Source organism: Schistocerca americana, chromosome 4 (genome assembly GCF_021461395.2).
Source record: "Schistocerca americana isolate TAMUIC-IGC-003095 chromosome 4, iqSchAmer2.1, whole genome shotgun sequence".
Taxonomy (NCBI): Eukaryota; Metazoa; Arthropoda; class Insecta; order Orthoptera; family Acrididae; genus Schistocerca; species Schistocerca americana.
In genome coordinates this window covers 693,536,917-693,681,095 of record NC_060122.1, presented here as the reverse complement: position 1 = coordinate 693,681,095, position 144,179 = coordinate 693,536,917, and positions in this window count along the sequence as shown.

The window sequence follows — 144,179 nt, the reverse complement described above, 5'->3', positions numbered from 1 at the left end:
TGTAAACCCATTTTCCGAATTTTGTAAATTTGTGGTAATATCTCATGGGACCAAACTGCTTAGGTCATCGGTCCCTAAGCTTACACACTACTTCATCTTACTTAAACTGACTTATGCTATGGACAACACACAGACACACACCCGTGCCAAAGGGAGGACTCGAACCTCCATCGGCAGGGGGAGGGTTGGGGGGGGGTGGGGGGGGGGGGGGGGGAATAAGCCGCGCGGACCGCGACAAAGCGCCTGAGAACGCGCGGCTTCCCACTTTCCGAAGCGTTGCTCCTAAAACGAGATATCACTGCGTATGACAGTAGGAACAGTGTGTTAGCCGGTGACGATACAGGCATCACATAACTTAAGTGTAGCGTTTCAGAGCGCTTTCAAATTATTTGAATTTGATCTCATTTTCTTTTTTTTAATACTCAAATTCATGAAGAAAGAATGCATGTTACGAACATAAAATGACATAGTTAACCATTTGAGACGGTTTCCAGGAAACACACGAATGTCCTATTGGTTGGTCCTCGGTTCGGTATGTGGGATACTTTCATTAAAATTGCATTTTTTGTAGCTTATTTACAATATTTTCGCTGTGGATAACAAACATTTCCACAGACAAAGACTTGAGTGAGTACATAACAGACATTGTGTATGTATGACGTTACTGAAGCTTTTAAAGTGGAGATCGTAAAACAATATGCCCAGAGGATATGCATGTGTAGCTTATCGTCACCTTTCTCACTTTCAGAAAGATCAAATTAATACTTGAGGGACACGGAAGCATAATATCAGCAGGTCGCACAGACAGTGCAGTGCCTGCAGAGTGAGTGGTGAACAGATGGAATCGGGCCACAGGAGGAGTACGTACAAGTCCTTCCAGAAGAACATGGCAGTTTTCCACTGTGTCTGCTGAAGAGGCTGATAGCAACAATTGAAATCCGGACACGCGTTATACAAAGAGTAAATGGCAAATCAGAGGCGGATAGTGCATGACGCCACACTGCAGCTCGCGCCACAAATGCTTTGAGAAAAGTTTAGCTCCTTGACTGATCTGCCCAGTGTCCTGTAATGTCCTCCTCAGAACATATTTGGCACGCAATGGGAACAGACCCTCCGTGTGTTTCAAGCGTGACCAAAAATTCCTCGCGATAATATCCAGGGACTATTTCCTTCCACGCCAGGACAAATACAAGGATGTTTCCTTGTCAGTGAGCCCGACTCTTCAGGAAGACGTTCGCGAGAGAACAAAAGTTTAAGCATTTAATATCCACTATGTTATAAAAAAGTTTGATAAATATCGGTTTGATGCTTCAACGTATAACCTTTTGCTAACACTCCCGTTGTATTAACATTTTGTTTTTGTAAACATCTACCCAAAAATCTGTATGTACACCGCTCATGTCTTTTTCGACACCCCCGAAAGGATTTAGTGTCATGTAATATAAAATACATCTATAGTTCAAACATCGAACAAAACAGTTGAATATTAAAATATATAAATATATTTAATACATACTTTAACTTTTTTAGGGTTCATTACATCAATCGGTGAAAACGGAACCCTTATAGGGTAACTTTTTGTCCATTTGTCTGTCTTTCTTTCCGTCCGGGTGTTAAAAACCCTATTTCTTAGAAAAGGATGGACAAATCTAGTTGAAATTTATGTTACATGCCAAGGTTTCCTCCCCTGGCCAAGTAAAAAAGTCAGTGGAATCAAAAGACACGGCCATTAATGTCAAACATTTTGATACTTGCAAACTCAGTCATCAAACCCTGTGAGGTACTTCCCGTTGGAATCAAGAATTTTGGCAAGGAGAAACGTTATACAGTGAAACTAAAGGGAAAACTACTAAAATTCTTAATTATAATTACGTCACATGAAAAAAATGTTTTGTGATTTGCTGTTCAACGAACTGCATGTCCATCCATGTGTTAGGACCCCACCTTCCAAAGTACCGTCCGACGTGTCAAGTTGAATTTTGTGTCACATGTTAACGTCTATGATCCGTTGGTGTTGTAGTACACGCAAGCTACTAAACCAATGCAGTCAGAAGATATGGGAATTTACGGTACATATTTCAATACTCCCAAACTCTCGCATCAGAACGTATAGTGAAGTTCCCGTTGACCAAAAATCGTGAGATTTTACGTAAGCTTTCACACTAAAAATAAATAAAAAACACGAATATTGTTAATTTGTAATTATCACATAAGACCTTTCTTTGTTTGGCTGTCTGTCTGCCCATGTTTCTGTTAAGACGCCCTTTTTCATGGAAGTGTAAACGTGTGAAATTGACATTTATGTCATACACTGAAGTGTATGGTCGCTTCGTGGTTTATAGTAGTTAAGCTTCTAAGGCAGTTCAGTCGAAAGATATGGCCATTTATGTCACATATTATAATACTACCAAACGCACTCATTAAAACCTTCGCGTTGACCTAGAAGCATGAAGTTTAGCAAGAAGCAAGGTTTCACAGTAAAAGTAAAGGAAAAGACAAAAAATTGTTAATTTTATTGAATGAAACTAAATATTTCTTTTGTCATTTGTTGTCCTACTTCAGACTTAAAATTGACACTTTCTCGAAAGCCTTGGAATAGCCCAGGACTGATATCCTGCACTATCAATCAACGTCAATACAGGCAAAAATCATCGAGGTTCTCGATTTCTGCGACGGATGAACTATCTACATGTATACATAAATGTGCACAGAAGCCTCAGAGCGCGAGTCGTGTTCGCACCTGGGCAACTTTTTATAACTTGAAAACTGTAAAGCCTTGAAAAGATTTTCTAACGACAGCCCTAAACCATATGTGTTACGGATATTGTAACTTAGGGATTTATGTTTCACTGCAGGACACTTGAGTGAATGGTTCGCCGAGTTTGTGAATTTAAGCAGAGGCTTACCTATATGAGTGATACACCGGATTTCATTGTGTGTTCAAATGGTTCAAATGGCTCGGAGCACTATGGGACTCAACTGCTGAGGTCATTAGTCCCCTAGAACTTAGAACTAGTTAAACCTAACTAACCTAAGGACATCACAAACATCCATGCCAGAGGCAGGAATCGAACCTGCGACCGTAGCGGTGTTGCGGTTCCAGACTGCAGCGCCTTTAACCGCACGGCCACTTCGGCCGGCATTGTGTGTCTGATTCATAAAGGCCAACTAATTTCCTATTACTGAAGTATGTAACGCGTTGCAGCAGTTCAATGTTATGGGTGATACACCAGTGTTTGAGTACAGTTTTCAGCTTTGCATGTGTGTAGATACTGGTTTCACTAAACCTAAAATACGAACAAAACTATCTTCAGAAATGAAGCGATATATGTAACGGAACCTACCTGTCAACAACGCACTGAATAAGGTGCTGGTAGCTCCTTAACGGTACAGGGTATGGAAAGACTTGGTCCTCTGGTCCAAATGAACTGATCATTGATTGTAAATGGCTATGTTCGGCTAGTTGGAGGACATTCGAAGCCATTCATGGACTTCATGTTCACATACGATGTGGCACCTGACCTCAGTTTTTTGCGTTTGTTTTGAAGAACGTTATGGATAGGTCGAGCGAATGATTTGGTCACCCAGATTGCCCTGCATTAACCCCATCGAACATTTATAAGCCATAATCGAGAGGTGAGTTCGTGCACAAAAACCTGCACCAGCAACACTGTCACAATTATGGACGACTATAGAGGAGCAGAAATTTTATAATATGCCATGGGAGTAGTGGGCTTCCCAGGAGAACTATAGCATAGGATAAGTAAGAATCTGTTACTTATATAGTAGTGGAGTATAGCGACCAGTGATCTTCATAAATTCTGTTCATATCCCTTGCATTATTTCCTAAATACTGTAACTTTTACAATACAGTGTGTTTAGTGGAAAGTTAAAATCCTCTAGGCGTGTCTGCACAATGAGTCGCCACTGATTTATCAAGTGTGGAGACACCTATGCCAGTACAAAAGACAGGATGAGAAGTACAAAGACACAGTTTAAAAGAGACAATCGTGCCGAACATTCACATTGGCTGTTCATGGAGGAAAGTGCGATGGAATGGATGATAAGCAGAAATTATATTTTGGCGAGTACTGACAGTAAGTATTCCATTAATATTTACAGACAATGCAGGCTGAGATGTGTTGTCAATAACCCAATTTTTAAACTAAAACAAAAACCTTCATTCGAGGATGTTAGGGTAACGATTTGCCATGGTACTCATTCTTCAGGGGAACAGACGTAATCAGCGAAACAATCTCTCACTCTTTTGCCGCTATCACTACCTTTTGTCCCATATGCAGGAATACTTTTCATTATGAACGTCAGAGTATCGTAAAAATTAAAGACATGCTTCTGTCTGACAAAGTTGTCATGTGTACAACGTGCTTGAATAACAGCAGCTGCCATATCGACATTGGACGATTGAAAATTCTTCATTTATTAGATTAAATGCCAAATTCACAGTATACACCGATGCCGTGTCGGGCCTCATTTTGACTGGCTGAGTACAGAAATTGGACTTGACATGGACTCAACAAGTCGTCGGAAGCCCCTGCAGAAATATTGGGCCACGCCGCCTCTATGGTCGTCCGTAATTGTGAAAGTGTTGCTGGTACAGGATTTTGTGCACGAACTGACCTCTCGATTATGGCTTATAAATGTTCGATGGGATTGATGCCGGTCAAGCTGGGTGACCAAATCATTCACTAGACCCTTCCATAATATTCTTCAAAACAATCGCAAAGCCACATCGTATGTGAACATGAAGTCAATGAATGGCTTCGAATGTCCTCCAAGTAGCCGAACATAGCCATTTACAGACAATGGTCAGTTCATTTGGACAAGAGGACCAAATTTATTCCATAGCCTGTACCATTAAGGAGCTACCAGCACCTTGACAGTGTGTTGCTGACAGCTAGGGTACATTGGTTCGTGGCTTCTGCACCAAACTCGATCCTTACCATTAGCTCTTAGCTACTCAAATCATTATTTACCTGACCATGCCAGGGTTTTCGAGTCATCTGGTTTCCAACCAACATAGACACGAGCCCAGAGCAGGCACTGAAGGCGATTTCGTGCTGTTAGCAAAGCCACTGGGGTCAGTAGTCTGCTGCCATAGGCCATTAACGGCCAATTTCGCAGCAGTGTCCTAACGGATACGCCCTACATTCATTTCTGCCGTTATTTGATGGAGTGTTGCTTGTCTGATAGCACTGACAACTATACGCAAATGCCACTGCTCTCGGTCTTTAAGTGAAGGCCATCAGCAACTGCGGTGGCCGTGCTGGGAGGTAATGCCTGAAATCTGGTATTCTCGGCACACTACTGACTCTGGATCTCGGAATATCGAATTCCTTCACGATTTCCGTGCCCAATGCATCTATCTCCAACTATCATTCTGCGCCCAAGGTCTGTTAATTCTCGCCGTGCGGCCATAATCACGTCGCACACATTTTCACATGAATCACCCGGTAAAAACGCAAATTCTATCAATGTACTGCCCTTTTATACCTTGTGTACATGGTTCTACCAGCATCTGAATATGTGCATATTGGTATCCTATGACTTTTGTCGCCTCAGGTACGTAACACCGTAATTGTGATAGATTATTTGCTTATTAGTCAGGATTCTCGCTCACTGGAAAAGCGTCATCAGCCACAAGCCCATAAGGGGTTTCTCAGTCCACGAGGATTATGTGGAAGAGGAGCTGCATCTGGTACATTCAAATTTTGGCTGTAAATTTTTTTACTTAACTCAGTTGCTTTGAATACATTAGTTTCCTTCGTGACCAAATGCCCTACGTCTATGAATCTGAACAATTGCTGTTTTATATGGTCATTAGTACAGTAGAAAAGTATGTTGTTGTAATTATAATATTCTCTGCCTGATCTCATGTTTTAACGATGCTTATATGTTACTCTCCTATGGATTGAGTGAATTTATTTTCTTCTCATACTGGTCACTGATACTCTTTCACTCTTGTGTGGTCGGTGGTTTCATGTAGTGCTCTTCTAGCATCTGCCATGTGATCGTGCATGTGTCTCTAATGATGCCAGCAATTGTAGATCGGCTGAGAAGAAACTCGAAAAGTAGAGAGCACATCGTATTCCCACTCACTAGATTCCTGTAAATTGTATTTGTTCCATTAGAAATACTTGCAGAAAGCCTGTGGGTTTCCTTTTTATTTATATTTTTCACGATGATTTTAAAGAAATTCTTCGCATTTTCAAGTACGTTTCCTATGTGCTGTGCCATTTATTGGAGATGTTTTCATTTACGATGTGTTGCACTGTTCTGCTATCTGTACTGTAATATAAGAAAACACGAGCAAAGTTTAGTTAATTTTCGATCTATATATAGGGTTAGTGGTGAAACTCTTTATGAGAACGTTTATACATTAAAAATTGCACCGTTTCTGTACATTATCTGATGGTTGTGGACAATTAACGCGGTATATAATGCAAGGACGGCATTGTTTGTAAGTAGGCTGTCTAGGTTTTTTATATTGGTAACGCCACGTAGCGTTCTGTATGAAAATCACTGGCTGTGCTGTGTGCAGTCTGTGGCTGGTTGGCATTGTTGTTGCAATAGTCGCTATTGTAGTGTTCGGCAGTTGGCTGTTAACAGCGCGTAGCGTTGCGCAGTTGGAGGTGAGCCGCCAGCAGTGGTGGATGTGGGGAGAGAGATGGCAGAATTTTAAGAGCGGATGATCTGGACAGAGACAGTAAATTTGTAAGACTGGATATCATGAACTGATATATATATATATATATATATATATATATATAATCACTTTTGTTTGAACACTATTAAGGTAAATACATTGTTTGTTCTCTATCAAAATCTTTCTTTTGCTAACTATGCCTATCAGTAGTTAGTGCCTTCAGTAGTTTGAATCTTTTATTAAGTTGGCAGTAGTGGCGCTCGCTGTATTGCAGTAGTTCGAGTAACGAAGATTTTTGTGAGGTAAGTGATTTGTGAAAGGTACAGGTTAATGTTAGTCAGGGCCATTCTTTTGTAGAGATTATTGAAAATCAGATTGCGTTGCGCTAAAAAAATATTGTGTGTCAGTTTAAGCGCAGTCATGTATAATTTTTCTAAGAGGACGTTTCATCTTATTTAATGAAATTCCTCTCATAATTGATACTAACTGCACAGAGTAAATGATGCTGCAGCTTGCACCAACGCACTACTGATGGGATTTGCCTGGGCTTCACGCTGACTGACGGAAGCACCCTTGTGGCCAGCACAGAGAGTGATTGGCGTGTAGAGTGAATTCCGATACAAACGTGAGCGAAAAACACGCCTGCGAGACCGTAGCCTCAACCAGTCGCTGTAACTAGGGGTTAGGCAAGCTGCTACTGCCCCGACGTGCATCTGTGAGCACGCAACAGCGTACGCAGCCTTCCTCTGGTGGAGAGGCCGTACTGTAACCCTACATCAGCACCTGCACATGTGGCTGGGAGCTTACTTGCACTCCCATTCTGATGTCTACGTGCGTGCCCCAGTAAAGAGAAGTCGTCGACCTTATGAATGACAACAGGGGGCAAGCAACGCCCTTAGAGATTGCTGAGGAAGACAAGTAAGCAAGTACCAAGTCCCTGTGCTTCTCCAACTGCTCTCGCACCTGCTACATAGAAGATGGCTAGATTATACAGCCTGAAGTACTAAACACACAGGGTGTTACCAAAAGGTACCGCCAAACTTTCAGGAAACATCCCTCACACACAAATAAGATGTTATGTGGACATGTGTCCGGAAACGCTTAATTTCCATGTTAGAGCTCATTTTATTTTCGTCAGTATGTACTGTACTTCCTCGATTCACCGCCAGTTATCATGATTTCATACGGGATACTCTACCTGTGCTGCTAGAACATGTGCCTTTACAAGTACGACACAACATGTGGTTCATGCACGATGGAGCTCCTGCACATGTTCGTACGCTTCTCAACAACAGATTCGGTGACCGATGGATTGGTAGAGGCGGACCAATTCCATGGCCTCCACGCTCTCCTGACCTCAATCCTCTTGACTTTCATTTATGGGGACATGTGAAAGCTCTTGTCTACGCAACCCCGGTACCAAATGTAGAGACTCTTCGTGCTCGTATTGTGGACGGCTGTGATACAAGACGCCATTCTCCAGGGCTGCATCAGCGCATCAGGGATTCCATGCCACGGAGGGTGGATTCATGTATTCTCGCTAACGGAGGACATTTTGAACATTTCCTGTAACAAAGTGTTTGAAGTCACGTTGGTACGATCTGTTGCTGTATGTTTCCATTCCATGATTAATGTGATTTGAAGGGAAGTAATAAAATGAGGTCTAAAATGGAAAGTAAGCGTTTCCGGACACATGTCCACATAACATATTTTCTTTCTTTGCATGTGAGGAATGTTTCCTGAAAGTTTGGCCGTACCTTTTTGTAACACCCTGTATAACTCGGTAATGCTGTTATATAACGCTCCCAGAGGGCATGATTGGGCTTCACCACCGTTGACAATTCTTCGTCATCCTTCAACCATATTGGCCCCAAACCATGACCCTTACACTCCAATTATTCATATGGCTAGGTCAACCTCGTTTCTGGCTGTTTTGGAAGGAGGGCATCAAAAGGAGTCGTCAAAAAGGTATCGTCAAAAGGTTGCAGGAGGTCACTGGAACCTACTACATAAGCACAGCCAAACATGGCACAACCTTGTGTGGTCGCCATTCACAGCCTGTTGCTGAAATATGTCATAGCTGATGCAGCAGACGGACATGGTCTACCAAGTGCCAGACAGCTGGTTTGGTTAATAAGAGTGTCTCAGTTCGACCCTCAGCACATCCGGAGTCGGCCAGACAGACTGGTCGGCGATTCTGTCAAGATGGCAGTGAATCAGAGAGGCATCACAGCGGAAACCAATGCTTTACCGGATGCCCACTTGATGTGTCGCAAATTCAATGACCTAGCTGGCCGCATAGCCATCTTTCATACATTTCAAAGTAGGGTGCGTTGTGTGTTGGTACCGCAGATGTCACGCTACCCTGTGCCAAAGTGTCCGTATTTTTATATAACTAGCTGGGCACTGGCTGGCAGGCATGTACCGCCACCCAGTAGATGTCACGGCACAGTGTTTGTGACAGGGTATTGCTGCAAGGTGCCCTCTTTAAGGCGTCCAGTACTCTTCCATGAGCCCGTCCAACTACACCAGATACTGAGGGGGGGGGGGGGGGAGGGAGAGGGGGGCCACGAAGGACTTTTGGCAATTCAGTTATGGCTTAATATCACCAGCAACAGAAATAGCAAAATGGGAATAAGATCCGACATGAACAAAAACGTAAGGAAAATGAATGGTTAATGTTAACAGTGGAGTGACAGAATTGTTCTCATTAGAATCGCCAGTGAACCAACACCAACAATTATATTTCAGTTATACATCCTGACATCTCAGAAGATAAAGATATAGAGGGTATGTATGAGGATACTGAAGGTGTAATTCGGTGTCAGGGGTTGAAAATCTAATAAACATGGTGAAATATAGTGAGAGAAGATACAGAAAACAGCGTTAAGGAATAACTTGGACCCGGTTCTGGGAATGAGAGAGGAGAAATACATTGTTTAAAAATCGTAGGAGGAGAACTCGAGCTTGGAAAAGACATGGATACACGGTAAGACCCCAGCAGTATTGGAGCACGGAGAGACAAAAGTTCCGAAAACATATATTACAAATTGTACCTAGGAGGATATATAGACAAAAATCGCAATTTTGGGTCAAGCTTATGTTGACGTTTATGAGAATCATCCGGAAGTTTCAACGGGTAAAGAAGTGGGACACTGAAGTTCTGAGGAATGATGGTGAGTTTTAGAGATTTTCTAAGGCTGTAGGTACTGCAGTACTGAATACCACAGAAGGCAGTTTCACTAGAAAAGGAATAGTTTTCCACTCATGTTTGTAATACCTTACTTACAGCGTAGCTTACAAGCCTACCTACTTTTCCCGAGAATTACCTACATGTTGCATTATTTCTTAAGTCTTGCTACCACTATCAAGCGCAACGTCAGAAATGCAACCCCGGTGCCCTTACCTTTCTGACAGCTAAGCTGATCACTATCTAGCATATCCCCGTTTTCCTTTTCCACTACTGGCTTTATTCTCTTCACTAAGTTGGGTGCATGAGCTGTTGGACTGATGTAGCAATTGTTCTCACTCTTACTTACTCTTAGTATCTTCGGAATTGTGTGGACCGTACTTTGACGATAGCCTGATGGCATGACTAGGAGATTTTGTAGATTCTACACACAACCTTCAATATCTGTTTAGTTGCCAATACCCCCAATGATTTTAGAAATTCTGAAGTTTTCGCCATTGATTTACATCTAATGGGAGTGTTGACAAATACTGAAAAAACGCCTTTTTTGTATATCGATCACTAATTCACTTGGACAACGAACGGACGTATTCATAACAATGGCAATACAGCAATACTGACGTGAAACTGGTTCAAATGGCTCTGAGCACTATGGGACTTAAACATCTATGGTCATCAGTCCCCTAGAACTTAGAACTACTTGAACCTAACTAACCTAAGGACATCACACAACACCTAGTCATCACGAGGCAGAGAAAATCCCTGACCCCGCCGGGAATCGAACCCGGGAACTGGGGCGCGGGAAGCGAGAACGCTACCGCACGACCACGAGCTGCGGACGCGTGAAACTGATACATGTCATACAGGTGCGTTTAGGCTCCGGAATATCATCTTCTATAATGATTATTACACGTTTTGATGCACCAAGATATTGTACTAACGGTTCACTTTTCCCAATGTATGTCCTTGAAGAATTCTAAGGAACTTGAAGTAGATTTGGTCTGACAGTGAAAAATAAATTTCCTTAGATATTTGTGAGAGTGGAGGAAAGACATTGGAACATAACTGATAACAAATGTGGAAAAAATTGTAACAGAACCCAGAAATGTTATTAAAAACAGTAATCTCAAAAACTACGTAACAAAATTGTTGTAATTACTGTAATACTGAGTTAAGCACGAAATGGTAACTAATGACTCATTTCAAACGAATCCTAACAGGAAAGAGGAAAGGGGGAAATCTAAACTATTCAAAACACTGTTTTAGAACGAGAGGGAAATATTAAAGCTTTCATTAAGGAGGTTCCATAATTAAACCGGTTGTGCTTCGGGAACAAGGATTATTGTATCACTGACATAGGCACTTGTGATTTTACCTCAGTGGTCGTTCTAACGGAATATTCGCAGTGGCGAGTTGCTGTTGAGAACCCTCGGCCTCGCGTCGTGTTGGTGGATCGTATAGCTGGACAGCTCAAAGCGGCATTCCGCTTTTCCCCTGCTGGAGTGTTACACCAGGCGTGACGTGGAGGGTCGGGATTTAACACCGCCCAGGACGGAGCACTGAGGGGACGGCCCGACCAGTGCTGCCAACTTCCCGGCGACCCTGCTCGCCGCCCTGTCCACCTGTCGCGGGCCCTCCCGGATGAATATGAATGGGCGCTGCGCGGCGGACATTGCCAAACTGAGTTATTGCGCCGCCGCTGCCGCCTCTGATAATGCAATTTATGTGGCGCGCTGCCGCTCGTTTCGTGAATATTCATTTATCCGGCTCAGCGTCGTCCCGTTACAACGTCCCAGTCGTTAGCTACAGTGCCGTCGCTTTGTTGCTCTCTTTTTATTATTATTTTACCGCGATGGTGCAATTTGTTGTCCCGTTGTCCCGTTGTCGCAGAGGGATCATCCTCCTCTTCCCTTTAACCTCTATCGTTGCCCCTCTGCTTTCTGTCCAGTGAACATTCCCTATACGAAAAACGGAGATCTGATCGAGCCCGTTTCACGAGATCCCGCTTGATCCGCAAAAATTCACTTATTCGGTTTCAGCGATGACCTAACAGGAGACTGACTTTTTACCTACGTACCTTCTGATACCGGAAATACTTTTCAGTACTCTGTGGTGGCTTTGTCTCTTTGTTTTTCCTGTGTGATTCTGACTAACAGCATTTGAATTCTACGCTAGACACACATTTCTTATTACGCGTTTTGAAATGAGAAAAACACCAATACACTGTCGACTTGGATTAGGATCCACAAGAGTAATAAAGGTAGTGTTCATTGGGAAATGTATGTGGTGTTCTAACCATTGGGATTATTTAACTTCTCACCTGTTCTACATATTAATGTAACAATTGTCTTTTTTTTTTTTCCTTTCGTTCTCCTTTCTATTTTTCTTAGCATGCCCTCTCAGTAACCCATTATAATTAGAAACCATATTTTCTTCTTCGTCGTCGTTTTGGCCTATTGAGGCCCATAGGTTTCGTATCTACTCCGATAACAATTTAATTTCTTTCTTTTTTCCAGTACTGCTTCATTACCTGGCTGTGAGGCAGCTTGTTGTGCTTCGTCCACTTGGTTCCTGTGGTCTTCTTAGCGGTAACTGACATTAAGAAAACTTCCTGGAACTTACCGGAAACAAAGGTAGTTTTGTGTTTTCTCTAATTGGACCTCCAGTTGTTCCAGATGCGACTTCGCTAATGCGATCCACTTATTCGTGGAGCCCTTCCCTCTACCTGCGGCTTTTGGGTCATTCGTGATTCATGCGAGTCAAATGTCCAAAGAGACTTAACTAGGTGATTGAAGGAAGGAAGATTAGTGTTTAACGTTCTGTCGACATATTAGAGACAGATCAAAAGCTTGCATTCGCGAAGGGAACAGGAGGAAACTGAACATGACCGTTCAAAGGAACCGTCCGCACATTTGTCTTCTGCTGTTTCGGGAACCCACAGGAAACCGAAATCATGACTGGCAGATGGGTGCTTGAACTGTCATCTGCCCAGATGTCAGTACAGTATGCTAATCACTGTGCTACCTCACTCAGTAGTGATGGACTGGCAATCAAGACAAGTATATATTAACAATGTAAAATGTGTGCGAGTGTACATTTGTAATGTGGCAAAGAGAGAAAGGATCCAATGATTTGTGACCCTTATCTAAACAAACTGCACCTGTCACCCTCCCCCCCCCCCCCCCCACGCCCCATTCCCTCCCCTCTAGAAGCAGAAATCAAATGAGCTGTTGGGCCGGCCGGAGTGGCCGAGCGGTTAAAGGCACTACAGTCTGGAACCGCACGACCGCTACGGTCGCAGGTTCGAATCCTGCCTCGGGCATGGATGTGTGTGATGTCCTTAGGTTAGTTAGGTTTAAGTAGTTCTAAGTTCTAGGGGACTTATGACCACAGCAGTTGAGTCCCATAGTGCTCAGAGCCATTTTTTTTTTTTTTAGCTGTTGGTCCCCTTTCTTTTGTCACCCTTATCTTGATGACCATAATTTATGACCCAATAAGTCTGCCACATGTTTCTTCCAGATATTCTCATCTGAATTAGTATTATTTGTGACCTAATATGGTTGCCCCAATCAAAACATACCTGCTGAAGATGGGTCCTACACTACAGTGTTGCAGTAGACATTTAGAAACGGTTTAAATTAAATAAATCCAAGTGTCATGGCATTCCACAGTCATGTAGTAACGTTCAGCATTCTGCTAAAGATAAAATGCCGAGATATTTTTAAAAATAGAAGGTATTTTGTAGCCTCTTGTTAGATAACAATCACACTGTTAAAGTGAAGAGTTCATTTAGTGCTCTCTTGCTTGAAATTGCTCTATCGAATGTGTTCACAAAATTCCGCAATGAAAAATCATTTTGTTCGTAACAGGAAACAAACCGACGCTTTTCGTCGACACAGGGCGTAGTACGAAACATGTGGAGAGCAATATTTATTTGGCCTGATTCGAGCTATACATTGCAGAAACGACATCACTCATATGTAACGAAACATCATAGAGAATGCGTCTGACATCTCTTAGTACAGACATCCTATATTTAATGCAATGATTCTGAAATGTTTCATCTTTGTTTAAGGTAAACAAATGGGCTGTCATCTACCTCTTACATCTAGTGTTTGTATTAAAGCGCCATAGCTTTTATTGAAAATTCCAGTTATGTTCTCTGTATACTGCTCACTCTAGTTGTACCTGTAAATTAGTGTACGATGCAGACCAATCCCTGTAATATACATATATATAGTCATTCCTCTGATATAGATACATGCTGACACCTCCCTCTAGTACTGTAGAATAATCTTATTCGATGGCATATGTTTATTTCATTGATTCAAATCATGCACTATATAATTTGATGTATAATTCATCTGCCATTGCAATGTAGTCTGTATTAATCAAAAAGAAAATTGCGACAGAGAGGATAAATATTTTGCCACTTCTTCTTCTGTAAAGTGGTGACATTCAGGTACTTCTTTGGAAAAAAATCAACTATCCATTGTTGCTGAGTAGACAGTATTTAATATGAAATATCATACCTGAGAGCAGAAAACAAATCCATTACTTATATTTAGTTCCAAATACGGTATTTCTGCTGCCTCAGTCATTTAATCCCCATCCCTGTTCCATTTTTGAATGGCGTGTGGGAAGTGTAACTGATGGCAAACCTGTGTGTTAACTCTAATTTCTGTTGCGTTCATTTCATAAAACATATGTGGGAGGAACTAATATGTTACCCAGAATGTACTGCCTCGGATATTTTTCAACAATAAACATGTTCATGATGTATGTCACCTCTCCTGTAGTGTCTACCACTGGAATTTGTTTAGCGTCTACACACTGATCCCATGACGAAACATGGTGCTCATCGTTGGGTCTTCTCTACCTCTTCGAGTAGCGTGATTTGATAAAGAACCCAGACTATTGATCAATATTATAACAAGGAAAAAAAGGATGCTCATTTGCTTGGGATTATTTCCAAGTGTCATTAATAGAAGAGATAGAGAAGATTCAACTAAGAGCAGTGTATCTGATCATAGAGTCATTATTGTAGATGCAAAACAAATTCCAGTCGTAGATGCTACAACAGAGGCGATGTAAACAATAAATCAGAGGGTGTACATTCCGAGAAATATTTTGCTTCCTCTCTCACTTGTTTGGTGAAATAACTGCAGTGAGAAATTAGAGTTGTATGGAAGATTCCCGCCAATCGTTCTTTCGATGCATCTTTCACTATTGGAAAACGGATAACGGTTCCTTGATTGAGACAGTGGAAGGCATATCTTTGGAATGAAATGTAGGTAATATATTTTGTTACAAAATATTGTTTTTCTACTGCCAGTCACTATATTTCCTTTTAAAAATGCACTACATTGCTATGGCGGTCCAGTACTTTTTTTAAATACATCAGCGTATTTTCTCTTTTTTGAGAAATGTTCATTGGCGAAATAACTTCTATTTTACTGCCACACACTATTTTCTTTTTAAATTATAGACTACATTGTATTTTTTAAAAATATTAAATCGTCATTCCTCTTTCTTTGCAGAGGAACCAGTGGCAAAAAGACTCTTTGCCAGAGGTGGCCCGACCCGTTATTGACTAGTTAAGTTTGCGAGGCACCTTTTCTCGAATAAATTATCCAATTTTTTTGAAATTGTAATCATTTGTTTGCCTGTATATTGACATTACTTCTAACGATTTCCTTCCCACTCGGGTAATTCCTCATTTTTTTGTACAGTGTTTTTGTGTATTTTGCGTAATGAAGCTTGCGTAATGAAGCTTGTGGTACAATTAGTTCTGATTTGAGGTTTGTTGCACGCCGTCTTCGTGGTATTGCAAATGTAATTGTCACCTGAATAAATTACTGTAGACTTTTTTCTGTTTTCATTATTGTGTTCAATCTGTTTAGTATTAACTAAATAAAATCACTTTTTTACCTTCATCTAAAAAATCTATGATACCTGTGAAACTAGGCGTGGCTATCAGTTGGCTTTGTGCATTTCTTAAATTTGGATATTTTTTAAAGATTTGTTTCGAAATCACAAATATTTGTGCCTCACATGTGGAAAAAAAGCTTTCATTGTAGCTCTAACGTGAATACTTACCGGCGTCATAGGATAAGCACTATACTTAAGAAAATTTTGTCATCGAACATGACACATTTGAACTGTTATGCGGGTTCAAAATGGTTCAAATGGCTCTGAGCACTATGGGACTTAACTTCCGAGGTCATCAGTCCCCTAGAACTTCGAACTACTTAAACCTCACTAACCTAAGGACATCATACACATCCATGCCCGAGGCAGGATTCGAACCTGCGACTGTAGCGGTCACGCGGTAAAAGACTGTAGCGCCTAGAACCGCTCAGCCATCTCTGCCGGCCGTTATGCGGGAAGTAGGTACTGAGGCTCTGCTAACCAATAATAATCTCTGCATTTTATAAACATTTTCTAACACCTGTGCATACTTAAAGTTGATTTTCCTTAGAAATAAAAACTCAAATAATTACTGTACTATGCACAGAGAGAGTGAAGTTCCTTCGACATATAAACAATTGAGGAAATATGTTAAAATTCCTGTGCATAGTTTTCATTTTCCTTCATTTTCGACAATCGTTACTCCAATTTACGAGGGTTGGTGCTTTACTAGTGGCAACTATTTATTTACAACTCGTACAAGATGGATATGTGTTTCAAAGTTTTACTGACCTTCAAAGTAGTAACCTGCGTTGGGTATAACTCGTTGCCGTCGATGTAGAAGTCGTAGGATACTCTTAGCAGTGCCAGTTGTGTTGACAGTTCGAGCTGTGCGGTCTATTGCCCGACGAATTTGTAGCAGTTCTGAAGCGAATGCCGTGAAGTGTTTCCTTCACTTAAGAAATGAAGTTGAACTCACGAGGCTTAAGTCAGGGGAGTGTAGTAGGTGGTGTAGTACTTAGCAGCCCATCACTCAAACAAATCAGTAACAGCTTCCACTGTACGTGCTTGAGCGTTGTCTTGCAAAATGATGGTCAGGTCTTGCAGAAAGTGTCATCACTTCTGTCTCTGTGCTGTTCATTTTAGGAACACATCCTACGACCAGCTTAGAGACAGAAGTGATGACACTTTCTGCAGGACCTGACCATCATTTTGCAGAACAATGCTCAAGCACTTACAGTGAAAGCTGTTACTGATTTGTTTGATTGATTGGGCTGCCAAGTGCTATACCACCTACTGCACTCCGCTGACTGAAGCCCTCTTCAGTTCAACTTGATTTCTAAACTGAAGGAAACACTTCACGGCATTCACTTCAGAACTGCTACAAATTCGTCGTGCAGTAGACGGCGCCGCTCGAACTGTCAACACAACTGGCACTACTAAGAGTATCCAACGACTTCCACATCGCTGGCAACGGGTTATTCACGATGCTGGTGACTACTTTGTAGGTCAGTAAAACTTTGGAACTCGGATCTATTTTGTACGAGCTGTAAATAAATAGTTGCCACTATTAAAGTTCGAACCCTCGTATATGCTCTTATTTTCCTGAGCTTCATTTAATTCTTCTCAGAATTCTCTTCATCTTTTTCAGTCAGTTTGATACTCCAGTACTTTTGAAGACATTGTCATCCGAATTTCCAAAGGATATCCATCAGTGTAACCTTTAAAATAGTTAGCTGCGTGTATACCTGACAAGAAATGTGTGGACAAACGCTTCAGATGGTTGAGTGTAATTAACGTAGTTACTGCTAAACTCATTTCCAAACTTCAACATCATCATGATTTTGGGATACGAAGAAATCAGGTCCTATGAGGCAACAGTTTCGTACATACTATATGAAAATCGTACAGATACGGGTAACATAGATTGTACACGCTAGGAGTGTGGCAGATCCAGACTTAGGCATCAAAGCAGGAGCTACATATGTATTATTTATTTAGTACGGACATCGTGGAGGTAGAACTGAGGTGGCAGCAGCATGCGACGTGAATTAAATATCGACGTGCGGTTGCGGTGAGCGGCGTCGGCTTACGGTGTTGCTGTCGGTCTAGAAGCTGAATTCCGAATGAGGGCGAGCCACAAAGTCTTGTATTACGCATCACATGTTGGAGCGTGAAGGCATGATTGTTCCCCACGAAATGCATCCGTAGGAAATAGCGGTCGCTGGCATGTCAGTCGTTCTGTTAGTTGACAAGTGGCAGCTTTCTGTTGACTGCTATTTGCGTGCCCACTCTCTCTGCCAACATCTCCGTGGCTGAACTTTGCTTGCTGTGTGGGGCCAGAATATTATGGGACCTCAAATGAAGGTAAAATGAAAATAAGTACTGCCGCAAGAGTACATGCACATTCGTCACGTGTTGATCCCAAACTAGTCGAATATTGCACGTAAATTCTAATTAAAACTGAAACTATGGAAGGAGGTGGATAATGTTTTGGCACCGTTTTATAGTTCAATTCGTCTTAGTATACTTTATGACTGCAGACTTTAGCCATTCTGAAATGTCATGGGATAAGATTGAATAGCATTAATATGCTATGTCGGACGTGGGCTTCCTTTCTTCAGAGGATATTAGTGGGAAAAGCTCCTCGAGAGCGGTACCTGAAAGCATGTGACCACATCTGGAAGAATCGTCATCACCAACAGACGAGTCCCACACTGCAGAAAGTCTGTTAATGTAAGTGAAGTTGTCGAGCACATTGCGTCACTCGCTACGGCTCAAACATCTCGAAAATACGTCTCAACAATAACATTTGAATCTGGTACTGGATTTATGATGGAGTTAATGTCACTATGAATGAAACCGGTTTCTTTAGGAAATAACATTGACTTCAGTACAATGTGGTCATTAATTAGACACCAATGATACCTCGGAATTAAACTGTATGACGCAAATACAGATTTTGTGTTTTTGATAAGACATACTAAAACAGTTGTAAATTCATATCTACTGCTGAAAGATACGCGCATATTCTTCAGTTCTTTATCTTACTTCCTTTACTTCTAAAGTTTACTGTCCACATCCAATGAATAATGCATCAACTTAGGACATAAGCATCTGATTTCTTTCTAAGCCTTACAAAATATGATTCCAGTGTTTGCTTCTTGGAATAATACATTGTTTTATGAGATATTAATCTTATTAACATTATGTACTGATATCCAGGATTTCCCACGCAATTCTTTCCCTCTACCTACCCTTCACCTGCTACATATCCACCAATTTATTTATTGTGCCCAATTATTTGCAAGTCATGGGTGATAATAAATCTGACGTAGTGATATTTTCGATGCTCCATCATTTAAAGCAAATTACCAATATTAGCACCGCTGTGAAATCTTGTGAATATCTAACTGGATGTCTACGTAGTATTTTTCTCAGCTAGTTCTTCGTTGCAGACAACTGAAGCATCCACAAACGATCTGATGTTAGCATTAATGTCGCCCATCATGTCATCAACACAAAATATGAACAGGAAGGATTCCATCACAATTCTCTGGTACACACCAGAAGATAGTTCTACATGCGTCGATGACTCTCCCTTGCAGATAAATATTCTTTGTCCTCCCTAATAAGAAACTTAATCTAGTCATGAATTTCTACTGTTATCGCCTACGATCTTACTTTCGTTAACAAGCGTTGGTGTGATACAGAGTCAAATGCTTTTCAAGTCAAGACATTTAGATTAGCATTTGACTGCAGCCCTAGCACCTTACGCATGGTGTAATTCAGAAGAGACACTGTAGTGCTTCGTTTCCAGAAAGAAACTTCAGCTCGTTTTAAAGAGACACGGCTTTACCTGCAGATTAATATTAAAAGGATGGATGGATCAGCGGCGTGTAAGGAATCCGTTCATGAGAAAGAAGTAAATTAATCTGGCTTATCCTAGAAGTACCAAGCTTTAATCAGGCAGCTAAATACAACGATTGGAATTTGCCAGTACTGATAGTCACCCCATTAAATATCTCCTGACTTTTTAATCCGTCATTGGAAATTGATTGCACCTATATTTAAAGGATCAGTAATGTTGCAAAAAATGCAGGAAAGCTTCTTCGAATATCTTGGATTAGTAAAAAGAGTGTACATTTGGCCATCGTTGTATTACACTTTGAGATGTGTTTTGTTTCTGTTTCCTGCAAAATCTTTGTCTGTGTGAGGATGTAGTTTGTTCTGTCCGCTGTATTTTTCGAATTCATTTGAAAACACCATTTGGCCACTGCTAAGTGCAAACTTTGATAGAGTGAGCAGGATTCTATTTCAACTTTCTTCTCAGCGCTAGATGCTTGAATGAACTCCGTTATTCGTTTTACTCCTATGCCCAAAACTATACTGAAGAGACAAAGAAACTACTACACATGCCTAATATCATGTAGGGCCCCCACGAACACGCATAATTGCCGCAACACGACGTGGCATATACTCGACTTACGTCCGAAGTAGTGTGGAGGGAACTTGTCTATAATCCTGCAGGGCTGTCCATGAATCCGTAAGGGTACGTCTGAACAGCACGATGCAAGGCATCCCAGATGGCCAGCAGAAGTGCTTAAACTCAGAAGAGTGCTCCTGGAGCCACTCTGTAGCATTTCTGAATGTGTGGTGCGTCGCATTGTCCTGCTGGATTTACCCAAGTCCGTCGGAATCTACAATGGACACGAATGGATGGAGGTGATCAGACAGAATGGTTACGTAAGTATCGCCTGTCAGAGTCGTATCTAGACGTATCAGGGGTCCCATATCTGTCCTACTGCACGCGCCCTACACCATTACAGAGCCTCCAGCAGCTTGAACAGTCACTTGCTGACGTGCGGTGTCCATGGGTTCATAAGGTTATCTTCCTACCCGTACATATCCATCCGCTCGATACAATTTCAAACGAGACTCGCCCGACGAGCCAACATGTTTCCAGTCATCAACATTCCAATGTCGGTGTTGACGGGCTTAGGCGAGGCGAAAAGCCTTGTGTCGTGCAGTCACCAAGGGTACACGAGTGGTCCTTCGGCTCCGAAAGCCCATGTCGATGATATTTCGTTGAATGGTTCGCACGCTAACACCTGTTGATGGACCAGCATTGAAATCTGCATCAATTTGCGGAAGGACTGCATTTGTGTCACGTTGAACGAGTCTCTTCAGTTGTCGTTGGCGTGTTTTTGCAGGATCTCTTTCCGGCCGCAGCGATGTCAGAAATTTGATGTTTCACGCGATTCCTTATATTCACGGTACACTCATGAAATGGGCATACAGGAAAATCCCCACTTCATCGCTATCTCGGAGATGCTGTGTCCCTTCGCTCGTGCGAAAAAACTGCTAGTGTAGTAGTAGCAACCGATCTGACAACAGAGCCAGTCACCTGTTGTCCTATATAGGCGTGCCGGCAGCAGCGCCGTATTCTGCCTGTTTACAAATCTCTATATTTGAATACAAATGTCTGTACCAATTTCTTTGGTGCTTTAGTGTATTTGGAAGGAACGAGGTAACAATTCCCTTGCAAGTCACGATAAATACATTGCTTGGAAGGAAGGAGATAACAAGCACCTTGCAAGTCGCACTAAATAAATTGCTTGACGATAGCCAAGGTACAACTGACACTTGCTTTCGAACACCCGTCCAGTGATAGTAAAAGGAAATGTAACGGGCGGGACGTGTTAACTGCAGCGAAGACTGTACAAGAATTTTCCGTACATATTCGAGATTTAATACAGTATTGCATGTGCCAAATGCTGTTTAAAAATTGATTATAGCTGCAGCCCTTGTGGTACGACAATATGCAACACGACATTTGAGAGCTTACGGCCGTGGACAGTTAGATGGCGATAAAGTGTCATTAAACTGCTCAGAGTAATGGGTGTGTCCAAATATGGAATTTTGGAATTAAGAAAGGAAATCCTTTGCCCAAGCATGCCAGTGGTCATAGGCGGACCATTACACTACAAGATAATCGATATGTAGCCCTAGTGCCGTTGGTCTTAGACAGACCATTACACTGCAAGAGAATCGAGATGTAGCCCTAGTGCCGTTGGTCATAGACAGACCATTACATTGCAAGAGAATCGACATGTAGCCCTAGTGACGTTGGTCATAGACAGACCATTACACTCCAAGAGAATCGATAAGTAGCCCTAGTGCTGTTGGTCATAGACAGACCATTACATTGCAAGAGAATCGACATGTAGCCCTTTGGCCGTTGGTCATAGACAGACCATCACACTGCAAGAGAATCGATATGTAGCCCTAGTGCCGTTGGTCATAGACAGACCATTACACTGCAAGAGAATCTATATGTAGCCCTAGTGCAGTTGGTCATAGACAGACCATTACATTGCAAGAGAATCGACATGTAGCCCTAGTGAGGTTGGTCATAGACAGACCATTACACTGCAAGAGAATCGATAAGTAGCCCTAGTGCCGTTGGTCATAGACAGACCATTACACTGCAAGAGAATAGAGATGTAGCCCTAGTGCCGTTGGTCATAGACAGACCATTACATTGCAAGAGAATCGACATGTAGCCCTAGTGACGTTGGTCATAGACAGACCATTACACTGCAAGAGAATCGATAAGTAGCCCTAGTGCTGTTGGTCATAGACAGACCATTACATTGCAAGCGAATCAACATGTAGCCCTAGTGACGTTGGTCATAGACAGACCATTACACTGCAAGAGAATCGAGATGTAGCCCTAGTGCCGTTGGTCATAGACAGACCATTACATTGCAAGAGAATCGACATGTAGCCCTAGTGAGGTTGGTCATAGACAGTCCATTACACTCCAAGAGAATCGATAAGTAGCCCTAGTGCTGTTGGTCGTAGACAGACCATTAAATTGCATGCGAATCAACATGTAGCCCTAGTGACGTTGGTCATAGACAGACCATTACACTCCAAGAGAATCGATAAGTAGCCCTAGTGCTGTTGGTCATAGACAGACCATTACATTGCAAGAGAATCGACATGTAGCCCTTTGGCCGTTGGTCATAGACAGACCATCACACTGCAAGAGAATCGATATGTAGCCCTAGTGCCGTTGGTCATAGACAGACCATTACACTGCAAGAGAATCTATATGTAGCCCTAGTGCAGTTGGTCATAGACAGACCATTACATTGCAAGAGAATCGACATGTAGCCCTAGTGAGGTTGGTCATAGACAGACCATTACACTGCAAGAGAATCGATAAGTAGCCCTAGTGCCGTTGGTCATAGACAGACCATTACACTGCAAGAGAATAGAGATGTAGCCCTAGTGCCGTTGGTCATAGGCAGACCATTACATTGCAAGAGAATCGACATGTAGCCCTAGTGACGTTGGTCATAGACAGACCATTACACTGCAAGAGAATCGATAAGTAGCCCTAGTGCTGTTGGTCATAGACAGACCATTACATTGCAAGAGAATCGACATGTAGCCCTTTGGCCGTTGGTCATAGACAGACCATCACACTGCAAGAGAATCGATATGTAGCCCTAGTGCCGTTGGTCATAGACAGACCATTACACTGCAAGAGAATCTATATGTAGCCCTAGTGCAGTTGGTCATAGACAGACCATTACATTGCAAGAGAATCGACATGTAGCCCTAGTGAGGTTGGTCATAGACAGACCATTACACTGCAAGAGAATCGATAAGTAGCCCTAGTGCCGTTGGTCATAGACAGACCATTACACTGCAAGAGAATAGAGATGTAGCCCTAGTGCCGTTGGTCATAGACAGACCATTACACTGCAAGAGAATCTATATGTAGCCCTAGTGCAGTTGGTCATAGACAGACCATTACATTGCAAGAGAATCGACATGTAGCCCTAGTGAGGTTGGTCATAGACAGACCATTACACTGCAAGAGAATCTATATGTAGCCCTAGTGCAGTTGGTCATAGACAGTCCATTACATTGCAAGAGAATCAACATGTAGCCCTAGTGACGTTGGTCATAGACAGACAATTACACTCCAAGAGAATCGATAAGTAGCCCTAGTGCTGTTGGTCATAGACAGACCATTACATTGCAAGAGAATCGACATGTAGCCCTTTGGCCGTTGGTCATAGACAGACCATCACACTGCAAGAGAATCGATATGTAGCCCTAGTGCCGTTGGTCATAGACAGACCATTACACTGCAAGAGAATCTATATGTAGCCCTAGTGCAGTTGGTAATAGACAGACCATTACATTGCAAGAGAATCGACATGTAGCCCTAGTGAGGTTGGTCATAGACAGACCATTACACTGCAAGAGAATCGACATGTAGCCCTAGTGACGTTGGTCATAGACAGACCATTACACTGCAAGAGAATCGATATGTAACCCTAGTGCTGTTGGTCATAGACAGACCATTACATTGTAAGAGAATCGACATGTAGCCCTTTTGCCGTTGATCATAGACCATTACACTGCAAGAGCATCGACATGTAGCCCTAGTGCCGTGGGCCATAGACAGACCATTACATTGCAAGAGAATCGACATGTAGCCCTAGTGAGGTTGGTCATAGACAGACCATTACACTGCAAGAGAATCTACATGTAGCCCTAGTGCAGTTGGTCATAGACAGACCATTACATTGCAAGAGAATCAACATGTAGCCCTAGTGACGTTGGTCATAGACAGACCATTACACTCCAAGAGAATCGATAAGTAGCCCTAGTGCTGTTGGTCATAGACAGACCATTACATTGCAAGAGAATCGACATGTAGCCCTTTGGCCGTCGGTCATACACAGACCATCACACTGCAAGAGAATCGATATGTAGCCCTAGTGCCGTTGGTCATAGACAGACCATTACACTGCAAGAGAATCTATATGTAGCCCTAGTGCAGTTGGTCATAGACAGACCATTACATTGCAAGAGAATCGACATGTAGCCCTAGTGAGGTTGGTCATAGACAGACCATTACACTGCAAGAGAATCGACATGTAGCCCTAGTGACGTTGGTCATAGACAGACCATTACACTGCAAGAGAATCGATATGTAACCCTAGTGCTGTTGGTCATAGACAGACCATTACATTGTAAGAGAATCGACATGTAGCCCTTTTGCCGTTGATCATAGACCATTACACTGCAAGAGCATCGACATGTAGCCCTAGTGCCGTGGGCCATAGACAGACCATTACACTGCAAGAGAATCGACATGTAGCCCTAGTGCCGTTGGTCATAGACAGACCTTTACACTGCAAGAGAATCGATATGTAGCCCTAGTGCCGTTGGTCATAGACAGACCATTAAATTGCAAGCGAATCAACATGTAGCCCTAGTGACGTTGGTCATAGACAGACCATTACACTGCAAGAGAATCGAGATGTAGCCCTAGTGCCGTTGGTCGTAGACAGACCATTACATTGCAAGAGAATCGACATGTAGCCCTAGTGAGGTTGGTCATAGACAGACCATTACACTCCAAGAGAATCGATAAGTAGCCCTAGTGCTGGTGGTCATAGACAGACCATTAAATTGCAAGCGAATCAACATGTAGCCCTAGTGACGTTGGTCATAGACAGACCATTACACTCCAAGAGAATCGATAAGTAGCCCTAGTGCTGTTGGTCATAGACAGACCATTACATTGCAAGAGAATCGACATGTAGCCCTTTGGCCGTTGGTCATAGACAGACCATCACACTGCAAGAGAATCGATATGTAGCCCTAGTGCCGTTGGTCATAGACAGACCATTACACTGCAAGAGAATCTATATGTAGCCCTAGTGCAGTTGGTCATAGACAGACCATTACATTGCAAGAGAATCGACATGTAGCCCTAGTGAGGTTGGTCATAGACAGACCATTACACTGCAAGAGAATCGATAAGTAGCCCTAGTGCCGTTGGTCATAGACAGATCATTACACTGCAAGAGATGTAGCCCTAGTGCCGTTGGTCATAGACAGACCAATACATTGCAAGAGAATCGACATGTAGCCCTAGTGACGTTGGTCATAGACAGACCATTACACTGCAAGAGAATCGATATGTAACCCTAGTGCTGTTGGTCATAGACAGACCATTACATTGTAAGAGAATCGACATGTAGCCCTTTTGCCGTTGATCATAGACCATTACACTGCAAGAGCATCGACATGTAGCCCTAGTGCCGTGGGCCATAGACAGACCATTACACTGCAAGAGAATCGACATGTAGCCCTAGTGCCGTTGGTCATAGACAGACCTTTACACTGCAAGAGAATCGATATGTAGCCCTAGTGCCGTTGGTCGTAGACAGACCATTAAATTGCAAGCGAATCAACATGTAGCCCTAGTGACGTTGGTCATAGACAGACCATTACACTGCAAGAGAATCGAGATGTAGCCCTAGTGCCGTTGGTCGTAGACAGACCATTACATTGCAAGAGAATCGACATGTAGCCCTAGTGAGGTTGGTCATAGACAGACCATTACACTCCAAGAGAATCGATAAGTAGCCCTAGTGCTGTTGGTCATAGACAGACCATTAAATTGCAAGCGAATCAACATGTAGCCCTTTGGCCGTTGGTCATAGACAGACCATCACACTGCAAGAGAATCGATATGTAGCCCTAGTGCCGTTGGTCATAGACAGACCATTACACTGCAAGAGAATGTATATGTAGCCCTAGTGCAGTTGGTCATAGACAGACCATTACATTGCAAGAGAATCGACATGTAGCCCTAGTGAGGTTGGTCATAGACAGACCATTACACTGCAAGAGAATCGATAAGTAGCCCTAGTGCCGTTGGTCATAGACAGACCATTACACTGCAAGAGAATAGAGATGTAGCCCTAGTGCCGTTGGTCATAGACAGACCATTACATTGCAAGAGAATCGACATGTAGCCCTAGTGACGTTGGTCATAGACAGACCATTACACTGCAAGAGAATCGATAAGTAGCCCTAGTGCTGTTGGTCATAGACAGACCATTACATTGCAAGAGAATCGACATGTAGCCCTTTGGCCGTTGGTCATAGACAGACCATCACACTGCAAGAGAATCGATATGTAGCCCTAGTGCCGTTGGTCATAGACAGACCATTACACTGCAAGAGAATCTATATGTAGCCCTAGTGCAGTTGGTCATAGACAGACCATTACATTGCAAGAGAATCGACATGTAGCCCTAGTGAGGTTGGTCATAGACAGACCATTACACTGCAAGAGAATCGATAAGTAGCCCTAGTGCCGTTGGTCATAGACAGACCATTACACTGCAAGAGAATAGAGATGTAGCCCTAGTGCCGTTGGTCATAGACAGACCATTACATTGCAAGAGAATCGACATGTAGCCCTAGTGACGTTGGTCATAGACAGACCATTACACTCCAAGAGAATAGATAAGTAGCCCTAGTGCTGTTGGTCATAGACAGACCATTACATTGCAAGAGAATCGACATGTAGCCCTTTGGCCGTTGGTCATAGACAGACCATCACACTGCAAGAGAATCGATATGTAGCCCTAGTGCCGTTGGTCATAGACAGACCATTACACTGCAAGAGAATCTATATGTAGCCCTAGTGCAGTTGGTCATAGACAGACCATTACATTGCAAGAGAATCGACATGTAGCCCTAGTGAGGTTGGTCATAGACAGACCATTACACTGCAAGAGAATCGATGAGTAGCCCTAGTGCTGTTGGTCATAGACAGACCATTACATTGCAAGAGAATCGACATGTAGCCCTAGTGCCGTTGGTCATAGACAGACCATCACACTGCAAGAGAATCGATATGTAGCCCTAGTGCCGTTGGTCATAGACAGACCATTACACTGCAAGAGAATCTATATGTAGCCCTAGTGCAGTTGGTCATAGACAGACCATTACATTGCAAGAGAATCGACATGTAGCCCTAGTGAGGTTGGTCATAGACAGACCATTACACTGCAAGAGAATCGATAAGTAGCCCTAGTGCCGTTGGTCATAGACAGACCATTACACTGCAAGAGAATAGAGATGTAGCCCTAGTGCCGTTGGTCATAGACAGACCATTACATTGCAAGAGAATCGACATGTAGCCCTAGTGACGTTGGTCATAGACAGACCATTACACTGCAAGAGAATCGATATGTAACCCTAGTGCTGTTGGTCATAGACAGACCATTACATTGTAAGAGAATCGACATGTAGCCCTTTTGCCGTTGATCATAGACCATTACACTGCAAGAGCATCGACATGTAGCCCTAGTGCCGTGGGCCATAGACAGACCATTACACTGCAAGAGAATCGACATGTAGCCCTAGTGCCGTTGGTCATAGACAGACCTTTACACTGCAAGAGAATCGATATGTAGCCCTAGTGCCGTTGGTCATAGACAGACCATTACTTTGCAAGAGAATCGATATGTAGCCCTAGTGCCGTTGGTCATAGAGAGACCATTACACTGCAAGAGAATCGACATGTAGCCCTAGTGCCGTTGGTCATAGACAGACCATTACACTGCAAGAGAATCGAGATGTAGTCCTAGTGCCGTTGGTCATAGACAGACCATTACACTGCAAGAGAATCGATATGTAGCCCTAATGCCGTTGGTCATAGACAGACCATTACACTGCAAGAGAATCGACATGTAGCCCTAGTGCCGTTGGTCATAGACAGACCATTACACTACAAGAGAATCGACATGTAGCCCTAGTGCCGTTGGTCATACACAGACTATTACACTGCAAGAGGATGGACATGTAGCCCTAGTGCCGTTTGTCATAGACGGACCATAACACTGCAAGTGAGTCGATATGTAGCCCTAGTGCCGTTGGTTATAGACGGACCATTACACTGCAAGCGAATCGATATGTAACCCTAATGCCGTAAAGCAACAGACATCTTACTGCTAGATAGATCGCTGCTGATACCCTTGTCTCTGGCAGAACCAGCAAGATCTTTGAGCCCAACTTTCCTCAGCGCTTGTTTTGTATTGCTCTTCTGAGGTTGTGCAGAGTTTGGCAATACCTTTGAGAATTTATTGTAGTGCCTCTTTTCAGGAAATCCACAAAAATCACACCTCTTCTGTCCCAAAAGATCGTCGCCACGTGTTTGAAGGCGCAGGCGGCCGAATTTTACGACGAAGGAATTTCTAAGCTCGTCCTTCGCTACGATAAGTGCCTTATTTTAAATGGCAACTATGTAGAATAGTGGTATTTAAGTGTGGCTTTCATCTGTGTATAATAAAAAAATTTCCAATACTTTATTTTTTTTAAATTCCAAAACGTAATGTACTTTGTGGATAGCCCGCGTAGCACACGCCTGTTGGACATTTTGATGACAATATCCATACATCAACACGATATCGACCTTTTCCGCAATTGGTAAACGGTCCTTTTTAACAAGGGTAATGTATCACGAAGCAAATACCGTTCGCACTGACGTAATGTTACGTTATACCACCTACTTATACGTTTATGATTATTACAGCGCCATCTATCACAAATTGAAGAAAGTGGTCCACCTAAAATATTCAACTTTCTTTACGTACTACACGAATATGTAATAAAGAGTGGGGGTTCCTACTTAAAAAAACGTAGTTGATATCCGTTTGGCAGCGCCATCTAGCGGGCCAACCATAGCGCCGTCTGGTTTCCCCCTTCATCTCATTTCTCATTTCGTGAGATATTTGCCCCGGTCACGGTCAATGGAGCACCCTGTATATGAAATATTGCCATAAACGTGAAGAAAAGCCACAGGCAGTCTTTTTATATCAGTGAGGCAGTGCAACGTATTACTTCATTCCCTGTACGCTCACATCGATGCAGCCGAAAAGCTGTCGATTTCATCATTAAGAGAACAAACGACACATGTTGGATTAATCGAATTCCCTACTTGTGAAAAGACATCTTCGGGTGTTGTAGGATTCGCCCAAATGGCAATGCTAGAAGCATTTCAAGTGGACGCCTGTAACGACGCTCTGAAGTCCTGAAGGTTGACTCCGACGTGGGCCGCCATTATCTGGCTGGATTGGGCAGGCAGGACCGTGTCCTGTCGGACGGGCCGCCGCGTCCACGCTACTAGCGTCTGCATTATGCAGGCGGCCCGGCTCGGCACTCAGCCGCCCAACCCTCTCACTCCGTATCCTAACTCTTGTCTAGCAGTGGCCGAGAAGTCACCTGTCCGCTACAAATCACAGTGACTGAGAGTTTTCAGTTAGCTCAACAGTTTTACAGAGTACGGCTGCCATTTTAGTCATAATTATAAGTCAGGTGTACCAAGTAGTAACTAAAAGTAGCATTTTCCATCACTGCCTGTGCCATACGTTGGCCGAGTCCGAATTTTTTTTTCTTTTTCTAAGAAACATGAGTCACCCCATGGGTTATTTTTCACCCTACGTACTTCCCGTCAGGAAGGTCGCAGTTCGTAGTAATAGACGGCAAATCATCGAGTAAAACTCGAGTGATATCAGGTGTTCCCCAGGGAAGCGTCCTGGGACCTCTGCTGTTCCTGATCTATATAAATGACCTGGGTGACAATCTGAGCAGTTCTCTTAGGTTGTTCGCAGATGATGCTGTAATTTACCGTCTAGTAAGGTCATCCGAAGACCAGTATCAGTTGCAAAGCTATTTAGAAAAGATTTCTGTATCCGCTGGAATTCGATTACTCGATAAATATTAAAATTCTCAAGGCTGTCAATTCAACTAAGTACCTGGGTGTAAAAATTACGAACAACTTCAGTTGGAAAGACCACATAGATAATATTGTGGGGAAGGCGAGCCAAAGGTTGCGTTTCATTGGCAGGAGACTTAGAAGATGCAACAAGTCCGCTAAAGAGACAGCTTACACTACACTCGTTCGTGCTCTGTTAGAATATTGCTGCGCGGTGTGGGATCCTTACCAGGTGGGATTGACGGAGGACATCGAAAGGGTGCAAAAAAGGGCAGCTCGTTTTGTATTATCACGTAATAGAGGAGAGAGTGTGGCAGATATGATACGCGACATGGGATGGAAGTCATTAAATCAAAGACGTTTTTCGTCGCGGCGAGATCTATTTACGAAATTTCAGTCACCAGCTTTCTCTTCCGCATGCGAAAATATTTTTTTGAGCCCATCCTACATAGGTAGGAATGATCATCAAAATAAAATAAGAGAAATCAGAGCTCGAACAGAAAGGTTTAGGTGTTCGTTTTTCCCGTGTGCTGTTCGGGAGTGGAATGGTAGGGAGACAGTATGACTGTGGTTCGATGAACCTTCTGCCAAGCACTTAAATGTGAATTGCAGAGTAATCATGCAGACGTAGATGTAGACGCTATATGGTCGACGAAATGAACCACGAAGCTAATTTCATTTGAGAAAAATTTTTCTCATGGTGTCTTACTGGCAGGAGCACTGATTTCTTTGGCTTTTCTCCTTATCAGTCTTTTGACTGGTTTGATGCGGACCGCCACGATTTCCTCTCCTGTGCCAACCTATTCATCGCAGAGTAACACTTGCAACCTACATCCGCAACCTACATCCTCAATTATTTTTTGGGTGAGTCAAAAATGGTTCAAATGGCTCTGAGCACTGTGGGACTTAACATCTGAGGTCATCAGTCCCCTAGAACTTAGAACTACTTAAACCTAACTAACCTAAGGGCATCACACACATCCATGCCCGAGGCAGGATTCGAACCTGCGACCGTAGCAGTCGCACGGTACCGGACTGTGCACCTAGAACCGCTAGACCACCGCGGCCGGCTGGGTGAGTCCTAGTCTTCGTCTTCCTTTATATTTTTTATCGTCTACAGTTCCCTCTAGTCCCATGGAAGTTACTCCCTGATGTCTTAATACATGACCTACCATCCTGTCCCTTCTTCTTCTCAATGTTTTCCACATACTCCTTATTCCGTCGATTTTGCAGAGAACATACAAGTTCCTTACCCTGTCAGTCCATCTAATTTTAACATTCTTCTGTATCATCACATCTCAAATGCTTCGATTCTGTTCTTTTCCAGTTTTCCCACAGTCCATGTTTCATGCTGTGCTCTAAACGTACATCCTCAGAAATTTCTTCCTCACATTAAGACCTGTCTTTATACTACTAGACCTCTCTTGACCACGAATGCCCTTTTCGTCAGTGATAGTCTGCTTGTTATGTCCGCATTGCTTCATCCGTCCTGGGTTATTTTGAAGCCTTGGTACCAGAGCTCCTTAACTTCGTCTGCTTCGTGATCACCAATCCTGATTTTAGGTTCTTCACTGTTCTCACTTCTGCTACTTCTCATTACATTGATATTTCTTTGATTTAGTTTCAAGCCATATACTGCACTCATTTCAGTGTTCATTCCAATCAGCATATGTTGTAATATTCTCTCACTTTCACTGAGGATAGCAATGTCATCAGAGAATCATATTATTGATATCCATACACCTTGAATTTTAATTCCAATCTTGAACCTCTCTCCTATTTCCGTCATTCCCTCTTCGAAGTGTAGAATGAACAGTAGCGGCGAAAGACTACATCCCTGACTTATATCCTTAATCCGAGCACTTCCGTCTTGGTCTTCCGCTCTCATTATATCGTCTTGTTTCTTGTAGATATTCTGCATTACCCGTCTTTCTCTATAGCTTACTGCTATATTTCTCATAATTTCGAACATCTTGCACCACGTTACGTTGTCGCACTTTTTTTCCAGGTAGGCGTAATCAAATGAAAGTATTCTGATTTTTCCTTATCCTTGCTTCCAACATCAACCGCATCATCAAAACTGACTCTCTGAGGCCTTCACCTTTCCTAAAACCAAACTGAGCGTCATTTAACATGTCCTAAATTTTCTTTTTGATACTTCTGTATGTTATTCTTGTCATCAATTTGGATGCATGAGCTGTTACGGCAACCGTGCGGTAACTCCGACACTTGCCAGCTCTTGCAGTCTTCGAAATTGTATGGATGACGTTTTTCTGAGGATCATAAATTCCACTCACCAACAAAATCGTCGTTTGGTTGCCACTCCTCCGATGATTTTAGAAATTCCGATGGAATGTTATCAATCACTTCTGCCTTAGCCGCTCTTATATCTCCCAAAACCCTTCCAAATTCTGATTCTACTACTGTATCCCCTACTTCTTCTATATGGACACCTCTCTCTTCTTCTATCATATCATGAGGCAAGTCTTCCACCTCATAGAACCTTTCACTGTATTTTGTACACTTAAGTGGTCTTTCCTCTGCACTTAACTGTGGAGTTCCCATTTCTTTCTTAATGTTACCACCCTCACTTTTAATTTCATCAAAGATTGTTCCGACTTTTCTATATACTGATCCAGTCCTTCCGACAAAGATTTCTTTTTCGATTTCTTCACATTTGTCATGCAGCCATTTCGCCTTATCTTTACTGCACTTCCTATTTATTTCATTCCTTTATGAAACATTGTTTCAAAATATGGTAGAAAACCCAAAGAGATTCTGGTCTTATGTAAAGTACACCAGTGCCAAAAAAACAGTCAATACCGTCACTACGCGATAGCGGTGGAAATGTTACCGATGATGGTGCCACTAAAGCGAAGTTACTAAATACAGTTTTCCGTAATTCCTTCATTAAAGAAGATGAAGTACATATTCCAGAATTCGAAACCAGAACAGCTGTTAGCATGAGTGACGTAAAAGTAGATATCTTAGGTGTTGCGAAACAACTCAAATCACTTAAGAAAGGCAAGTCTTCCAGTCCAGATGGTATGCCAATTAGGTTCCCTTCAGAGTATGCAGATACAATAGCGCCTTTCTTAGCAATCATATACAACCGTTCACTTGAAGGAAGGTCTGTTCCTAAAGACTGGAAAGTAGCGCAGGTCACACCAATATTCAAGAAAGGAAATAGGAGTAACCCATTGAATTACAGGCCCATATCACTGACCTCAATTCGTAGTACGATTCTGTAGCATATACTGTACTCGTACATTATGAATCACCTTGAAGAAAATGACTTATTGATACATAACCAACACGGATTCAGAAAATGTCGTTCTTATGCAACACAGCTAGCTCTTTATTCCCTTGAAGTAATGAGTGCTGTCGACAATGGATCTCAGATCGATTCCATATTCCTAGATTTCCAGAAGGCTTTTGATACCGTTCCTCACAAGCGGCTATTAATCAAATTGCGTGCATATGGAGTATCGTCTCGGTTATGTGACTGGATTCGTGATTTCCTCTCAGAGAAGTCACAGTTCGTAGTGATAGAAGGAAAATTATCGAGAAGAACCGAAGTGATATCTGCCGTTCTGCAAGGTAGTGTCATAGGCCCTCTGCTGTTCCTGATTTGCATAAATGATCTAAGTGATCTGAGTAGACCCCTTAGATTGTTTGCATATGATGCTGTAATTTACCATGTAGTAAAATCATCAGACGATCAATTCCAATTACGAAATTATCTAAAAAGAATATCTGTATAGTGCGAAAAGTGTCAATTGGCACTAAACAAAGAAAAGTGCGAGGTCATCCACATGGGTACTAAAAGAAATCCGATAAATTTTTGATATAAGATGAATCGCACAAATCTAAGGGCTGCCAATTCGACTAAATTCCTAGGAATTACAATTACGAGCAACTTAAATTGGAAAAGACCACATAGATAATATTGTGGGGAAGGCGAAACAGAGACTGCGCCTTGTTGGCAGAACATTTAGAAGATGAGACAAACCCACTAAAGAGACAGGCTACATTACACTTGTCCATCCTCTGCTGGAATATTGCTGCGCGGTGTGGGATCCTTACCAGGTAGGATTGACGGAGGACATCGAAAAAGTCCAAAGAAGGGCAGCCCGTTTCGCGTTATCGCGCAGTAGGGGTGAGAGTGTCACTGATGTTGTGCTCGAGTTTGGGTGGCAGTCACTGAAACAAAGGCGGTTTTCTTTGCGGCGAGATCTATTTATGAAATTTCAATCACCACCTTTCTCTTCCGAATGCGAAAATATTTTGTAGATACTCACCTACGTAAGGAGAAATGATCATCATAATAAAATAAGAAAAATCAGAGCTCGAACGGGAAGGTTTAGGTGTTCCTTTTTTCCACGCGCCGTTCTAGAGTGGAATGGTAGAGAAATAGTATGAAAATGGTTCTATGAACCCCCTACCAGGCACTTAAGTGTGAATTGCAGAGTAACCATGTAGATGTAGATGTAGATGTAGATCTGTAAACCTGAATTTCCGTAAACATTTTTGTATTTTCTTCTTTTATCGATCAAATGAAGTATTTCTACAGTTATCCATAGTATCCTCACACTTGCATTTTTTGTACCTATGTTTTTCTTTCCAACTTCTGTGACTGCCCTTTGTAGAGATGTCCATTCCTTTTCAAGTGAACTGGCTACTGAACTGTCCTTTATCGGAGCGTCCATCGTCACAGAGAACACCAAGAGCATCTCCTTATTCCTCAGTAATTCCATGTCCCACTTCTTAGTGCACTGATTCTTTGACTTATCTCTCAATCTTCAGCCTAACCTTCATCATTACTGAATTGTGATACGAGTCTATGTCTGCTCCTGGGTGCACCTCAGAAACCAGTATCTGATGTCGAAATCTCTGCCTGACCCGCTCCTTTTGCAAATAAGCCTCCTACTCTTGTGATACCTGAACAATTCTCTATTACTAACTGATATTTATTGCAGAGCTCAATTAGTGTTTCTCCTCTCTCATTTCTGCTACCAAGCCTATATTCTCCCATAGACCTTTCTTCTACTCCATACCCTTCAAACGCATTCCAGCCCCCCATGACTATTTGATTTTAATTTCCGATTTCGTTCTGAATTACCCGTTCGGTCTCCACATATACTTTGTGTGTCTCTTCTTCTTAGGCATGCCTTGTTGGCATGTATACCTGAAATATCGTTGATGGTGTTAGTTTATTGTCCATTCTCATGATCACTGAACTGTTTCCAGCAACGCACTCCCTTTCCTGTCTTCCTATTCGTAACAAATCCTACTCCTGTTATACCACTTCTGGTGCTCTTGATGTTATCCTATACTCATGTGACCTGAAATTATTGTGGTTTCTCCATTTCACCTCACTGACACCAACTATATAAAGACCGAACCTTAACATTTCATTTTCAAATTTTCTTGTTTCCCTACCACGTTCTGACCTCTGACATTCCATACCCCGACTCGTAGAACGTTATCTTTTCGTTGGTTGTTCGATCTTTTTTCCGTGGTCACCTCCTTCTTGCTAGTCCCCTGCCGAAGATCCGATGAGGGACTTGTCAGGAATTTTATGCCAATAGAGAAATCATACCGAGCGAGGTGGCGCAGTGATTAGCACACTGGACTAGCATTCGGGAGGACTATGGTCCAAACCCGCGTCCGGCCATCGTTATTCAGGTTTTCCGTCATTGCTTCAGGCAAGTGCAGGGATGATGCCTCTAAAATGGCACTGCGGACTTCTTCTCCATCCTTCTGTAATCTGATGCGACTGATGACTCGCTGTTTGCTCTCCTCACCCAAACCAACCAACCAGCCGAGAGATCAAAATGAGACGTTTTCGTTTACAAGCCACATGACTTGTAGATAAACGTTATATTTTTTTAACGCAGTGGTTTCCATTCCCTCTGCATCTTCACGCTGTTGATCAGTGCAGATTCTTCCGCCTTTCGGGGCAATTCCCCATTCCAAGAGGAAGAGAGTGCCCTGAACCTCTGTCGGCTCATCCGCTCTCTTTGACAAGGTCATTGGCTGAATGAGGGTGACTTGTTTTGCCGGTGGCGGGAATCGATCGAGATCGGTTTTGTTACTAATCAAAGACGCTACCCCTAGACTGCCGGTTGTTTGACTAGTGTGTGATACTGAATCACCCTTCCCAGCCCCCACCCCCACCCCCCACCAAAAAAATGAGAAGGCACGTAACAGTCAATAATGTCATAAAACGGATCACAAATTAATTCCCTTTGAATAAAATCGGTTTTCAGCCAAGGCTTTCCTCATCCACTGATTAAGATCAAGCGTTTGTGATTCCTTTCATATCTCTACCTCTTCTGGAATTGTAGAGGTTCCGCTGAATCGTCGCACATTATAGTATTTAATAGAGAAGGTGATAGTGATTTCCGGTTTGGTATTCTGTTTCAGAACTCCACAGCCTATTCCGCTCCATTCCCGACAGCGATCCAGTTTGATTTCTACTTTCGCGTATAAATATGATTGGTATATTTCTAAAATTTTGGAGTCGTTTCCATTTTCCCAGTTTCATGTAGGTTTTGTGGTTTATTCCTCCTCTTGGCCTGTCATTCTAATACAATAGTGATGATTCTGCAATCTAATTCCATAATACAAAATCCCAATTCTTCTACCGCAGCTGTCAGACGCACTCTTTGATATTACAAACAAATCTGTCAATTGTTTCAGGCATAAAAGTGATAAGTGAGAAGCTAAAACCATTGAATGTAGAAAGAAACTAAATTTTCTTACATAGCAAGTAACGTTTAATAAGTCTTCTTGCCACAAACTTTTAAAATGAAATGAAAATTATGTATTCGCTCGAGTGGGCTAATACTAAATTTAAAAGTGAAAAGACGCCATTCGCAGTCGGGTTCTCTAATGTCCGTACAATACTCGGATGTCAGCTGCGGTATTCTTTACAAAGCGCGGCAAAGTTCAAGGACTAGCAGATGATCTCTCGTCTCTCTCATGACGGCCGCATACAAAGAAAATTAGAAGCTGCTCCCATATTGCGCTCCAGCGAAAACCCTTTTCTGTACACTACAATATGCTAACGCTCTGCGCTGAAAGTGATAGCGGTAAAGTAAATAACACGGTGCTAATTTTCCATTCCGTTCTAAAAGGTCAAGGTAATTCCATTCCGCTCTAAAAGGTCAAGGTAATTTTCCTGTTCGCTTTTTTGCAGGCAAATGATATTAATGTATATCGTGCTAAATTTTAAATAGTAGTAACTAACTTGACAGTATACATTTGTTTTCCAGTTAAAGAACATGTATTTTAAGAAGATGCAGGTAATGTGAAAAGCTATTTCTTAAGAAATGATAGGACCTCAAGATCAAACTTTGTGGGACGGTAGAATAGGTGCGAAGCATCACCGTCTTTGTCGGATAACGTGCTGCAGTGAATGTTAGTTAAGCCTACTTTGGGAAGCAATTAGTGTGAGAACGGATTTGTTATTCTGTCCAGATTAACAAACTGGGCTGTAGGGCAATTACTGTTATAAATTATAAATAATATACTTAAGTACGGTATTTGAAATAAAAATGAATTAATTGCTGCCTCTTCATAATAAGTGTACAGGGTAGCAGTTACTGTACCTCCGTCCAACCAGGCCTAGAAAGGCCCACTGGTACCGACAGACCGCCACGTCATTCTCAGCCGATCTGTGTCACTGGATGCATGTATGAAGGAGCATGTGGTCAGCACACCGCTCTCCCGGCCGTTGTAACCTTTGTTGACTGGTACATCAGTCCATACGTGTACACGATTTATTTATTTTAGACCACAGCTAAATTCATGGTAGTCGTCTTTGCAAAGTAGTTTAATGACTTACCGTGAAGTAAATAAACCTAAACAACCACTAGTCAATCATCACATTTTTAGGTTAACTATAATATGCCCATTCAATCCTTGGAATTCTTCACTGGGTATCAGTCGCTTCCATGAAAGTACCAGAACATCAGCTGGTGACTTTTTACTGAAGTACATTAATGCTTTTCATTATCAAGCTGTAGATGTGCAGTACACCCGGTGCTGAGCAGGTGACAGCTTCCATGCATTGCATGCACGTGCATTGGCCGCAGGTTAGTCATATGTGACTGCAACCAAAGCGGACTGGACCAGACATTTAATGGCATTGAATCTAGCACTGCCTTATACTCATGACCGAACTCTTGAGTAATCTTGCTGCAGACGTCTCACAACAGGTGTCACAGTAAAGTTTTCTAAAATAGGATTACGAAGTACGTGGCGCAGGTACTTTCCATTTACTTTCCATTGTACCAGCTGTTACAGTTTGTTCCATTTGCGTTCGCGTATGGAAGATAGTGTTACATCGCAAACGATTTAGTTGGCGTGGCTGAGTGACACTGAGATGCCTCCCACGGCAATCACAAGATGCCTGTAAAACAGGTCAAGTCCGGCTGGAGAAGCGAAGGTAAGCTGCTGACGCAGCTGTTATCGTCACTGAGGTGTCACTGTGTCTACCTCTTGTCACCAGAAGGACCAGCGGCGCAATAGCACTGACACAGAAAAAAGGCAGAGCCACCAAGGCGTGGCTATACCGATTATATCACGTCTGAAACATGGATCTGTTGTGATTTATGTGGTAGAAATCGATTCATTAACAAAACAAGGATGGGAGAGGCCTATATAAACATTCCTCATTCTCAATCAGAGGAATTGGAGTCACCTTATTATGGTCACAGTCCATGCGTCTACAAGTCTGCATGATTCTACAACTCTTCACCTCCATCCTTAGTCGCTGCTAACCGTGGAGGGTGGAGGAGCGGACAGAGGATCAGGGCAGTCTCCTTCCCTTGGGGTGGGAGACTGGCCCTAAAGGTGGAAGAATCAGCAATGATCAAAGGCATGAGGGCGCAAAAGGCAATGGAAACCACTGCATTAAGAACACATAACGCGTATCCACAGGACATGTTGCCTGTAACTGAAGAAGTGTCATCATGATCTCTCCATTGCCAAAAGAAAAATATTGAACAATCAACGAAGCGATAAGGTTCTACGAGTTGGGGGGTGGAATGTCAGAAACTTAAACATGGTAGGGAAACTATGAAATCTGAAAATAGAAATGCAAACCTCAGTTTAGATATATCAGTGAAGTTAAATGGAAAGAATACAAGGATTTCTGAGCAGATGAGTATAGGGTGATATCAACAGCAGCAGAAAATGGTGAAACGAGAGTATGATACGTTACGAATAGGGACATAGGGCAGAGATTGTACACTCTGAACAGTTCAGTGATTGGGTTGTTCTTAGTAGAATCGACAGCAAACCAACACCGACAGATATTCTCACCGACGTCGCAAGCTGAACACAAAGAAACAGAAAAAGAATATGAGGATACTGAAAGGGTAATACAATATGCAAAGGGAGATGAAAATCTAATAGTCATGGGGGATTGGAATGGAGTTCTAGGAGAAGGAGTGGAAGAAAAAGTTACAGGAGAATATGGGCTGTGGACAAGGAACGAGAAAGAAGAGAGATTAATTGAGTTAAGTAATAAATTCCAGCTAGTAATAGCGAATGCTCTGTTCAAGAAACAAGAGGAGGAGATATACTTGGAAAAGGCCGGGTGATAAGGGAAGATTTCACTTTGATTACATCATCGTCAGGCAGAGATTCCAAAATCAGATACTGGATTGTAAGGGGTAACCAGGAGCAGATATAGACCCAAATCACAATTTGGTAGTGATGAAGAGTAGGCTGAAGTTTATGAGATCAGAAAGGAAGAATCAGTATGCAAATAAGTAGGATACGGAAGTATTAAGGAATGATGAGATATACTTGAAGTTCTCTAAGGCTATAGATATAGAAGTAAGGAATAGCTCAGTAGTCAGTACAGTTGAAGAGGAATGGACATCTCTAAAAAGAGCAACCGCGAAGCTGGAAAGAAAAGCACAGGCACAAAGAAGGTAACCACGAAGAAACCATGGTTAACAGAATAAATGCTTCAGTTGATTGATGAAAGAAGGAAGTACAAAAATGTTCAGTGAAATTCAGGATAACAGAGATACAGGTCGCTGAGGTATGAAATAAATAGGACGTGCAGGGAAGATAAGACGAAATGGCTATATGAAAAATGTGAAGAAATCGAAAAAGAATTGACTGTCGGAAGAAGGACTGACTCAGCTTATAGGAAAGTCGAAACAACCTTCGGTGAAATTAAAAGAAAGGGTGGTAACATTAAAAATGCAACCGGAATTCCATTTTTAAATGCAGAGAAGAGAGCGGTTAGGTGGGGAGAGTACACTGAAGGCCTCAATGAGGGAGTAGATGTGTCTGATGTGATAAAAGAAGAAACGGGAGTCGATTTAGAAGATCTAGTGGATCCAGTATTAGAATCAGAATTTAAGAGGACATAAGAGCAAATAAGGCTGAAGGGATAGATAACATTCCATTAAAATTTCTAAAATCGTTGAGGGAAGTAGCAACAAGACGACTGTTCACGTTGGTGTGTAGAATGTATGAGTCTGGCAACGTACCGTCTGACTTTCGCAAAAATATCATCCGTAGAATTCCGAAGACTGCTAGAGCTAACGAGTGCGAAAATTATCGCACAATCAGCGTAGCAGCTCATGCATCCAAGTTGATGACAAGAATGGTATGCAGAAGAATGGAAAAGAAAATTGAGGATGTGTTGTACGACCATCAGTTTGGCTTTATTAAAGGTAAAGGCACCAGAGAGGCAATTCCGACGTTGCGGTTTATAATGGAAGCAAGATGAAAGAAAAATCAAGACACGTTCACTGGATGTGCCGACTTAGAAAAAGCGTTCGACAATGTAAAACGGTGGAAGATGTTAGAAATTCTGAGAAAAGTAGAGGTAAGCTGTAGGGAGAGACAGATAATATACAATATGCACAAGATCCAAGAGGGAATAATAACAGTGGACGACCAAGAGCGAAGCGCTCGAATTAGAAAGGGTGTGAGGCAGAGAAGTAGTCTTTCACCCCTACTGTTCCATGTGTAGATCGAAGAAGCAATGTGGGAAATAGAAGAAAGGTTCAGGAGTGGAATTAAAATTCAAGGTGGCAGGATCTTAGTGTTACGATTCGCTGATAAGATTGGCATCCCATGTGAAAGTGAAGTAGATCTGCATGATTTGCTGAATAGAATACACAGTCTAACGAGAATAGAATAACGGTTGAGAGTAACGAGAAGTGGCAACAATGAGAACAGCGAGAAACTTAACATCAGGATTGATGGTCACGAAGTACAGGAAGTTAAGGAATTCTATTGCCTAGGCAGCAAAGTAACCAGTGAAAGACGGAGCAAGGACATCAAAAGCAGACTAGCACTGACAAAAAGGGCATCCTCACCAATATACGTCTACTAGTATCACACGTAGGCCTTAATTTGAGGAAGAAATTTCTGAGAATATACGTACGGTAGTGAAATATGGACCGTGAGAAAACCGGAACAGAAGGGAATCGAAGCATTTGAGATGTTGTGCTACAAGCGAATGCTGAAAATGAGGTGGACTGATAAGGTACGGACTGAGGAGGCTCTGTGCAGAATTGGAGAGGAGAGGAATAAGTGGAAAACAGTGAGACGGAGAAGGGACAGGATGATAGGACATCTGTTAAGACATGGGGGAATAACTTCCATGATACTAGAGGTAGCTGTAGAGGGAAAAAACGGTAGAGGAACACAGAATTTGGAATTCATACAGCAGATAATTGAGGACTTAGGTTGAAGTGCTACTTGGAGATGAACGGGTTGGCACAGGAGAGGAAATATGGCGTACAACCTCAAACCAGTCAGAAGACTGCTGACTCAAAGCAAACCCACGGCCTTGCTGCTGGTGCCAAGTCTGATGCTGTGAACGTGGTCCCTCCAAGTGGCGGGCCACATGGGGACCTTTTTCAGCTGTTGGACTCCAACGCTGGAAGTCTACAGCTCGAGCTCGGGCCCGTGCAGCCTTTCAACTGCCATCGCCTGTGCTGGAAAATCAGGATGCAACCCGCCTCTACTGATATGGGCAGACACTGTTTCTGTGAGATAACTCTTCTACACTAGGTCCACTGCGTGATTCCACAAACCACAGCGTGCCCTGTCTGGGGCTACTTGGCTGTCTCCAGATAGTGCGGATCCCACTGGTGTCAGTACAGCTCTTGCTGGAGTCTTCAACTGTGCGTTGCTGTTGACGTTATCGCTTCCCTGCCTGCACTACATCCCCCGCTGCCTGTGATTGTGAGCCGTATTCTGACCACAACAGTTCTCTCGCCAACTGTCAGTGGTTCCGTTCTTTGGCCATTTGCCTCACTGGACATCATCATTTACATTGTGCCGTGAGATGACAAAAGCAATATTCTATTAGACCTCCTTTTTCCGGTGCAGTGCAGCAGCTCGACGGGGCGTAGACTCAATAAGTTGTACACAATTGCGAATGTGTTGTCAGTGCAGAATGTTGTCTGTGAACTGAACTATAGATTACTTCCAATAATTGTTCGATGTGGTTCACGTCGGGCGATCTGGGTGGCCAAACCATTCGCTCGAACTGTCCGGAATGTTCTCCAAATCAATCGCAAAAATTTGTGCCCTGGTGACGTGACGCTTAGTCATCCATAAATACTCCATCACCGCTTGGGAACATGAAGTCCACGTATGGTTATAAATGTTCTCCAAGTAGCCACATACAACCATTTTAAGTCAATGGTCGGTTCAGTTGTTTCACAGGAGGCAGTCCATTCCATGTAAACACAGTGAAAGGTCTCTGTTGGATTCCTTCCATGTTAATTTTTTAAATCTGTTGTCCTCTTCTAAATTTACTGTGGTGTTTCTGACTATCTGGGAGGAGACTGAGCAGTGAAACGTGTTACTTTTACACGTAAACAAGAACGATTTGTCACACTACTACACTTTAAAACACAGTTTATATGTAATTCATGTCACACAGTCTCATACGGAACCTACATCCGCTTTCTTTTATATACTGTATATGATAAGATACTGTCATCCCCCTTCCCTTCTGTGTGAGAGGACGAATGAGCAAATGTATCTCTAGTTGCATGCTGGATGGTAGCAGACAAGCCTGTCTGCTAGAGAGCAGTAGGACCAACGTCGGAACAGGTAGCTACGCTTTCTAAAAGCAAAGAGGTTTCTATCCTTAGTGTGGTCCTGTCTGTCTCTTGTCATGTTGGTATAGGAAGCTGCCTCTCTGGCCACTTCCATTTGTATTTGTGAGCCACCCTCAGGAAGGGACCACGGCAGTCTGCCCGCGGCGAGCGTCTGAAGTGGTAATATCTCCGGCTAAGCGCGTGTCTGCTAAGTCCATAGGACAACGGATTTCTTAAGATCAGCCTAACTGAAAATTTAATCACCTTTATTTCACGTTTAGCTCTAAAATATCTAATGTTATCTTAAATTGCAACGCAGTGTAATTCGAGTGTGAAGTTCAGAATATCTTCCGGTAGTTGCTTTGTCACTACTTTGTGAGCAAAGTGGAACCACGTGTTCATCAATCTTAAATGCGAATGCTCGTGAGATTATAACGTCTCGTCTTGACAATATTTTTCAATATAGCAACTTTTCTTTATGTTCAACCCACGTGGGGTGTACTTTGTGAAACCAGTACCACGTGCTTATACAATTGTTTGACCCATCAGGTTAATAGTAAGACGATAGTAACCAGTTCGAGGTTTTTCTTTTGTAAATTGCTTTTCGATCTAATTTATTTCAATTATCAAAATTATTGTGGAGTTACACTCTTTGTGTAAACCAAGTTGACCACGTGAAGCATGTGGTGTAATCATCAAAGTAGCTCTCAGCTATTCTTTTCGGGGAAGATTTCACAAACAGTTAATATGAATTTAGTATACCAGTGTGTGGTAATTTCATGACGGACAGGATTGCGCTACGAACGTAACTTATTTGGGTGATAATTGAATCGGTTGGTTGTGGTTAATTTCCTCTTGCATATGTTTCAACGTTCTTTGTGTGTTATTTTATGAATGCAGTGTTGTATACAGTCTCCCAATCTTGGCTCCATATTTGATGTGTTCCGTAAGATTACAAACTCACATTTTCACAATCCTAAATAAGGCACCAGTTTAGTCATGAATCAAGTTTAATATGCTGAAATTTCAACGATCAATGTTAAAATAAATTTCCAAATATAAACTGATTTATTTCTATATATATATATATATATATATATATATATATATATATATATATATATATATATATATATATATATATATATATCACCAGTTGTCGTATGACTATTAAAAGATTATAATTAATGTTAGTCTGGTTGGGAATTTGGTAAGCTAGACTGGATACCTGGTGAAACAGTTGCGCAGTAATGCAAGGTTAATTTCCTCAGATAGGTCACAGCTTTTAACCCGCTTATATTGTCTATCAGCACCGCTTACACCACAAATTAATCCAACAACATTACAACAGCCCACAGCATTATGGAGCCACCAACAACTTGTACAGTACCTAGTTGATCATTTGGATCCACGGCTTCGTGGAGTCTACGCCACACACATATCTTACCACCAAATCTTACCAATTGGAATGGGGTCTCATCTGACCAGGTCATGGTTTCCTGTCGTCTAGCGTCCAACATATGTGCTGGTGAGCTCAGGAGAGGCGATGTAGGCGATGTCCTGCTGTTAGCTAAGGCATTCAAGTCGATCGCCTGATCTCACAGGCCATTAATGCCAAATTTCGCCGCAAAGCTCTAACGGATACGTTCACCGTACGCCGCACATTGAATTTTACTGTCATATCGTACATTGTTGCTTGTCTGTTAGGACTGACAATTCTATGCTAACGCCGCTGTTCTCAGTCGTTAAGTGAGGGTCGTCGGCAGCTGCGTTGTCCGTGGCGAGAGGTAATGCCTGAGATCTAGTATTCTCGGCACCCTCTTGGCACTATGGATCTCGGAATACTGAATTCCCTAAAGATTTCCAAAACGGAATGCCCCATACATCTAGCTTCAACTACAATTCCGCATTCAAAGTCTGTTAATTTCAGTCGTGTGGCCATAATCGCCTCAGAAACCTTTTCACATTAATAACCTGAGTACAAATGACGGCTCCGCCAATTCACTGCCCTAGTATACTTCGTGTACGCGACACTAGCGCCATCTGTATATGTCCTTATAGCTATCCCATGATTCTGTGACGTATATGTAGTACTATGTAGTAATGGAATGTCTAACGATGCTGTTTCCTTGACGACTCGTGGGACCTGTTCATCACTACTCCAAATGGGTGGATTACCAGCATCCCCAGTTCCAGCTACCCCATTCCACCAAAGACCATAGTTGCCGATGAGCTCCATTTGTGGGACAGCCCAACTGTATAAGTCCATTTTGTAAAATGAAGAAACGACACAGCAGTTGCTTAATCCACACTCTTTTGTTCCATGACAACGTTGGGGTGGGGATGACTACAGATGGTTCAGGGATTTTATTTTTTACTCAAGATAGTGGAACTTTAAGTGGTTCGAAACCGCCCTCCTGGTGGCTATCAAGTGTTGACGCAAGTGGCAAATGGCTTCTTCGGCACGTCTCTGGTTGCAGCGTGCTGTTTAGCAGTACGTTTTTGGTGATGGAATTTTTATTATTGTGGCCTTTTTACTGTCTGTTATTCATGGCCATGGGAAACAGACTGTATGTGCATGGAAATCTGGAGATTCATGAAACCCGGGGAACCTACGGACTTGTCCAACTAAAGCGGAATTGTAAAGATCCATATTTATGGCCTGTGAGGTGCCAATATTTTAATTTGGCAGATCATGAGTTAATGCCTATGTAGGCAGTATCAACTAGGCACATGCAAATATTATGGGTATGAAGCACATCCGTGTTCAGAGTCTCAATTGGCTATAATCCTTCGAAGAAATTAGTGTCAGTTTTTGTACATGTGTCCGAGTGTTGTGATAGATGTCCTTCTGTTTTGGCGTACTTTAACTGTACTGTAATGTTATATAGAGGTTGCACAAATGGCAAAAACAAGATCAATGATAACGCAGGAAGCGAGTGAGATATTGACGAAACAGATAGTCGAACTAGCGGAGAAGAATGCGTCGTTACATAGCAGGTAGACACTTCAACGGCAGATAGTGAGCGTAGACAAGTCGGAACTGTAGGGGGAAAATCTTTGGTCAGTATACCTGCCCCTTCGCGAGTCCTGTTGCGGAGAGATAGTAGCTTCCATTTCAGTGTAAACCAATTAGGAATCTGTCAGCGTTTTCTGCTAATATCGAAGTTGCTGCTAGTCTGTATAATTGGCCAGAAGACCTACGCCTGCAAATGTCCTACTTACGATTAGTAGGTGTTGCAAAGGCGTACGTCATGTGTCATAAGGGATCAAATAAGGCACGTGCGTTTGAACAATTTAAGAAGACACTCTGACACTAGTACCGCAAACACAGTAGTGCCAGATTTTTCAGGGAACATCTTAGTGGAATGGTTCAGAAACAAAACTATCCTGCGGAAGCATTCTTAGATAGTCCGGAAACCCACTGTTACAGCCTACGTGTTGACGCAGAATAAGAGGCAGATAAAAGTATTCTGCAAGATACACAACCCACGATGACAGATATAACGTTGAGGTGACATCCAGCCGATATGTAGAGGAGCGCATGGAAGGAAAATCAAAAGGACTTGGTTGCTGCTATTAAGGTTTTACATAGCTCGAGTATTTGGACACAGCAACTCAGGTGCAGAATGAGCAGAGCATTGTTTCGTCACTGGTATAGTTATGGATCTGCGGGATACGTCCGGAAACAATGCTGCCAACAGCAGTGTTATGTTTGCGGGGTGGAGGGGCATCTGGCACGAGACTGTCAAAATAGGAGGCCTAGTGGACGGCATCATGACGAGTGTTCGCTAAATGCCAACGGGAATTCCTCTACCTAGTAAAGCAGAATACTGCAAGAACGTTTGCAGGGGCAGAGTGCTGCTTGGTGGCCATCGTATACGGATTGGAACATACATTTTTAGTCGATACAGGGGCTCATATATTGACAACTACTACGAACCTCATGGGTAGGAATTGCCTCATATATCCATGATATAGGTTCAAATGGCTCTGAGCACTATGAGACTTAACATCTGAGGTCATCAGTCCCTTAGACTTAGAACTACTTAAACCTAACCAACCTAAGGACATCACACACATCCATGCCCGAGGCAGAATTCGAACCTGCGACGTAGCAGCAGGGCGATTCCGGAGTGAGGTGCCTAGAGCCACTCGGCCACAGCGGCTGGCTCATGATATAGGATATTTGGAGTAGGGGACAATGATGTGACATCATTGAGGTCGGCGTTGCTCGGAAACTGTATTGGAGCAAGGAATTTTCGGGAATATATAGAACTATTGCCCGGTGACAGTGAGGGGTACTGTGCAATTCTTGGACTGCATTTTCTGAACAAATATAACACAAAAATTGATCCCTTGCAGCATACTTCGGAATAAGTGAGGCGTTGTTCCAGCTGGGAACGACCACAGCAAGCGATACGTTGCTGCAAGGCCTGCCATTCATGAAGGTGGAACCGAGAAAACTTCATATGCGTTCGTGAAATAGAAAACAAACCGCATTCAGCCACAAATCGTTATTTTATTTCAATTAACGATCCGCTTTAAACCCTGGGACTTATCTTCAGGTGTCTGATCAGTCTACATCACTTTTCAAATTTACGTTAATACTTGTCCTGTTAAGTTTACGTAGGTACAGTTTCAAAGTAGCACATTGTGAATAGAAGTTTTTGCAAAACTAAGGCGACACCGAATAATTACTTGCTGTTTACAGCAGAGGGTACGTGATTTTGAAGTACAGTATGAGTAGTCAAGCTTAAGGGCACATACAAACATTTCGTTTTACCCCACATTTGTAAAGACAATTCAAAATAAATCAAAGAACACCAAAATGTAAATGTGCTACCTTCTGTGTATACATCGGTGTTGTTATTTTATAAAGTATAAAAGATCTGTTTTATTTATAACATATAAATTCCGTTTGTAAAGAAGTTTTTTGTGTAACTATCAGATGTCATCAAATGTTTAAGAAATTGTTGCAGTATTAAGACCCTGGTCTTTCGAAAAAATTAAACTTTTAAAATCGCTTAAGAAACTGTGGATGCTGAACCCTGTTTTTTGATTCAGTATGTTTTTCCGAAGATTATTTCTTTGTGTAATAGTGTTTCTAATTGTTCCAGCAGATCAAGTATTTTATCTTTATTTTCTGTGTGGTGGACTGTAGGCTGTTGTGGATGTCACTTATTCTGTTACTTTTAAGGTACATGTGGTGAGCTACTGTGGATTTGTCGAAGTGGTTGTTCGTGCGTTCTTCGTAGAGCTTGTGTAAATTTCTTTCTGTTTCATCTATGTAAAACGCAGAGCAACTGGTACACTGTAATTTGTATATTCCACTGTTTTCCCTAATTGTGGTGTTTATGTTTACTATGGGACGCAAGTGTGTCGCTTGTTAAAAAAATTCGTTTTTATATTGAACAGAGGGAACTCCAGATAGGAACATAAACAATGTGGGAAAAGGCAGATTGCTACTTACCGTAAAGAAGGCACGTAAGTTGCAAATAGGCACAATTTACAGACACTTAGATAAAGCTTTCGGCCATAACGTTCATCAGTGAAAGAGAGACACACACCATTCACACACAAGGACGCACGCTGCATGCACACACGACCGCGAGCTCCAGCAACTCGGGCAGCGATACACCTATCGCGGGGGATGCACGCAACAGCCTGACGTGGATGGGGAAGAGGAAGGAATAGTATTGTACAGACTGGGAGAAAGAGGAACGCTGTCTGGTGGAGTGTGCAAGGACTAGACTGCCAACAGGCGCAGCATCAGGAGGTTTTGGGGCAGTGAGGTGGGGGAAAAAGGAGCAAACTAGGAGAGGAACTCGGAAGACAGGCGGATGCGCTGACAGAGGGCTGTAAATAAACAGGGTGGGAGATGTGAATGGGAGGAGATGATAGGACAGAGGGGGTGGTAACTGTTGGGTGGAGAGTTTGGGACAGTGTGTTATGCTAGGTTGAGGTCGGGATAGTTACGGGAGCGGAGAAAATGTTGTAAGGATAATTCCCAATTCCGCAATTTAGAAAGCTGGTGGTGGAGGGAAGGATCCATATGGCTCAGGTAGTGAAGCAGCCGTTGAAATTAAACGTGTAATGTACGGCTGCATGTTGTACCACACGGTGAACTACTCGTACTTTGCTCTTGGTCACAGTTTGGCGGTGGTCATTCATTCTTGAGGAAAGCTTGTTGTTAGTCATACCAATAGAAAAAGCTGTGAAATGACAATTTTGTGTATATATTTCTGAATAAGTCAGCATGTTTTTGCGATACCGTGCCTAAATAGGGAATTCTTGTGAAAAATTTTGTTGTTTCAGTTATTTTCCTTATAGTGCTTTTATTACTGATTTCTACCTGTATATTTTGGGACAGTTTGTCAATCAGTTTTACTGAATACGTATTACCTACTGCAATTGATGTGATGCTGCCCATTTCTTGCATTAGTGCACCGAGTTTTATAGATAATGTGTGTATACTGTTCAACAACGATCTGAATGCTGCAGCATACTTGTGTGCTTTTGGATAGTGTGATGATTCCTGTATTGTGCTATCAGTGTATCTTGGTTCCCTGTAAATGTAAAACCTATGTTCTTGGTATACCGCCTCCACCAAAAATCCTCAGTCCAGTCACAAATTTCATTTGATAGCGCCTAGAATCATTGTTTCGATAATCGGTGCAAATGTGTGACCGAGTCAAATGCTCTTGAAAAACCAAGAAATACTGCATCTACTTAACTGCCTTTATCCGTGAAATACAGGACGTCGTGTGAGAAAAATGCGAGTTGGGTTTCACATGCCCATGTTCTTGCAATTCATGATTGTTGACACGGAGGAGGTTATTCTGTTGGAGCCAACGCATTCCATTTGAGTTAAATTTAGCATCCCTCCTACAGCGAGAATCAGTATTGACACAGAGTTGCTGAACCAAGCTATAGGTACAGCAGCCTCCACGGCTCGCAAGAAGAGGAGCAGGGGTCTCACGTGAACCACGCCTCTCTTACAGGTATAGGGAGGCCGGCCGTCAGTAATCTCTGGTTCCGTGAGGTATGAAGTGCTCAGTATCTCTTCAAAACGCTTTTGGTCTGGACTGTCTAGTTTTCGCTATTGGGATAGATTCAGTGCACAATCTACGACGACTCTTGATCTTTTTACAGCTTACATTTTCGTATCGGTAGGGGACAGAAAACTCAGAATACGTTCCAATATACTATAACAAATGTATGTCTAGATTATTGGAGAGTAGTTTCGTCGAATGTATCCACTACTCTTCTTTCACGCCGGTGTGACTGTTATTTCTTCAAATAATGGGGCACACCGTTACGTTTAAGAAATCTCGATAGATTACGGTTAAGAGAGAGACTTTTTTTTTGGTCATCAGTCTATTGACTGTTTTAATGCGGCCCGCCACGAATTCCTTTCCTGTGCTAACCTCTTCATCTCAGAGTAGCACTTGCAACCTACGTCCTCAATTATTTGCTTGACGTATTCCAATCTCTGTCTTCCTCTACAGTTTTTACCCTCTACAGCTCCCTCTAGTACCATGGAAGTCATTCCCTCATGTCTTAGCAAATGTCCTATCATAATGTCCCTTCTCCTTATCAGTGTTTTCCACATATTCCTTTCCTCTCCGATTCTGCGTAGAACCTCCTCATTCCTTACCTTATCAGTCCACCTAATTTTCAGCAATCGTCTACAGCACCACATCTCAAATGCTTCGATTCTCTTCTGTTCCGGTTTTCCCACAGTCCATGTTTCACTACCATACAATGCTGTACTCCAGACGTACATCCTCAGAAATTTCATCCTCAAATTAAGGCCGGTATTTGATATTAATAGACTTCTCTTGGCCAGAAATGCCTTTTTTGCCATAGTGAGTCTGCTTTTGATGTACTCCTTGCTCCGTCCGTCATTGGTTATTTTACTGCCTAGGCAACAGAATTCCTTAACTTCATTGACTTCGTGACCATCAATCCTGATATTAAGTTTCTCGCTGTTCTCATTTCTACTACTTCTCATTACCTTCGTCTTTCTCCGATTTACTCTCAAACTATACTGTGTACTCATTAGACGGTTCATTCCGTTCAGCAGATCAATGTCATCAGCGAATCGTATCATTGATATCCTTTCACCTTGTAATTTAATTCCACTCCTGAACCTTCCTTTTCTTTCCATCATTGCTTCCTCAATGTACAGATTGAAGAGCAGGGGTGAAAGGCTACAGCCTTGACTTACACCCTTCTTAATACGAGCACTTCGTTCTTTATCGTCGACTCTTATTATTCCCTCTTGGTTGTTGTACATATTGTATATGACCCGTCTCTCCCTATAGCTTACCCCTACTTTTTTCAGAATCTCGAACAGCTTGCACCATTTTATATTGTCGAACGCTTTTTCCAGGTCGACAAATCCTATGAAAGTGTCTTGATTTTTCTTTAGCCTTGCTTCCATTATTCGCCGTACCGTCAGAATTGCCTCTCTCGTCCCTTTACTTTTCCCAAACTGATCGTCAACTAGCGCATTCTCAATTTTCTTTTCCATTCTTCTGTATATTATTGTTGTAAGCAGCTTCGATGCATGAGCTGTTAAGCTGATTGTGCGATAATTCTCGGACTTGTCAGCTCTTGCCGTCTTCGGAATTGTGTGGATGATGCTTTTCCGAAAGTCAGATGGTATATCGCCAGACTCATATATTCTACACACCAACGTGAATAGCCGTTTTGTTGCCACTTCCCCCAATGATTTTAGAAATTCTGATGGAATGTTATCTATCCCTTCTGCCTTATTTGAACGGAAGTCCTCCAAAGCTCTTTTAAATTCCGATTCTAATACTGGATCCCCTATCTCTTCTAAATCGACTCCAGTTTCTTCTTCTATCACATCAAATCTTCACCCTCATAGAGGCTTTCAATGTATTCTTTCCACCTATCTGCTCTCTCCTCTGCATTTAACAGTGGAATTCCCGTTGCACTCTTAATGTTACCACCGTTTCTTTTAATGTCACTAAAGGTTGTTTTGACTTTCCTGTATGCTGAGTCCGTCCTTCCGACAATCATATCTTTTTCGATGTCTTCACATTTTTCCTGCAGCCATTTCGTCTTAGCTTCCCTGCATTTCCTATTTATTTCATTCCTCAGCGACTTGTATTTCTGTATTCCTGATTTTCCCGGAACATGTTTGTACTTCCTCCTTTCATCAATCAACTGAAGTATTTCTTCTGTTACCCATGGTTTCTTTGCAGCTACCTTCTTTGTACCTATGTTTTCCTTCACAACTTCTGTGATGGCCCTTCTTAGAGATGTCCATTCCTCTTCAACTGTACTGCCTACTGCGCTATTCCTTATTGCTGTATCTATAGCGTTAGAGAACTTCAAACATATCTCGTCATTCCTTAGTACTTCCGTGTCCCACTTCTTTGCATATTGATTCTTCCTGACTAATGTCTTGAACTTCAGCCTACTCTTCATCACTACTATATTGTGATCTGAGTCTATATCTGCTCCTGGGTACGCCTTACAATCCAGTATCTGATTGTGTGCTGTCCTTAGGTTAGTTAGGTTTAAGTAGTTCTAAGTTCTAGGGGACTTATGACCACAGCAGTTGAGTCCCATAGTGCTCAGAGCCAGTATCTGATTTCGGAATCTCTGTCTGACCGTGATGTAATCTAATTGAAATCTTCCCGTATCTCCCGGCCTTTTCCAAGTATACCTCCTCCTCTTGTGATTCTTGAACAGGGTAGAGAGACTAATCCAGCCCAAATTCGGGATAGGGTGTGACAAGTATTCCATGAAATCCTGGAGCTGTATTAGTTTTTAGTGATTTCAGTTGTTCCTTAATACCACTGGATCGAGAGATGTGGCGCAGCGGTTAGCACACTGGATTCGTGTTCGAGAAGACGACGTGTCAAACCCGCGTCCGACCATCCTAATTACGATTTTCCGTGATTTCCCTAAATCGCTTCAGGCAAATGCCGGGATGGATCCTTTGAAAGCGCACGGCTGACTTCCTTCCCCATCCTTCCCTAAACCGTTGGGATCGATGGCCTCACTAGTTCCCTACCCCAAGTCAACCAACCAATCTTAATACGACTGACACTAATATCTATTTCAATCAGCTTTGCAGTGATCCGACAATTAAATTGGGATAATACTGGTTTTTATTTGTGAAGGAACATTTGAAATTGTTGACTTTTCTACTTTTTCTTTGTTCGTGTTTCGTCCTTTAGTGTATGGATATTATATTTGGTGCCACTAACAGCCTTTACATGTGATTAGAATTTCTTTGAGTTTGTGTAAGACATTTTTTTAATAATATTCTACTGTGGTTGAGTTGACGGCTACACACAGTAATCCGTCGAAAGGCAAACGCGTTTCACTCAGCATGTCTCTGTCTACAGGGTGAGCCAGGAGGAAAGATACATGCTTCGAGGGTTCACAATATTAATGATTCTGAAAATAGGGTCATATGTACATGTATCCTGTTCTTAACAGTTTCCGAGGAAAGTAGTGGAAACAGTGAGTAACAGGACAAATGCAAGTGATAGTAAATGAAACGTTGTAATGTATTGTTTTGTTTAATTGTATGCATTTCCTGACAGAAGATCTTCGAAAAGTCCATCGTCAACTGCTATGCATTTTGTAGCTCTTGTAGGCAGCTGCTGTGATGCTGTTCCGAGTTCATTCGTGCTGTCCTTTACTTGAGCAAACGATCGTTCGTCGCATATCCGTCTAGACCAACACTCACATGCGAATAGAACCAAAGTGACATTACTCTACGTAATGTTGTCTTTGCTGACCATTTCAGTATGCACTTCGCTTGCGCATGGGTTGACCGACGCATGTAAAATACGGGCGAGTATTTCTTCCTTTGTGTTCACTCTGCGCCTGTAGACTTCGCTCTTAAGACAACCTCACAAACTGTGATCTAGTGCAGTTATATCGGGTGACCTCGGTGGCCAAGAAGTGACCCACAGCGACCTATCCAACGCCCCGGATAAGTTTCAGTTAGGTTTTGTAATACTGGCCGTACGGAATTTCAAATAACTATTCGAGTATGTCGGATACGGTTAAGAGAATGGCATATACGTCGGATACGGTTAAGAGAATGGCATATGTTCATTTGAATTTTTTTGTTCAGAATCAGCAACGCTATCAACCCTCAAGGCATGCAGTTTTCCTCCTGACTCACGCTGTAGAGCCCCGTGCTTTTACACCTGTTATACAGTAGTCTCTTTTCCTTTAGGAGCTTCTTTACAGTGACAGTATACCCTAGAGGACCCCTTCCACCACGAACTGTTCTACTAGGAACATACCTATCAAGGAACATACCTATCAAGTGCTTCATCAATCGTTCTTTCAAACCTAGTTCACAGTTCTTCTGCACGCTCCTCTTCAGAACTCAATGTTCCGAGTTCTTTATTGACATATGACACTGTTTGCTGAATACACAAATCCTTCTACGTATTTTAGCAACCTTTTGTACTTTGGTAATCATTGTTCTTATACTTCTTTAAAGTCAGTACCGCCATTAGATTGTTGTTTATTTAAACACGGTAAATAAACAACAGTCTAGTGGCGGTACTGACTTTCAAGAAATATATTATGACTGTGGCCCCGCATTAAGAAAAAATTATTAATTGTTGTTACAATTTCCCAATAGTCATTGATACTAGTTTCAGTGTGGAGATAGTCAAAAAGGACAGGTCTGTTACTTGTCATTAGATCCAATAAATTTTCATCATGAATGAGATTACGAACAATTTCTACTAAGCAGCTCTCAAAAAGTTATTTAGTAATGTTTCACAGGGCGTCTTGTCACGTCCACCACCTACAAAACCGTAATTTTCCGAACTGATTGTTGATTTTTGAAGTACAATCCGTTGATCATAGTATGAATGGAGAAGTTATGAAATAGTGAACTGACATGGTCTCTAAATTTTTCGGTTACGTTTAAAGGTGTGTTGGAGATTCTTAGAAGGATTTAATTGTAGGCTCACGTCCATCTTTGATACTGTCTTGTCCAAATAATTTCTTTAGCTGCTTCAGTTTCAATCGCGGTAGATTTGATTTGCTTCTATACCGCGACAAATTTCCCTATAAACTATCCATTCGATATACACTAAACTTTCCCCAAGAAATCTGATTTAGCACCTTCGGGTTACAGCCATGTTTCTGTACTCAGTTTTATGTGAACCCCATTGCTTTTTAGGAGCTCTGAAACTCTGGCATATTGTCGCATGCACCGTCAGGATTCGAATGGAGCATTTCTTTCGATTATACTGACTCTTCTGGGTCTTCTATATCTGTCGTTATCTAAAGTTGATGGAGAGTATTTTAAACAATGAAACAAAAAATGAAAGAAAATAAAACTCTTGTGTGCATCCCTCAAACGAGTAATTACCTGGGTGGCGAGGTCTGTTGTGAGGTGCACACAAAACTCATTTGTTTTTAACGTAGACTAATGAAATTTCGGAATAACTTTGTCTACGCTACATACGTAAGTGATAAACATAGCAACATTAAACATTGCAAATGTGAAAGCTGGTTCATTAATAACACCTGTAACCGCCATAATGTCGAAAGCAATGTGCACGCATTGTGTTGCACAAATGTCGGATGTCAGTTTGTGGGATGGAGTTCCATGCCTCTCGCACTTGGTCGGTCAATAAAGAGACAGTTAATGATGGTTGTGAATGACGCTGGGGTTTTCATCCGATAATGTCCCAACGTGCTCGATGGGAGACAGATCTGGTGATCGAACAGGCCAAGGCAACGTATCGACACTGTAAAGGATGGTGGATTAAAACAGAGGTTGTAGGCCAGCGTTATCCTGTTGGAAAACACCCCTGGAATACTGTTCATGAATGGCAGCACAACAGGTCGAATCAAAAGTTTCAAGTACAAATTTGCAGTCAGGGTGACTGAGACAACTACGAGAGTGCTTCTGCTGTCACACAAAATCGCGCCCAAGACCATAACTCCAGGTGTAGGTCCAGTGTATCTACCATACAGAGAAGTTGGTTGCAGTACCTCACCTGGCCTCCTTACAGCCAACACACGGCCTGCACTGGCACCAAGGCACAACCAGCTTTCATCAGAAAACCAACATACCTCCACCCTGCCATCCAATGAGCTCTCGCTTGACACCACTAAAGACGCCAATAGCCGTGGTTTGGGGCCGGTGAAGTGTATGCTGCAGGGTGTCTGGCTCGGAGCTGCCCTTAAAGTAACCAATTAGTAGCAGTTCGTTGTGTCACTGTGGTGCCAAATGCAGGTGAAATTGCTTCTGCGGATGCAGTTACGTTGCACCAGAGCCATACTTCGAATACGCGGTCCTCCCTATTGGTAGTGCCACTGGCCAACTTGCGGCCTGTCATCTTGTACCGTACTTTCTCGTGACTACCGCTGCCAGCAGTCATGCACAGTGCCTACATTCCTGCCAAGTCTTCCTTCAGTATTGGAGAAAGAACATCCAGCTATTAGACACCTCGTTGAAACTCAGTGAGGTGTCGATAATGGCGTCTTCGCCGCCTTTAAGGCATTCTTGACTAGCATGAACTCATAACGTCCAGTCTCAAAGGTAACTAACGCTAATAACCGTTACAGCGTGTATTTAAAGCTACTAGCGCCACTTAGAAATACGCCTAACAACTTTCGTTTCTGTTTCCGATCCCCTCTCGGTGTTACGACTTTTATTTCCGCCAGTGTAATATAATTTGAACACCTTGTTTCACAACTTGATCTCTGCCCTCAACATCACATGACTTTTATTCTTGTTCGCACTATAACCCCTTTCTAAGACATTACCCATTTCGTTGAAAATTTCGCATTTCTTTGCTGACAGAATTGGGATACGTGTAATTTTTTCCAAAATTACACGTATTATCCTTTACTGCCACGCTACAAACGAATTTAAAAACACTACCGACTGTCAACGACCACTGCCTCAGTGTGCTTCGTCTCTTACAGCTGCAATATTGTTTCTGTATAACCTGTAGAAAGCCTTCCGTTCCCTGCATTTTATCCCCGATGATTTTCGAATTTCAAAGGGAAATTAATGTAGATGCATACCATGAGCTAGGCACATACCATCAACTACGCACACCAGAAACGTGGATTTAGTAGACAGAGACGCCGGCCGAAGTGGCCGTGCGGTTAAAGGCGCTGCAGTCTGGAACCGCAAGACCGCTACGGTCGCAGGTTCGAATCCTGCCTCGGGCATGGATGTTTGTGATGTCCTTAGGTTAGTTGGGTTTAACTAGTTCTAAGTTCTAGGGGACTAATGACCTCAGCAGTTGAGTCCCATAGTGCTCAGAGCCATTTGAACCATTTGAACCAGTAGACAGAGATTTCCCATTAGTGACATGTTTTTGACATGAATGATTTAAATTTTTACTGGAACACCACCTGCAGATACCAATATTTGAGGTCCCTAATTTTTCACGAATTTTTGATTTGCTTTTAAAGGCTTAGTATGCCATTTGTCACCGGATATACTTTTACAAGTTATTAGCAGCGAAATTTCCAATTTTTTAGAACTTCGCTCGATGTTCTACCAATTTCGAGACTATAGCGTTGAGTCATGGTGGAACCACTTATCGCAGGTGACTGAGACTCGCCTTTAAGCGACAGTTTAATAAGTTAGTCGTTAAGGCTCTGTGGGTAAACGAAGGGTACTGTGGATGCTGAAACAGTAAAATAATTACGTATAATATGAATTTCGTAACCCTACTTCATAATGGCACTGAATTAAACCATACAAAATTATTTAAAATCCGGTTCAGGGATAATTTCATTTTAAAGAGGCCTTTACCAGGATCTGAACAACCTCCTCTCAAATGTGCATCCAATGTCTTAACTTGTTTATTTATTTATTTGCTATTTTCTTTTACTCTGTTATCTATATAAAAGAACAGATCGAATGTTGCGCATAAATTGGCATGAATATAGCACATAATACTTTAGAAGACTTCAGATGCTAGTAATAACTAAGCATTATGCTATTTAAGTATGGGAAAATCTACACAGAATATCTACATTAAAAAACAGTAATAATGAAAAAAAACGTATGAATGCTACCATTTGGCCATCTGGTGACGAGATATCCGTTCATCCGGAATCTAGAAGGCACACACTACTGGTCTGTTACACTATGTGGCACCGCTAGGTCACCAATTTCTTAATTTATAATTTTGTTCTACACTGTGTAACCTCCCCACAGTAATGTAAGTCAATTCAATGATAATGAAATCTCAGTCACAATAAAAATGCAAATAGACCGAACTGTCGATCTTAGGACCTGTTCACTAATTAAACTGTAATTCTTACCTTAGTAAAACTGCATCTGCTCTTATTTTTCGCCATAGCTTGGAGGAAATTCATTGCAAAAATTTTAAATTTAAGGGAAACTTTTCTTTAAGGAATAGCAAGGGAAACATTTCTTTCATTAAAGGATTCTTTGTTAAAAATTGCTTTGAAAACAAAATTATTATTGGGGCGATTCTTGGACAAAATAGTTACAGTTAATTTACATTATTAGCTGAGCGCAATGCTGCTTCATTACCTTATAAAAAAAATAATATACCTCGTCCTGAATCTTGACCAGAGTGCCATGTCGACGCCCGCCGACTCCTCACACACAACTGCTAATTCCCTACATGCAACTGAACTCTCTCGTAACTCGACTGCCACAGAACTGAACTCTCGCGCGGTCAAGCGCAGACTAGGAATGACAAATAGCTCTCTGGTCAGAGACTCTGCAATGCTTCGCCATCGCCGCCACACAACATACGTGTTTCAACTGCTACAACGCTGTGCTACACAGCGCTACACTAATAAACACTGCACTACAGTGCCGTATCTGGTATTAGGACCAAGCTGGATCTCTTATTTGTGTGAATAGTCAGCACCCGGAGCGCTGAGGTGCAACTCAGGATTCACAGCGTCTCCTCACTCGGTAGGTCGCCGAGATACCGGAAATGCGTCTGCAAAGCGTGAAATTAAAACTAGCACGTGGGCGAAAGCGGAGAAAGAGTTGGAACATTGCAGTCGCTGAATAATTGTGTCGCAGCGCTTCTGTGTAACTAATTATTGACATCGAGTTGGAAATTTTTTTGTCGCGGCTCAGAAATTACATCCTGGTACAAAGACCTCAGTAAATATTATAAGTTGCGCATGTTGGTGATAAATCAGTTCGAAGCAACTGAAATTGTACTGCGCTGCGTACTCAAAAGTTTCGTAACAGAATTTCAGTAGGGCTTCAAAGATTTGCGCGTAAATGAAAATTTGTGATAAACGCCCACTACGGCTACAACATAAAATGTTAGTGAGAAATACTGAATTCAGCTAAGAAAGGTATTTTATTCTTCGTGATTTCATCCAGGCATGAGTGAGAATGATCAGAAACGTAAAAAAGAACGAGTATCTCTGCTGTACGTTTAAAGCACTTTAATTTCCGTTTATGCCTGCAAAAATATCTGGAGCCATAACCGCAAAAAGGCGTCTTTTAAAAAATTCCTACTCTCTGCTGTACTTGTACCGCATTCCGTAGATATTCTTGCGTGGTTATTCATTACTGCATTTGCGGCGCATCAGCACGACGTTTTTCACTGTAAATTTCAATAAATATAAGATGTATTCATGTTGCTTGAGAGCCGCATTGTAATGAGTCATAGTCCACAGCTGTATGTGTAACTCGCACATGAACGGTTCAAAACCTAAGAGAAACGATTTTGGGTCAGGAATGCTGCTTTTATTTGACGTCATTTGATGAACCTGAGAAGGATGCTCATACTAAATTTAATTATTTCTACGCTGCTTCCCAAATATCCAGTCCTAGACTCTTTATATACGTTTACACTGGACACCTCATTTGCTAAAACAATGAGTTAGCTTTCTCATTCTAAGTCTCCAGTTATTAACACAAAGGTGCAATGGGATAAACAGATTTTCTTTTTATCCGGATGTGTTATTCTATTATGCTATAAATCTTTATCATTTTTCTGCCTGTGTGTGTGTGTGTGTGTGTGTGTCCGCCCTAGAAAGCACGTTTGTGTTTCGTGCAGTAGGTAATGGAGGTGTGTAAACACTCAGCGGTGCGGAGATTTAGGACAGCATCAGTATAACGGAAGGAGACGACAACGGATGGGGATGAGTCTGATATACGATGTGCAGTATCACGAATCACTGCGATGGCCATTTCCCCGTTCATAGCATTATGCGGCTGGAGACAATGGTATCGGTACGTGGCCGAGAGGATCGCGCCGTTTCCGCAGTTGATGCGCAGCAACAAAGAAACTACTGTGTCCGTGTTAATTTCCTGCGTACTACGTCTACAAATATATTTTGCACTGGTTCTTTGATTCGCATATTTCATTGTTAACTATTGCTACCTAGTAATTTCCGTTTACAGTGCAGTTCAATCAGAGTTTCTGATGAAGGATGTATCCTACCTGTTCCCTCAACAGTTACAGAGGTTAGTTTTGTTTTGTTCTCTAGTTATCGTTGCATAGTATCACTGTTTGCCCTCGTGTGAAATTAAGACAAAACAGAAGTAATAAATACGGATGTATAGTATATTAATGTGACGATGATACAAACTAATTGGAATTGTATCTGAAAGTAAAACTATTATTTTGAGAAAAGGAGGTCAGGTGTGAGGACTATTGATTGCGAGTCTAAAATTACGGAGCCAAACTTGTTGTGTGGTACCTACAATACTTAAAGCTGTATGTTAAATCGTAATTTCCAATGGTCAGTTTTACTATTTCTATATTTCCGTTATTTTGTGGCACTTCCAGACGTACTGGCCAATGAGAACCTAGCTCGAAACAAAGGACATTGGGAGTAGCTTTCTAGATGTGTCCATGGCCAAGACAAGACGTGCGATGGTGTTGAATGCGGTTTGTGGCTGGGCTTCTGTTGAGTGAGGTGGTTTCATGTGACTGAGTTGCGCATAGACAATGAAAATTTGCAATATTGTTTCATTAATCATTCAAGACTTACTCGCATTTCGCGGTTAAACTTTCATTAATTCACGCTGTGAACTGGCTTACTGCGAATGGACTTAGATTCCACACGTCAGTAGGATCACCCTTCTTCTTCGCGCCACTGAAGTCACGAGCCTTCTTGCAGAATCCTCCTAAAGTCTGTTAATCTGAAGAATGTTACAGTCAGTTTAGTCACTCCGCCCATCAATTTAGCTTCCTCAATGGTGTGTTACCTGTATGGATGTTCTGTTTATATGGTGATCATGCAGGGACTGGAGATTAGTGTCACGTCTTGTCAAGGACAGTTTCAGTGGATGCTGGTCCATCTCATCCGGATTCCTACCAAACATTGCTTCGAAATCTGCAAGCAATGGACATTAAAAATCTGCTACGTCGCAAAAGGCGACTGCTGATTGTATAACCTTCAGACCACAAGTCATAAAGATTGAAATAAATGCCGTTGCTCCCATCGTCTTCAGCAAACCAAAGAACTACAGGAACTCGCAAACGAACAGTAGGTGGCGGGAAGTGTGTCATGTAGTCCAACGATTCGTGAATTTTTCTCTTTTCAAATTATGCCAGACGCCGAATGCACCGACTGCATAAAGCAGCGTTTAAATCATGGTATACAGAAGGAGTAATGCCAGAATTGGGTCTGTGAGTGTTGGCTGTGTTTTTCATCCATTGTTTGGTCTCCTCATTAAGATTACCGTGAGCGTAAATCAGGATGTTAATTTCAAAATTTACGACGACTATTTATTTCCCTTTCAACCAGGATGAGTATGTCGTGAACATTCACGTCTTCCTAGTTGAGAGCGGCCGTGTCCACAGTGCTGCAGGCGTTTATTCCTGGTTTCACGATTGCTCAAGCATTGCATGTCATCTCGACTGGCGCGCTAAATCACCCGGTCTTAATTCCATAGAAAATATCTGAAACTAATTGGTACAGGAGGTTAAACGTATCAGTCGAAATGCCCTTACTTTAACGGATCTGATTACAAATGATTGACTTCAGCTGGATGTAGCATACATGAAGCACTTTCTGAGCTTCTCTCCTCACCGAACTGAATCCTAAAAGGCCTTGAGACTAAGAGGCACTGTTACACTGTGCTACCGAAATGTCGCCTGGAGGTAACCTATCTTTTGTCCACTGCCCATAGTTGCTAACATTGTGGGTAGGTAGCCTCACCCAACTTTAGGTGGCACACCATGACAGATTGGACAGGAAATCTCCACGGACGTATTGCTGATGGCGAGGTACGTCAGTCCTCAAGAAAATACACTCCTGGAAATGGAAAAAAGATCACATTGACACCGGTGTGTCAGACCCACCATACTTGCTCCGGACACTGCGAGGGGGCTGTACAAGCAATGATCACACGCACGACACAGCGGACACACCAGGAACCGCGGTGTTGGCCGTCGAATGGCGCTAGCTGCGCAGCATTTGTGCACCGCCGCCGTCAGTGTCAGCCAGTTTGCCGTGGCATACGGAGCTCCATCGCAGTCTTTAACACTGGTAGCATGCCGCGACAGCGTGGACGTGAACCGTATGTGCAGTTGACGGACTTTGAGCGAGGGCGTATAGTGGGCATGCGGGAGGCCGGGTGGACGTACCGCCGAATTGCTCAACACGTGGGGCGTGAGGTCTCCACAGTACATCGATGTTGTCGCCAGTGGTCGGCGGAAGGTGCACGTGCCCGTCGACCTGGGACCGGACCGCAGCGACGCACGGATGCACGCCAAGACCGTAGGATCCTACGCAGTGCCGTAGGGGACCGCACCGCCACTTCCCAGCAAATTAGGGACACTGTTGCTCCTGGGGTATCGGCGAGGACCATTCGCAACCATCTCCATGAAGCTGGGCTACGGTCCCGCACACCGTTAGGCCGTCTTCCGCTCACGCCCCAACATCGTGCAGCCCGCCTCCAGTGGTGTCCCGACAGGCGTGAATGGAGGGACGAATGGAGACGTGTCGTCTTCAGCGATGAGAGTCGCTTCTGCCTTGGTGCCAATGATGGTCGTATGCGTGTTTGGCGCCGTGCAGGTGAGCGCCACAATCAGGACTGCATACGACCGAGGCACACAGGGCCAACACCCGGCATCATGTTGTGGGGAGCGATCTCCTACACTGGCCGTACACCACTGGTGATCGTCGAGGGGACACTGAATAGTGCACGGTACATCCAAACCGTCATCGAACCCATCGTTCTACCATTCCTAGACCGGCAAGGGAACTTGCTGTTCCAACAGGACAATGCACGTCCGCATGTATCCCGTGCCACCCAACGTGCTCTAGAAGGTGTAAGTCACCTACCCTGGCCAGCAAGATCTCCGGATCTGTCCCCCATTGAGCATGTTTGGGACTGGATGAAGCGTCGTCTCACGCGGTCTGCACGTCCAGCACAAACGCTGGGCCAACTGAGGCGCCAGGTGGAAATGGCATGGCAAGCCGTTCCACAGGACTACATCCAGCATCTCTACGATCGTCTCCATGGGAGAATAGTAGCCTGCATTGCTGCGAATGGTGGATATACACTGTACTAGTGCCGACATTGTGCATGCTCTGTTGCCTGTGTCTATGTGCCTGTGGTTCTGTCAGTGTGATCATGTGATGTATCTCACCCCAGGAATGTGTCAATAAAGTTTCCCCTTCCTGGGACAATGAATTCACGGTGTTCTTATTTCAATTTCCAGGAGTGTATCTATAAGACTGTAGTATGTGTTTGTACACTGAAGTACACAGTCGATCAGTCCCGATGAACTGGCATTGTACTTATTCAGTTAGCAGATGTGGCTGTCATGCATGGAGAAAAAAATGCCTAATTGGAGGGACATTGGGAGAATGAATCCGTCTTGTGCCAACATACACTTGAAGACAAGATAAAGAAAGAAAGAACGACACATCATGAAGAAATTATCCGAATAGGACGGAATTCAGTAGATGTTATTTACATGGCCAAATAAAAAAAGCACGACATTTTCAAAAAACTTCGACGATTTATTGAAGAAAAAGAGCTTCACAAACTGAGAAAATCAATAACGCGTTGGTCTACCTCTGCCCCTTACGCAAGCAGTTATTCGGCTTGGCATTGGCTGATTGAGTTGATAGATATCGTCCTGACTGATGTCGTGCCAAATTATGTCGAATAATCTCGTTAAATGGTCAAAATCCCGAGTTGATTGGAGGGTACTGTCCACAATGCTCCAAACGTTCTTGACTAGGGGAGATCGGGCGACCTTTCTAGTTAAGGGAGGACTTGGTAAGAAGGAAGAGAAGCAGTAGAAACTTTCTCCGTGTGGGCAGGCATTGTCTTGCTGGAATGTGAGCTTAGAATGGCTTCCCATGACGAGGAACAAAAGGGAATGTAGAATATCGTCGACGTAGCGCTGTGCTGTTATATGGTCGCGGATGACAACCAAAGGGCTCCTGCTATGAAATGAAATGGTATCCCAAACCATCATGCTGCGCCGTATAGCGGTAAACAGCCATGTTGGTATCCTCTCACTTCCCATGCCTTCCCCATACATTTCGTCGCTGGTCATCGGGTCAGAGTTCGAAGACGGAATCATCACTGAAGACAATTCTACTGCAATCAGTGAGATTCCAGACCGAAGACGTGTCTGGCGGAGCTCTCGACAGAGATGGATTCCGACCTCAGTGTTGCCCTCCATACGGCCAGAAAATCTTAAATGATTGTATGGGGTGCCGCTTCCGCTTCACAGCAGGACCACTATGGGTGCCACCAGCGGCAAAATTACAGCACAACGGTACGTCTTCGGTATTCTGTGCCCCAGCTTTTTGCCCTTCATGGCAAGTCATTGTAGCTTATATTTCAGCAAGGTAATGCCCGGCCGCACACCGCGAGAGTTTCTACCGCTAGTCTTTGGCTTGCCAAATCATACCTTGGCGAGTAACGTCTGAATGGGAGGCTATTGCGGAATCGTTTCCCAATGGAGAGATCATCATGACACTTTGCAGTTACAGGCCACATAAGCAGTGCATACATATTACGTGTCTTTAATGCAGCGATTTCCATTCCCTTCTTCGTCCTCATGCAGCTGACCATTGCTGATTCTTCCCCCTTTTAGGGGCAGTTTTCCACCCCAAGGGAAAGAATATGCCTCGAGTCTCTGTCCGCTCCTCTGCCCCTTTTGACAAGGCTGTTGGCTGAATAAGGGTGAATTATTAAGCCGAAGTCTCGGACGGCATTCCAGACGTCTTCTATTCAAAATTTAAGCCGTAGAGGGTTTGCACCCAGGAACGAGGATGTTCTGATAAATAATCAAAGGCGCTACCACTACATTGTCTAATATTGCCCAGGAACAGGAAGGAGAACGTATCCGTACTTTCTTAACACACAAGAGAGATCAAGAATGTCATACTTGTTTCCGGCTATGGGACCTTCAATCTCCAGAATGAATCTCCACTCAGCAACTGAGTGAACACAGATTTCAAGCTTGGGACTCGAACAAGGGACCTTTGCCTTTCGTGAGGTAGTGCCCTGCCGACTGAGTCATCAAAGCACGACTCGCCGTCCATCCTCATAGTTTCACTCCCTCCCTTTTTCCAGGAGAATGTGTTCGGTAATGCATACCGGAGAAATTCTGCGATGTTCGTAAGATAAGAGATGGAGATCTGGTGGAAATGAAATTCTGAGTACGGGTCACGAATCATGTTTGGATGACTTAGTCGGTAGAGGACTTGTCTGCAAAAGGCAAAAGTACCGTGTTTGTGTACCGGCCCGAAACACTGCTTCAATTTGCCAGGAAGTTTCGAGCTACGCACTACCTATCGGCATTTGGTCCATTTCCCAGCAGCTTACTGAAGATAAACCAACTTGTCGTAGACAGTTGTGGATATGGAGGAATCGGCACCACAAACCACATCGTCTGAGCGTCTGTTATCAGACAATTTCTTTCAGAGGACGATAATAACGTCTTTCGTAATACACTACTCCATAACAATAAAGAATCAGGAGCTGTGGAAAAGTAGAACTTGCGCACAGCCGAAATGTCTACTTACGAATGCTAACAAATGGTTCAAATGGCTCTGAGCCCTATGGGACTTAACTTCTGAGGTCATCAGTCCCCTAGAACTTAGAACTACTTATACCTAACTAACCTAAGGACATCACACACATCCATGCCCTAAGCAGGATTCGAACCTGCGACCGTAGCGGTCGCGCGTTACCAGACTGTATCGCCTAGAACCGCTCGGTCACCCCGGCCGGCAAAATGCTAACTTTGTAGGGGTTCTTACTCATTGGGGTAGTGGCCGACATTAAACAAGAATAAAATATATTACTGTGACAGTGACGGCTAACTACCACCTACTACTGAATCAAAAGCGATGTTGTAAATAACTTGTATTTATTGTAATTTATCTCACAATAGAAATTAGATCATAATAAACAAATCATGAATGAACACAAATTAAACAAATTGTACACTGTTCTTAGATACACGACACTGGTAAGATTGGCTCTCAGCTCTTAATGTTAAGTAGATGGGAAGTTAGATTTAATTATGCCCCTGGATAAGCAAATGTTAAATGATATCTGACTGCGTTCCTATAATCTCTTTTGCGTCTGAAATAATACGTACTTCGGACACCACCACCAAGAAACAAACCAAACAACATGCAAAAGGACAAATAACCAATAACGAATCTTAAGCAAAATTGCACGGATGCTCAATGGATGGCAAGACCACGATCCAACAACTACTTCTGAACTTTACCGCCGCTGCTGCAAGTTTTACAATACCGTCTACCAGCGTGCTGACTCCGTCGATACTGCTGGGGCGAAGCCGCTGAATTAAGATCAGTCTCCCAAATATCTTGAGCAGAATAAACTACTCAGAAACTGCTAATACCACAAGCCCTATATTTCCTCTAAATGATATACAACGCTTGCAGGACTGGCTCAACAACCTTTAAGGTGCAGCCAGTGCGTCTTGTACTAACGTGCAATCCCAGTGGCCGGCCGGAGTGGCCGTGCGGTTCTAGGCGCAACAGTCTGGAACCGAGCGACCGCTACGGTCGCAGGTTCGAATCCTGCCTCGGGCATAGATGTGTGTGATGTCCTTAGGTTAGTTAGGTGTAAATAGTTTTAAGTTCTAGGGGACTGATGACCTCATAAGTTAAGTCCCATAGTGCTCAGAGCCATTTGAACCATTTTTTTGCAATCCCAGTATGATAGCTCTGTGCACTGGTTGACTACGTTCAATGGTGACTGCCAGCCTATAAGGGGGAATCAACTGCAATTACACTAGTAGTCAATGCAATGCCTATCGTGGACGCTGATGTCCTACTGTAGCTGCCGACTCTAGATGAAACACAGCACAGTATTCAGAATCTAAGTCCCTATATCAGAGCTACCGTACTTTGCGACTGTCTGCTTTCACGACACAAGACGCTCTCCATCCTGTCGCTCTCTGCACGATGCTCTTGCGACAATCTTGCCGCCAAACTTCCCGACGCTGCAAAGGACTCCCACATCTCCTTCGTGGAGTGATACAATTTCTCCACCTATCCAAAAATTTCTCTGTTCACACAGCGGGCGTTGACCCTCAGCGTTTCCCGCACTTTCTTATGAACTGCCCAATCAGAGTTCAGCCCATTTGCCGCTAAAACAGCGCGCGACCGGGTGGCGCCAGCGCGTACGTTGGACGCTCTCTGTCTGCTCGACATTTCCCCTCTCTCTCTCACCTGGCACTCGGCGGCGTTCCTTTTGATGCTTGCAGGTCAGTGGCCTCATCCCCTGGGACCCCTGGCCCCTGCACAACGCTCTTCCAGCGCTCACCGGCCTTCGCCTCCCCACCTCCACTGGCAAATCCACTTTGCTTACACCTACAGCATGCAACACTGTCTCATGTCCTTACAAAAGTGTTCAAGAAAAAGCAAGCAAACAATGTTTGCAAAATTTAACTCCTTATGAAACGGCAGATCTTAACATTAGGCTTAAGGTCCTCTCACTCTTCATTTATCCTCCCCTACGTAAGTAAATTTTTTTTTAGAGTGGCCACCCACATTTTATTAGTTTAAACAAGTAATTACATTCTCATTTGTGTTAACTTTAAGAAAACGTGTTATTGTTTCTGGACGTTTTTCTGTTCTCATGTTTGTGCTGTAATTCAAACATACAATACTTTTTAATATGTTCTGAACAGGCCCAGTACCTGTATCATGTGCAGACTCGTGCAATACAAGATAAATATCAATTTAATACTTCGTGGCCGCTCTACTATCATGAAACACACGTATAATTAAAACGTATCATTGAATCACACAAAAATAAACATATGAAACATACATAGACACTGCATAATGAAATGTTAAGACACAAAACATAATAGAAAAATACATCTATAATAATATGAAAGCAAAAGATAAAATACAAAGTATAATAAGACATACATATGTTATTTCATGGAGAAATTATTGTCGTTTTTATAATGCCCTTTGCTGATCCTGAAAAAGTTTTAGAACACACATTAGTTAAATTTAGTTACAGAAAGACGTTGATATTCACCGACCTAACCATGTTGTTTTTACTGGCACTATCACAACGCTTTACACTTGTAGATTAATGCATTTGTGGCGCTGTTGAAAGGTGCTGACGGACCCCCAGACCCACGGCTCGATGGTGGTTCAGCAACAGTGGTAATCATTCAGGAATCTCCTCTGACGTACAATAGGCCTCTTCAATTAGCTGCAGCACTGCCAGAACTATGGCTGGTACAAGAGGTGTAAGATGACGATTTAATTAGTAGTGCACAGATGTTGTGCTGTGTACTGACAGGGCTTTAGGAACCTATACTCTTCTTCGGCGACTAAGGACTTGTGTCACTGTTTTCTATTTCATTCTTCGTGTTCTTCCAATCTCAAATGTGTACCCAGTCTTCTATCTTCATGTTACGTTTCATCAGCTATTGTTTTTGGATAGGGAAATTTTGTGACAGTTGGGATCAGATGTTAATATGCTTATGTATACAGCTGCAATACCATAGTGTAGAAGGCTTTGGATGCATCCACACGAGCTGTGTTTACTGTTGCCTCTCAGTCAGTGTTCGTCCACTACAACCTTGTTGTCTGCAGCAAGATAATGGGCAGTCGGCTTTGAGCTGCCCTCCTCTATGCTGGGCCATTCAAGCTTTGGACCCCCCGCTGTGACGGACAGCTGTTGTGTCGCCCGCCGCTTGTTGTGATGGCAGGCCGCCGCACGGGTCATACTTCTCGCCATGCCGGCCCTTTCACGGTCAGCTGGAGCGCTCTGGTGGAAGGGGTGCCTTCCATGTGCCCTCAGCCCGCCAGCTGGTTACCTACTTCGGCCACGGAAAGTGACAGTGATTTCTCCTCGCTGTCGTCCCACTGCGGCCGGTACTCCATTTACGCCAAACACTCTCCCTCTTCTGCGTGCCAGTCCTCTGATACCAAACATCCACGTCCATCTGTTTACAACAATTTCCATCCTTTTTAGTTTTATACAAGGTAAAACATTACATTTTATAGGATCCTTTACAAAGTTTACTCTCTCTACTCTAGACATAAATTACATATTTTACATACATTTACTCTTGTCAATAAAATTAATACCTGCCAATTTTATAAATTTAACTTATTTAAACAAAATAACATCATTCTTTTTTCGTTTTGCTGTAGGGACAGAAAACATTTCGTTAGAATATTTACCACCACCAATTCTTACAACAATGTTTCACGTTCTACTATAGATACTATATAAATGATTTGTAGGTTCTACTTCAATATTTCATCATGCAGACATAATATAATGTTTCTAGGATGTGTTTGGGAATTGTTGGCCAACTAGGACTATGGAAAATGGAAGAGAAGTTATCTTTCGTTCCATCCTTGCTGTCAACGTTGGACACCACACATTTCCTGTGAACAAAAAAAAAGAACAGATTCTCTCCCAGATTAGTTATAGTTATCAATTACCGACATCTCTGCTTTTCTTCCTCATATCTTTCCTTTGCTTATTTTCTTCATGCCCAACCTTCCTTACCTTTTTATTTGTACATATTTATGCTTTTTGTACAGTTCAGAGTTGGCATGAGCCCCCTCTCAAATTTCTATTTTACGATTTTCCTTTCTAATTGCATGCGGTGAAAAGTTGCTATTTCTTCATACGCGGACTTCCCACGCAGCGTCTCTCGTCACCCAGGTGGTCCGGTGACAGGCGGGCTCTGCCGATCTTGAAAGGGTAAGCCGACGGGTGTGAGGAAGTCGAGTGAATGGTTTCCAGACGCCGACATTGTCAAAAGACACGCCCGGAGGGTCCTGAAGTAGCGGCTGGGCTAGAGGTTCCGTTACTTCGCAGAAACTTAGCGAAAACACTTTCTGGCGGGCTACCAACGAGGCGTGGGAATGACTTGTGTTCCCAAGCTGCCTTGGGGCGCAAATTACCGCGTTTTCTGCCGTATAGTAACTGTGATTGGCTTGCTCAGGGCATAGCTCCGTGACGTAGCAAAATCGGCGCAGAAATTGGCGCCAAGAATCTCCATTGGTGGAATGGCAGTGCTCCAGCAATAGAGTGGAATTTTCCGCCGGTTTTAGAGTTGCTGATTGGAACAGTTAACCACGGCCACTGTCGTGGGGGTGGGAATGTTCTGTGTTCGGTTTGTACGGGTGCTCTTGTGAGTAGTCGGCTCTCGCCTTTCGGTCAGAGTAGGTTATAAGATTGAGCCCTCGCCGCTCTGGGCAGCCGGCCTTCCGTTGGCTGTCTAATATACTTTTATTTAATTGTAACTGTTGACGTAGTTGCTGAAGTTTCGACTTCAACGTAACTTTACGAGTACAGTTGGCAATTGAGCGTTCTGCGTACAAGCGGCCTATGTTGTCTGACTTGAGCAGTTTCGGCTAAAGTTGACTGTATCGGAGTTACAGTGTGACTTTGCTTGATGAAATCAATCACTGTACCGTCAGTGATTGTGTGGCGAGCCTTCTTCGTCTCCCTCAGAGGCGCATTTGTATTGCTAGGAAGTCTTTAGTCTGGAACAACCAGACCAGGATAATTAGTCTCGGGCTATACTCGCGACATTATCATCGCCATGACGGGACGTCGAAGCAACCAGCCATCGCCTCCGGTACGCCAGATCGTGTTCTTGCAGTTAAGAAGACAGTTTGGTAATGTATGTCCGCAGCCCCACCAGATAAGGATTTTCGTAGGTGATAATCAGAGCTTAGCAGAGCGCGCCTGTTCGTCTTTCTCTAACTTTGTTCTGTCTTGGGTGTTCATCATCTGAGTTCTCACTAATGTAGCAGCAATTAATGTTGGGTTAGCTGTGTGTCTCCCTTAAGATTTAAGTGGCAAGGAATTTGCTCCACATACCACTTCGTCATAATCCTCACAATCTAGTTTAGGGACAACTTCACCTTCACAGCGTTTGTTTGAGTATCCAATTTGAGCCAATTTGATGTATTGTAAATGTTTCATGTGTTTTTGTTTATTATTTTGTGTTTAGTCTTAATAAATCATATTGTTATTTTGGACAGAACTTTCATTGTGTTAATCGGTAGAGCAACCCTATCATTTCTCACTACGTTAATGAAACCTTCGTTTATTTAACTTATTTATCAAATTAAATTATTGCAGGTGCCAAACTCCTTTCAACTCCATGGGCAGGGTTGATTACAGTCAGTTTGCGTATTTTTTTTAATCCATGTGCAACAGCGAAAGTCGGAGTTAGAATAGGGGGGGCTTAGAGCATCATTTACATATGTAGATTCTAGAGGAATTTAGTGTTAAATACACTGCTAGCCCCGGCACCTCGCATAAAATGGCGACCCTTAGCCTCGGATCTTTCCTATGAATCACTGATAAGCGAACAGTATTCTTAGTAGGAACATTCAAATTCTTTTTCTCTATTTTTTTAAATAATTAATACCCAACTTCTTTTTCTTGTAGTTCCGTGATTAGTTTTTAAGTAGCGACGCATGATAACAGTTTTTATTTTCAGTGTATATATTTTTTTTGTTCATTGTATTTTGTGTTTCGTTGATGTGGTGTCCGTACCACATCGCACTTTGTCGGATTTATGTGCAGTTTCTGTACCACATCAAATTGTGTTTGTAATTACAGCGTTGGAACAGCGTTGTTGAAATTTTATGTCTATGTGTAAAAATACATGGAGTAGATTATTTTTACTGTGTATTTTAGATAAATTTTGTTTCTCATGAATGATCACGAGAAATAAGGCCGACTATTAGTGAGCGAAGCTAAAACAAAAGTGGATACTATAATGGATAAGGGGCACGTTACTGACGGGGATAGGTTCGGAGGTGAGCTGGGCACATTTTTAGCAGGACAGGACGACAGGGTCATTGATGAGGACGGTGATTTGGACGCGATCTTAGAGCAACGTCGCGACCGTGATTATGATAATGAGGTAGAGGATGAAACAGAGACAGGCACACAGGTCGAGACGGCAGCAGAAGTTTATAATCAAACGAACGAGAGCAGACAGGGGCCAGCTCGGTCACGTCAGAGCTCTAGTGCCCAGGTGTCCAGAGTTACATCGCCCATGTGTGACGAGGATCAAAAAGATGACATTAACCCAATACTGAGCTTCCTACGATCAATGAAAGAAGAAGATGAGAAACAGCGTAAGAAGGACACTCAGACTATAATTTCGCATATAGGAGAAATTCGTGGGGAATTACTGACAATAAAGAAAGAATGTGGAGAAGTAAAACAAATGTCAATGGCTGCACAAAAAGTAGCAGGCCTGGCCAAAACGGCAGCAATAGGGGAAATGAAAGTCGCGGAAGCAACTTCTAAACTCGCAGGGCGCTTACGACGTACAACACAATCCCACTCAAAATCCCTAGCGTTCTTAAAAACTCTAGGTAATATCGCGGTTGCGAACAACACGAAACGAATGGAAGAAGTAGAGAGTCGGATAGCAAAACTAGTGCAAAACGGGCACACGAGCACTGCGCGTTCGGATACCAATGATGGAGTACACAGAATTGTGTCTCCGAGCGAGGAAAAGCCCGCCGTGCTCTAGCCCAATGACCGAGTGCGGAACTAACAATGCACACGCAGAAACAGCGAGTAATAGCTCTAATAATTGTATCCCACTTAGGAGAGTGAATTCTGCGTGCCACTTCCACTGTGATACAGAGGTAGCACGTCACAGTTATCAGCAAAATAGATCAGGACACTCAGCAGACGTGCAAGTATCGGAAACGAGTGACAACACCAGTGCGAGGATCAGACAGGATTTTGATCACAGTCACTTCCTGTCGATACTAAAATTCCACAAGTTCAAAGAAAATGGAGGGTCGATGCATCCGAAGAGCTGGGTGATGCAGTTTACAAATTCATTACCGACATCATGGCCAACCCAGGCAAAATTAGAATTCATGTGTGGACACATCGAAGGCCAAGCCGCGGAAAAGATGCGAGGTGTGGCAGCGACGTGTCGGACTTATCAGGAATTTGTTGGAGCATTCCTGCGGACCTACTGGTCAAAGGAAACGCAAGACAGGATTAAAGAGGAAATAATATTTTGTCCTGAACTGCAAGTGTCCGGGCATAGGAGCGCCACCAAATTTCTTGATGATTTACTCAAGAAGAATCAATTTTTAGATACTCCATATAGCAACGGAGAAATCATTAAATTTTGCTTTTCCAAATTGCCAGTTAGGTACCAACAGACACTTGTCGGGAAGTGTGGATCTGACATAGAAGCATTCAAGAGTCTATTGCGCGAACTCGAAGTTGCCTTTGATAAACAAGACGCAAAGGACAGGAAGAATAGGCAAAGTAACAAATACCACGGGCCAGGAACGGAATACGACAACAGATCGCATAATCGCACTAGTCAGTTAGGAAACCATGGTTACGGAAGCCAAGGTTACGCTATTCAAGGTTATGGAAACCAAAGACACGGAAACCAGAACGTCAGGGAGCAGGGTCAATCTAGACAAGGAATCTGGGATAGGAGGAATAACGAACGGCAAAGCGACCGTAATTGGAGAGAGCGAAACCAAGGACAACAGTGGAGCCAGGAGACTGATACTAGACCCGCAAATCCTAATGCACATCAGAGGAGGGGGAGCTTAACAAGGGATTGACGCCAGACTAGTGCGAACACAGGCCGCCGGAATTTCGCACGTAATCTCGGACCTGGCCAACTACTGATGATAAATTACGAAGATTTATCAGAAATCCTGCTCGAAGACCATAAAACAACTCCTCGACAGGATCGGCAGCCTCTTATCACAGTATCAATAGCTGAAAAGAGTACGAATGCGATAATAGGTAGTGGAAGCTACATAACAGCAATATCTGAGGCAGCATACAAGAGGTGCTCTCAGGAGGTGGACTGGCCTGTCCTATCGGTTAAGAAAACCAAAATAAAAGGGACATTAGCGGGTAAATGTACGGAGGTCACCCAACAAACAAGACTGGAATTCTCCTGCCAAGGACACAAAATAGAGTCTAACTTCTGGATCGTGCCAAATCTGGCGATCGGCATGATAATAGGAACGGACTTCCTAAATGAGCATGAAGCGATAGTTGATCTAGGACGAGGTGAAGTGGTTTTGAGGAAAGGGAATCCCGTCCACATTAAGTTCGACGACCAGCTGATCCCAGGTCAACTACCGTCTAACTGTGTTCGGATAAACTATGCGTGTCAGAAAGACAGAAAGGAAGAACAGGTCGACGTTGCGGGTAGGGGAGAGGACACGGATGAGAATGAAGTCGTAGTGATGGGAGAAATAAAGGAGAAAATAGGAGAAAAAGTGGAAGCAATAAAGAATATAAGGTGCGACCACCGCAAAGAACTTCATAAATTACTAGTCGAACATGCGGAGGTTTTCATTCCCAAGACAGGATCAATAAAGAACTTCCAACATGAATTCCTTGTACGGCCGCACAACCAGTTTCGTGTCCCACCCTACCCAATCCCCTTGGCATATCGACAGAAAGTAGCAACTGAAATTACGCGAATGCTGAGTGAAGGAATAATAGAACCTACGGCTTCAGCCTATAATAACCCGTTAAGAGTAGTCGAGAAGGCAGATTGTAGTATTCGTTTAGTCTTGGACTCGCGACAGATTAATACCATAATAGAACCCGAAACAGACAGACCGGAACGATTAGAGGAGCTCTTACAAAACTTCCGTGGAATATCAATCTTCTCATCAGTTGATCTAAAATCGAGTTTCTGGCAGATCGAGCTCCATCCAAATTGCTGACAGAATACAGCCTTTATAGCATTTGGAAGATGTTACCGGTTTCGTCGTCTGCCATTTGGTTTAAACATTTCGTCTGCCGCATTCATTCGGGGGCTGGACAGCATACTAAGCGATAATTTGAAACGTCATGTCACCAGCTATGTGGACGATTTGCTGATCGCGGAGAAATCTTGGGGAGAGCACAATGCGGTCCTCGGTGAACTCCTTGCACATTCAAGGAATACGGAGTGACTATCAATATCGAAAAATCGAATTCTGGGACGTCCTCTGTCAAATTTATAGGACATATCATCACGGGTGAGGGCATTGCCCCAAATCCCGAAAAGATCGAAGCGATTGAAAAGTTTCCCATTCCTACGACAAAGAAGCAGTTAAGGGGGTTCTTGGGGATCATAAATTTTTATAACTGCTTTATACATGTCAAAACTCAGAGTCCTAGGTTGCATCAACTTACAGGAAAGAAGATTCCTTGGGAATGGGATGAGGCGGCCGAATCCGAATGGAAAGCATTAAAATTCGCATTATTACAAGCACCCATCCTCTCACACCCTAATTTAGCAGAAGAGCTTTGCATAGTCACGGACAGTTCATACTCAGGTCTGGGTGTCATGGTGTTCCAAGATTATGTACATGAAGGAAACAGGGTGTGGAAGACAATTGCGTTTGGTAGCAGAGTACTAGCCAAGAGTGAGAGGAATTACTCAGTAACCGAGTTACAGGCGCTGGCTATTGTATGGGCGTTTGAAAAATTCAGATACCTTCTGTTTGGTCACATGACGAGAGTCTACACTGACCACAAGGCACTCGAGTTCCTGATGACTGCAATCACAGGCGGCTCATTAGGTGGGCATCATATCTGCAGCAATACAATTTTTCGATAGAATATATCCCCGGCAGTCAGAACATTATTGCAGACGCCTTATCACGGTCACCGATCGGATTTGAGCACAACATGGAAGAAGATCTGGAGGAAAATCACTACTGCCTCTTCTGTATGCAGAAAGTAGCCTTTGAAAACTTTATTACCTGTAGTATGCAGGACATCAAGAAGGAGCAAGACAAGGACCCTGCTCTAGTGTTATTGAAACAGAAATGGATAGACAGAAGACACGCCACCGTCAGGCAGTTCTACCTCTTGCGGAAAGGCATAATTTTCCACCGAAATTATGTCAATGACACTGAATTGGTGGGGGGGGGGGGGGGGGGTATGCATCCCTGAACACCTAATAAACAAGATTATATGCCACACTCACCTCAGCTATGGACACTTCGGACCACGCAAGTGCAATCTCAAGCTAAGGACCATGTGTTACTTTCGAAACATGGAGCGTCGAATTCGGAGGGTACTGTCGGTGTGTAAAGACTGCCAAAAGGCTAAGCACACCACTGTGAGCATGCAGGCACCATTATACCCAATCGTACCGACCAAATTAAGACAATTAGCAGCAACAGATTTGATGGGACCTTTGCCAAGAACAAGAAGAGGATACACTTACGTATTAGTGTTTGTTGAACTAACGTCCAAATACGTTACCTTTACGGCACTGAAGAGGGCGACAGGACGAACTGTATCACGAGCCCTAAACTGGGATTTCCTACCACAGGTTGGTCATGTGAGTAGAATTATTTCTGATAACGGGCTACAGTTTAAGTCAAAAACATGGAAGGAGACGTTGCGTCGATGTAAAATTGATCCCATTTTTATATCTTCACACCATCCGAGCTCGAATGCTGCAGAACGGGTTATTAAAGAACTTGGAAACTTGTGCCGGTTGTACTGTAACAAACAGCACACGACATGGGACGTTTTCCTTAAAGACTTCCAGGAGGTGATCAATGAGGCACCCCATGGGATAACAAAATTGGCACCCATTACAGTACTGAAAAACCGGATTCCTAAGGACTTGATAACCAAAGTGGTAAACTTCCCACCAAGGGCGCGAACGCAGCACCGAGCCATAGTGGATTTGGCTCTCAAGAGGATACGGGCTGCAGCAGAGGTCAGGAAGAGACGTGCCGACAGGGGAGCTCGTCTACGACACTTCCAAATTGGACAAAGGGTGCTCGTGAAGTCTTTCCAACTCTCTAACAAACAAAATATGAAATGCCAAAAATTCTATTCTGTTTACAATGGCCCGTACCGTATAAGGACAGCAGCTCACCACAATGCTTATGAATTGGAGACGCTGAAAGGAAAGAAGTCCATAGGACTCCACCACATCTCTCACATAAAGAAGTTCGTGGAATAGTAGTAGTGTAAGTGGTGTACATAGTAGAATGGGCAAATACATGAACCTTGCTGTAGTAGTAGTGTAAGTGATGTGCATAGTAGAATAGGCAAATATATGAACCGTTCTTCAGGGAACAATAATCGTTGCATTAATAGATTAAGATTGCTAAAGTATTAACACGCTGCGTTGTCTTGCATAAGAATTTACTGCTGCTATCCTCTTTTTGTTTATGTTCGCGACTTCCAATGTCGATGGAGTAGGAGACACTACCTTTTCATGAGCAATGTTTTTGTCCTTTCCTGTCTGGTGTCCATGTTGAGGGATAATGATGAGTGAGGAGATGTCGCACAAACGGGCGCATACAAGAACGTGCTTTTAGAAGCGTTCTGAGAAGTCGTGATACGCTCTATAGCGGCCACAACCAGTTCGTGAGACGTTCATACCAATGCTTGCAGGCACGCAACAGTGCACTGCAAGATTGTGGTATATTGCGTGATTTCGAGGATGAATATGGGCAGTCTAGTTTTTCCAGTGATGCGCCAGCATCGTTGTCTTGCAAGTCGGGGTGAACCTGTGAGTGTTTGACTCCAATGGTGCCCTAGACGATAGAAATGCCGGCATAAAGCCTACCATGCCAATGTGCTGGTTGGGGATTTAGCATGCTGCTTGCAACTGTCACAGATGAATAACCAGGGACTTATACTTGGATATTCGTGACATACTGTGTAGATGGCGTGTGGTGGGCGACTGAATCCTCAGCAGGAACCTTGGCTTGGTCATATTGCATTGCCTCTGGAAAGGTGCGCTTTCATTGCTAAAACTGCATCACATACAAAATTAAGTTCAACTATAAATTTATTGTCTTGTATAGCCATGGCTAACCCAGCCTCCGGAGTTTCAGTGAGGCGTAATGAAAACTCGGAGGTCAAGTCGTACGGCGCGCACATCACTGTCGTCAATAGCGACGAGCAGCGAGACATCTCAACGTAACAGGAATTATGTAAGACTATTGTATAAGGTAAACAAGAAAATAAAAAATAAATAAATAAAATAAAAACAGAAAAAAGGAGAGTACTATATACTAGGATAAGTTAAACTTTAGGATTTAACAACAGCTAGATTCTTAATATTGTGGGGGTTTTCTACCATAAGTATAAGGCGCGTGCCTGTTGGGATGCTATGTTTCAGGTCACCAAACCACAGACCCCAAGTGGAGGGACGACGGGCGAGCGAATGTAGAATAGTAGCATGTTCTTTATAACTCAGTAAAACTTCCACCTGCATAATCACCTAATTTATTCAAAAGACATAGAATGAAGATCGTTGGCAGTTGGTAGTTAACTCTTGAACATGTCTGCTGTCGCTCTATATAAGTGCGGGCCCCCACATTTAGCTGTTCATCCAGTATAGCGTCACACACCATGTACAGTAGTGAGATCAGTCTCTACACAAATATCAAGATAGATTATTTCCATGTCTAGCTTAGATACACCAAGATTTGGTTGTAGTGATAGCCATAGATTGATAACTATAAAATTAAAATAAGAGTGTCTGAAATGACAGACCATCAATGTATCGTTATGTAAATTTATTACAACATAGAAGGTCATGGGAAAAAGTTAGGCATAAGATTTTTGTCAGAACTGTGCAGATGACGGGAATAAGTGTCCAAGGAATAGAAAAGCAACTGGAATCACTCAATAGAGGAAAGTCCACTGGACCTGACGGGATACCAATTCGATTCTACACAGAGTACGCGAAAGAACTTGCCCCCCTTCTAACAGCCGTGTACCGCAAGTCTCTAGAGGAACGGAGGGTTCCAAATGATTGGAAAAGAGCACAGATAGTCCCAGTCTTCAAGAAGGGTCGTCAAGCAGATGCGCAAAACTATAGACCTATATCTCTGACGTCGATCTGTTGTAGAATTTTAGAACATATTTTTTGCTCGAGTATCATGTCGTTTTTGGAAACCCAGAATCTACTATGTAGAAATCAACATGGATTCCGGAAACAGCGATCGTGTGAGACCCAACTCGCTTTATTTGTTCATGAGACCCAGAAAATATTAGATACAGGCTCCCAGGTAGATGCTATTTTTCTTGACTTCCGGAAGGCGTTCGATACAGTTCCGCACTGTCGCCTGATAAACAAAGTAAGAGCCTACGGAATATCAGACCAGCTGTGTGGCTGGATCGAAGAGTTTTTAGCAAACAGAACACAGCATGTTGTTATCAATGGAGAGACGTCTACAGACGTTAAAGTAACCTCTGGCATGCCACAGGGGAGTGTTATGGGACCATTGCTTTTCACAATATATATAAATGACCTAGTAGATAGTGTCGGAAGTTCCATGCGGCTTTTCGCGGATGATACTGTAGTATACAGAGAAGTTGCAGCATTAGAAAATTGTAGCGAAATGCAGGAAGATCTGCAGCGGATAGGCAGTTGGTGCAGGGAGTGGCAACTGACCCTTAACATAGACAAATGTAATGTATTGCGAATACATAGAAAGAAGGATCCTTTATTGAATGATTATATGATAGCGGAACAAACACTGGTAGCAGTTACTTCTGTAAAATATCTGGGAGTACGCGTGCGGAACGATTTGAAGTGGAATGATCATATAAAATTAATTGTTGGTAAGGCGGGTACCAGGTTGAGATTCATTGGGAGAGTGCTTAGAAAATGTAGTCCATCAACAAAGGAGGTGGCTTACAAAACACTCGTTCGACCTATACTTGAGTATTGCTCATCAATGTGAGATCCGTACCAGATCGGTCTGACGGAGGAGATAGAGAAGATCCAAAGAAGAGCGGCGCGTTTCGTCACAGGGTTATTTGGTAACCGTGATAGTGTTACGGAGATGTTTAATAAACTCAAGTGGCAGACTCTGCAACAGAGGCGCTCTGCATCGCGGTGTAGCTTGCTCGCCAGGTTTCGAGAGGGTGCGTTTCCGGATGAGGTATCGAATATATTGCTTCCCCCTACTTATACCTCCCGAGGAGATCACGAATGTAAAATTAGAGAGATTAGAGCGCGTATGGAGGCTTCCAGAGAGTCGTTCTTGTCGCGAACCATACGCGACTGGAGCAGGAAAGGGAGGTAATGACAGTGGCACGTAAAGTGCCCTCCGCCAAACACCGTTGGGTGGCTTGCGGAGTATAAATGTAGATGTAGATGTAGAATGCAGAGGCCAGGTGGAGCAAAAACAAGAGGTCATCGGCTACCTGCAAGAAGGGGAGCGTCAGCGCGCCACCTGACGTGAAGGACGCGAGAGCATCCGGTCCCACAAGCTGTCAGTCACCGGGCCGTATACCTGAGGCATTAGGTGGCAGACAGCCCTCGCCGGGCCACAAGCGAAAGTGTGGCTGGCAGTTGACACTGACAGGTGACCAGCACGCAACAGCCAGCTAGCTCTCCAGATGCAGCAGCCGTTTGGAGGGATTCCCTGCGGCAGACCACGTTGTCGTGAGTACACGAAGATCACATAAGGTGTCAGAACCAGCGCCTCATGTGCCACAGGACAGAAATGGACGCTATATAATCACCTATTTGAGTGTTTACAACTCACTAGCATTGGCCGATCTGCATACACAAATCAGATCGTGCCACAAACTCTAACAAATGAATTGTCTCATTTTTAACTTCTCCTCTCACTTAGAGAGCAGTTGTAGCAATCGTCGCTCCTAGTTCGATCCTGTCTGGATCACCTCACACACTTGTGGAGTCACTCCACATGCCATCATCACTCGTCGAACTACAATATTGGGAAACTTAAAGTACTCTCCAGGGAGAGAAGAGACCTGGAAAAGTGATGCATCCCAACTAGTAGTCCTCAGAGACATTTAATCGACATGAGGAGAGCCTATGTCTTCCTACCGTACTGCCGTGATCATATTCGTGGGTCTTGCTGCAATCTCAACAGCGTACTGCAGATGCTCCAGCACACCCTATTGCTGTTGCAACAACATAGCAACAACACCCGACGTTTAGCCCTATGTGATGTCAGTACTGTGGGCCCATCCCAAAAGCCCCATCTGATGCTCAAGACATGGAACCACGTGCATCAATGCATATGACTCAACATACCAACCCCCTCAGAGAAACTAACGAATTGTGAAGTGCCTCGAATATTTCCAGAAATGTGATTTAGTGCCTCATTCTCAGCACAGTCGTGAACATTGTGCAATGTGCACGCACAACTTGATGCCCCATGAACCTTGTTTTTTTTCTTAAATTTCTTTCTCTAGTGTTGTTTTTGTAATGTATGTTATACCTTGTATGTGTTTGTGTTTTCCACTGTAATTCTTATATAAATGATAGAGTAGGGCGCACAAATTACAAATTTCTGTATTGTTCTCCACACCATGTTTTTTGTTTGTATTTTGTATTTTGTTGTGTGTATACAAACAGTGTGCCTGAAGTCCCCATAAACTGAAGCAGATACCACCACTGTCATTGTGAATGGACCATCAGTTCAGGGAACATTTTGTAAAGATTATTCTTGTTGCAGGGAGACAGAATGAATCGGAGGTTGTAATTAGATTCCGAAAACTCACAAAGAGATTGTTAACTTAAATAGTATCATGTGTGAATGAGTTCAGGTTAGTTTAATGATTCAAATTGTTGTAACATCTTGGGCATTTCATTGCAGAGCACTCCTACTCTGATTGTAAAGAATAAATTGCTCCATATTTGGCTCACATGCCCGGGCCATATTTAGAGAGGGAATGTCTGTGTGAATCGGTGTTTGGAAGGGGCTCCCTGGGTATGGATGTGCGATGTGAGTGTTAGAGTTCCACATTAGGAAGGTGAAGTTGGCTGCATCATAAATAATCCTCCCTCTATGAGCAACATTTTTCAGTTGCAGTGATTTTTTTATAGAGTGCGGCATGTGGAGTCAGTTTGTAAGATTGTTCTTGGGCGATTGACTCACTACCTTGCTCCTAAGTGAGCCAACCGCTCACCAATTACAATCTAAAATGGCGTAGGGGCTATCAAAGGTAGCATGAGCCCCCTCTCATACTTCTATCTTACGATTTTCCTCTCTAATTGCATGCGGTGAAAAGTTGCTATTCCTTCACACGCGGACTTCCCACGCAGCGTCTCTCGTCACCCAGGTGGTCCGGTGACAGGCGGGCTCTGCTGATCTTGAAAGGGTAAGCTGACGGGTGTGAGGGAGTCGAGTGAATGCTTTCCAGATGCCGACATTCTCAAAAGACACGCCCGGAGGGCCCTGAAGTAGCGGCTGGGCTAGAGGTTCCGTTACTTCGCAGAAACTTAGCGCAAACACTTTCTGGCGGGCTACCAGCGAGGCGTGGGAATGACTTGTGTTCCCAAGCTGCCTTGGCGCGCAAATTACCGCGTTTTCTGCCGTATAGTAACTGTGATTGGCTTGCTCAGGGCATAGCTCTGTGACGTAGCAAAATCGGCGCAGAAATTGGCGCCAAGAATCTCCATTGGTGGAATGGTAGTGCTCCGGCAATAGAGTGGAATTTTCCGCAGGTTTACGAGTTGCTGATTGGAACGGTTAACCACGGCCACTGTTGTGGGGGTGGGAATGTTCTGTGTTCAGTTTGTACGGGTGCTCTTGTGAGTAGTCGGCTCTCGCCTTTTGGTCGGAGCAGGTTACGAGACTGAGCCCTCGCTGCTCTGGACCGCCGGCCTTCCGTTGGCTGTCTAATATACTTTTATTTAATTGTAACTGTTTGACGACGTTGCTGAAGTTTCGACTTCAACGTAACTTTACGAGTACAGTTGGCAATTGAGCGTTCTGCATACAAGCGGCCTATGTTGTCTGTCTTGAGCAGTTCTGGATAAAGTTGACTGTATCGGAGTTACAGTGTGACTTTGCTTGATAAAATCAATCACTGTACCGTCAGTGATTGTGTGGCGAGCCTTCTTCGTCTCTCTCAGAGGCGCATTTGTATTGCTAGGAAGTCTTTAGTCTGGAACAACCAGACCAGGATAATTAGTTTCGGGCTATACTCGCGACATTATCATCACCACGACGTTACGTCGAAGCAACCAGCCATCGCCTCCGGTACACCTTATCGTGTTCTTGCAGTTAAGAAGACAGTTTGGTAATGTATGTCCGCAGCACCGGCAGATAGGGTTTTCCTAGGTGATAAACAGAGCTAAGCAGAGCGCGCCAGTTCGTCGTTCTCTAACTTTGTTCTGTCTTGGTTGTTCATCCTCTGAGTTCTCACTAATGTAGCAGCAATTAATGTTGGGTTAGCTGTGTGTCTCTCTTAAGATTTGAGTGGCAAGGAATTTGGCTCCACATACCACTTCGCCATAATCCTCACAATCTAGTTTAGGAACAACTTCACCTTCACAGCGTTTGATTGAGTATCCAATTTGAGCCAATTTGATGTATTGTAAATGTTTCATGTGTTTTTGTTTATTATTTTATGTTTAGTCTTAATAAATCATATTGTTATTTTGGACAGAACTTTCATTCTGTTAATCGGTAGAGCAACCCTATCATTTCTCACTACGTTAATGAAACCTTCGTTTATTTAACTTATTTATCAAATTAAATTATTTCATGTGCCAAACTCCTTTCTACTCCACGGGCTGGGCTGGTTACAGTCAGTTTGCGTATTTTTTTTAATCCATGAGCAACAGCAAAACTCGGAGTTAGAATAGGGGGGGCTTAGAGCATCATTTACATATGTAGATTCTAGAAGAATTTAGTGTTAAGTACACTGCTAGCCCCGGGACCCCGCACAGTATTAAATTTTAATAACGCTGTTTCCTGAAAAATTGCCTTAAATTTTTAGTATTCATGTTTACAGTTGTTACATATTTGTAATCAAGTTCTCCAGACTTGCGCATTCTTGAGAATGTTTGTCTTGTGATTATCTCGATAACCTACTCTTTCAACCTTGTCGGCGTTCATACGAGCACACGTGGAACATACCAGATAAATACAAATAAACCACCGGGAGCTACAACCCACATCGCTACATTAAAGCCTCGAATTCGGTGGATCCAGACATCCCGTACTAGACAGATCACCGCACGTCTCTGTGGACGCAACAACACACTCAAAATACCCTCGAAAATGGTGCGTTTCTTCGCTCCTGCTTGAAACTGGCCACCTACATCTCTAAGGACGCTAACATAAATTAAACGAACATCCTCAAACTGGTGCATCATTACACAGCGGTAAGACAGGGCAACTAATATCGTCTCTACAGACGCAAATCAAACCCATAACTACGGTGAGACGCAATGCACACCAACCCCGATTAACAATCACCCCACTACCTCGATTCACCACATGACAAACAATACTCTAAGAGTTACAATCTTGGAAAACATGACACAGTACCTTAAATTTAAATGGTTAACATATGTTACGCTACAATTCCAGTAAATATTATGTTAAATTATGACTCAATTCAAAATGTTTATTCCCCTCAGCAAAACATATAATATTATTCTATACCATATTATTTTAAAGAAATCTACACATAACGTCTTATTTTACTTACACTTAATTACTCTATATGTACATCTGTCCCAGTGTCTTGTCATCCACACCTACCCCACAAACGGCTTGAGATGATTGACATGATGCACCCCTAATGATTTACCACTTTTGATTGCTTCCAGTTGATATGCATTCCGGTGTGCCTGTGATCTCCAATTGTGCTCGACTTGCAGCCTACCATCTGTGTTGAAGTTTCGTGATGGGAAATTATTTTGTTGCTGCCACCCACGGTTCTGTGGCTCTTGATTTCTCCATCTATTATTATTCCTCCAGTCCTGATTTTTACTATCTCCGTTTCTGTTTCCTCCAAAGTTGTTTTGCCTATTTCCTGCACTGGCTGGCCAATTTTGGCTTTGATTATTATTTTAGTTTTCATTTCTTCTCTCTTTTTGTGCCTCCTTTACTGTTATTTCTCGCGAACTTGCTGCTCACCAAATGCAAATTCCAATTCCCGTACAATGCTTCTAAAAGTCTCCACGTCATTCCCACATCGTCCTGCCAATGTCTTCGTGTAACAAACTCTGATTATCTCCCCTGGACTATACGGGTCATCGAGATACTGGTTCCTTTTTAACATATTATCGAAAAATTTCACAACGCTTCTGAAGCCAGAATTTTCGAAGTCCCTTGTCATTAAGATTTCTTACTTTATTCTGTCCTGCGTTTCACGCGACCAATATCGGTTCATGAAAGCATCTCTAAATTCTTTATATGATGAACAACCTCTTACGATGCTCCGCATACTTTCTGCAGAGGCACCTTCGATGTGCGAACATACAAAATCTAACTTGTAGATCAGTGGCCATTGCGGTGGTAAAGTTAAGTCGAATTGACCAATGAAAGTTTTTCAATGCAAGAAATTGCTGTCGTCTTTGAGGCGTTGAAATTTTCTTACAGAAAGAAAGTGCTTGTAGTCAAATGACCCTTCGACGAATCTATTTTGCCTCGTCACCAGATAGTCACTGTTGTTCATTGCTTCTTTGCGCGTATTTTCGAGTTCTATATTTCCTCTCATTTCTTGAATCCGTTAAGACCATTGCAGTACGTCGCAGTGGGCTACAATTGTTTGTCCCGGACGGTCCGTTACTGTACTGCGAGTTGATAATCCTGTTCGTGTCCTGAGATGAACTAATCGTTTGATTTTCGTGAGAACTTTGTCCGTTACTTCCTCCTTCTCTTTCTACATTGTGCGATCGCGTTTCGATTTCCATCGGATGTACGACCCGGTCCTCAGAAATTCTTTCTGCATGCCTGACCCCTTCGTTTGTTCCTACTGTCTACGTCATTAGCGCTCTTTGAACTGTTTCAGTGTCTACAGTGCCCGATCTTGCTTTCGACATAACGTCAGCTGACAGTACTTTCAATTCATTCTCGATCTTTTTCTTAAATTCAGAGAATTCTGCCGAAAACGATCCGTTTCCCGATTCTGTATTTTTACTGGTTACAGTTTCCTCAATTTTCTTCACTCTCGTTTGTAATCTAGTTATGACTACCTTCCCCACTTTTGTCGTTCTTTCTGTTCCTGCTTTCGTCTCTTTAGCTATTCTTTTTGCGCCTTTCGCAATTATCTTTGCTTCTTTTGCTGTCCGCTTTGCTTCTGCTATTTCTCGTTCTAGTTTTATCCGCATCGCTCTGACTTCGTCCTTAACTTCAGATGTTTCTCTCCGTATCGCCTGCACTTCTGTACGGACTGTCTTCACTTCTTGTGATAGACGTTCTCTCTTCGCCTGTGTTTCTGTACAGACATCCTATGATAGAAGTTCTCGATGGTCCAAAATGCTCGCCACACCTATGCCTAGATCTGGTTTCTTACTGGGTTGCCCTCCGTCATAACTCGCGGGTGTTCGTCTCCCGTCTCGTCTTACTCTTTCTGGACTTGCACAAAATTCGTCGCGATACATTTGCGTCGGACTGTTATGTCCTGAACTATATCTTTGAACCTCACTGAAATTTTCTGTCGGTTTTCACCGCCCTCTAGGAGAAATTTCTCCATACTCATACACTACAATAACCGACTCTACGTATTGTTTCCTTTTCTCCTGATTGGCTAATTGGCCACGAGCTGACTGATGGAACATTGTTCCTTCACTAAATTCCACTGCATCGGCTGTCACGCCGAAACTGCTCTGTCTTTTGTCGTTGATTTCACGTAATTCGTGTAAACTATAAGTGCTACCCCGATTCTCTGCCATCATTTCATTTCATTCCTGACTCATATCGTCTGTCATTTTACGTGCTCTTGCCCTTGTAATCATCAAATTACCCTTACTACAACCCCACTGATATTTTACATAACATAGATGTACTACACACGACTAAATCTGTTCTCTGACATACAATGAACTATCACACTCACCGTAATTCACACAAAGTTTACTGTACAACCTGACAAACAACTACGTATCCTATAATCTGATAATCTAAACCTGCATTCAAAGTCACACACAAACAAATATACTCCTATTTACTATAGCACAATTATACACAACATTCCCCACAAAAGAAAATAAAACATAAACCACACAATAAAAACAATGCACATATAAATACAAATCTCGCGAAACAAGCAAATGTTGAATCACAATTACTGAAAATTTTCCACTGAATCAATTCTTCTCGTTATTTGGTTTGCCTCTCTTTCTGTCTTTCTTAATTACCAGTTTTAATATCGATCCTGGCAGGGTTGCCATGTGTAGGGGTTCTTACTCATTCGGGTAGTGGCCGATATTAAACAAGAATAAAATATATTACTGTGACAGTGACGGCTAACTACCATCTAGTACTGAATCAAAAGTGATATTGTAAATAACTTGTATTTATTGTAAATTATCTCACAATAGAAATTAGATCATAATGAACAAATCATGAATGAACACAAATTAAACATATCTTACACTGTTCTTAGATATACTACACTGGCAAGATTGGCTCTCAGCTCTTAATGCTAAGTTGATGCGAAGTTAGATTTAATTATGCCCCTGGATAAGCAAATGGTAAATGCGATCTGACTGTGTTCCTATAAACTCTTTTGTGTCTGAAATAATACGTACTTCGGACACCACCACCAAGAAACAAACCAAACAACATGCAAAAGGACAAATAACCAATAACGAATCTTAAGCAAAACTGCACGGATGCTCAGTGGATGGCCAGACCGCGATCCAACAACTACTTCTGAACTTTACTGCCGCTGCTGCAAGTTTTACAATTCCGTCTACCAGCGTGCTGACTCCGTCGATACTGCTGGGGCGAAGTCGCTGAATTAAGATCAGTCTCTCAAATATCTTGAGCAGAATAAACTACTCAGAAACTGCTAATACCACAAGCCCTATATTTCCTCTAAATGGTATACAACGCTTTCAAGACTGGCTCAACAACCTTTAAGGTGCAGCCCAGTGCGTCTTGTACTAACGTGCAATCCCAGTATGATAGCTCTGTGCACTGGTTGACTACGTTCAATGGTTACTGCCAGCCTATAAGGCGGAAACAACTGCAATTATACTAGTAGTCAATGCAATGCCTATCGTGGACGCCGATGTCCTACTGTAGCTGCCGACTCTAGATGATACACAGCACAGTATTCAGAATCTAAGTCCCTATCTCAGAGCTACCGAACTTTGCGACTGTCCGCTTTCACGACACAAGGCGCTCTCCGTCCTGTCGCTCTCTGCACGATGCTCTTGCGACAATCTTGCCGCCAAACTCTAATCAGCCGATCCCGACGCTGAAAAGGCCTCCCACATCTCCCTCGCGGAGTGATACAAATTCTCCACCTATCCGAAAATTTCTCTGTTCAAACAGCGGGCGTTGACCCTCAGCGTTTCCCGCAATTTCTTATGAACTGCCCAATCAGAGCTCTGCCCATTTGCCGCTAAAACAGCGCGCGACCGGGTGGCGCCAGCGCGTACGTTGGACACTCTCTGTCTGCATGACATTTCCCCTCTCTCTCTCACCTGGCACCCAGTGGCGTTCCTTTTGATACTTGCAGGTCAGTGGCCTCATCTCCTGGGACCCCTGGCCCCTGCACAATGCCCTTCCGGCGCTCACCGGCCTTCGCCTCCCCGCCTCCACTGGAAAATCCACTTTGCTTACACCTACAGCATCCAACTAAATATTATCATTACCAAAGCCCGTATTATTTCAGACATGTATTTAGTCATGACGTATCTCTGTTTCTAATCCACCTAATAAGACTAATTAACCATTGTATGGGTTTATTTACTCCAAATGTGCAGAATAATCGGCGAAATGAATGTCACAAATCAAAGCCACCTTTCAGCCTACATGGCCGAGATGCAACCAAGAGGAGGCCATACAACACGACGAGGTGCACCACAATAGAAGTCACAAGAACCTTACGGAAGCAGCGAGGAGCTTAGCTTCAGGAAATACCGGGAAGTATTTCCTGATGAGACTCTTACAGCCATCTCCAGATCCTCACACCGTAGGTTTCATGGCAACAGAGCCCCTGTGAATCCTGAGTTTTAGCTCAGTGCACCAGGAGCTATATATCCAAACAAATGGGGAGATCCAATTTCGTTCTTATACCAAGTGCAGTAGTACAGTGCTGTGTATAGCATAGAGTAGTCTACAAGCACAAATTACAAATCTGTGATGTAACAATGTAGCATAGTATTACAAACTTGTAGCATGATCCTTCTGAATTGGAAAAGAATATATATCTGTGCACCAGATGGTCAAACGTTGGTGAGGAGATTTCTAAAATTTTTATAATATGATTTAAAGGACATGTTTATGCAGACCTTTCTCCTTAAACCCCGTATCGCTTATTTGTACAGTACGTTTTTTGATATTACGTTAGAATATTAAGTGTTATATTCATGTACACCAATTCATGTGTGTGATGACCTTAGGTTAGTTAGGTTTAATTAGTTCTAAGTTCTAGGCGACTGATGACCTCAGAAGTTAAGTCGCATAGTGCTCAGAGCCATTTGAACCATTTTGAACCAATTCATGTGAAACATCTAGCCCGTTCTTTTATCTTGAGTTGGGACGCTTGTTCTGTAATATTGACATGGTAGGCACTGGTTAACAGTCACAGATCTTTTTGTCTTTGTAATGGAAATGAGCGCATGGCGTCAGTGGCGGGGACTTCCCAGACGGTAAGTTCGACCGCCAAGAGCAAGTCTTATTGAGTGCGGTGCCACATTGGGCGACTTGCGCGTCGACAATGGCGATGAAATGATGATGAGGACAGCACAACACCCAGTCCGTGAGGGGAGAAAATCTCCACCCGAGTCGGGAATTGAACCCGGACCCCATAGCGTGGCATTCCTACGCGCTGACCGTTCGGCTAATGGGGCGGTTTGTCTTCGTGATATACAGGGATAGGACAAAAACATCGAAACATCGAGATAAATTCACGCTTTAACATAAATGTAGATGCTTGCAAGCCTTTGGTTGGCACTGTTGTATTTGTCCACGAACGGTAATTGTGAAATTTTCTCAATACGTTGCAAGTGTCAATCGGGGACAGAACAGTGTTCTGAGTAGTTTCGACTGGATTAGGTCGGAGCTAAGTGAATTCCAATGTGGGCTAATTGCTAGTGGGTGCTTGTTTCAAGAGGCGCAGTACCGAAGATTTTTACCGCATACGGATAAAACGGAAAAGAAACATCATCCACTAAGTGATGTCATGGGAGTAAGTGTGTACTGAGTGATCGTAACGGACGGTCATTGAAGAGGATTGCGAAGAAATATAAGAGGACGGCAGTCGCAAAAGTCACTGCAGAACTGAAAGTCGCACTTGTGAACCCTGTCAGCACCTAAATATTGGAAGGGAGCTCCATAAGCAGCGGATTGCTGGGCGAGATGATATTTCGAAACCACTCATCAGTGATGCATATGTCCATAACAGAAAAACGTGGAGCCGAAGCTATAAAATCTGGACTATGGAGCACTGGAAGAAATTAATTTGGTCGGATGAGTCTCGTTTCACACTGTTCCCAACTTCTGACTTCACGCTCCAAGAATGCGACATGGCGGGCTCTCGGTGAGATTTAGTCAGCGATATCGTTGTATTCCGTGGACCACATAGTTGCCCTGCAACGTCCCATTACTGCCAACTATTATTATATGACCGTTTTTGCTGATTAGGTCCATTCCATGGTACAGTGGATGTTCCCCATTGAAGATGCTGTGTTCCACTGCTTTAGTGACGATGACGATGAATTGTCGCATGGCCGCTGGTCACAACAGTCAACGGATGTCAAGATATTTAAGCCTTTGTGGTCTGCTTCGGAGAGAAGAGAGTGTGATGTTTATCCACCTCCATCACCTGTAACTGAATGGCCCATATTTTACTGGGGGAATGTATAAGATTCCACTGTAAACCATACAAGACCTGCATTTTTGCATTTCAACATGACTGGAAGCTGTTTTGAATGCCAGTCGACAGTATTTGTTGTGTTTCTGATCTTTGCATATTTTCGACCGTCGCCTGACCATCACTACACACACGGAAGTGTCTTGGGACGCGTGTTAATCATGATTCACTCGCATAATTACCTGGCAGGCAATTTTAGCCTAATGGTCTTCAGAACTTTCATAGATGATGCAGTTATCTATAATGAAGTAGTGCCTGAAAAAAGCTGCTCAGATATTCAGTCAAAACTTGGTAAGATTTTAAACTGGGGTAAAGACTCACGACTTGCTCTGAATGTTCAGGAATGTTCCTCACAAATCGAAATAAATGTGGTATACTTTCATGCCAATATCAAAGATTCACAACTAGAATGACACAACTCATGCAAGTACCTGGGTGTAACAGTTTACAGGAATACTAAATGGAATAATCAGATATATTCACTCGTAGGTACAGCGGGTAGCGGACTTCGGTTGATTCGTAGAATAGCAGGGATACCACTTACAAAGAAGACTGCTTACGAGCCGGCAACTGTGGCCGTGCGGTTCTAGGAGCGTCAGTATGGAACCGCGTGACCGCTACGGACGCAGGTTCGAATCATGCCTCGGGCATGGATGTGTGTGTGATGTCCTTAGGTTAGTTAGGTTTAAGTAGTTCTAAGTTCTAGGGGACTCCACAGATGTTAAGTCTCATAGTGCTCAGAGCCATTTTGAAGACTGCTTACAAAACAGTCGTGGGACCCAATAACACTGATTTAGAGTGTGGGATCCGTACCAAATAGGACCAACAGGGGATATTGAACGTACACATAGAAAGCAAGTAGAAATGGTCATAGGCGTATTTGTACCGTAGCAGAGTTATACGTAGATACCGAAGAATTTGAACTGGCAGACGCTTGAAGATAGACGTAAGCTATCCTGAGAAAGCCCACTTACAGGGACTCAAGAATAAGTTTTAAGCAAGTAACTCAGGAATGTGCAATTACCAGGGAAGGTGACATCATTTGGCACTCATGCCTTCCTTTCCCGCCACCTACCACTTCTTTTTTTCCCTTGTAGACATTTAACCCTTTCGTTTTCCGTAATAACTGTGATATGCGCTATATACAAAGCTTCCACTTCGGCGTCCCTGGCACCCCTGTATCCCAAGTGGTCAATAACACAGGTCTGTGACTAAAAAACTGCATAGGATTTTTTAACATTTTCTTATAGATTTTGACCTTCCAAAAACTGGAAAAACACTCAAAAAATTCTGTCACATAGGTTTTAATGTATATTGCAGTATTTATGTTCATTATTAATAAACCTATGTGGGTTTTTTCAATTTAATAATTGTTAAAAATTATATCAATTATAATTGATAAAGTAAACTCAAATTATTTAAAAAATTTACAATGTTAATTATTCTTTGTTACCACTTGTTGGTTTTACCGTGAACTCCTGGGCGCCAGAAGCGAATGAAAACAATCTTATTGTTCAGTTTTATCCTGTTGCTACAAGACAAATGACGATTCGCATCTCGCATGAAATAAAGAGAAACTATCAGTAGACATATTGCTATTCAAGTGAACAGTGCTGTTGTTTCTGTCTAGTCATGGCTACAAGAGGTTGTGTTATTTCTCCAAACAGTTTTTGTTATAGTTGTGATGAAAACACTATTAAAAGTCAACAGAGAAGCATAAGTGATTTTGTGCGGAAATATTATTTTGCTTACTTTAAATTAAAATTTGGTGATCAAGATAAACTACGAGACCTCATAAGGTGTGTACAAGATGTGAAGAAGATCTTCGTTTATGGTTTAAGGGTAAGAAAAATGCATTTCGATTTGAAATTCCTGTGATATGGTGTGAGCAGGAAAACTACACCTCTGATTCCTACTTCTGTTCAGTTGACGTAAAGGGATTCAATTCAGAAAACAAAAGAAGCATAAATTATACTAACCTTGATTCAGCTATACATGCAGTGCCCCATAGCTCTGAAATACCTATCCCATACCCACATTCCAGTTTGGATGAATACCCGAGTGAGTTAGTAGATGAAGTTACATTACCTCCTCAGGGTATATGAGTTCAGTTTTTCCATCAGACAAAGATTCCATATTCTGCAAACAGTCATTGGATCTCGACCAACGCGAGCAGCAATGTCGCGATACGATAAACCGCAATTGCGATAGCCTACAATCCGACCTTTATCAAAGTCGGAAACGTGATGGTACACATTTCTCCCCCTTACACGAGGCATCACAACAACGTTTCACCAGGAAACGCCGGTCAACTGCTGTTCGTATATGAGAAATCAGTTGGAAACTTCCCTCATGTCAGCACGTTGTAGGTGTCGCCACCGGCGCCAAACTTGTGTGAATGCTCTTGAAAGCTAATCATTTGCATATCACGGCATCTTCGTCCTGTCGGTTAAATGTTGAGTCTGTAGCACGTCATCTTCGCTGTGTAGCAATTTTAATGGCCAGTAGTGTACTAAGGATCTTGACTACAAAACCATTGTTCAACGGATGCTAGCAGCATACGAAGCTCAAGGCTGCAAGATGAGCTTGAAGGTCCATTTTTTATACTCCCACATCGACTGTTTTCCTGAAAACCTGGGAGCTTACAGTGAAAAACAGGGGGAGCTGTTTCATCAGGATGTCCGTGAAATCGAGAGACAGTGGATGCATCTGTTGCCCATGTCCCTCTCACAACGGATCGGAAATGGAGGGATAAAAACGCGTGCGATTAGGCAACTCACTCACCTTTGTAGTTAAGGGATTTGCATCACGTCGAGAGGAGAGTTTCCAGGAACTATCGGTTTCAAATCACGGGTGGTGGCAAGGGGGGAGGGGAATGGGGTCTATGGCCCCCACCATCAATGGAGTATCATGTTACAGTGGATAAAATAACTTCAGAAATCAGCGAATGTATTACTTCAACAGATTCAGTCTTTTTTTTTATAGTTATGTAGCAATATAGGTTGCAATGTATTTCAAACACGTCTTTAACAAAATAATAAGAGCGGCAAATAGCTTACTGTCTAAACCAATAAATATCATTTAACTTAAAATGGGCGTCTTATTAATATACATTGATGTATATTGATGTACGAGTGCCACTTACAAAAATCAAGAAAGCTAAATAAGAAGGGTATGCCTACCAACACTTAAATTGCTGACCCCAGAAAAAAACTTCGAAATCGTGTGACATCTGGGTACACACGTTCTGTAGACACGTTTTTACCCCGAACTCCGAAACAGTTACCACAGCAATAGGTAAAGAAGACAAAGTAGGGACCCAACATCAGTTCCATGACAGACTTGTCAATTTAACTGACATAGAATTAACATAACAAGAAACAGAATTACTTGAAAATGGGCCTAAACACGACATAAACACAAACCTGTCTTACAGAATCATAGAAAACCTGATCACAGAAACAGAAGCAAGAAGAAAATTTGGAGAACCCAAATTTCAATGGCAACTTGACATGGGAACTTGTAGCAGACGAGATAAAACATAACAGAGGAGAACAAGACCCACATCATCTCAAAAACAAAAACAACAGAGCAAAATACATCTGTAAAACTAAACAAAAAAACTCCAAAAACACAACGCAATCATCACCAGAGCTAACAAAGGGAATACACTTGTACTGATGAATGAGGCAGAGTACATCAAGAAAACAGAAGAATTTATAGAACAGAACAACATCATGAAGTTAATCAATGATCCTACCATGAGGTACCAAAGAAACATTCAAAAACTCTTAAAAACCCTTAGAGTGAGCATCACAGCAACTCAAGCCAAATACATGACACGAAAGAATCCCAAAGAACTCAGCCTCAATAGTTTACCACAGAGCCATAAAAATAACTGTCCAGTCACGCCTATAACCAATTTAAAAAATGCACCGTCTTACCACCTAGCTAGAAACTTAGATACATTACTACAGATTAATGCACTTTCACAGACAACAGAAACCTAAAAAATACCAGTGAAGTGACATAAAAGATAAAAGATATAAACACAGCATCAACAGCAACCCTGGTATCTTTTGACATCACATCCATGTACACAAATGTGCCAGTAGAAGAAACAATCAGAAACAATCAGCATTGTTAAAAACAGCTGCAGTATCAGGGGGACGTAACAAGTACACACATAGATGAAGTAGAAGCCACCATAAACATTATAACAGAACAGAACTACTACACTTTCAAGAAAGAGTTCTATCTGCAAAAAGATGGCCTACCAATGGGCTCACCGATCAGTGGTCTACTTGGAAACATATTTCTAAACCACATTGGAAACAAGATATTCAATGAAATCATACATCCAAAATAGTACAAGATTATGTACTGCAACCGATATGTAGATGACATCATTTGTTTGATTGATGGAAAAGGTACCCGAATAAAACAATTCCACAGTGACATGAATACAGTTCGCAGGAAAATAAAATTTACCATTGAGACAGGAGAGGATATGGAGCTTAATTTCTTAGACATTACCATACACAGAATCAACAACAAACATAAGTTTGGAATTTTCAGGAAATCTACAGCCGCAAGTACAACCATTCACATCAACTCCAACCACCCACAAGCACACAAACTATCAAGTTTCAGACACATGCTACACAGGCTCAACAGAACTCCACTGGACAAACTCAACTACACACAGTAACTAAATAAAATACCCCAATAGCCAGAGAGAATGGCTACAACACACAAATGATAAACAAAATTGCAAATATTGTATTTCTTAGGCCTAAACCAGTTAAATTATTACAAATGTGATATTGTGCAGTACAGAAATAAAAATTTGACCCACAAAAGATGACACATTGGTGTCGAAACATGTTTTGGTAAATACAAAAATAAACTAATTGTGTTTGCATAAGGTTGATTTCCAAAACAAGCCAGTTTCTATCAAAAACTTCTTTAAACAACACCAAATTTCACCAATTTGTCGGTGGAGGACCCCAACTATCCTTTTGTTAAGCGTTATTTCATTCGCCCAAGCCGCCTCCCCCCGTCACCATTAGCCGACCCCCCCCCCCCCCCCCTTGACCGACTTCCTGAATCGCCCCTGTTTCAAATGATGGTGCATGGTGAAGTAAATCAGAAGCAGACGTATTTGGACAATACATTGTTATGTGCTGATACTAATCACTGAACATCATGGGACCTAATTAACTGATTACTTTCGGTTTAATTCGAAAGGCATACGTCCTCATATGACATAAGCTCTTAAACAAACTTTGTTCAGGAAGTAACTTTTGGTCATTTTGTGGGAAGATGGCACTGTTACTCTCAGGCTAATACGCCTGCCAGATGTAATTAAAAGTAGTGAATGGTACGGCAGTGGCAGTTGAAACTGATTTGTTCCGTGTTCTCCTCCGCAGAACAGTTTCTGTGCAGAACAGTCACACAGGCGAGATTCAGTCCACTGTAGGCTTCACAAATCTCCCGTGATTAAGCCGGAGGCGAAAACATTCTGTCGAGGAATTTTCTGTGATGTATCCCAAAGATGTACCATTCTGTGCACGATATTCTGCACTCTATCTGCACAATCTCTTCTCCTACGTTAGTATTGCAGGTACCTCTTGTTGCTTCGTGAATCTTATTTACCATCACACCTCTGTAAAGTCTGTTTACCGGACATAGTAATAAGTTTTTGTCCCATAATGATTAGTCACATGCGCCGTCAGCACCATCTAAATTACGTGACCCGTAAGTATAGAAAAGGCACACCAGTTCCCACAACATAAAAGGTTCAGGAGTTCAATATCCATCTTCAGTTCAAAGTATAGTGTGTCAGATTCGTTCGTTGCGATGGATTATAACTGTGCATTACATCGGCGGTCACATCGGACAGTGCGTTAAGGCATCACCACCGTATACGGGAGTTGCAACGGGAGGCATAGGCTCTATACGTGTGGTGCTTGCTTGTATGCAACACATACCACTGTATAATACGTAGCTTCGTATACTCTTGAGATAAACGTTAAGATCAGGACGATAGTGATACAAATGTAACAATAAAAGTTAAGATCAGGACGTTAGCGATACAAATGTAACCAACATAAAAAAATCCGTTCCTCTATATGGGCTGTAGGTTTGTTGAGCTTGAGATGATTTAGGAACCTCAAACTGGTATAATTTCCATTGATCTGTCGCTGTTTCTAAGCGCGAGAGAAAATACTTTTGCGTCTCTGGCGAATATTTTGAGCCTTTAACTAGTATTTGCACGCCTGTAGCGATGTGTCCATTTGTCTATCGCTACAGCAATTAAAACAAAATTAGTTTACTTATTTGAGGTTTTTATTTTTGTTTATATACATGTGCACGTCAGGCGCACCACGGTTAGATTGGTCCTCCGCCGTCCCCACGAGTTTTGAGTCTTGTAAGGGGCACACCACGGTGTACTTTCGACTCGCTTGCAAACAACTGCGATGCCGCCACCTCCTCATGGTTTCGCGCTTCCAGCGTCTTGTTCACGGCGGCGGCGGCGACGTTGGAGTCGCCGTGGTCGTAGACAATGGGAAGACTCTGGAAAAAAAAGAGAGAACATTACTTAGTTTACGGTGAGTCGTGGCCAGTCGAACACGCTGAGGCACCACGGCATCTCTTCGTATCGTTTTCAAAGAGCGTCGACGCCACCCCACCAACTTTTGCGCTTCCAACCACTTCTACGTGGCGGCGACGTTGTCGTCGTGGTCGTGGTCATGAGCGTCGACGCCACCCCACCAACTTTTGCGCTTCCAACGACTTCTACGTGGCGGCGACGTTGTCGTCGTGGTCGTGGTCATGGTCGTGGTCGTCGTCCTACTAAAAAAAATGGAAAGCTCTGGAAAAAGAAAAAAAAAACAAAACTGCATGAGCCAGAGTTTATTGCGAGTCGTAGGAGCTCGTACGTGTTAGGACACCACAGCATACCTCCGTATCTTTCTCAAAAAGCTTCGACGCTGTCTCAGTTTTTGCGCTTGTAGGGACTTTTACACACCGCCGACTTGTACACGGCGTCGTCGTCATTGTCGTCGTCATCGTCGTTGTTCAAAACAAATGTAAGGCTCTGAAAAAAAGGAGACGAGATTACATGAGCGAGAGTTTACTGCGAGTCGTTTGGAGGTCGCACACCCTCAGACACCGCGGCGTACCTTCGCGTCGTTCGCAAACAGCTTCGGCGCCACCACCCCCTCAGCTTTAGCGCTTTCAGCATTTCGAACACGGCGGCGGCGTCGTCCTAACCCGAATACGTTGGCCTTCTTCAGCATGCTGTCTCCTCTCATCGACCTGTCTCTTAAACTCTGCTAAGCTTCCTAGCGTCTTCTCTTATATAGCAGTATGACAATGCTAAGCGCCGTTTCTGTGGAAATGTCCTCTGACGTCATTTCTTCACCCATTGTTCATAACAATACTACACAACGATTCCTGTGAGATCATGCGAGGAAATATACACGGACTCACCCATTTTGTTTGATATATAGATGGAAAGCCTACTGGTTTTAATCCCCAGATAGTTTTTACGTAACTTCGAGACAATATACCGTATACCGCGTTTTAATTTTTTTTTAATATTATCTTGAATTGCAGCAATGTGTTCCTCGTTTTTAACGAAGATTCATACAAGCGCCAAACACAATATGATACACTTATAATATTAGAGAAGTTTTTTACCACAGCTTAACACAACCTAATACACTTCAACCGTTTTCTGGTTTAGCATTCGCCTCTTGTGACCTTGTTCGCGAAGAGTTATTGTATTATAAGCTTCCTCTGTCCTACTTTTCATGGAACCCGCTTGCCCTTGGGGTGAGCAACTGTCAATAAGATGGAGAATAACAACAAAAATCAACAACATGACGATGCAGAAGGTAATGGTGACCATGGGATTAAAAATGCGTAATGTGTATTTACAAGAAAGTGCCTTATTACAGACGTCGTATCACATGAAATCAGTCAGAAAACTGATGACCCCTCATCCCATATAAGTTAATTTGCATCATTCACGTATGAGACTGCTAAACGGAGGACTATGGTTCGATCCTAGATAATGGAAAACTGTTAACAGAGGTTGGAAAACAGCTGAAGACATACGTCGTGGCCCTGCGGTACCCATATGCAGGGACTGCTTAAACAGAGAATGAGGCCGCGGGCGGTCGCTATTCCAGTGTCCTATCGCACAATAAAGCTATAGACTTCAGTTTTAGTGGATGTCAGCTCCTGCGTCAATTAGCAGGCCTACTTCCTTACACTCGCATGTCTCCGTGAGAGAGAAGAAATTGGTGTTGGGCGTTCCTAACACCTTTAACACGAAGCTATGTGAAAAACACGACTCACAAAAAAAAAGTACCTGGAAGACGACTCCTGTCAATATAGCTTCCTACTTGTACATATTTTCGGAAAATGATCAAAGCTACAATTATGCCGGGGAGATGACTTGAAAAATTGTGAAACAATGCAATCAGTAACAGCTTCACAGTGGCTTCATTGTGGGTCTGCATTTGGCTGGTTTCTCGAATTGTGCAGTGCATTGATTTTTAGGGCATTCGGATGTGACAGTGGCCTGGTGTTGGGCTGCATGGGGGTGTGAGAGCAGGCATATTCTTCGTCAAGGTTCCAGTCAGCCACGTACGACCACTACAATGGAGAATCGCCGTATTTTGCAAAAACCACATCATACAATCTTCACAGCTCTGCCAGCCATCCTAGAACAAGTGATGAGCTCCCAGCAACATTCTGTCATCCCACACCATTGGCCGGAAACTCGAAAACAACAGTGATAGAGAATTAGCGTTCACGAGTAGACTACCTTTAACACCACAACACAAACTTACTATGTGTCTAAGTGGTGCTGTGGCCGGGAAGAATGACCTGTTGATGAATGGCTTCTCATTGTGTTCATCGATTAATCAATGTTCTACACTACCCCTGATGACGAAAGCAGAAAACTATGGCGGTAACCAGAGGACACGTCTCTTTCGTCCATTGCTTTGAAGAGGCAGAGACGTGTTACCCGACATCTACATGCTCGTACATACTCCGCAAGCCAGAATATGGTAAAGCGCAGAAGGTATCCATCACCACTTCTAGACATCTCCTTTCCTGTACCGCTCACAAACAGTGTACGGGGGAAAACAACTACCTACACGCCTCTGTACGAGCTGTAATTTCTCTGATCTCCTCTTCGCGGCCCTTATGTGAATGTACTTGGGCGGTAGCAGAATCGTTCTACAGCTGCAAATGCCTCTTCTTTAAATTTGCTCGGTAGTATTTCGCTTCTTGATCGAAAGTACCCGTAACAGCTCTGGCGGCACACCTGAATTGCTTCAATGCCTTCCTTTACTTCCTTTAATCGAAATACACGAGCAGTACTCATAAATGGGTCCCACAAACATTCTATACGCCATCTCTTTATATATGGGATACACCTTCCCTGTTACCTTTCTTTTTTGCTCGTTCCGTTTCATATTGTTATGCAACGTCACTGTATCCAGCAGCACACCAGTAATACTGTATTCGAACACTATAGGATTGTTTTTCCTACTCATCTGCTTTAATTTGCGTTTTTATACAATCAGGCTAAGCTGTTCTTGACCACATAAAACAGAAATTCTATCTAAGTCATTCTGTACCCTTCTACATTCACTCAACGACGACACTTCCACGTATAGCATAGCGTTATCAGCGAGCAGTATCAGATTGCTGCTCTCCCAGTACGTCATGTAATTTATGTATATAATGAAAAAGAACGGTCCTGTCATATTTCCATGAGACAGTCCTGAAGTTAGCTTGTCTCTCGTGAACACACTCCATCCAGTCCAACGAAATGGGTTCTGTTACTTATGGAGTCCTTCAGACATTTACATATCTGAGAACCTAGTCTTTTGAAACTTCCTGGCAGATTAAAACTGTGTGCCCGACCGAGACTCGAACTCGGGACCTTTGCCTTTCGCGGGCAAGTGCTCTACCAACTGAGCTACCGAAGCACGACTCACGGCCGGTACCCACAGCTTTACTTCTGCCAGTATCTCGTCTCCTACCTTCCAAACTTTACAGAAGTTCTCCTGCGAACCTTGCAGAACTAGCACTCCTGAAAGAAAGGATATAGCGGAGATACGGCTTAGCCACAGCCTGGGGGATGTTTCCAGAATGAGATTTTCACTCTGCAGCGGAGTGTTCAAATGGTTCAAATGGCTCTGAGCACTATGGGACTCAACTGCTGTGGTCATTAGTCCCCTAGAACTTAGAACTACTTAAACCTAACTAACCTAAGGACATCACAAACATCCATGCCCGAGGCAGGATTCGAACCTGCGACCGTAGCAGTCGCACGGGCAGCGGAGTGTGCGCTGATATGAAACTTCCTGGCAGATTAAAACTGTGTGCCCGACCGAGACTCGAACTCGGGACCTTTGCCTTTCGCGGGCAAGTGCTCTACCAACTGAGCTACTGAAGCACGACTCACGCCCGGTAGGAGACGAGATACTGGCAGAAGTAAAGCTGTGGGTACTGGGCGTGAGTCGTGCTTCGGTAGCTCAGTTGCTCGCCGGCACGGTAGCTCAGCGTGTTCGGTCAGAGGGTTACGTACCCTCTGTAATAAAAAAACTGAGTTAATCGATCATCTACGAACTTCATCGGATCTCTTACGACGTCCGCCCCGAGCAGATACAACGAACAAAAGCGAACAAAATGAGATAAAAAAAAAAGTTGGTAGAGCACTTGCCCGCGAAAGGCGAAGGTCCCGAGTTCGAGTCTCGGTCGGGCACACAGTTTTAATCTGCCAGGAAGTTTCATATCAGCGCACACTCCGCTGCAGAGTGAAAATCTCATTCTGGAACCTAGTCTTTTGCTAACAGTCTGCAATGGGCCACCGTGCCAAACGCATTTGGGGAATACAGGAATGTGGAAACTGCCTGTTGCACCAGGATATCGTGCGAAAAAAGGGTTTCCCACGAGCGATGCTTTCTGAACTGTGCTGATTTTTGATCCGAAGGAAAATTTTTCTATATGAATTCAGAATATGCTCAAGATTTCTGCAGAAAACCGACAATAAGGTTATTTGTCTGTGATTTCGCGAGCCTCGTACTGATGATAATAAGAGGTTCAAAAATGGTTCAAATGGCTCTGAGCACTATGGGACTTAACTACTGTGGTCATCAGTCCCCTAGAACTTAGAACTACTTAAATCTAACTAACCTAAGGACATCATACACATCCATGCCCGAGGCAGGATTCGAACCTGCGACCGTAGCAGTCGCGCGGTTCCGGACTGCGCACCTAGCACCGCTAGACCACCGCGGCCGGCGATAATAAGAGGATATATAACAAATGGATCAGCTAGCAGGCTTGGGTCGTAGACGTTACTATGACCGTAATAAAAACCACAACCTGTGGTCAAGCGGTAACAGTTTTCATTACTTTGTTCTTCACGAAATTAGACGGTTCAAGGTCGTGCGAGTTACCTGCAGTCCGTAGGCATCAAATACCGAGGTCAGCCCACCTCCTAGCCGTTTGGCAACATACAGTATCTACGATTAACATTGCAGTAGGTAAGCGCACCAGTGGTCTAGTGATTCATCCGCGCGGTAGGTCAGCGTGTTCGGTCAGAGGGTTAGCTGCCCTCTGTAATATATATATATATATATATATATATATATATATATATATATATATATATATATATATATATATACGCATAAACTGAGGAAGTGGATCAACGATGAACTTGAACAAGCGTCATGTGACGTCCAACCCAAACAAATACAACCACCAATAGTAAGCAAAATGAGATTAAAAACTGGGAGGGGGTTAGCGTCTTACATTAGCATGTAAAGCGTCAACGGTCCCAGGTTAGAAACCCATCACCGTTCAAATTCTAATTAGCACTGGCGAGCGAAGACATACGGCGTAAGAAGTTACTTGCATTGTGCCAATGGCTTTGTCAAATAGGGTGTAAGAGAAGACAGAGATTCAGAGCACTCTCTTGTCTTTGAGGTGAGAAAATGCCCTTCAAGGCAGAAGAACCAGCAATGATCAACGTCATGCGGATGCAGTACGCAATGGAAACCACTGCATTAAAAAATCGTAACGTATATCCATAGGAAATGTGGCCTGTAAATGAAAAAATGTCTTGATGATCTCTTCATTGGTAAAACGTTCCGGTATAGTTCCCCATTCGGATATCCGGGAAGGGACCGCAAAGTGGGAGATGACCATGAGAAAAAGATTGAATACCCACCGAAAGGATAACGCTCTACTAGTCGGGGCGTGGGATGTCAGAAGCTTGAACGTGGTAGGGAAACTAGAAAATCTGAAAAGGGAGATGCAAAGGCTGAATCTAGATATAGTAGGGGTCAGCGAAGTTAAATGGAAAGAAGGCAAGGGTTTTTGGTCAGATGAGTGTATGGTAATATCAACAGCAGCAGAAAACGGCATAACGGGATTAGGGTAGGGAAGAGAGTGTGTTACAGTGAACAGTTCAGTGATAGGGTTGTTCTTATCAGAATCGACAGCAAACCAACACAGACAGCGACAGTTCAGGTATATGTGCCAACGTCTCAAGATGAAGATGATACGCTAGAGAAAGTACATGAGGACATTGAAAGGGTAATACAGTACGTAAAGCGGGATGAAAATTTAATAATCATGGGAGATTGGAATGCAGTTGTAGGGGAAAGAATAGAGGAAAAGGTTACGGGAGAATACTAGCTTGGGACAAGGAATGAGAGAGGAGAAAGACTAATTGAGTTCTGTAACAAATTTCAGCTAGTAATGGCGAATACTCTCTTCAATAAGCACAAGAGCAGGAGATATTCTTGGCAAAGACTGGATCATACAAGAAGATTTCAAATAAATTACCTCATGGTCAGACAGAGATTCCGAAATGAGACACTGGGTGATTGTAAGGTATACCCAGTAGCAGATATAGACTCAGATCAGAACGTAGTAGTGATGAAGAGTACTCTGTAGTTTAAGTGACTAGTCACCAGGATTCAGAATAACCTTCAGTGAAATATAATGCAAGCGTGGTAACATTAAGAGTGTAGCGGTAATTTCGCTGTTAAATGCAGATGGAGACAGCGAATAAGATACAATATGAGCAAGAGCCCATAGGGAATAATAAGAGTGGGCGTTCAAGAACGAAGCACTCTAATTAAAAAGGGTGTAAGACAGGGATGTAGTCTTTTGCCCCTATTGTTAAATCTGTACATCGGAGAAGCAATGATGGGAATCAAAGAAAGTTTCAGAAGTGGAATTAAAATTCAAGGTGACAGGATATCAATGCTACGATTCGCTGATGACGTTGCTTACCTAAGTGTGAGTGAAGAAGAATTACACGATGTGCTGAATGGAATGAACATTCTAATAAGTAGAGAATATGGATTGAGAGTAAGTCGAAGAAAGTCTAAAGCAAAGAGAAGTAGCGGAAATGAGAACAGCGAGAAAATTAACGTTAGGATCGATGTTCACGAAGTAGATGAAGTTAAGGCATTCTGCTACATAGCCAGCAAGACAACCACAGACGGACGGAGCAAGGAGGATATTAAAAGTAGACCAGCACTGGCTAAAAGGGAATTCCTGGCCAATAGAAGCCTGCTAGTATCAAATATTGCTTTGAGGAAGAAACTTTTGAGAATGTACGTTTTGGAGCACAGTGAAACATGGATTGTGGGAAAACCGTAACAGAAGAGAATGGCTCTGAGCACTATGGGACTCAACTGCTGAGGTCATTAGTCCCCTAGAACTTAGAACTAGTTAAACCTAACTAACCTAAGAACATCACAAACATCCATGCCCGAGGCAGGATTCGAACCTGCGATCGGAGCGGTCTTGCGGTTCCAGACTGCAGCGCCTTTAACCGCACGGCCACTTCGGCCAGCAACAGAAGAGAATCGGTGCATTTAAGATGTGGTGCTACAGACGAATGTTGAAAATTAGGTGACTGATTAGGTGAGGAATGAGGACGTTCTGTACAGAATCGGAGAGGAAAGGAATATGTGGAAAATACCGACAAAGTGAAAGGACAGGATAATAGGACATCTGTTAAGACGACAGGGAATGACTTTCATGGTACTAGAGGGTACTGCAGGGGGCAAAAACTTTAGAGGAAGACAAAGACTGGAATACATCGAAACAATTTTTGGAGTAGGTTGCAAGTGCTACTCTGAGATGAAGAGGTTGACACAGTAGAGGAATTTGTAGCGCGCCGCATCAAACCAGTCAGAAGACTGATGACTCAGAAAAAAAAGAGGTCAGTGCCAGTTGAATGTTCACTAAGTGCAATCTCCTTTCTTGACTTGTGCTACTCCAGTCGGTATTCATAAAGGGTGAAAAGACATTAGAAAGCAATCTAAAATTTTCCTGTCGAATGTACTGAAGTTTTTTATTGACGTGACCAACAGTGAAGAAACTAGAAGTTATGTAAACTTTGCATAAGTTCATAAAGTGATAACAAAACTTTTCGGTATTTACAAATCAACTGTATTCCGTGTTAACACTGTAGTAAGAGCGGCAGAGTCTTTAGATGTGAGCACATATTTTGATTCCCCGAGAAATGGATATAAATGAAAACGAAAATCTAAGGAACTTCACTATTTTGTCAAAAAGTTACTGTGTAGAACTGCACTGCGATACTACGACAGAGGAGAGTATCCGACGGCTAGAAAAATACAGAGCGTTCTCCGTAAAAAATTTACTTATTCTGGCTGAGAGACCTCAATTCTCTGTCTTCTCAGCTTACATGGTTATGGTTCAGGGAATGTAGTGATGGACGAAAATTTGTAATGGAATGCAGAAACACAGCGGCTGCAAGAAAAAAGTTTTGTGTACAGTGCGCTTATTGCTTGTAGTATACTGGTGTTTCGCAGAACGATATGCGCCACTATATTTTGCTCGACTTCAAAGGAAATATTGTTCTTCGGGTAGGGTAAGGTATATTCTCGGCTGCATGAAGACGAACTGCTGGAACTATAATTTTGGCAGCGCTGACGTGCCGAATACCTCATGAATAAAATGCATTCATAGGTGACGGGATACAATGATTACTCTGATATACCCAAGGTTATCTCTATCGTTTTCTTAACAACGTTCTGTCTGGAAGCTCCTACAAGGTCCAACAGAACGCAAATTCGTCAACGACTATATTTTTCGTAACACAGGTGGAACAGTTTCACACATCTTAGGGTATTTTATTTTTTATCTCTGAACACTATTACATCTTCACCTCCATGAAATAAATATCACAAACATCTCTATACTTTGAGAATATTCATGTATTTCTTTCAGTCCATGTATTTCCACAGGTTGAAGCAACAATTATTTTTCTTCGCACTTTCTTGTAACGTTAGTGTTTATTTATTTATTTTTTGGTAATGTGTTGGCATATGCTGGCGCCAGCACACCATGTGGTATAGAGGTTACGAGAGGATCGATAGAGGCCAATGACAAGATAGCTGGAAACACTCCGCCAACGCCGTCTCAGCCGCCAGTATTTAGGATAGCCACCGCGGAACCGGTGGGGGGGGGGGGGGGGAGGGGGACAGTTTAGCCAGTTAGGTCGAGTCTGTAGGCCATGGAGTTCCGTCGTGTCACCAGGATGGAGCCTCAGAGTTGGCGTCTAGCACAGAGACAGGCAGCTCATAGGAACCTTATTGTGAAGAAAGCGGACTTCTACTTCAACAACATTGCGGCTACATGGATTATAGAGAAGAGAGCTTGTACTACAGCACATGGAAACTTAAGTTAAGTAGAACTTTGTTAATGAATAAGAAACCCCGTTAGTAACTGCGTGCAGTTTGTGTTATAGAACGAAGATACCCGCCACCAACCAACATCCTCTCCTTCTTCCCGTGGCACAGCTCTACGGAGACAACGAGACGACATAAAAGCGGCTAAATAGAATACAACAGTGGGGACGAGAACATTTCAGTGAAGAAGAATTTGCTTGCTTTTCTTGTGTTTCAAATTGCAGGGACTTCTAATTGCAAAGTTTCTGTTGTGTTCTTGCATGTATTCCAGGAGGGGAGCTGCAGAACTAATCAAATTCCTGTTTTCAGAGGCTTTGCTTTCCTGTTTTTTGCCACTACGTATTTGTGTAAACCATCGCAACCCCGCCCCCTCCGCCCCTTGCCAGCACGCCACAGCTGCAGACAGTAAATGTAATGCATCTAACACAAGCTTTTCAGTCTCAGAACCAACAAATTGCTGCCCTGCTGACGACGGTTCAACAATTTCTGGCTGCACAAGCGACGGCAGCCGTACGCCGACTGAAACGACCAATAAGAGCCGCAACTCAGCATACCTACGCTCCGGCAATTTAACGATACAGAAGAGGAATGGCACGAATACCTGACACAGTTCCAAGCTCATTGTGCAGTTCAACGCGTTGAAGGTACTGTGAAGCTACAATACTTTCTTTCGATTGCGGGGTCCCCAGTGTTCAGGTTAATACAAAAACTGTGCCCAACTGCGTCTCCCGACGAACTCAGTTATGACGAAGTAACCCCTGCATTTACCAGGTACTATGACGAAGAAGTTCAAATAGCTGCAGCCAGATATCAGTTTGTTTGTTTGCAGAAGCAGCCGGAATAGACGTTCCGTTCGTGGTATACAGAATTAACGGGAATGACTGGGAAGTGTAAATTTAAGAGTAGTTGTGGCAACTTTTACAGTGACCTCACGACTCGAGACGCTAGTTATAACATTCGATGTCCCCGATAGTAGAATATGGAACAGATCTTAAAGTACTCTGATCCTTCTCTTCCTCAAATGTCGCCGAACGGTTCTAGGCGCTTCAGTCCGAAACTGCGCTATTGCTACGGTCGCAGGTTCGAATCCTGCCTCGGGTATGGATGTGTGTGAAGTCCTTACGTTAGTTAGGTTTATGTAGTTCTACGTCTAGGGGACTGATGACCTCAGATGTTAAGTACCATAGTGCTTGGAGCCATTTGGACCATTTTTTTGTTGCAAATATTAGAGCAATATGATCTGGGGACCACATCGACCGATAAGTCTGACCAGGCCCCGATTTGTCAGGTCGAGTCGCCCCTTGCTCGCGACCACCTCAAGCAGCCACAGCGAGCGCGTACACAGCCGCTCGGACAGCCACGTAAACGTGTAAACAGGCCTGCGAACCTAGTGTGGTCTTGCCCTAGATGTTTTTCTCGCCATAAAAGACAAGATTGCCAATCAAGTAACGCAGCGTGTTACACGTGTGGGGAAAAAGGGCCATGTCCAAGCAGTTTGTTTGCAACGGCACGAACACGCCAATTTTGCCCTCTCCCAGAAAAAAAATAAAAAACGGGCTCTTACACATGCAGTGAACGTTGTGTTTTCCAAACCTACAACAGGTTCCCACAAACGGAAGATTAAGGTTGTGCCTCACTCTTGCCCAAGTGCGGTGCAACGACGAATACTACGCTGTGGTGCATTATGCTAATTATTAAAGCCCCGTATTATTCTATAATTTGCTCCTCTGAACGTGTACGCCTTGTGCAGGTCTTGGAGTCACTCATGTCCATCTACAAAATATTTACTGAGGTTAACGAAGGCGATGTTGCGATGATGTACTCGACGAGGCCCTTTAGCTACAATGTCTGAAGGATCGTCCTAAGAAATACCAAACTAAGATCAACCTCAAGATGTCTAAATAAGGTGAAATGCCTGGATGGTAAATAAAAATATAAACCTGCAACCAAGACTGTTTTCAACTAATACTACTAGACAATGGTTTGCTGATTCAGCCACAGACGGATTGGAAGAATTTCTAAACTATTTGTCTCATTACGAATTGCTGGCCGTCGTGTGAACTTTCAGTTAGACACAGGTGCATAAGTCACATTGCTTAATCGTGCCACGTGCGAATTGTTAGGCTCACCACGTCTTTAAATCTAGCAAGTACCTCACTGCTTACAACGGACAGGAAATTCGTGTACTTGGACAGAGTAGTTTGCCTGCCACATACAAATCTCACACCAGGACAGTGAATTTTAGTGTTGAAATCAAGAGACAGTGAAAACATTTTAGGTTTAGATGTCTTTGATTTGTTTGGTCTTAGCATCCAAGACAATGTACTTTCCTTATTGGATTTTGATCCGAAAGCCAATGTATGTAGCTAGCTTGCTTAAAGAATTTCCTGAACTATTTTCTGAAGGAATTGGAAAAGCTAATAACTTTGTAGCGAATGTTACACTGAAAGGCAAAGCACAGCCTAAGTTTTTCCGGGCCCGCCCCGTTCCAATTGCTTTAACAGACAAAGTAGCCAGTGAATTGAAAGAACCGCAAGATAATTGTGTAATTGCTCCGATTCAAGCCCGTCATTGGGAAAGTGCTCTCGTTATGTTGCCTAAACCTTCTGGTCGGATCTGCATTTGTGTTGACTTCAAGCCTACAGCCAACACACACAGTAGTTGACACTTACCTCTTTGAGGGGCAGGTAAACACCACTAAACATGGAAAATTCTATTTCAATTTAAAGTTACATTACACGTAGACGTATATGTGTTCAACACATAAATATAAGCAATTACTTACCAAAAATAGTCGTATAAAGAACAGCTACAGAGGATACTGCACGCCGCTTCCAAGAAGAGTGCCAACAATGAAGAAGTATCAACTATTGTTATGAATACGCGGCAAAAATTCACGCAGAAGACCTGCACTGCCATCTAGCGGCATTTTAGGCAACAATTAGGTGTTTGGCAGAGAGACTGCTGGCCCCTGAGCGGTAAAGGGAGCAAATATTATGTGGTTAGCCATTGATACCGTCTGTGTATGTGGTTACTTACAGTTTTGCCTGCCCTTCAAAGGTCAGGGACAGGCTTGGTGCAGGATGTTACTTTTCTAAGAAGGATTTGCGTAATGCCCACCTGCAAATTCCATTGGATGAAGAATCACAGGAAGTGTTTGTTGTAAATACATACTTAGGATTGTTGAAGTATTTGTTTTTGCCCTTCGGCAGTGCTTCCGCACCCGACATATTTCAACAGTACTTGGAACACATGACTGCAGATGTGCCATTTTTATCAAACTGCCTTGACGATCTTGTCGTCTCAGGTCGTACACCAGAGGAACACATTGCCAATTTGCGTGCTCTTTTTGAGTGTTGTCAGATGCAGGATTCAAGTGTCATCTCGAAAAGTGTGACTGTTTTCAAACGGAACTACGGTACTTAAGTCATGTGGTAAACAGTCAGGGTGTGCACCCCATCAAATCTCATTTCTTGCAATACGTGACCTGCCTGTTGCTCGCAATGTGTCTGAACTGCAGTCAGTACTAGACAAGATGACGTACTACATTCGGTTCATACCGAGCGCCACTCAGATCGCGGCTCCATTGCATAGCGTCCGTAGCAAAAATGTATCTTTTGTGTGGTCTAAAGATTGTCAAGGCGCATTTCAGAAACTCAAAAATGCCTTTTTTAGTGACTGATGTCTATTGTATTTTGATCCTAATAATTGGCAACCAATACTGTACAATCGCAACAAAGTCATGAGATGTTCAATTGACTCTTTTATTAGAACATGTACGCGTTTTGGAATTACACCCATGTTCAGACATCACAAACTTATATAGAGGTTACGAAAGGAACGATGGAGCCCAACCACAAGACTCGCTAGGAACACGCCGCCAACGCTCTCCCAGCCGCCACAGTACGTGCAATCGCAGTCGTGGCCGGTGGGGGGGGGGGGGGGGCAATGGCAATTTAGCAATTTAGCCAGTTAGTTCGAGTCTGTACGCCATGGAGTTCCAGCGTGTGACCGAGACGGAGCTGCAGACTTAGCGTCTAGCACGGGGATACACAGCTCATAGCGACATTATAGTGAAAATAGCGGACTTCTACTTCAAAATCATTGAGGCTACGTGGACTATACAGAAGAGAACTTGTACCACAGCACATGGAGACTTAAGTAGCTATTTGTTTATAAATAAAGAACCCAGTTGTTAATTGCGTTTGTTTGTGTTATAGAACGAATATACCGGACAACAATCAACCTCCTCTTCCTGCTTCCCGTGGTACAGCTCTACAGAGGCAGCAAGTCGACATAAATGCAGCTAAAGAGAATATAGCACGTAGCAGCAGGCATAACTTCCTTTTGGAAAGTACTCCACCATACTCTAGACTAAAAATAGAGATATTTAATATTTCTCCGGATATTCGCTAACATTTGAAATTATCACTAACTGGCAATGCTATAAGACAGCAATATGACTCTGAGGTCCCTATTTTGACGATGGTCACTATATTCAAAACGACCCCGATCCCGAGTTCGAACCTCAACACCTATTAAATAATGAATAGAAATTATTAGCAGTGGTGGTAGAAGACTTCCGACGTAATAAGTCACCCTCGACCTGCCAAGAGCCTTGTCAATGAGGGCAGAGAGGCAGACAGCGGTTCACGTCACTTTCTTGCTCTTAGGATGGGACATCGTCCCTGAAAGGCGGAAGGATCAACAGTGATCAACAACATGACAATGCAGAAGGCAATGGCTATCACGGCATTAAAGACACATGAAGTGTGTCCATAGGGAACGTGGCCAGCAATTGAAAAAGTGTCATCATGATCCCTCAATTCATAAAGGATTTCGGACTAGCCCCCATTCGCATTTCCGAGAGGGAACTGCCAAGGAGGAGGTGACAATGAGAAAAGATTGAACAACAAAGAAAAGAGTAACGTTTAACTAGTCGGGGTGCCAAATGTTAGAATTTTAAACGTGCTAGGGAAGCTAGAAAATTCGTAAAACAAAATTCCAAGGTTGGATCAAAGTACAGTGGGAGTCAACCAAGTGAAATGGAATGAAGACAATGATTTCTGATGAGACGACTATATGTTAATATCAGCCGCGACAGGAAATGGTATTACGGGAGTAGATCTCTTTATGAACAGGAAGATAGGGTGGAGATTCTATTACTGCTAACAGTTCAGTGATGGAGTCGTTCTCATCAGAATCAACATCAAACCAGCACCGACAACAATTGTTCAGGTTTACATGCCGACGTAGCAATCAGGAGATGAAGAGATACAGAAGGTATATGAGGATGTTAATGGGTAATTCAGTACGTAAAGGGAGACGGTGATCTAATAGTCATGGGGTACTGGAAAGGGGTTGTATCGGGAAAGAGTAGGAGGAAGAGTTACGGGAGACTATCAGCTTGATAGTAGGAATGAGAAAGACTAACGGAATTCTGCTACAAATTTGATGTAAAGAAACTTTCTGGCATATTAAAACTGTGTGCCGGACCGAGACTCGAACTCAGGACCTTTGCCTTTCGCGGGCAAGTGCTCTACCATCGGAGCTACCCAAGCACGACTCACGGCCCGTCCTCACAGCTTTACTTCTGCCAGTACCTCGTCTCCTTTCTTTCAGGAGTGCTAGTTCTGAAAGGTTCGCAGGAGAGCTTCTATGGAGTTTGGATGGTAGGAAACAGAAGTAAAGCTGTGAGGATGGGCCGTGAGCCGTGCTTGGGTAGCTCAGTTAGTAGAGCACTTGCCCCCGAAAGGCAAAGGTCCCGAGTTCGAATCTCGGTCCGGCACACAGTTTTAATCTGCCAGCAAGTTTCATATCAGCGCACACTCTGCTGCAGAGTGAAAATCTCATTCCGGAAATTTGAGGTAGTAACAGCGAATGCTCTGTTCAAGAAACTGAAGAGGGGGAGATACACGTGGAAAAGGCCTGAAGACACCGGAATTCCAGTTGGACTATATCATTATCAGGCATTGTCCGAAATCAGATACTTGGTTGTATGGCATATCAACGAGCAGACAGAGACTGAGATCTTAATTTAGTATGATGAGATTGCTGGCATTCAGGAGACTAGTCAGGAAGAATCTATCCACGAAGAAGGGGGAAGGGAAATACGGGAAATACTAAGTAATGAAGAATTCGCTGTAAGTTGCCTGAAAGATACCGCGATAGTGAATAGGTAAGTAGGTAGTTCAGTTGAAGAAGAATGGACATCTATAAAGACGACAATCACAGAGATTGGAAAGAAAAAAATAGGTACAAAGAGGCTGACTGCGAAGAAACCATGGAGTTGATCGACGGAAGAAAGAAGTACAGCCGGCCAAAGTGCCCGTGCGGTACTAGGCGCTGCTATCTGGAACGGTCTCGCGGCCGTCGTAATTTAATATATTATTATTATTAGTTTGATTGTTGCCGACTTACGTGGTGGGCCTTAATAAAAATGATATTTCATTCAATTTTGATTTACGGTTAAAAGCTTTGTGAAGTTCTCCTTTTTAACAATATTAATCTTAAATTATTTGTTACGTTAATGAATGTTAGACTCGCTGAATCTTAAAACAGGAGCATATAAGCTGAACAATGTAATAAACTTTTCATATTTATATCCTCGGCTAGTCAGCTCACTTTAAAGCAAAGGATCTTTAGTTATTAATTACAATTGCGGCCCACACACGCGCGAGAGTATTTTTTCTTACCTCCGTTAAACATTGTATTGTTGTCGGAGTCCTGGCTCTGGCTCTCGGCTGTGGTACTGAAAATAAGAACCTTAAAGCTACGTATTTCTGCAACTTCGTGCGGCTGTGGAGAAAAATTAATATTATGTTAATAGCGGGCGAGTATTTCGCTTCCGCTAATTTTTCATAAGTTATAATATCGCCACGTAATGGCATCGTTGGCTGCATCGGCCGCTGCGACTGTTGAACTGTAAATTAATTTGAATGCAGGTTAATTCAAGGAAGGCGGACATGAAATCGGGATCACCTCTTACAAATTAAAAGTACACAATAATATTAAATCAATATATTATCTGCTAAATTCATACAAATATGCTTACATTTGCCAGCACTCGAAAGATGTCCGTCTACACGCAATCAAGACAAGAGAAGAAGTGAAGACGACTAAAAAATTAACAAAAGAGCGTATCTTGTCGTCTCTTTAGATCACTTTGTTATATTTCTTTGCATTCGAAACTTAGACAGAGAAATTATTGTTTTACAGCTACATGATAAAAATATATTATTCAATTTTTGAATGTCTCTTCTTTATAAATACTGTTTTTTAAGTCTTTTCGTAATATGGCACTGGGGACGCTATATTGCCTCCGGAAGTGTTTATGTCATAAAAAATGTTCGTGTTTTTTGACATAAATATTTCCTCTTTCATGTCCACAGTGTCCACACGCAGATTTTTCTTTCGCAGCCTACATATGTCACATCGTAGTTTAAATCGTTGTAATTACTGAGATGTGTTGCACACAAAGTGTAATACAGATGAAGTTTTTTACATAACAATGTAATATACAATTGGTTGCGTACACAGTCATGTACAAAAGGAAAGGACATAGAATACAATTAGTTTCATTTTGGCTGCTTCTTCTTAGGGTTGCAACTTTTGCAGTGTTCAGGGTATACAATCACGAGTTAGTCTGTAGTATTTGAAGTCCCAGGGGTGTCAACTGTTCGCTCCCCATTTGGCGCGGCCGTAGGGAAACCCTGGGGAAAACCTCGGCGGAGCGACAGACTAACTGCTTTGCTTACTTTCACTTAATTGTTTCTGGGATGTCATTGGAGTACAGGATGCAAAAATGAGGTAATCATAACAATATATCGTCGTTATTGAATACGGTGTCGTTGATGGTCACACAACCAACGTAATATTTGTTTCCCGCTGCAGATGGTTACGCTAGTGGGAAAGAAGCATTTATTAGTGCGGCAGTTGTTGTTAAGTTTTCGCGTTTCCGAGTGTCAAGCTAGCACTGTCTTGCAGAATACATGACGTGGATCTTCTCCCGTGAATGAAGTTTTGATGCGCCATTGTTTCCATTACACGTCAGTTTTTGTCTTGATAAAATTATTTATGTTTTCGCCGCACTCGCAGGCACTGGTGAGTGTCTCAGTGCGAGCTTAGCACAAACATTCGCCGTTTCTGCGGTCGCTGTTTTGCAACAGTCCACGCATCGCATTCCAATCTCGCATTATTGTGCTCACTGAAATTACAGTCGGTCCCAAAAATACTGACTGTGGGTTCACTTCACGTTAACAGTTCACATTTATAAGCAAATTCACAGTTTTTTGTGCGTAATATTGGCGTTGGGCGTCCTTACCGCTGTTGAACGTTCAATACTAGCACTTCACTGTCCGTATCACAGTTTCACCTTCACAGTTTTTCACACTGCTTAAAGTAACTGTTTCGATTAGTTCACAAACACTAATGTATTTAATTCAGTCTGAACTGGATTTTGGCTCGTGCTGGATTTTACCAGTCTCTCGCACTAATCATCTCTTTTCATTTCCCACTTAGAGTCGTACTTGTTTTCAGATTTTTTGACTATACAATTGTATTTCCGTCTCATCTGAGGTCAGTCCCCATGTCATGTCTGCCCACTCATTGCGTACTTGCCCTCCAGAGCCAGGCTCGACTTTACAAAACTTTGCCTCTCGCATTACTGTACACATTTTATAATCTAGGCCTAGCGTGCAAGTTCCTAAATTAGTGTTAGATTCGTGACTTTTGTTTACACGATAAATTCCTGCAAATCTCTGCCTTAGCAGATGGCAATATATTTAACAGTGCTTAGCGGTAGTCGCGTTTACTGATTTGCTTTGTACCTTGTCGACAACACATGAGGTACCTTGGGTGATGCACACCCTGCACTCATGTTGTTTAGTAAATTATGATTGAGCATATTTCAAGATCGGTATAGACGTAAATACATGGAACAACATACACACAAAAACATTGAATTTCACAAGTTTCATTACTACTGCAGTTCAAAAACATTCATGACACACTAATGAAAAATTCCTTCATCATTACATGCTGTTGAATTTTTTAAAAATATTTTTAAAGCATTTTTAAAAACGAAATTTGTAAATAATTGTTAAACCTACGTTAATTTTTGTTTCAAAATGCAATCGCTTTAAAATTACTGTTTATCCCTTAATCTTGTGTGCCTCATTGTCTTTAAATGTTACACTAAAATCTGAACATTTACACACAGAAAAAAAAAATACACTATAAACGTAACATACTACTCATATATGTAAACGTTACTCTACTGAGCGAAAGTCTTTAAGTCTTTGGAAGTATTTTTCTTGTTTCCTTCGTAAGTGACTCCTTCTTTGACCACGGGATGGTGTAGTTTGCGTGACAGAAAGTATCGTGAGGTACCACTTCGATGTTAGAGGTGTAGCCCTCGATAACACCTGGTTTTTCCGAAAACACGTGATCATACTCTGTAAGTAGCTGAGTCAGTTCGTTTTATTGTGCTTCAGTCAAATGTTCTGACTCCCTGACTTTCATGGCTATCAGTTTCCTTTTTTCCTCTTTGTCCTCAGTAATAAATTCTTTATATTATGCTTGTCTTGTACTTAAGTCAGAATATAAATTCATTACCTGTATTCCTTCGAATATAGACTGAAAGTTCCGGCAATATTTACCGTGCACTTCCCGTGACCTCAACAATGGCAAAATTACACGTCTACCCTCATTCATAAGGCTTACTTCCCCGCACAAGAGGTCGATTTTTGCGTCCCTGTGGCGTAAAAATTCCATCCCCAGGATGCAAGCAACACCTAATCCCTTAACTACTAGGAACGAGCTTTTCATTGCTTCATTTCCTACCGTAAACTCGACTTGCATCTGGTGCTTTATGATATGAGATTGTGCACCTATTGCACCTGTTACACGACAATTCTTCACTGGCAATACGGGTATTCTATTATTTTGACTCAAGTACTTGTAAAAATTTGCACTCATGACATTGGTTGACGCACCGGTATCGACTGTTATCTGTATTGGTGCTTCGTACATATCTGCTTGCAATATAGCCTGCACAACACTTTTGTCGTTTCGGTTACATTTCTGCGGTATGTCTACAAGTTCCTTTTCTATTTTTATTCCCTCATTGTATCTCAGCATACAAAGTTTATGGCTGTCATCCGTGAATGTGCCCTCACTACACCATCCTGCAGCCAACAACGGAGTGCGTATTGTGGCTGTCTTTAGTTTAACGGATGAGCATTAGTGGGTTGACAGTTGTCTGTCACTTCCACTAACCTCACATTGTGGTTCTGGTTGTTGTTGTTGCTACTGTTGGGTTGGCCGCCCTGCCTCCCCGATGGTGTATTTTGATATTGTGTATGGCTCTGGTTTTGCGGTGGTCGGTTGTAACTCCCTGACATGTACTGTGATGGACCTGGGTTGGCGTTCCATTGTGGCGCTGTGTTTTGTTGCCACTGTGGTGTCGGTTCATTACTACCACGCCACTGGTTTCTGTTGTTCCGCCATTGCGGATTGCCGTTACCATTATATCCATTCATCATGCGTCCATCATGATGTCTCTTTCGATTTTAACGATTATAACCGTTGCCGTTATAACCATTGCCACTCTTTGTGCTTCGTTTCTGTTGCCGGTGCTCTTGCCTATTCCCGTTACCATTTGGTACTAAGTTACTACCGTTACTGTGGCTGCCATTGTAATCGGCTTTTTGTTGATTACAACCTACATGGTTCCACTTGTTTTCGGTTTTCATATCTTCGATCAATAAGTCAACAGAGTCCATTATTTCCATGAATTGTTCTATATCGTATTCCGGCACATTGATGAAATATCTTTTAATATCACTGGGCAACTTCATTTTTATTAATCTGATTATGTCACGATCGGACATTGGCTCGTCCCAGTACCTGGTTTTGTTTATATACTTTTCAAAATATTTGCGTAACGTTCCCATCTTAGAATTGTACATTTCTGGACTGTATAACTCCTTGCGTAGTCTTTCTTGGACGCTATCGGACCAGAATTTTTGTAAGAATGCACCTTCAAACTGTTGCATCGTTAGACATTTTTCGGACACGTCGGTGGCCCACAGTGCCGCGTCACCTTGAATAAAGGAGACCACGAATTCTTTGTCATTCCGTCCATGTCCTGGGAAACACATTTCCTGAAGCTCTTAATAAATACAACAGGGTGGACATTTCGTTTTTCGCTATTGAAGGGTTGGTGGACATTTCGTTTTTCGCTATTGAAGGGTTGGAATGTCCTGTGTTTTATTACATTGTCCTCTTTTTTGCACATCCGATTGCTACATTCTGGGACATTCATTACTTCGTGATGTGCGCTGCACGGTATCGCATGTTGTTTGTTCTCATAATTCACATTAGGTTGCGGTTGCGCACTCGAACCCTGCATACCGTCAGCGTTATTATAGTAGTCAGTACGCGGAGTCGTATTCATCTGTCCGCCACTGCTTACATTGCTTTCCAACGCCGACAGTCTCCGCGCGACCTCCTGTTGCCAATTTGGCAACTCCGCAGTCACACGGGATTTGATCTGTGTTAATTCGGCATGTAGTGCGGCAGCGCTAGCGTCAATATTTACACTCGCGGCCGCAGTCGCTCGTTCTACAGCTGTTTTTACATCGCTTTCAATCCTTGCAGATATCTCGCGATCCTTTACTTCTAGCCATTCATTAAATTCTTTTTCGGCTTTTTGAGCTTGCACTTCCAAATATGTATCAATACTTTTCCATGTATCTTTCTCCACATTATCCACACGGGTGGTTAAAGTCTGGACACTGTCTTCAAGCCTAGCCTGCGATATCTGTAATTTTTGCATTTCGCAGGCTAAGCTCTGCACAAGATCGGGTATTTCTTTGCACGCATCTCGCGGTAAGTTCGCTTTGGATACTGTCTAGCTTCGCTTCACTGCACTGCTCTTGCTCACTGAGCTTTTGGGTAAATTCTTTTCCTTGGTCATGTAGCATTTGCGTTAATTTTTTCTCCTGCTCATGTAGCATCTGAGTCAGTTTTTCGTCTCTTTGTTTTTCTCTCTGTTCTGACATTCTTCCTTTTTCCCTTTCTTTCTGTTCTCTTTGTTGCTCTTGCTCATCGAGCATCTGAGCCAGTTTTTCGTCTCTTTGTTATTCCCTCTGTTCTGACATTCTTTCTTTTTCCCTTTCTTTCTGTTCTCTTTGTTGCTCTTGCTCATAGAGCATCTGAGCCAGTTTTTCGTCTCTTTCCCTATCTCTTTCTTCGAGCCTACACAGAAATTCTGCAAATGGGTCGGCAATCGGTGAGCATACTGGTGCCCCGCTTAATCTAGCACTCGATTGGCCCCCCTGCCCAGGCAGTGGAGTTGTTGTTATTCTATTCCCATTCTGCTGTGGAGCGTCATTCACCGTCCACAGATCCTCGCCCCCCGCCCCGGAAATTATGTTATCCGAGGCGGTAGCTTGGGATTCGTTTGCGTATTGCAAATGACCCTCACTTTCCATATTAACAAAATTTTGTTCGTCTGGTACAGATGCTTTAGGTTGTCCTATCTTACCCATACTAAATTCACTTTAAGCCACTGACGAATCTTTAACACCTGATACACACACGAATAATTATCCCCTCCAAAAATAAACATATAAATACACAAAACGAATAATTATCCCCTCCAAAAATAAACACATAAACACATAAATACACAAAACACCGAAGGTATCTCATGTGCACACGGGTTCGATATTCCGCAGTGCTACACGGGATGCTTGCACAATAGGCCTTAGCTTACTTATTTTTCTTTCTCGCAATCCTTTTTCTTTTCTACACTTTTTCTTCTCCAGATCTCCTCAGGGCGTGGTTTTGTTGTTGTACATCTAAAAGAATTCATATAAGCATTAATATTTTACAACAATTGGACACACACATAATTACATTCATTACAATAGAGTCAGATTTAGTAAATGTCGTATTTTCTTTGATCGGGCCCCACGTTGGGCGTCAATCTCACGTCCGTCGGCCGTCGTAATTTAATATATTATTATTGTTATTTTGTTTGTTGCCGACTTACGTGGTGGGCCTTAATAAAAATGATATTTCATTCAATTTTGATTTACGGTTAAATGCTTTTGTGAAGTTCTCCTTTTTAACAATATTAATCACAAATTATTTGTTACGTTAATGAATGTTAGACTCGCTGAATCTTAAAACTTTTCATATTTATATCCTCGCCTAGTCAGCTCACTTTAAAGCAAAAGATCTTTAGCTATTAATTACAATTGCGGCCCACACACGCGCGAGAGTATTTTTTCTTACCTCCGTTTACCATTGTATTGTAGTCGGAGACCTGGCTATGGCTCTCGGCTATGGTACTGAAAATAAGAATCTTAAAGCTACGTATTTCTGCAACTTCGTGCGGCTGTGGAGAAACATTAATATTATGTTAATAGCGGGCGAGTATTTCGCTTCCGCTAATTTTTCATAAGTTAATATCGCCACGTAATGGCGTCGTTGGCTGCATCGGCCGCTGCGATTGTTGAACTGTAAATTACTTGAATGCAGGCTAATTCAAGGAAGGCGGACATGAAATCGGGATCACCTCTTACAAATTAAAAGTACACAATAATATTAAATCAATATATTATCTGCTAAATTCATACAAATATGCTTACATTTGCCAGCACTCGAAAGATGTCCGTCTACACGCAATCAAGACAAGAGAAGAAGTGAAGACGACTAAAAAATTAACAAAAGAGCGTATCTTGTCGTCTCTTTAGATCACTTTGTTATATTGCTTTGCATTCGAAACTTAGACAGAGAAATTATTGTTTTACGGCTACATGATAAAAATATATTATTCAATTTTTAAATGTCTCTTCTTTATAAATACTGTTTTTTAAAGTCTTTTCGTAATATAGCACTGGGGACGCTATAACGGCGAGACCGCTACGGTTGCAGGTTCGAATCCTGCCTCGGGCATGGATGTGTGTGATGTCCTTAGGTTAGTTAGGTTTAACTAGTTCTAAGTTCGAGGGCACTAATGACCTCAGAAGTTGAGTCCCATAGTGCTCAGAGCCATTTGAACCAAAGAAGTACAAAAATGTTCAGGGAAATTCAGAAATACCGATTTGGAAGTCACTTAGAAATGAAATATATATCGTTAGTGCAGGGAAGCTAAGGCCCAGTGGCTACAAGAAAAATGTGAAGAAATAGAAGAAGTAATGATTATTGGAAGGGCATCATATAGGAAAGTCAAATCAACCTTCGGTGAAGTTAAATGTAAGAGCGGTGACATTAAGAATGCAATGGGAATTCCACTGTTAAATGCAGAGGAGAGAGCAGATAGATGGAAAGAGTACAGTGAAGGCCGGTATGAAGGGGAAGACTTGCGTCTTCCCCTTCATATGTCTTGCATACGGCATCATATGACATAAGCTCATAAACACACTTTGTACAGGAAATACCTTTCGGTGATTTTGTAGGAAGAGCGTACTGTTACTCTCAGGCTAATACGCCCGCCAGATGCAATTAAACTAATTGAGTGGTATGGCAGTGGTAACTGAAACTGATGTGTTGAGTGTTCTCCTCCGCAGAACAGTCTCACAGATGTTCTTCAGTCCATTGTAGACGAAGAGGATTTTCAAGAATCTCCCGTGATTAAAGCGGATACGAAAACATTGTGTCGAGGAATTTTCTTTGATATATCCCAAAGGTGTATCATTGCTGCATACGATATTCTGCACTATATCTGCGTAATCTCGTCTCCTAAGTTGGTATAGCAGGTGCAACTTAGTCTACCGTGAATCTGATTTAACGTGATTTCTTTAAGGTCTGGTTACGGAACGTGGTGATAAGTTTTTTTCCAACAGTGAGTAATCATCTTAGCGAGAACATCGACTTCAATAATCCCTCTGTTACCGTAGTGAACCATCACCTATAACATAACAACATGATAACTTGCACTGGCGGAGTAATTCTCTCATCCGTTGTAGCAGGCGTTCCAGATTGCATGATTCTTCGAGAGCAGCAACGCTCACAGCGTGTGAGTCCATGAGGCCTCCACTCAACGTAGAGAGAGCTCCCTGAGGAAGCTGGAACTGCCCACTGGAATTGTCCACTGTGGTGTATCCTTTCTAAAGCCATCTGAATTGCGGGATCCGTAAGTATAGAGAAGACACGCCGGTTCTCATACGTGGATCAATTCCATTATTTAAGATCCAACGATAGTGTCAGATTAGTTCGTAACGATGAAGCATAACTGAACATTACATCGGTTTTACGTGGGACAGTGCGTTAATGTGCGACGAACTCCATACGTAAGGTAGATATAAGCATAAAATCATAGGCGCTTGTTTATAGGCAACACATACCACTGTGTAGCACGAAGCTTCATACGTATACGTATACATATACATACATACAGCCATCCATCAGTTCGTCTGTGTGGCTGTGTGTTTTTTAAATGTCTCAAATGGTTCTGAGCACTATGGGACTTAACTTCTGAGGTCATCAGTCCCCTAGAACTTAGAACTACTTAAACCTAACTAACCTAAGGACATCACACACACCCATGCCCGAGGCAGGATTCGAACCTGCGACGTGTTTTTTAAGATGAGGTTTGAGAAATTATTTCCGCTTCTCTCTTCTCTAGTAAAACTTATGAGCTTCAAACTAGTATATTTCTATGTAGTTGTGAAATACTTTTGCGTCTCTCGCTAGTATCCATATGTCTACAGCTATGTATCCATTTCTCTATCGCTATACCAATTAAATCGAAATCAGTTCACTTATTGAGTTACATTTTATTTTAGTTTATTTCCAAGTGCATTAATATTGAGTCCAAAGTATTTAACACGGACACGCCATCTTCTACTCTTGGCTGGTACATCTCCGTCAGATTGGTTCTCCGGCATCCCCACATGCCTTGAGACTTATAACAGCCTAAGCAGTCAGACACCACGGCGTACTTTCGTCTCGCCTGTAAACAATGGCGACGTCGCCGCCTCCTCAAGTTTTACAATTCCACCATCTTGTTCACGGCGACGGCGACGTAGGCGTCCTTTTGGTTATAAAGATAATGGAAAGGCTCTGAAAAAAAGAGAGAGTACATTAGCAAGTTTAAGTCGAGTCGTGACAGTCGCACGTGCTCAGACACCACGGCATAGCTTCGTATCGTTTGAAAACGGTGTCGACGCTACTTCATCAACTTTTGCGCTTCCAAAGCCTTCTACGTGGCAGCAATGTCTTCGTCCTACTTAAATAAATCCAACGCCCTGGAAGAAAAAATAAAGAGTGCATCATCCAGAGTTTATTGCGTGTCATGGGAGCTCGTATGTGTTAGGACACCACAACATACCTTCGTATCTTTCCTAAGCAGCCTCGACGCCGCCGCCAACTCAGCTTTACCTCCTCTAGTAACATAGCGACTTAGCGACTTTTACGTGGCGTCGTCGTCGTTATCGTCGTCCTGCTAAAATAAATGCAAGGTGGAAAAAAAGAAAGAACTGCGAGAGTTAACTATGAGTCGTACCAGCACATAAATGCTCAGATACAAGGGCATACCTCCGTATAATTTGCTGACAGCGTCGAAGCCGCCACTTCGTCAGCTTTTACGTTTAAAGCGACTTGTAAACGGTGGCGTGGTAATCGTCTTCGTCGTATGAAATAAACGTAAGGCTCTGAAAAAAAGGGAACGAGATTATATGAGCGAGATTGGTTCAAATGGCTCTGAGCACTGTGGGACTCAACTGCTGTGGTCATCAGTCCCCTAGAACTTAGAACTACTTAAACCTAACTAACCTAAGGACATCACACACATCCATGCCCGAGGCAGGATTCGAACCTGCGACCGTAGCAGTCGCACGGTTCCGGACTGCGCGCCCAGAATCGCGAGACCACCGTGGCCGGCTTATGAGCGAGAGTTTACAGCGAGTCGTAAGAGGTCGCACACGTTCAGACACCACGGCATACCTTCGTATCGTTCGTAAATAGCTTCGACGCCACCACCCCCTCAGCTTTCGTGCTTCCAGCAACTTGAACACGGCGGCAGCGTCGTCCAAATCCGAATACTTTAGCCTTGTTCATCATGCTGTCTCCTGTCAGCGACCTGCCTCTGAAACTCTGCTAAACGTCCCAGCGCCTTCTCTTATATAGAAGCAAGACAATGCTAAGCTTCGTATCCGTGGAAATGAGCTCTGACGTCATTTCTTCACCCATTGTTCATAACAATACTACACAACCATTCGCGGAAGATAGACCTAGGAAGTATACACTGGCTAACCCACTATATCGGATATTTAGATGCTAAACCTGGTGATTTTGTTCCTAGACAAACTGTACGTAACTTGCAGACAATATCTAGTGCATAGCATTTTTAATCTTTTTATGTTATCTTGGATTGTAGCAACTTATTCCTAGCCTTTAACAAGGATTCAAACGACACACAAAGTATTATATACTTTGGATATTAGATAAGCTATCTTTCCACTGCTTAACACAACCGAATGCACTCCAAGTCTTTTCTGCCTTAGCATTCGCCCTGGTGACTTTGTTCGCAAAGTGATATTGTATTCAAAGCTTCCACTGCATTACTTTTCAAGGAACCGGCTTGCTTTTGGTGTGAGAAACTATCCTTAAAATCGAGAATAATTACCAATAATTAACATTATGACGATGCAGAAGGCAATGGAGACCATGGCATTAAAATGCCTAATGTCTATCTACAAGAAATGTGCGTTATTACAGGGGGCACATCACATAAAACCAGTCAGAAAACTAACGTGCCCTCTCCCCATCCAAGGTAATTTGCATAATTCACGTTGTAGGTAATGTATGAGACAGCTAAAGGAGGGACTCTGGTTGGACCCTAGTTACTGCATAACCGTTAACGGAGGTTACATTGCAGCTGCAAGACTACGTGGTGTCCCTGCGGTACTCATATGCAAAGACTGCTTTATGACAGTATGAAGTTGCGGTCGCTCAGTATATCAATTTCCTACCGCACAATGAAGCAGAATTCACTTTAAGACGGTGTCAGTTCGTGCGTCAGTTAGTAGGCCCACTGCCTTACACTCGCGTGTCACTGTGAGAGAGAAGGAATAGGTGTTGGACCTTCCTAAGACCTAAGCAATGTGAAATACATAGCTGACAAAAAAGTAAAGTAACTGAAACACATGGTCGGCTGTCAATATTGTTTCCTACGCTTACACACTTTCGACGGGTATGCAAATGATCAAAGCTACAAGTAGGACATGGAGATGGCTTGAACAAGCCTGAAACAATGTTATCAATAACAGTTTCTAAGTTTCAGCATTGTGAGTCTGCGTTTGGCTGGCTGTTAGAATTGTGCAGTATCTTGATTTCTGGGTTATTTGGATATGACAGTGGCCCGATGGGAAACTGAGAGCACGCATACTCGTCGTCAATGTCCCCTCTGACTATATTCGACGAAAAATTGTCGTGATCAGCCTCGTAACGCTCAAGCAGCACCGCACTGATGGTAGTTCGTTGCTCTTTACGATCTTTCGCTAGGCGGCGAGGAAACCACAGGGTACACACCTATGACTATCCCAACTGTGAGCAAATGTGTCAGCGCTGCCGACACAGACGCGCAGTTGTGCAGCGATATACAGGGTGTACATAAAGTCCAGGAACACGTTCAATTATTTATTGCACAAGAACCAAAAATTATACTGATATTATACATAGTATGTCATTTTGAAGATAAACCCAAAATTTTTTTTTTCATGTGTACCACCACCGCGTAGTTTGGTAATTTGCCGATAGTCAGCGCTAGTCGCAAACATTGCTAGATCAGGTGCGGAGCGAGCTGTTTCATCAAATAGGCTCCCCGCTCACCAGATCTGACTCCATGTGACTTTCTTCTGTGGGGACACATTAAAGATCTGGTGTATGTACCGCCTCTACCACGTGATGTAGCAGAGCTCCGGGATAGAATACGGAAGTGACTGCCACAGTCGACGATGCCATGCTGGAACGGGTATGGCAAGAATTAGGTTACCGTATTGACGTCTGCCGGGTGACTCATGGTTCGCCTATCGAATGTTTGAAAAAAAAAAAAACTTTCGGAGGTTCTCCTCTAAATGAAATATGTAAGACATCTGTATAATGTTTAGTTCTTGTGCAATAAATGATTGAAAGTGTTCCCGGACTTTATGTACACCCCGTATTTGGTTGTGATCCGTTTATCATCTGGAATGTGACTGACAACGCGTTTCAACACTGCAGAAGTCACAACAGTGTGCACCACACCGGCACTCCGGAGATCGGACAAGTTTGCAGTGATTACAGACGCCTCGCCCAGCGACTAATCTTGCTTTTGTTCAGTGCCTGCTCTCCGTAGACAATGTGCAAGCGCCTATGAATATTTGCGATGCTCTGGTTTTCCGCCACACTATACTCAATGACAGCTTTCTGCTTGGAACGCACCTCTGTTACAGACGTTATTTTAAAGGCTGCGTGTAGCCCACCATCCATCGAAACTTCATGAAACTATAGGGGGCTGAAGCGGAAATATTTCCCACAACAAATTCCACATTTTTTCAACTGAAATCGCACGATGAAAACGTTTTGCATTATTTATTAAATACTCTCGTATTTTTAACTCTGAATTTAATTTAAAATTTGTTGCTTCCTGGTCAGATACGCATACAGTGATGAGTTGTTTGTTAAGCATATTGCTGCAAGTGATATGGCAGTAAGGCAACGAATTCAGTCAGAATGTAAGAACCACCATTTGAAATCTGAACTAGGATACAAAACACTGGATGTTGATATTAAGAAAGCAAAAACCAGTAAGGGCAAAGATTATATTGAACTATGTGTGGACATGCAGCAAATTTTATCTTGCCCTGCATTACGATATTGAAGTATGTATTATCGGCGGCAACTTCCCACTTGTAGCTTTGTTGACTTCAGCGCAGGAGAAGGGGAAACTTCAATGCAATTGTTGCATGAATTCCAAGGAAAATGAGGATCACCTGAAATTGCCTCAAGTCTGTTTCAGTATGATGTAAGTAAGTAGGGCATACTTACAAGTGCCAGAGGGAGACGATTAATTCCTTGGTCTGACCTCTGTGTCAGAAAAAACTACTGAACAATGATACATTTGTACAGTTATCTTGTTTTGACTCCATATTTTACGACAGTAAAGCAAAAGTTTATGGTTTCAGGCATAGATTTCTGTTCTGCGACTGTACTTTTGCATTGCCTGAGAAAAAATGAAGAGTAGTGGATCTCATGATTCCCTCTAGTGCAGAACCTGGATTCAATGCTGAATACTATGCGACACCATTCGTCGGTAGTCCATTCTTGCCCTTCACAAAACCATTCCAGACACAGCTGTTTTGTGTTGTGGCGTTATCGGTAGCATAGGATGGAGCGGCAATACCATAGTACGGCTGCTGCTACTCTTCTACCAATGGTGCGAGATGACAAGAATGTTTCTAAGACTCCATTACTACTTGTACCCGCACTGCACACGCAGATGTGAAGGACTTAGGAAACAATATAGCGATAGTACCTTCTTGTAGTCATACGTGGTCCTCCGGAACCTTGAAGATGAGTATACCTGCCTTCACGTCCCCAAGGAGCCCAACGTATGCCCACTGTCACACCCCAAAACCCCACAAATCTGGATACTGCATGATTCGACCGTTCGCTCACGTGGAAACCCACAATCAGATGCCTTTCAAATTCTGTCAGATTCTGATTTCCGTGCCTCGCACGTATAAGCGAATATCCGTGTCTTCCACAGTGATCACTCAACATAAGATCCTCTTCACGTCCCTAACTTAGCCCAATGGGTCTGGTAACAACAGTATACACGAACAACACTGATGCACCGGCCGTTCTCCCTGTCACAGAGAATCATCTACATGCCTGCTGTTCGTGTGCACATGTAGGAAGTTACATTCATATCCGACTACGTCTTCCGAGTACTTATATTTTTGCAAGGCACTGAATATTTGTGATTTTTCATGTCTTCCAGGAATTGATTACGTACTGAGCTGTCAATACCATGAAATACCTGAGGGCAGAGGAGTTCCGCCACAGTCACACAGATAGTACCCATTACATCCGTTTACGAGAATAACTGTGGAACTAACTCTGTCACTAAAAGTAACGTCTTTTGACATATATGGCTGAAAGACAACAAAAAGAAAGATTTTCTTTCTTCGTACACAACAGTGCCTTAAAATATCTGTTCACTGTAAGTATCTGTAATAAATGTGTGTGGAATTCTAGTATCTTGCTTATGTTGTGACTGACGATAAGGGAGAAGTCGATCTGAAGGTCCCAGCTCAAATGAGACACTGTGGAGAGTTTTTCAGTTTAACGCAGGTAGCTGGTGCAAAGCCTGGTGATGGGGAACTATACGAAACCGCCTCTCTTCGCGTTGCCTGTCAAATACTCCTGGTAGAAAAGTTCTTCCGCCACCAGCATTTGGACTACCAGTATTCGAAATAAATACCTACTAATCGATTGCCACTGCAAAAGCGTACATTAACAGCCTTGGGTACAGAAGCCTGAGGGTCCCTGTTATTCACTCTGTGTGTTTTATACCTTGATGGTGCCAAGGCAAGTGACGAGTTACCAGTCGAAAAATTGCAGTGTCAGAGGTCGTACCACTGCAGGATTTTCCCCTCTGCTTTCACTCAATGTGTTTTTCACTTTTGTCAATAATTCGTGTATCCATAAATGACAAATACCACTCTAGTTCGAATTCCACGGTAAATTATCAAACATGTAAGCCAAAGAAAAATGATTAGGATTTAAAGTCCTGTTGCCGACGAGGTCGTTAGAGACTAATTCCGAAGTCTTAGTGTTCAACGTTTTCATTATTAGCTATGGTGACTGTTTGCACAGCCGGAATATTACAGAGTAATCTTAAAAAATCATTCATCCCTTCAATTAATATTTCCATGATTATTTCCAAATCCTTTTTTCCAATAATTACAATACACAGCGCACAAGTAGTAGTCAAGATAATGTCAATTTCTGTCAATTTAAAACAACACAGGCCTGACTAGTAGGTAAAGTTATATTGATTTCCTGGTAAATAGAGGGTTAATTCCAAGCAAGAGCAGCCTATATCTGGAAGGAATATTTAGTCCTAAGAAGAAGAGGGCTGGAAACACTCCATCAGCAGTAGTGATACGTAATGCACTCTCCTTTCTATTTCAAGGAATATCAACTGTGAAGACATACGTCTCTTTTCTGTCACTGGATCAAAATGCTGGATGAATCACAGATGAATCGACAGATAGTCCCATTGGTGAATATATGCTGCTCAAAATGTAAATGGGATTATTTGATGATAATAAGCACATTTTAGTTCGAATTGGTACTAATAATAACTCATAAGTTCCAGGAGAAGCGGTAGAGGTGCATAGGTATGTGCTTCATAAATTGGTGTGGAATGTGCCATATATGTCTCTATCATATGAAGATAACCTGGAACTTTTACACATACTGAATTCCACAGTTCAACAGCTGTTATCTTCCCTTTCATGGGAGTTGTTTGAGTATCGAAACTTTCCAGATTCATCTAGACAAGCCTGGACGATGAAGACATCTGTCAGGTAGACTCGCCTCTATAGCACTGCGAACAGGTAGGAACAGAAATCTAAAAAAGGATTAGGCTAACCAGTGCTAGAATTTAACTAAACTCCCAGTTTTTTCCATGCAACAATTTACAGCCTGACTGGGACAAAAATTTTAATGGACTATGGCATGGCATGTACGAAAGGTTTTACTTACTCATATTGGTATCAGATTGATGATGATTTTGTATGCACACTCATCCTCTAGAAGTTTAAGGATTTATCACGCATAGAGATGATAGAATGTGCAGAGCAATGTGAACTGGTAAGGACCAGAACTGTAGATGTATTATTGAACTTGAATCTTTGCAAAACTTGCCTTCAGGCACCACAGCATACACATTATTGTTACATGATCATCTCGTAAACTTCTCGCCATTAACAGGAATTGTACAATATGTAGGATACACGTAGAGGTGTTAAGGAACATCTCGAGGATTTTTTTTTTTTTACAATGATGCCATAAAATTTGAACATCATCACAGACACACAGGGTTTTAAGATCAGTTTGGACATTGTGTGTTTAAATACGTCATATTTATCACATTTTCCAACAATGGACAAGTATGAACGTCGTATGCCACAATTGTAGCATCACCAAAGCCATTTAGCTCGGTATAGTGTGCTAAAACTTTTAAAACAACAATGTGGTTGACACAGTTTTACCACGAGAATCACAGCGATGATAATGGAGTGTCATACGAAGATATGGAGTCATCACTCTCAACCTATGACTGTGGAAAGAGCGTAGCTTATTTCAAAATTCGTGAGAATATGTCCTGGTTTTAAGAAATTTATAAAAATGCATCTATTCAGAACCTTTAAACATAGGAATGTCTAGTGGTCAGTGATTTGAAGAAGAAGAGCTATAAGCAACATGAGTTCACAAATGCTTCAGAAAACGTTCAACTACTATTCAACTGGCTTACCAATTTAAAAATTTCTTTGTAACTATAGTTTTATTTATTGACCTCATATTCCGCATCCTCAACACAAGGATCAGGTAAATTTTTGACTTGCGTTGTCTACACTCCTCATGGAGAATGAGACATAATTTTGGGCACCTTATCTACACAAAATTGGAAACAGCAGCAATTGATGACTGCTTGCATTCTTAAGCCTTTGTGAGCGTCTGTATTTATAGTACAAAACCAATTATCCAGTACGTGAACATTGATGTACACACATAACCTGAGAACCATGTATTACGCCAGTAGGTATGAGTGGATATGGTGCTTCTGCTCCTGCAGCTGTCTGATGATGCAATTCACTCCAGTTTCAGAATCCGCCACAATTACCGACTCACATCCTGACAGCCGCATGTGTCGATTCGCATATCACGTACAATGCTGCATTAGATGGTCTGCGAAACTGTTTCTGTTGGTATGTCTCGTGACTTGAAGATCTTGTCGAAAAACAAATAATTTCTTCTTCTCTTAGCATCTGTTGAATGGTGTACCGCAGATATGTGATTATTATCTTATTTTCTAACAAATCCCGTCAGTGACGCCACACACAAATGTAGCACTCAGGTGCATGCTCAGCCAGCTGCAGCGACTTGCTTAGCTCTATACGATGCCTGCAGCGGACTGTGCTTGAGTTGTTCTGCAGTGGTGCACCTTACGATTACTGGTAGGTAATACAAACTGCGGAACTGCGTGACATCGTCATATTACCATAATTGTGTTCCACAGTTGTACACATCGTTCGTTCCACAACTGTACACATTGTTGCGGGAGTGTATGACAGAATTTAAATACTGCAGAATTGTCGCTGCATACAGCCGACACTTATTCAAACACATGATAAATTTGGCCGCATGTGTGCAGTAAAAATCTACATTTGTTAGAGGTACGATGCAGTCATTTTCACGGAAATATTGTGTATTTGTGCACTAAAATCATTTCCATGGGAATGCAACATTCTTCAGGAGTGGAGGCATGCATGAGATTTCTTTCAGCAGTGCAGCTGCAAGCAGCGATTTATAGAAATGTGTGCAATTAAAAATCTTTTCAGTGGGAATGTCACATATGTTGGTATGCTGACAATCTATTTGATGCATTCTGAAGAAAAAAATGTTTTTGTTGATCAGCTCCGTTTTATTCTCATGCAGAGAGACAGTGGACATGCAATTTTCAGCTTATAAACGAAGTGACACTACATGTTTTAAATATGCACTCTTCATTTCTTCATGTGTTGTCCATTGGAGGCCTGTAGCATCTGCAGTGAGATTTTTCTTATGTGATTCAAACAGTTTCAGTAAATAGTTTTCTTTTGTAGTATGTAATCTCTACAGTTTACAGTGTAATATGTATCGGTGAGCGTCTGAATCATAGACAATGACATTCATACTATTAGTGAATTCAAGAATTCGTGTACTAAAACATATTTCATTGCAGTGAGCCCCACTCACTATAACATTATTATATAATATATGATAAAGTATTGTTATCAAATAATGTATGCATATAGTTCAGTATACTTTATACTTTTTCATTTATGTATTTACACACATTTTAATCATAGGCTGGTCGCATACTCAGTTTTTCTTTCAAAACTAAAACAAGTAACAAGCAGTACTTAACTTGAATAATTACTTAGTTTCAACCAAGTTTGATGCCTATGCTGTTAGTTAATAGTGGGTGTTAAAACTTTAGATAACTTTTATGTGCACCCCTGACAATTACATCTATCCCTGGCAATTTGGTCCCAAGAATATACATAGGAGGGATTGAACTTTAATAGTGTACACTATTTATTTATACCTCGCACAAAATAGATAAGTCTTTCAAAGTTTTACTGACCTTCAAAGTAGTCACCAGCATTGTGTATAAGCCGTTGCCAGCGATGTGGAAGTCGTAGGTTACTCTTAGCAGTGCCAGTTGTGTTGACAGTTCGAGCGGCGTTGCCTATTGCCAGACGAATTTGTAGCAGTTCTGAAGCGAAGGCCGTGAAGTGTTTTCTTCAGTTCAGAAATCGAATTGAACTCACGAGATATAAAGTCAGGGGAGTGCAGTAGGTGGTATACCACTTAGCAGCCCCATCAGTCAAACAAATCGGTAACAGCTTTCACTGTACATGCTAGAGCATTGTCCTGCAAAATAATGGTCAGGTCCTGCAGAAAGTGTCATCACTTCTGTCTCTAAGCTGTTCAGTTTTGGAACACAACCTACGACTTTTTCAGATGGTGATGCTGTAAGGCACTATTAGTGAGTGTCTATGTTTCTGTGTGGATATTCTATGGTTAGAGGTTCTCTACTACTCAAATGCAGTGCTACGCATTTTTTCTAACATTAAGAAGCAGTATTTACATCACAGTACTATATGCTACTATTGTGATGTAAACTGGTAATCAGGCATTCCTTTATTTTGCTATAGCGCTATGTAGAAAGCCATCCAATTCAAGATGCTTGCAGACTTTACAATGCATTAGACATAGAATTACCTAACGCTAAGTCATCAGCAACAGACTTGAGGCAGTAGGCTTCAGAGGTGGTGACTTGTGTGTCAACCCGTGTCAGTGTCCTGGTGAGAACTGACTTATTGAATGTTGAAGTAAACAAGGTTTTAGAAAAACTGTTCCAATTACTTGATTTAGGCATGTAGCGGATGAATGCTATTGCCACTACAGCTCCACCTTTCTGCTACATCAGTAATACTACGACTCTGATCCCTCTGCTTGGCAGATTGGCACATTGGAGACGGTACTTACCATCTGGCATTTTATGCAGCCATCAAATGCTTGTTGTCAGTTATGAAATTTACATACACATATAAACCACATAGTGTAAAATTCGATATACATAACACTTACAGTTACGTGTAAAAGGGCACTTAAAATAATTGCTAGGCGTTGTGCGTGAAAGCTGTGATATACATTGATATGATACAGTTGAATTCAAACTGAAATGTCTAAGACTTTTATTTATTAAACCGTTGTCGAATGAAAATAAACTTAGTACAATTACTGATCTTTTACAAAAGGTTAGTATTAAGGAAACCTCCATAACTACGTCAATATACGAAAGTGTTATTTCTGTGATAAATGTTCGTTGGAAGACGATTGTATTTTGTGAAAACTTAGTAGTTTTATAGAAAATAAATTACAGGAATGGATGTAATTTATAAATGTACTACTGTAACATGCTAAATGTATTAGAATTTGTAATTCATTTAAATAAAATGAAATCATAAGGGTAGGGTATCCAATACGGGTTTTCGACCGCCATTCTTTTGGATGACCTTGCGAGAGAGGGGAAAAAACGGAAAACCAGAAGCAGTAGCAGTCTAGCCTTGGCGGTGTACGTATTGTGACATGCCATGTCTGGTGATGTGAGGCTTCAACAATAAAAACTCAGTGTGAAAGTGCTTAATACTTGGTGTGGCAGTGGTGTACATTCCTCAAGTTGTCTCCAGCTTATTTTGAGTCGGAACGCAAGGATATCTGACTAGTTTTATATGATGGAATGTGGAGCCGACGATACAGCAAGTTAACATGGCTACAGCATGGGCGTGTTAGCTATAAATTAATTCCATCACTGAAGACGTGAAGAGCCTATCAAAATTTTTATTCAGCAAGCAACAACTTCAACACCGATATAACTGCAACCAAGAAGGCAAGACATTTCCGTATTAACCGTATTTAGCAGTGCACCACGATGTTACAGTCAACCTCATAGTTTGCCAAAGTTTTAATATATTTTTGGTAACTGTATTTGTTAGAATCAAGTTCCCAAAGTCATACATGGGTCCTAAACTCCCTATCCATTTAGTTAAATATAACTTCTCAGTCATTCTGTACACTCAGAAGATCATATTTAATTAATTTTGATGTTACAACACTCTTTCAGTGTTGTATAAAAGTAACTTCCAAGAATAACTGTGTTCCATCATTCTGAAGAGACAAAAAGTATGGCCGCTTTGAGATATCATTGCAAAATTCAATTTTATGAGACATCGTATCTTTATATTTGCTTTAGATAAATATCAACTTTATGTAATTATTAAAAGTAAAGATGGCAGCCTTTAAGCCATGTAAGAATGTCATAGTCTGCCTCCATCTTGTTTCCAAGTAGAACTGTTGCCACAAAAGTCATTAAAATAAATTTATTTCTGGCACATTCAAAAACACAAACTGAAAGAAACTATTTAAATTGCTCCTTCAGAGATGGAAATGAAAACAATCTTAATAAATATAGTTTTCTTTCAGTGAATTTGTCATGCAGTAAGGCTACATAGCTGCAAGCTGTTTGGTTTAAGACCAAAGCCAGACAGGTCATACAATGAAGAGCCAAAGAAATTGGAACACCAGCCTGATATCGTATAAGGCTCTGTGAGCACGCAGAAATGTCGTAGTACGACGAGGCATGGACTCGAATATTGTCTGAAGTAGTACTGGAGGGAACTTACAACATGATTCCTGCAGGCTGTCCATAAATCCGTAAGATTACGATGGGGTGGAGATCCCTCCTGAAAGCACGTTGCAAGGCATCCCAGATATACTCAACAACATCATGTCTGAGACGTTATGTGGCCAGCGGAAGTGTTTCAACTCCGAAGAGTGTTCATGGATCCACACTGTTGCAATTCTGGTCGTGTGGGCTCTCGCATTGTCCTGCTGGAATTGTTCAAGTCCGTCGGAATACACAATGCACATGAATTGATGCAAGTGATCAGATAGGATGCTTATGTACAGTCTTAGACATAAAAACTGACCGCCGGCCAGCCGCCACAGAGACTAAGTCCGAGTCCTTCACTTAAGGTGGCCAATAAAACTGACGGCCCCTGACTACTCTAAGTCCGGCTATCTGCACAATCTGGCAACACTGTAAGATGCGGAAGTGTTAGGAGGAAGTGTTGGCTACTTCCGAGTTGTTCTCGGACTGGGTGAGCCCGTGGTCTAGTAAAGCCGGCACGGTTGCTCAGCGTGTTCGGTCAGAGAGCCGGTTGGCCTCTGTAATAAAAACTGAGTGGAAGGATCAACCACCGAACCAGAACGGGATGTCTTGCGACGTCCGCAACGACCAAACACAACGATCAATGACGAAAAAAAAAAAAAAAAAAACGTGTTATTCGTCGTGTATTCTAAACTTGTAGTCGCATTTTCGCGTCCAGTATATATTTATATATACATATTTTTTTAACCACATGTCGGTCTAAAGTTAGGAGTCTGATTGAACATGGAAGATAATTCGCTTAACATTCTGCCCACCAGCAATAACAAGTTTTGTAGAAATAATTCCGCTGGACAGCTCGTGGCTGCGTCGCGATCATAACAGCTTACGCTCGAGCGTTTCCTCGCGCTGCAGCGGCTACCGGCCACAGACCAGACGCCACTCGCCGCATGAAATCCGGCGCCACCCAGGTGAATGCAGATTAGAACGATCTGGTATCAAAATGAAATTACAGAAATCGGATAATTTAAACGGCTGTATTGCAACAATTCTGCGCACGTAAATTCCTATGATGGAGTAACAGGTAGCAACTGTCTAAGAAAAAGTGATAAATAAGTCTACTAGCGGCAATGAACGTAATTATAACCTATATGTATGTGATGGAAATACTGAATCGAACAATACACTTCTATTTCAGAGGTGGGAAGATACACCATATCGGATTTGCTGATGACATAATGACAACAACAACAATAATAATAATAATAACAAAAATGATACGAGGGCAGTTCAATAAGTAATGCAATACATTTTTTTTCTGAAACAGGGGTTGTTTTATTCAGCATTGAAATACACCAGGTTATTCCCCAATATTTTAGCTACACAACACTATTTTTCAACGTAACCTCCATTCAATGCTACGGCCTTACGCCACCTTGAAATGAGGGCCTGTATGCCTGCACGGTACCATTCCACCGGTCGATGTCGGAGCCAACGTCGTAATGCATCGATAACTTCTTCGTCATCCGCGTAGTGCCTCCCACGGATTGCGTCCTTCATTGGGCCAAACATATGGAAATCCGACGGTGCGAGATCGGGGCTGTAGGGTGCATGAGGAAGAACAGTCCACTGAAGTTTTGTGAGCTCCTCTCGGGTGCGAAGACTTGTGTGAGGTCTTGCGTTGTCATGAAGAAGGAGAAGTTCGTTCAGATTTTTGTGCCTACGAACACGCTGAAGTCGTTTCTTCAATTTCTGAAGAGTAGCACAATACACTTCAGAGTTGATCGTTTGACCATGGGGAACGACATCGAACAGAATAATCCCTTCAGCGTCCCAGAAGACTGTAACCATGACTTTACCGGCTGAGGGTATGGCTTTATACTTTTTCTTGGTGGGGGAGTGGGTGTGGCGCCACTCCATTGATTGCCGTTTTGTTTCAGGTTCGAAGTGATGAACCCATGTCTCATCGCCTGTAACAATCTTTGACAAGAAATTGTCACCCTCAGCCACATGACGAGCAAGAAATTCCGCACAGATGGTTCTCCTTTGCTCTTTATGGTGTTCGGTTAGACAACGAGGGACCCAGCGGGAACAAACCTTTGAACATCCCAACTGGTGAACAATTGTGACAGCACTACCAACAGAGATGTCAAGTTGAGCACTGAGTTGTTTGATGGTGATCCGTCGATCATTTCGAACGAGTGTGTTCGCACGCTCCGCCATTGCAGGAGTCACAGCTGTGCACGGCCGGCCCGCACGCGGGAGATCAGACAGTCTTGCTTGACCTTGCGGCGATGAAGACACACGCTTTGCCAACGACTCACCGTGCTTTTGTCCACTGCCAGATCACCGTAGACATTCTGCAAGCGCCTATGAACATCTGAGATGCCCTGGTTTTCCGCCAAAAGAAACTCGATCACTGCCCGTTGTTTGCAACGCACATCCATTACAGACGCCATTTTAACAGCTCCGTACAGCGCTGCCACCTGTCGGAAGTCAATGAAACTATACGAGACGAAGCGGGAATGCTTGAAAATATTCCACAAGAAATTTCCGGTTTATTCAACGAAAATTGGCTGAGAAAAAAAATGTGTTGTACTACTTATTGAACTGCCCTCGTAATAATCCCGTGCGGTGGGTAGGGGAAAACCTACCCCATATGGGTGGTACCGAGGAAATCAAGTACTGCCGGCCGGGGTGGCCGAGCGGTTCTAGGCGCTACAGTCTGGAACCGCGCAACCAATTCGGTCGCAGGTTCGAATCCTGCCTCATGCATGGATGTGTCCTTAGTTTAGTTAGGTTTAAAAGTTCTAGGGGAGCCATTTGAACCATTTTGAAATCAAATACTTGGGGTGAACCAAATACTAACACAATCCTGAACAGCTACTCAATCCGTTAAACCCAAAATCCAGACACGTCTGAGTGAAAATCACCTTTACTCTGGTCATCGTCTGTTAGCTCACTCATCTCGGCTGAAAATATTTGCTTCCAAAGGCTTTAACACCCTCTGGTCCTGTGCGGTCCCGGTGTCACCGAAGCCAAACCAATGAAAAAAATGGCCCAAATGGCTCTGAGCACTATGGGACTTAACATCTGTGGCCATCAGTCCCCTAACTAACCTAAGGACATCACACACATCCATGCACGAGGCAGGATTCGAACCTGCGACCGTAGCGGTCGCGCGGTAGAAAACCAATGACACACAAGCAAGCATCAACTATGCAAGCAAAGTCAGCTTTACCCTAGTTGGTACACAACCCGGCTGTCGACAGGCGGCAGTTGGGTTTTCGGATTTTGGAGAATCCAGGTCAGCACGGCAGAGAATATCGAAGATCTCTGGTAAATTTCCCTACAAGCAGAAAACATGCATTTGAAAACTAAACATCGATACATTGACCCAAACAGGAAAACTAAATAATCTCACAAAAGAAATCGACCGACAAAAAATTCTCATCCTTGCTCTTCAAGAACCACGACTAACTGACAATGAAACCTTGCATTACGGAAATCATTGTATCTTCAAGAGCAAAATACAACAAAAGCTAGCGAAAAGCGGACCAATCTTCGGCATTGCATTTCTCGAAAACAGATCTATCATCAACTATGTCAAAGAAATCACACCCATCAACAATCGACTTATGACTATGCTCATTCAGAGCCAGAGTAAAAAATATACACTCATCAATACACATGCCCCCACCAACATCGAAAATAAGAAAAACACCGAAAATGTCGAAAAAATTCTGGAAAACACTCGAAAATACTATGAGCAAAATTCACCAAGATGACGTGCTAATACTAATGGGAGACTTCAACTCTCTACTTGGGACAGGAAAAGCCTATAGAAAAATCATTGGTACAAATTCAACACGCCGAAACGCTTAGACCAACGGCACACGTCTGACTGACATCTGCCAACAATTCAACCACAAAAGGATATCTTCCCACTTTAGGAAAAAACCAGTTCCCAGCTAACATGCCTGGCTGCCAGGTGCAAGCTGCTTTCGCTCGCCTTTCGAGACTCGCTGAAGGCCAGATTTTTAATCCTTTTGTAGCAGATCTACAAGCAGGCAGATACAAACTCAGTAAGGGAATCATAAGAAAACGCTCGAGCAAAATTCGTCTTGCTACTTTCAGTAATCCTTAGTGTCAGAGCGAAAACCTTAGGCTACTGCCAAATTCATAATGTCAAAAAAATGGTTCAAATGGCTCTGAGTACTATGGGACTTAACTTCTGAGGTCATCAGACCCCTAGAACTACTTAAACCTAACTAACCTAAGGACATCACACACATCGAGGCCCAAGGCAGGATTCGAACCTGCGATCGTAGCGGTCACGCGGTTCCAGACTATAGCGCCTAGAACCGCTCGGCCACTTAGGCCGGCTCATAATGTCACTTTTGTTTTCCGCCGACATTTTTGTTGTTGTTGTGAATACGTAATTTATCTATGAAATGACACATTTTCATAATACTTGCGAATGATACAGGAAATTAAGTAAATACAAATCTTTACGAACTCAAAAGTCGGTAATATCCAACTAATTCCTGTTAAAATGGGCTCAATCATCTTACAGACACACAACGCTTTATTAAGATAGACTGCTGTCGTGATGTTTGCCGGCCGAAGTGGCCGTGCCGTTATAGGCGCTGCAGTCTGGAACCGCGAGACCGCTACGGTCGCAGGTTCGAATCCTGCATCGGGCATGGATATGTGTGATGTCCTTAGGTTAGTTAGGTTTAACTAGTTCTAAGTTCTAGGGGACTAATGACCTCAGCAGTTGGGTCCCATAGTGCTCAGAGCAATTTTGTCGTGATGTTTCTGTATTAGTACAGTGAATATTTCAATTGCATTTTTCATTAGTTTACCAAACGCAACAGTAGTTATCAAAGAGAAATAAGTCAGTAACAGAATTTTCTTTCACGATACCTAAACCAATCTGACAATGCTAGAGTTGTTTACAAATTCTACGCCTGTAGAAATCCACTGGTTCTAACAATGTCATTAAACCAGTCTAGTTTTAAGAGTATTTTCGTCTAGCAATGTATGGCCTCGACGGTTGATCGATTAAGAGCGGTAAAGGTAAAATTTTACAAATATATGACGAGAGGGACAAGTGCTTGAGAGAGGACTTCATCTACTCAAGTGCCTGAGAGACGACTTTCCTGTCAATCCCCTGGATGTTGTTAGCAACAAATTCCAGCTGTGTTGCACATACCCCTTGGGGCAGAATTCGTAGCCCAAAACACACGTTGGAGCTATCAGATGTAAAATATTATGGTTCAAATGGCTCTGAGCACTATGGGACTTAACAGCTGTGGTCATCAGTCCCCTAGAACTTAGAACTACTTAAACCTAACCAACCTAAGGACATCACACAAATCCATGACAGAGGCAGGATTCGAACCTGCGACCGTAGCTGTGGCGCGGTTCCGGGCTGCGCGCCTGGATCAGCGAGACCACCGCGGCCGGCAAAATATTATGTTCCCACTACTCTTTGCTCGAGGTTAGGTCTTTTGGTGGGGCTCAGCCTTTCATTTCTTCTTAGGAAATTAACGATAAAGGCATCATAACACGCCACCAGTAACATTAACGCGTAGGAATGCTCAATGAGCGATCTGATGACGTGCAATAATACTCACTCCGTTGATTTTTGTTGTTTCGAATTAGAGCATGCAGTACTCCTACACCAGACTTCTGAACTTTGCCTGTTGAATGCAAATGTCGCATGATGGTAAAATGGTAATCTATCACATATATCAGTAGTCGAGACTTCCTTAATGCGGAAAATCATTCCTGCCAGAACGGTCTTTGGCGTATTTTTCCCAAAAGCACTCGCTCCAAACACATTTCAAATCTTTCTAGCTGCCTCCTCTGCGTTCACCCCTCTGTTATACCAAAAGTAAACGTTGTGTTGCAGATGTTACACCTTTTTCCACTTGCGACTCAATTTTACAATGGTTAACTGTAGTTCATGATTTTCAAATATGCAAAATCTAATGCTTAACTGCAAGATGATAATTAGAAATTCAAATTCGAAAATGACAGTTGATACATACATTGACAGCGTCGCGCCGCATTCACCTGGGTGGCGCCGGATTTCAGGCGGCGGGTGGCGTCTGGTCGGTGACCGGTAGCCGCTGCAGCGCGAGGAAACGCTCGAGCGTAAGCTGTTATGATCGCAACGAAGCCACGAGCTGTCCTGCGGAATTGTTTCTGCAATACTTCTTATTGCTGTTGGGTAGAATGTTAAGCGAATTAACTTCCATATTCAATCAGACTCCTAACTTTAGACCGACATGTGGTTAAAAAAAATAAAAAAAAAATAAAAATACTCTTGCCGCGAACATGCGACTGCAAGTTTAGAATGCACGACGATTACCACTAGACCACCGGCTTACCCAGTCCGAGAACAACTCGGAAGTAGGCAACACTTCCGACTAACACTTCCGCATCTTACAGTTTTGCCAGATTGTGCAGATAGCTGGACTTAGAGTTGTCGGGGGCCGTCAGTTTTATTGGCCACCTTAAGTGAAGGACTCGGACTTAGTCTTTGTGCCGGCTGGCCGGCGGTCAGTTTTTATGTCTAAGACTGTACGTGTCACCTGACAGAGTCGTCGCATCTATATGTATTAGGGGCCCCATGTCACTCCAACTGCACACGCTCCACGTCAATACAGAGCCTCCATCAGCCTGAAGAGTCTCCTGCTGAAATGCAGGGTCCATGGATTTATGAGGTTGTTTCCACACCTATACACGTCTCTCCTCGCGATACAAACTGAAACGAGACTCATACGACCAGGGATAATGTTTCCAGTGATCAACAGTCCAAAGACTGTGTTGATGGGCCCAGGTGAGGCGTAAACCTTTGTATCATGGAGTCTTCAAGGGTACACGAGCGGTCCTTGGGATCCGAAAGCCCATATCGACGATGTTTCGCGAATGGTTCACACTTTTTGGCGGCCCAGCATCGAAATATACTACAATTTGCGGAAGGGTTGCACTTCTGTCACGTTGAACGGTTCTCTTCAGTCGTCGTTGGTCCCGTTCTAGCAGGATCGTTTTCCGGCCGCAGCGATGTCTGAATTTTGATGTTTTACCGGATTCCTGATATTCACGGTACACTCTTGAAATGGTCGTACGGAAAAATCCGCCCTTCATCGCTACCTCCGTGATGTTGTGTCCCATCGCTCGTGCGCCGACTATAACACCACGTTCTAACTCACTTTTTTTTCTTTTTTGGTCATCAGTCTACTGACTGGTTTGATGTGGCCCGCCACCAATTCCTTTCCTGTGCTAACCTCTTCATCTCAGAGTAGCACTTGCAACCTACGTCCTCTATTATTTGCTTGACGTATTCCAATCTCTGTCTTGCTCTACAGTTTTTGCCCTCTACAGCCCCCTCTAGTACCATGGAAGTCATTCCCTCATGTCTTAGCAGATGTCCTATCATCCTGTCCCTTCTCCTTATCAGTGTTTTCCACATATTCCTTTCCTCTCCGATTCTGCGTAGAACCTCCTCATTCCTTACCTTATCAGTCCACCTAATTTTCAACATTCGTCTACAGCACCACATCTCAAATGCTTCGATTCTCTTCTGTTCCGGTTTTCCCACAGTCCATGTTTCACTACCACACAAGGCTGTACTCCAGAAGTACATCCTCAGAAATTTCTTCCTCAAATTAAGGCCGGTATTTGATATTAGTAGACTTCTCCTGGCCAGATATGCCTTTTTTGCCATAGCGAGTCTGCTTTTGATGTCCTCCTTGCTCCGTCCGTCATTGGTTATTTTACTGCCTAGGTAGCAGAATTCCTTAACTTCATTGACTTCGTGACCATCAATTCTGATGTTAAGTTTCTCGCTGTTCTCATTTCTACTACTTCTCATTACCTTAGTCTTTCTTCGATTTACTCTCAAACCATACTGTGTACTCATTACACTGTTCATTCCGTTCAGCAGATCATTTAATTCTTCTTCACTTTCACTCAGGATAGCAATGTCATCAGCAAATCGTACCATTGATATCCTTTCACCTTTTATTTTAATTCCACTCCTGAACCTTTCTTTTATTCCCATCATTGCTTCCTCGATGTACGGATTGAAGAGTAGGGGCGAAAGGCTACAGCCTTGTCTTACACCCTTTTTAATACGAGCACTTCGTTCTTGATCGTCCACTCTTATTATTTCCTCTTGGTTCTTGTACATATTGTATATGACCCGTCTCTCCCTATAGCTTACCCCTACTTTTTTCAGAATCTCGAACAGCTTGCACCATTTTATATTGTCGAAAGCTTTTTCCAGGTCGACAAATCCTATGAAAGTGTCTTGATTTTTCTTTAGCCTTGCTTCCATTATTAGCCGTAACGTCAGAATTGCCTCTCTCGTCCCTTTACTTTTCCTAAAGCCAAACTGATCGTCACCTAGCTTCAATGCATGAGCTGTTAAGCTGATTGTGCGATAATTCTCGCACTTGTCAGCTCTTGCCGTCTTCGGAATTGTGTGGATGATGCTTTTCCGAAAGTCAGTGTTGTCAGGTCCAGAATGAAATCACCAGAAGCACTCATGCTACTTCTACCGCCATCCATCATCCGGAAGTCAAGTTCCTCTGCAACCAATCGATAGGCAG